The following is a 144,179-nucleotide window of genomic DNA, read 5'->3' as shown; positions in this document are numbered from 1 at the left end:
TTCTGGTTCTAGATCCTTGAGGAATCACCACACTGTCTTCCACAATGGTTGAACTAATTTACACTCCCACCAACAGTGTAAAAGTGTTCTTATTTCTCCACATCCTCTCCAGCGTCTGTTGTTTCCTGAGTTTTTAATGATGGCCATTCTAGCTGGGATAAGACGATATCTCATTGTGGTTTTGATTTGTGTTTCTCTAATGACCAGTGATGATGACCTGCTTTTCATACGTTTCTTGGACACATAAATGTCTGCTTTTGAGAACTATCTGTTCATATCGTTTGTCCACTTTTTGATAGGGTTGTTTGTTTTTTTCTTGTAAATTTAAGTTCTTTGTAGATTCTGGATATTAGCCCTTTGTCAGATGATAGATTGCACAAATTTTCTCCCATTCTATAGGTTGCCTGTTCACTCTGATGATAGTTTATTTTGCTGTGCAGAAGCTCGTTAGTTTAATTAGATCCCATTTGTCAATTTTAGATGTAAACAGTATGAAGACTTTTTAAAGTACACTATTTAAAAGCATTTTACATAAATATTATTGCAAATGTTAAATTGATCGTGTGATAATCTGCTGTGATGCTTACTATGTCTTTATTCTGTATTGTTTAACCCTTGTTTGCTATTATTTTATTAGTAGTGCATTATTATGTTTCATTTTATTAATGTTACTATCATATCTTCTTTAATAAACAACTGGTATCAAAGAACCATCACTGACTTTTTCTCCCAATTTACTATGAGCTGACTTTTCTATTTTAAAAAATGCTTAAGAAAGAGTACTCGACAATATTTCTGAAGTTTTTTTACATTCATCAAATGGATTTTACATTCATTTTACATTCATTAAGTTCCTTTCTATGTCAAATCCGTTATTCCTGATACAAATTATATTCATTTCGTGTGAATCACTGGAAATAGGAACTAGGTGGTTGTTTTTTTCTTTTACTGGCATTAAGGATGAAAGTTGTTATGGAGCCATTTACCTGTGACAAATGGTGCAGACTCATAAAGAAAAGATAAAAGTTAATTTATATTCTTCAGCTCAATATTATATAACTTCAAAGAGATTTTTTAAAATTTTCTTGAATGACACCCCAAACCTCAGTAACTTCTTACCACTTTTGTTGCAAAAGAATTGTGGTAAACTTGCTCTGTTGAGTTCATAGCACTATCTAGTCTCACATTGTTAATAATTTGCATTTCAGTGTATTCACCTGCCTGTTCTTTTATTTAGTAATCTTATCCCTATGTAAACGTACTTTGTGAACAAATCACTTAGAATGGAATTTACAACTGTTATATAGTTTTCAATGGTAAGCATTATACACAAATATATAAAGGAACTGAAATTAATTATAACCAAATTTTAGTTTATTCAATAAATGCTTATAGATTTTGCCAATTTCTGTGCATACATTTAATATTTTAACAAATATTATTCATTGAACTCTCTCCAGAATATTGTGGCATATATAACACCTTTGTATCCTTTTATTTTTGAGGAAGATGAAACAGGAGGGCAAGAAATTTGTCCAAGGTTCTCTTCAAATTAGTCAGATGTATCACTGGGATGCAAACCCAGATAGATTTGTCCCAGAGTCAGTACTCTTAATCGCAATGCAATTCTGGCTACCCACGGTGTATATATAGTTATATATGTAACCATATTAATGCATATCATATAATAATATCACTTAGACATTAGTAAATCTGACCACTAATATATAATTCTCTCCCTTCCTAAATATTTTTCTATTATATCCCCTTGAGCCATTATCATTCATCCAATGAGCCGTTCTCATTCAACCAGTATTCCAAGCCTGAAACCTACAAATCATTCTAAATGTTTTCTTTCTTTCTTCACATAACTACTAATTTCCTAATTTGATCATTCTGCTGTCTTAAATGTTCAAACATCCATATGTTTCTTGCCCATTCATTGCCTATGCCTTTGTTCTGAGCTTTATTACTTCTCTCCAGATTGATAAAAACAGCATCCAGAGGAGTCATGCTGGCTGGATGCATTTCTCTAGCACTCCCACAATGATGAGTCTAATTTACACACAATCATGAGTCAAAGTTTAGTATCTTCAAACCTTTCAATAAAGGCAATCCAAGGAAACTAAAAATAGGCACATATTTTACTTTATCCCTGCAATAAATGGGAATTTACCAACTATTCAATCAGTAATATTTTTCAGGAGTTTATATTTTTGGATTAAAAAATACAACTGTGAGATTAAGCGAGAAGTTAAGGAGAGATTAAAGCAATGGAAATAAGTAAAATAGCATCTTCTGAGTCAAATAATTTTTCAGCTGTTAAGCTAACCAAAATGTTTGCCATCTTTGAAGCTGAGTATTTATTACTTTGCCCCAGGAATCTTTAAGGTCACGTCAAATCTTTCTTTGTCAGGTTAGCAGTTAACAGGAAATGTATACAAGTGTAATGGGCTTCTTTTCCATTATTCCTCAAGATGACTTGGAATGTTTTGGAAAAGTGAGTCACTCTTATTAAGTCATAGATACATGTTATCCATCTCAGAAATGCCTTGCCTTGCCTTTCTGAGATAAATGACATCATATATATGACTTAATAAGATTAAGACTTAATAAGATTACGACCTAATAAGATTAATCACAAATTAAGATTTCATGGACACAGACTTTTAGGCACAAATTATTTAGGTATTTCTCTATTTAATTGAGAAACATTAACCAGATTTAGTGGGGAAATATTAACTGCCTCTTGTCTCTGACCAGAGGAGTCAAAGATAAGAGAGAAATCTAAGTATTTTGATTGGCAGTCCAGTGTTCTTTCTCCTGTAGTATAAATTCTACAGAGTCCCAGGGAATCATTAACACAAATGTGAGTTTCTGAGAGAGATAACAATCACACCATTGTTTCCTGGGCACTTAATGAGAAGATGTATAAACACAGAGTAGAGGAGATGCCTCACCTAATCCAATTCATCAAGTTTAGTGTGTGTGACAAGAGGTTTCTATTACTGAGAAAGAAAATTTCATCAACATGTATATTACTATTATAATAGGAATTGGATTCCACATTTTTTTAAGAATGGGTCAATCAATAATTGTCCATAATATGTCTTAAGAAAAAAAACAGGGATTTTGCAACTTATAATAAAGCATGACTTTTGAACCAATGATAGAAGATAATGTAGAGGGCAATGACCCTCAAAGGAGACATTTAACTAAAGAAGGACATCTAAGCTATGTTCTAAACTGTCTCATAGGAAAAAGAAAGGAAGGCAGGATTCCACCTACTAGTTGATGTCCAACGTGATATTTGATGGCACAAGAAGAAGTCCATCTTTATGTGGTAAGAATGTTACTGAATTACCAAAATTGTTGCAAATCTAAGTTTACAATTTGAAACTCTATAAGCTTCTGCTTCTATATTTATTCCTTAAAATTAATATTTATTTTTAACATTTTCCTCTGATTAAGATATTACTACGCAAAGTGAATCAACAGTATAATTCTTTAGCCTTAGCAAATGACTGCAGTGGTTGAGCACGGTGGCTCACGCCTGTAATCCCAGCACTTTGGGAGGCTGAGGCAGGTGGATCAAGAGGTCAGGAGTTCAAGATCAGCCTGGCCAAGATGGTGAAACGCCGTCTCTACTAAAAATACAAAAAAAAAATTAGCTGGGCATGGTGGTAGGTGCCTGTAATCCCAACTACTCGGGAGGCTGAGGCAGAGAATTAGTTAAACCCAGGAGGCGGAGGATGCAGTGAGCCGACATCTCGCTACTGCACTCCAGCCTGGGCCACAGAGCGAAACTCCATCTAAAAAAAAAAAAAAGAAAGTGACTGCGTTTAAATGTTCGAATGTCAATAATTTAATGATTAACAAGTATAAATTTTTAAATCTTTTTAAATTTAAACTTTTCTTTTAGATACAAGGGGTACATATTCAGGTTTGTTACACGGAAATATTGTACCTAGGTAGTGAGTGTAGTACCCTATGTAGTTTTTCAACCCATGCCTCCCTCCTTCCCTTTTCCATCTAGCAGTCTGCGGTATCCATTGTTTAGCTTCCACTTTTAAGTGAAAACATGCCATATTTTGTTTTCTGTTCCTGCATTAATTTGGTTAGGATTAAGGTCTCCAGCTCCATCCATGTTGCTGCAAAGGACAATGATTTTATTCTTTTTTAATTTCTATATAGTATTCTGTGTTATACATGTACTACATTTTCTTTATCTAATCCACCATTGATAGGGACCTAGGCTGATTCCACATCTTTGCTGTTGTGAATACCATGGTGATGAATATATAAGTGCATGCCTTTTTGGTATAATGATCTATTTTGGTAGATATATACTCAGTAATGGGATTGCTGGGTTGAATGGTAACTCTGTTTTAAGTTTTTTGATAAACTTCTAAACTTCTTTCCACAGCAGTTGAACTAATTTACATTCCCACCAACAACCTAAAAGCATTCCTGTTCTTTTGTTGTTGTTGTTGGCTTTTTAATAATAGCTGTTCTGACTGGTGTGAGATGCTATCTCTTAGTGGTTTTGATTTTCATTTTTCCAATGACTACAGATAATAAGCATTTTTTAATATGTTTGGGGGCCACTTGCGTGTCTTCTTTTGAGAACCATCTGTTCATGTTCTTTGCTCATTTTCTAATGGGGTTATTTGTTTTTGCTTGTTGATTTCATTAAGTTTCTCGTAGATTTAGGATATTAGACCTTTGTTGGCTGCTTGGTTTGCAAATACTTTCCTCCTTTCTGTGGACTGTTTGTTTACTCAGTTGATAGTTTATTTTGCTGTGAAGCTCCTTAGTTTGATTAGGTCTCACTTGTTCATTTTCATTTCCTTGCAATTGATTTTGGGTACTTAGCCAAAAATTCTTTGCAAAGACCAAATTTGATAAGGATATTTTCTAGGTTTTCTTCAAAGATTTTCATGGTTTGGGGTCTTACATTCAAATCTTTAATCCATCTGGAGTTAATTTTTGTATATGGTGAAAGGTAAGGGTCCAGTTTTATTCTTCTGCAGATGGCAAGCCAGTTATCCCAGTACCATTTATTGAATGGGAAATACCTTTCCTATTGTTTATTTTTGTTAGCCTTGTCGAATTGCAAATGGATGTATTTGTGCAATTTTATTCATGAATGTTCTATTCTGTTCCTTTGGTCTATGTGTCTGCTTTGTACCAGTACCATGCTGGTTTGGTTGCTGTAGCCTTATGGTATTGTTTGAAGTCAGGTAATGTGATGCCTTTGGCTTTTCTCTTTGTGCTTACAATTGCTTTGGGTATTAAGGCTCTTCTTTGGTTCTGTATGAATATTGGAATAGTGTTTTTCTTTAATTTTGTGAAAAATGACATTTGTAGTTTGATAGGAATAGCACTGAAAGTATAAATTGTTTTGGGCAGTATGTTAATTTTAATGATATTTATTTTTCCAATCCATGAACATGAAATGTTTTTCCATTTATTTGTATCATCTCTGATTTCTTTCAGCAGTGTTTTTTAGTTCTCCTTGTAGAGGTCTTTCACCTCCTTAGCTGGCTATATTCATAGGTATTTTGCTTTCTTTATGGCTATTGTAAATGGGATTGTGTTCTTGATTTAACTCCTATCTTGGATCTTTTTGGTGTATAGAACTGTTACAGGCTTTTGTTCATTGATTTTTACATCTTGAAACATGAGTAGAATTGTTTCTCATTTCTAGGAACCTCTTGGCAGAATCTTCAGGTTTCTCTAAGTAGAGAGAATCATATCATCAGTAAAGAGAGAAGTTTGACCTCTTCTTTCCCTATTTGGGTGCCTTTTATTTATTCCTCTTTCCTGATTGATCTGGCTGAGAATTTCAGTACTATGTTAAATAGGTGTGGTGAGAGTGGGCATCCTTGTCTTGTTCTGGTTCTCAAGGGGAATGCTTCCAGCTTTTGCCTATTCAGTATAATGTTGGCTGTGGGTTTGTTATAGATGGTCCTTATTATTTTGAGGTATGTTCCTTCAATGCCTAGTCTCTTGAGGGTTTTTATCATTAAGGTATGTTGGATTTTATCAAAAGCTTTCTTCGTGTCTACTGAGATGATTACGTGGTTTTTGTTTTTACTTCTGTTTATGTGGTAATCACATTTATCAAATTATGCATGTTGAACCAGACTTGTATCCCAAGAATAAGGCCTAGTCGATTGTGGTGCATTAACTTTTTGATGTGTTGCTTGATTTGGTTTGCTAGCGTTTCATTGATTCTTCCATCTACGTTTATCAGAGATATTGGCCTGAAATTTTCTTTTTTCATTGTGTCTCTGCCAAATTTTTGTATTAAGATGATGCTGACTTCACAGAATGAGTTACAGAGGAGCCTTCTTCCTCCATTTTTTGGAACCCTATAGTAGGATTGGTACTAATTTTTCCTTGTACGTCTGGTAGAATTTGGATGTGAATCCATCTGGTCTAGGGCTTTTGTCTGGTTGGTAGTTTTTTTTCATTTACTGATTCAATTTCAGAGCTTAATATTGGTTTATTCAAGGTTTCAATCTCTTTCTGATTCAATCTTTGAATATTATGTGTTTCCAGGAATTTATCCCTTTCATCTATATTTTCTAATTTGAGTGAACAGAGTTGTTTTTTGTATTCTCTGAGGACCTTTTGTATTTCTGTGGGATCAGTTATAATGTCATCTTTGTTATTTCTGGGTGTACTTCTTTGGAATTTTTTTCCTAACAATTTTATTTTAAATATTAACCCAAGGAGATATTTACCTTTTAATAGAAACTGAATTTAGATCACAAAAATGGAAAACGTACTTTTTTTAGTGTTTTTGTGTTTTTCTTTTCAGAGGAAGATTTTAAGTACATTGCTCACATAGAGTAGAGTGAGGCATCCAGGAATTTTATTTCAGATTTGAAAAAATGAAAGCATTAATGCACATATGTATAATTGAAACTGCCTTTGCAAAAATTATATCAGTGAAAAAATTATGGAAGTGAGGGAGATCTGATCTAGCCCAACTTCCTCTTGCTTTTAGCCTTCAAGCTGCCAAGTGAGCTTTGAGAGACATTTAGTTTATAGTTTAAAAGATAATAGGCCTTCCCTCAAATTCAATCCCCTTTGCAAAGCTGATGAGAGAAGGCCATGGGGAAGGAGAGGAGCCTGAATTTTGCAATGGTTTAGACATAAACAGTTGGTAGCCGTTATTCAGGAGGTCCTGCTGATAGCATCACTATTGCAGATTGGGCTTTTGAGATATATTCTTGCATTATTTTTGTATGCCCAACTCCAACGGCTCCATCTATACCCACTGACAGATGCCTCCTGTGGCTTCACCCAGAAGTGATGCAGTGCTCAGGAGGACCATTTCCTCCCACACCCTCATGCTGGCACTCCAACCAATCAGTAACAAGCTGATATACCTACATATATACACACACACACACACACACGTATATATATACACATATACATATATACATATATACATACATATATACACATATGCTATATATAGTTGATATATCTAGCTGATATATATGTGTGTATATATGTGTATATATGTATATATGTGTATCTATGTATATGTATGTGTGGATATATATATATATATCAAGCTGATATATATAATAAAATAAAAAAGACCAAAAAAAAATTTCTAAAAAAATAATTACTTCTCTTTTTAAAATGCCGTCCTTCATTTTTGCTAACCACTCTTTCTATCTAAAGCTTCTTGTATTTTAACATCTTTTCCACTGTGGCCATGTATGTGTTAATTAATGTTAATGTTAACAAACAAATGACTATTTATTGTAGCATATACGTTTGAAATTAACTAACTAGCCCTCACTATTTGCTCAAAAGTAGAGGATATTGAAAAATGTGTGGTAAAACTTTTACACTAGTAAGATTTTCATAGCTCCAGGTTTTTCATTATTTTGAATCTATGATTAATAGTAAAATGAACATCATTGTTATCACTGGTAGATGCTATGATTTTTTTTTTCTATTGAAGAACAATAGCAGGAACTTAGCAGTTTGTATTTTTTTTAATTTTGAAAAAAAATCAATAGTATTTACAAGACTAGACAAACTTGTGTTTTCCTTATTACTAATGCCAGCGTGTCTAGAATCCCAAAGCTATTTTAAACTATCACCCATCAGTTCGCAGCCTTAACAATACAACTATTAACAGTGACTTTTAGTTAAGACTTCATCCATTCATTTGAATTTAAGCAATTCATGTACTTATAGCTGCAAGACAGGGAGCTCTTTTTAAGAATTGTAAGAAAGGCCCATCTTTCAAGCCCCTGATTCCCTTTTAAAGCATTTCTAATGTTTCATAAGCATACATGCTGGGAAGCAGTAAGGATCTCCTCATTTCTAGTAGATTAACAACACCCATCAGATTCCTTTTATTTTTTTGAGACAGAGTCTCACTCTGTCACTCAGGCTGGAGTGCAGTGGTGCAATCTCAGCTTACTGCAATGTTTGCCTCCCAGGTTCAAGCAATCCTCCTGCTTAGCCTTCCAAGAAACTGAGACCATAGGCATGTGCCACAATACCTCACTAATTTTTGTATTTTAGTAGAGGCGGAGTTCCACCACTTTGTCTAGGCTGGTCTTGAACTCCTGACCTCAAGTGATCCTTCTGCCTGGGCTTCCCTAGGAAATCCTTGGGATTACAGACATGAGCCACTATGCCTGGCCTCATATTCTTTTTTAAAAGATAACTTTTTTCCTGTTAACCTTACATTATTTTAATGAAATATTTGGTTATAATGCACAGAAATAAATAAATGCCATGTAAATATTTCTTGTTCCTAAAGCAAATTATATCTTTATATATCTTAAAAGAACCTTTGTTTTCCTTGCAAGGTTTGCCATTTTTTAATTTTCTGTAAATTTTATATATATAAACAAGGTACCATTAAAGGCCCACTGATTAATGTAAGTAAACAAGGGTTGTTTTTAATCATTTTGCCAAATAATAGGGCTGCAACTAAGACCTTAACACTTTCGATGTTGTCTCTCTGATAATAGAAAATAACAAAACAGATGCTTCAACGCATCAGGTCAGCTGCTTATAAAAGTAAACTAAAATTGACTTTCCTGGAAAGGTCTTGGAATATTGAAATTATATTTCAAAAAAGGTTCAACTAATAACTTTGTGTAAAGTGTCTTTAAGTGTAGGGAAACAAAATCTATGTGATAAAATAAGGTAAAATTTATTTAGCCTGCAAAATAGATTATCGAATATAAACTTTAATTTAAAATTCAAATACAAGAAATTATTTTTGTCTTCACATAGCAGCAGGGAAAGGGAAAGCAATATTTAAATTTAGTGCAAGATATTCATGTTAGAAATGAAATAATATACACTAGTTTGGTACAAGATAGGGTTATGGGGTTTGCTTCATAAACTTCTTGCAAATAATTTCCCCTATAACTTAGAAATAGGCTAGTTACTCAAATATTACTTCATTTAAAGAATCTTTATTTCCTTTTCAAGATTTGAAATTTTAAAGTTTTCTGTAAATTTTCTATGCATAAACATGTTACCACTAAAGGCCGACTGATTGGTGTATGGACTGTAGAGGCATTATAAGCAATTATAGATAGCAATTTATTTGGGAGGAAATAACTTTTGGCATTCAGACAAGTATGAAAGACGTATACAGAGTAATTTATGTATTCATTTGTAAGTAAATAACTTTTGATCTCCATTCATATTTTAAAAATTAAAAAACTGCTTCTTGACAGTATTTTTCATTTGTTTTGGCCACTGATTCCTAACACCTAGAATATAGCTATACGTAGTATCTAGCTATACGTAGAGTAAACGAGTAAATGAATGGCCAAGTCAGTAAATGAATGAGATGAGAGATGTATAAATCTTTGAAAGAGCAAGATAGCAGTTTGGTTAAGAACAGGGACTCTGGATTTATTGCTTGGACTCACATACTGTTCTGCTGCTTACAGCTTTATGACTGTGGGCACATTTTTTACTCACAGTAGTTCAGTTTCTGACCTACAGAATGGGATAGTAATAATAGTAATCAAGTGAATTCATTTAAGATATTTCAAATAAAAGGTATGATAAAAGGAACACATTAAAAACACACACATACAGCATACTTTTGAAAAAATGCATTTTAAGATAATGCATTAAATATTGTGGCATTACTAGCATAACATAATTTTAACTTACTTTAAAATAATGATTAAAACTACATATTCTTTCCAAACACTTATTTTTATCATTTGACACATAATAGGTTTTATTCTCTATATATTTAGAAAGGAATGTATTGATAACTAACATTTAAATAGCACTTAGTGTCATGAACTGTTCTAAGCACTTTTAATGTTGTTTACATGCACCCAAGGAAATTTCATAACACTTCACAACTTCATATATTAAAAAATAATGACTTGAAAAAATCATTACAATGAGAAGTTAATCTATTCTGACTAGTAAGATGTCAGTAATGTGATTTTCATGTAGGGACTTAATAATTACTGAAGAACAAGGACCAGATCAAAGAAAATGGGCATCTTAAGATTTACATTAAGATCACTTTATATCACTGACTATGACTGATATGGTTTGGCTGTGTCCCCACCAAAATCTCACCTTGAATTGTGACTCCCATAATTCCCATGTGTCATGGGAGGGACCCAGTGGGAGGTAATTGAATCATGGGGGTGGGTATTTCTCATGCTGTTCTCATGATAGTGAATAAGTCTCACAAGATCTGATGGTTTTATAAAGGGGAGTTCCCCTGTATATGTTTTTTTGTATGTTGTTATGTAAGACGTGACTTTGCTCCTCATTTTCTTTCAGCCATGACTGTGAGGCCTCCCCAGTCATGTGGAACTGTAAGTCAATTAAACCTCTTTCCTTTAAAAATTACTCAGTCTCAGGCATGTCTTTATTAGCAGTGTGAGAATAGACATTCAAAAGAAAAGAAGTTAAGATAAGAATAATCTTGGCCGTGTGTGGTGGTGCACGCCTATAATCCCAGCACTTTGGGAGGCTGAGGCAGGAGAATTGCTTGAACCTGGGAGGTGGAGGTTGAGATCACTTGAGGTCAGGAGTTCGAGACCAGCCTGGCCAACATGGTGAAACCCCATCTCTACTAAAAATACAAAAATTAGCTGGGCATGGTGGCTCATCCTGTAATCCCAGCTACACAGGAGGCTGAGGCAGGAGAAGTGCTTGAACCTGGGAGGTGGAGTTTGCAGTGAGCCGAGATCGTGCCACTGTACTTTAGCCTGGGTGACAGAGTGACACTGTCTGTCAAAAACAAACAAAAAAAAGGATAATCTTATGATTGTGAAAGGCACACGTTTTCAAAGTTTTTGCATGAAAACATCTTAATAAATTCCTATGTCATCAATGAGAAAAATCTGAAATATAAATATCTCCTTGTAGAAATGCCATGCACAACAAAAATAAATTTTTTATTATATTAGTAATAAAAATGGGATGCAGGTCTCTTGGAAAATGCTGCATGGCTAACAAGTGTCATGGCTTCCATGAAGGGATGTACAGTGTTACATTATTTTGGCAATTACATTTTAGATTTTTAGAGAGATGAGACACTATGTCAGGAATGGTAAATTATTTTTAAAAATAAATTACTAATTCATGAGTCTTGTGCAGATTTTTATCATGTATAACAGTTTTGTCTGTGTGAAAAAAATACTAACTCCTGTTATCTAAAAACTGTTATTTATGACTGTGGCACGTCTCCCAGTATCAACAAATTCAGAGTATGTTTCTAGAGAAAAATCAAGAAACAAACTTGTTCACAATTACTGATCTTTTTCATAACAAACACCCTTACAAGTATCTTTTTCATAACAAACACCCTTACAAGTATAATTAGGATACATTGCATTCAAAGTGTAAGGTTTTTGAAAGAAGTGCACAAATATTGTTGCCTGCTTCAGACAATGAGCTGTTAACAGAGGTCAGGTTAACCAGAAAGAAGAGAAAGAAGGTCAGCATTTGTGTATGTCTAGTAATGTGTGGAAGACATTTCACTAGTGAAGGCTCCCTGTTCTGTAAAGGTTAAGAGGATTAAATCAAAGTCCTTCACAGACCACAATGAAAGGGAAGATAACACCAGGCATGTCTCTGGAAGGCAGTGTCAGGCAGAGATCGGAAGAGAGTCTGTCATGAGGGGCAGACTTGCAGGTGAATGAGTCACAAGGAGACCTCCTGTGTGATTTGCACATATAGCCACACAGCACATCTTCATTACAAGAGGACAGGCTCCATTGGACCGACACAGTCACACATAGAGTGCATCTGCAGAAGCAGTGCTTCAAGTAGACAGATTATTGCAGAGACCTCAAATCCCCAGAAATGTAAAAACTAACATTTAGCTCCTTGCCCTCTTTACTTTAAAAAAATAATAATAATAATATTTTATTACTTTTTTTCTTTATTTTCTCTGACATGGTCATTAAAAATCTTAAAATAGTAATTTTGAGAGACACAAGACTCTTTAAATAACATACTTCAAACCCTTCTTCCTATTGAGATATTGAGACAATGTTGAAGCCTTATACAATAAAGAAGTGGTCATTAAGCCAGGTGTGCCGGCTCATACCTGTAATCTCAGTACTTGGGGAGGCCGAGGCAGGAGAATTGCTTGAGCTCAGGATTTTGAGACCAGCCTGGGCAACATAGTGAAACTCTGTCTCTGCAAAAAATAAAAATAAAAATTTAGTGGGGTGTGGTTGCACATACCTATAGTCCCAGCTACTCAGGAGGCTGAAGTAGGGGGATCACTTGAGTGTGGGAGGCTGAGGCTACAGTGAACCAGGATCTTGCCACTGCACTCCAGCCTGGGTGACAGAGCAAGACTGTCTCAAACAAAACAGTTGTCATTAACAGTGTTAACAACATTTTAAAATGTGAATCTTCTTCGAAGTTAAAATAATTATGTCAGTTAATAAAAATGCAAGCAAAATATATATCATTTGACCGCTATTTATTTTATTTATATCTGCCATTAAAATAATTTTTTTGATAAACTCAAATTACATGCCCATTTTAATAGACACATGAATAGGAACATTATGCTTATTACTTGGGTTGACATATTCACCTGGGATATTGGATTAATTTATTTGCTACTCACTAAGTAAAGAAGAAGAAAAAAATTATAATGTGAATTATTTCTATTAAAGTTTTAGATTTGGGGCAAAGAAGAGATCTAATTTTCATCAATCAAATATTGGTTAGGTGCAATCTATAAATGGTTATGAGAAATTACTTATTAAGCTTAAAAGCCAACTTAATATTACCGTTAGAATACACTGTTATTTTTTGCTTCAAAATATATTCTAATACATTGTACTTTCCAGAGTAAAATTCACTAGACAATCTTAAGCTGTTACGTTCAGTATTCTCTACTAGTAATAATTCAAAATTATTTGCATAGACTTACAAAGAAGATATATGAGAATGATTTAAATTTTTTAAGAATAAATGGTTCATAAGAAACATATACTTCATTGCTGTTACTGTGCTTTTGAGTACAATTTTTATTTATTTTTTTGTTATAGTTTTCTATCACTATGCTGAAATAGCTATCTTTTTATTACTTCAATTGTATTTTATTTTTATTATTATTTTATAAATTGACAAATTATAATAGTATATATTTATGGGGTACAAAGTGATGCTATGACATAAATACAATATGGAATAATGGAATCTAGCTAATTAGCATATCAACCATCTCAAATTTTTACCATTTTCTGTTGTGAGAATATTTGAAATTTTCTCTCAGCGATTTTGAAAGGCAGACTATATACTACTGTCAACTACATTCTCCACATTGTGCAATACTCGCCTCCCTAAATAAACTTTATTTATCCTGTCTAACTAAGGCTTTGTACTCCTTACCACGATCTTTTTATTCCATCAACTCTCCAGTCTCTGGTAACCACCACTCTTCTTGAGTTCAATTGTTTTAGATTCTATATATAAGTGGGAACAAGTAGTGTTTGTTTTTCTGTGCCTGGTTTGTGAAATATCTATCTTTCATGTTGTCCATCCTTTAAACAAGAGTTGTCAACATATTTATGATGATTATTTTAAATTCCCTGCCTCATAGTTTTAACAATTGTGGCATATCTGAGTCTGGTTCTACTGGTAGGTTTTAATCTGGAGACTATCTTTTGTTGGTGTGTTTCATAATTATTTGTTTAAAGCTGGATCTATGTCCAGCATGACAATAGATAGCCAAGTAATTATCTCTTACGCTTTGGGGCGAGTAGGCCTTTCCATCTACTAAACCTTAAATATGAAAATTTTTGTTAATTAAGTAACAAGTTGAACTGATTTTCAAGGTTGTTTTAGCTATATTTACCAGAGCTGGAGTTTGTATTTGCTATGGGCAATGAAGATTTCAAAGTTCTCTCTTCTTGTGATACCTTGTTTTCACCTTCAGACTTGGCTTTGTGTTTTCCCTAGTGCTGCTCCTAGAGAGGGTCTGTCTCCAGCTGCATTCCTATTAGTATTATTTTTTTCTAGAGACTTGTTACTTTGGTGGTGGTAGGTGGAGAAGGGGTAGGTAATGTGAAACTTTCACATTTGTTTTTACCCCACCTTCAGGTATAGAGCGTCTGTTTCATTAGATCTTGTTGCAATCCTTTGCCGCAGCAGGCTTCCATCAGGGTCTTTAGGCTACGGTTTTGATATCTCTACCATGGCATATTAATTTCTTAAAAGAAGAAATGGAGTGAGGGGCTATTGCCTCTGGGCAGAATTTTGGCGGAGGCCTCTTTTCCCACTCTCCAGCATCAACAGAATTTTATAAGTGCCATCTGCTGAAGCAGGTCAAGTCTACTGCTTTATGGTGAAGACAAGGTGGGTGAGTGGAGGGCATGTCTGTGTAGACTTTGATAGTGTTTACTAATCCTTTCTCCTAGCCAATACCATGGGGAATGCTTTCTCTGGAGTTTGTCCTCTATCCTCTTTGAGAGTCTTGTAGAGTCCCTGGAGGAAAGGCTGGCTAGAAAAGACTTGAGTCTGGGACATATAAGAAATTCACTCTCTAACTCACACTTGGTCTATAGCAGCTTATTGAAATTATCTGAAAGCCAGGGCTGGGCATGGTGGCTCACGCCTGTAATGCCAGCACTTTGGGAGGCCGAGGCAGGTGGATCATGAAGTCACGAGATTGAGACCATCCTGGCTAACATGGTGAAACCCCGTTTCTACTAAAAATACAAAAAAATTAGCCAGGTTTGGTGGCAGGTGCCTGTAGTCCAGCTACTTGGGAGACTGAGGCAGTAGAATTGCTGGAACCTGGGAGGTGGAGCTTGCAGTAAGCCGAGATCATGCCACTACACTCCAGCCTGGGTGACAGAGCAAGACTCCATATCAAACAAAAAAAAAAGAAAAAAGAAAAAAAATTTTCTGAAAGGCAACGATGTGATAATTGTGCACGGTAGCCTCGAACTCCTGTGCTCAAGAGATCCTCCTGCCTCAACCTCCAAAGTGGGAGGGACAACAGGTGTGTGTCACCATGCCCAGATTATTATTATTATTTTTTAAAGACAGGATCTCACTATATTGCTCTGGCTGGTCTCAAACTCTTGGCCTCAAACTCCTGGCCTCAAGCAAACCTCCTTCCTCAGTCTCCCAAAGCACTGGGGTTACAAGCGTGAGCCACTGTGTACAGTCCCAGGATAACTTTTAACAGGCGAATAGGTAAATTGTAGTACAGTCATACAATGAAATAGCATTGAACAATAAAAAGGGATTAGCTACTGATTCATGCAACAATATGAATGATTGTTGAAATACATTTTGCCAATTAAGTGAAGTCAGACCCAAATAGCTGTATGTTGTAGGACTTCATTCATATGACACTCTGTAAAAGGCAAAACTACAGGGACAGAAGGCATACCGGCAGTCCCCAGAATTGCTGTGAAGAGAGAGTGGTTGATTACAAAGAGGATACCTAGGGGAATTTTTAAGGTGATATAACTGTTAAGAATAGAACCTGGATGGTTGATTCATCATTATATGCATTTGTCAAAACCTATGTAACTCTGAACTTTATGGATGTAAAATAAAAAATAAAATCAACCAGGGTATCCGATGGAATGCACAATGCAATAAATGAAAATAAATGCATAGTAAATGTAAGGTATAACTTCATTGGAGAGGTTGGATAAAAAAGGATGTGTCCTATATAGCAATGTAGAAGTATCAGTAACCTCTAAGTTAATTATAATCTGGTATGAGCCCAGTAAAAATGCCTTTATCATTTTTTTTTCTGAGACAAGAAAGTTAATAACAAAACAATCAGCTAAAAATAGCCAGGACACCTCCAAAAAGGAAGAGTAATGAGAGAAAGGAGTTTTGCCCTACAAGAAATTAAAAATATTTTATAAAGCTTTATACTTGAGAGTGTGAACTAACACATACATAGATAGACATATTTATGAAACAGTGTTTTAAAAATGAAGATATTGATGTAACTTGTAAAAATTTAAGGAACAGTATGAACTTTGTAATTAATTATATTGTAATAACTGACCATCATTTGGAAAAATATACTTTTGAATATAAATTCACATGCTACACTCTAATAGGCTCCAGTAGATTTTAAATATAAAAATAATAAAATCATACTTAATCGTGCTTAAAAGAAATGAAAATATCAGTGAATTTTTTTATAACCCAGGAGCGTTATAATGTAAAATAAAATGTAAAATGTAAAATAAAATGTAAATATAAAAATGTAAAATAAATATGTAAAATAAAATGTAAATAAATGTAAAATAAAATGTAAAATAAATGTAAAATAAAATGTAAAATATAAATATAAAATATTTAAAATGTAAAATAAATGTAAAATGTAAATAAAAATTAAATGTAAAATAAAATTTAAAATAAATGTAAAATGTAAAATAAAAATTAAAAGGGAAAATTTAATCCCTAAAATTTGAAAACAAATGGAGATAAACAAGTAATCTGAGACACTGAATTTTGATTGCATACTTTTAGAAAAATATTTTCTTTGGGTGAAAAAGCTCAAAAGCTATGAAATAAAGGACTGATTAATTTAACCACCACAAAACTCACATTGCAAAAAAAAAACCATAATAAAAGTAAAATAAAAATGATTGACTGAAAGGAAGATACTTTCAACTTGTATCACAGACAAAGGCTAGTATTGCCAATGGGCAAACAGTTTCTAAAAGATGATAAAGACCAATGAATGGATAGAAAAGTTGGCAAAATATGTAAATTAACAATACACAGACAAGAAATGAAAATATCCTATAATGATATGCTGAACTTTATTGAAAATTTAAATGATGTCAAGATTCCATATCTCACCAGCTTAGAAACAGTACAGAAGAATAACAATATGTTTACTCTTTGGCTTTGGGTGATTGCACACTGTTCTAAATTGCTGACAGAAATTCATTTGGGAATAAATGCTACAGAAGGTAATCTGAATAGATATTCTACGTTTCAAATCAGTTCCACTTATGCACTAGAAAAATATAAAATGTGTATGCCTGTTTTTTCATGAAAGCTTATTTGTCATAGCAAAAGATTTCAAGGAAATGAAAAATCCACTTGTAGAGGACTGTGAAGAAACTACAACATAGCCACTTAATGACATATTATGCAATTAGAAAAAAAGGAGTGAAAAGATTTCTATGTACCTACACAGGTTTTAAAATATATCTTATCATATAATTTTGCCTTGAAAATTTATAGACACTTAAAATGTAAAATAAAAATTAAAAGGGAAAATTTAATCCCTAAAATTTGAAAACAAATGGAGATAAACAAGTAATCTTAGACACTGAATTTTGATTGCATATTTTTAGAAAAATGTAGCATGAAGATAAATAATTGCAATAAAACTTAATGAAGGTATAGTGACATTATTTTAAAGGTAAACGTATATTTCAGAATTATACAAATATTTAATCTTTCATCAAAATAAGCAGCATGACATAATTTATGTAATTGTATAATCAGACAGTTAAATTCTATCATTTTATATAAATTGAAAAGGACACCTTATATTATATTTATATATATATATTTTTTAAATACAGTTTTTTGGCTTTGTCCATTGAATTTAGATGAAATTGCAACTCAGTATCAATGGACAGCACAGACCTAATGCTTGAATTATCATGTCTAAATACTATTATAGGTCTGAGGAAGAAAAATACGCAAGAGAAGCTTGGGACTCTGCTGTGCTCAAAAGCAATGAAGGTATCAAAGATTCCTGGAATCGTGCTAAAGGAAGAAAGGGGTGTCTAGTGCTGAAGGTGAGCCAGTTAAGTACCAAATAATGGTGAATGTAATGAATACAAATAAATTGCATATATAAAAATCTATGCACCTACAATGATAACCATAGAAAAAGAGGAAGCCACAACAACAGCAACAGGTCATTTTAAGCTATTTCACTAGAGCATGAATTCTTTATTCTATAAATTGGCCAGTTAAGAGAAAAAGTATGACAGTCAGAGTGGTTCAGGCCTGTAATCTCAGAACTTTGGGAAGCCAGCCAAGGCAACAAGATTGCTTATGCCCAGGGGTTTGAGACCAGCCTTGCGCAACATATGAAGACTCTACCATCTCTACAATTTTTTTTTTTAATTAGCATAGCATGGTAGCAGGAGTTTGAGGCTGCAGTAAGCTATTATTACCCCACTACACTCCAGCCTGGGCAGTAGAGCAAGATCATGTCTCAAAAAAAAAAAAGAAAGAAGAAGAGGAAGAAGTACTCTTTGTCTAATTTTATTCTATCTTTCTTGTGTCAATTATATTTCAGCCGTAATGAGAAACATATCTTTTTTTACAGAAAATTCCCATTAAAAATCTAGAAGGAATTACGGAAATAAAAAAGAACTGATAATTGTGCAACTATGGAAAGAACTGACTGAAGCAAAAAGGATAAAATAATTAGATGAAAAGATGATGGATATTCCATGATAGTAGTATCTGATGTCAATACTTGAACAAAGTATGATTATATTTATTTATTCATTTATTTATTTATTTATTTATTATTTTTATTTTATTTATTTATTTATTTTTTATTTTTATTTTATTTATTTATTTATTTATTTTTTGAGACAGAGTCTCACTCTGTAGCCCAGGCTGGAGTGCAGTGGCGCGATCTCGGCTCACTGCAAGCTCCGCCTCCCGGGTTCACGCCATTCTCCCGCCTCAGCCTCCAGAGTAGCTGTGACTACAGGCGCCCGCCAACACTCCCGGCTAATTTTTTGTATTTTTAGTAGAGACGGAGTTTCACCGTGTTAGCCAGGATGGTCTCGATCTCCTGACCTCGTGATCCGCCCGTCTCGGCCTCCCAAAGTGCTGGGATTACAGGCGTGAGCCACCGCGCCCGGCCCCCAAATTATGATTATAAACAAACAAATACTTTGTTTATTAACAAAGTATGATTATAAAAACTTAAACATTAACTATCATGTGAACAGTTGCTGATTACTATATTAAGTTTTCATATTTGTGATTTTTTTTACCTTCTTAAACATCTAAACTCTAATCTTTTGAGTAAATAAATATACCCTATCTCTGAAATAATAGATTCCATCGACTCAAAATTCAAGGTAGAACTAAACACTGACTACTTAATTGAAATGAGTAGGAGAAAACACACACCATCTATGTCTTTACTCAGGGCCAGCCTTTGTGATCTTATCTACCTGTATTTTTTGATATATTATCCCTCTTTCATTTTTATCTTTCTGTCTTAGTACATTTCATTATAGCACTTTTAATAGAAATAATTGCATCCTCACAAACTTACCTATTTATTTCAATTTAATGATTAAAATATGTTCAACCTTAGATCATAAATAAAACGTAATATTTTCAGAAATTGCTCCTTTTATTTCCCCATTTATCAAATAAACCTCATAGAGATTTGAGAACATGGAGACCAAATGCCAGCACTGTCAACTATTTTCTACCTGTAGTCTCTAAAATGTGGTCCAACTCACTCTGACTTTACAGACAGCCATAGAAAAGGCACTTTTCAAGATGCATTTAAATTTTTGCTAAATTCATACATTTTTCATTGATGAGAATTGTCACGCATTTATGTGCAAATAGTATCTTCCTTTGAGGTCTCACTTTTTGAAGGCAAAAGGAGCATATTTTGCCTCGGGCACTTCATTTTTATGAAAAGTCATATGGACCTAGACACTAATATATTATATTACTTTGAAATAATCCTTTTATATGGAGTAAGATTATAATTAACCACCTTGCAAGTTTCCTCTTGTTTACAATACTTTGCTGAAAAATATGTGAAAGCGTATTTTTAAAAATTCTAACCCAGAAAACTAATTTGCATTATGTATAGGAGAGTTTCTTTATAGAAGCAAAATAGTTAAAATTTTGAGAAACATCTGTTTACAAACAAGATATTTAATGCGGAGTGTTTATATCTTTATAAACTTACACTAAATGGGTAAGTTTATTTCACACATTAGCAAAGGAAATAGATATGAAACAATTACCATGATATATTTATATACATAAATTTACATATATGCATATAACTCATTACCATTTATGGTATGCAAATTGAAATAAAGTGCTCTTTAATTCTAATTGAATTTCCTCATATAAATTAATTTGTGTCTCCCACAACTTTATATTTATCTAAATACACACACACACACACACACACACACACACAGAGGAAATAAAATAAAAGTTAATGAAATAAACATGAAAAAGGTATTAATATTCTAGAGGCAAGGTATATAATGCATCGTATTTATGCAAAATAGTTTATGTTAATTCAATGTTATTACAAATATTTATGGAGATATCAAAGAAGAAAACATACTTAAGGAAAACTGAGGAGAATAAAGACAATGGAGAAGTCAGCTTCAAAAAGTGAATAATTTTTAATAAATAATATTTAGTATTCACGCTGATACAGACAAAAAAACCACAGACAGTGGCAAAAGGTGTATGTGTGTATGTGTATAAAAGATAGCTGCTAGAATTAGAGAATGTTCATTTTTTTTCCCATGATCTGCGTTTCTAATTTGAGTTCATTCTTAAAAGCCTTTAAAATACCAATCTAGGCTGGGCGAGGCGGCTCATGCCTGTAATCCCAGCACTTTGGGAGGCCAAGGCTGGCGGATCACGAGGTCCGGAGATCGAGACCCTCCTGGCTAACACGGTGAAACCCCATCTCTACTAAAAAAACAAAAAATTAGCCGGGCGTGGTTGCAGGCGCCTGTCGTCCCAGCTACTCGGGAGGCTAAGGCAGGAGAATGGCCTGAACCCGGGAGGCGGAGCTTGCAGTGAGCCGAGATTGCGCCACTGCACTCCAGCCTGGGCGACAGAGCTAGACTCTGTCTCAAAAAGAAAAGGAAAGAAAAGAAAAGAAAAGAAAATACCAATCTACCTTTATCCCCTAATAATGACCTAGGTACATTTCCACAATGGGATGCTGGAAATACATTACTGGTTCAGAACAAAAGCCACAAATAGTTGAGACGAGGAAAAAAATGAGAAAAATCTTTAGAGATTTAATTTAGAGAAATTAGTAGCAGTATACATTCAAATAGATAAATAACTACTGAAGCCAGCATAAACTTGGGGCCATCCATCCATTCTACTGTGTTGGATTTAGCAGTTGTTGGATAATGCATGTGCTTATTCATGTTGGCAATAGGAGACAAAAACAAAAACGAAAAATAAACAGGCATTTGCTGGGGGTCTTAAAATGTGCCTCAGAGCACTCTAAGCATATCTTCAGACACCTAGCAAAAATTAGCCAAAAAACAATTCTGGATGAATGTGCTCTAAATATAGGCCTCAAATAATTCCCAGAGATAAATTTCCAAAGATTATTAGCTCACATCAAAAACATAGGAGAACACATCTACCTTCAGCAAATATAACAGTTAAAAAAAGGCCTCCTACAAATTGTAGCAGTTTCAAATTTTTGATTTGGATTAAATACAATATCTGTATTTTATTTGTTTGAAATTAAAGGCATATAAAACTCATGATTAAAGAGCAAGAGATTCTCAAAATTGACCAACTAGTTTTGAAAAGTACAAAATAGAGCTTCTATAAATTAGATACATAAACATACATATTTTAAACCTTTAAAAATCTAATAAATATTAGATGATATTTTCAGCTAATTATATTCAGATGAGGAAACGATTGATTGACATAAATTTAAATCCACAGAAATTACCTAGAATGTATCTCAGAGAGCTAAAAAACAAAGACTATGAAAGAAAGATCAAGAGAAATTAAAGATAAAACAATGTAACATACTTTTAATCTGGGTTTCGGAAAGAGTGTAATGGAATATGCAAAAATGAAACAAAAGAAAAAGAAGATTAAAAATTATCAACAATGGTGAAAGTCACCAATTCCTAGATTAAAAATCTTACACAAATTGTTATCCTTTCTATACTTTCTGTTCAGTTTTGCTGTGAACCTGAAAGTACTCAAAAAAAAAAGTCTTAAAAAGTCTTACAAAATTAAAAAATCTTACAAAAATTTTTAGCCTTTCTATACTTTCTGTTCAGTTTTGCTATGAACCTGAAAGTGCTCAAAAATAAATAAATAAATAAATAAAGTCTATTTTAAAAAAATGGACCCAGTTGGAGGAAGGTGGCTGGAAAATGCGGTCTTCTTGTGTGTGGAGCTGGAGAGCATTCTGGTTGAACACATAGTGCTGTCTCTGCCACAGTACGCCCAGAGAAGTTGTACAACCAGACCAAACAGCAACTCCCCATGATGTTCTCTGGGACAAGAGAGCTTCTCAGCACAATTGAGAAGGGGACAGCTAACCAGAAGCCACTAGAAAGAAGTAAGGGATCCACCTCCATATTTTTTCAAGCTTTTTATTCTTATTTTCTTAATTGACACACAACAATTATATGTATTTATAGCATACAATATGTTGTTTTGAAGTATTTAAACACTGAAGAATGGCTAAATTGAGCTAATTAACATATCCATTATCGCATATACTTTTTTTGTGCGTGTAAACAGAACAATTAAAATCTATTCTCTTTCAGCCTGGCCAACATGGTGAAATCCTGTCTCTACTAAAAATACAAAAATTAGCCATGTGTGCTGGAGCACACCTGTGGTCCCAGTTACTTGGGAGGCTGAGGCAGGAGAATCACTTGAACTCAGGAAGCGGAGTTTGCAGTGAGCCCAAATCACACCACTGCACTCCAGCCTGGGCAACAGAGCAAGACTCCCTCTCAAATAAACAAACAAACAAAAAAAGAAAACTACTCTATTACTCTCTTAGCGTGCACACATCCACATTAAACTTTCCTCCCCACCTGTAATCATCAAAAACGAAAATATCGAGCTTTATATGTTAAAGTGAAACTTTAATCATTAATGTCTCCAATTTTCCTAATCTACAACCAAGAGGAAAAGCAAATGGCCAAAATCATAAAACAAGTGAGTGGTAGAGTCATATTTAGAATTCAGGTCTCCTATGATGATGTTTTTATAATGTACTCATCCTAAAAACAAATTGAACTTTTGAACTCCATCTTTTCTCTTTCTCTTTGTTTCTCTTTCTCTTGCTCTCCGCGTTGTTCTCTATTTCTCTCTCTCTCTCTGAAGTTATTTTTATCGTATACTCTCATTAATGTTATCCTCTGTATTTCCAAACGTTCCTTCAGTCAGTGACAAATCTGGTCACACGTACTTGCTTTGCAGTGTGCTTTCCCTTTATTCTGAGTTCCTTGAAGATTATCAGCATTTGTCTGTGTTGTTGTATACACATATATATGTACACGTGTGTGTATGTCTCTGTTTCATCATTCCATTTGGATAATAAAATTCTCTTCATTCACAAATTTTCCCTACACGTTTTTACATACCTAGTAACATGTGATTAAGATATTTATAGGCACAATCCACCTTCTTTCAATGTATGAGATGTTACTTCACTTATTCCATTGAAATATGTATATCAGATGCCTACTCTCTATTGGGAATTGTGCTATATGCCAAGGAAGCAGATGTGGCTGGAACCCAAGAGAGCACCTCTAAGCAGTTGCAAGGCTGGCCAATGTAAGATCCCAAAGGGCAATGTAAGGCACAGTCAGGCATTTGAATTTTATTGCAGCATTAAACAAGGTAATGGAATGACCTGATCTACATTTCAAAAGATCGTTCTGACTTTTGTGTAGAGCACATTTTAGTGTTATAAGTAGAAGCCAGAAACCTGTTCAGAGGCTTTTCTACTAGTTGTGGTCCTGGACTAAGGCAGGGACAGTGGAGTGAGATGATAGAGATAGAGAAAGATAGAGATAGAGATAGAAAGGGATGAAGAGAGAGAGAAAGAAGTGGTGTGTGGTTTGAGATCAATCGTGGCATGAGAGACGTGGATATGAATGAGGACTTTTGCATAGACTAATGTGGATGCTGACTGAAAATGAAGATTTCTAAGTGTCTGGGCTTGACAACCTGTATGATACTTCGCTGTGTGTTAAATAATACTTCCTATTTGAATAGCATTTTAGAGTTTATATAATACATGTTTTCCTTGTATATACAAGTTGTCTTTGATGTTTTTGTTAATTTTTCTACCCAGATAAGAAAACTGAAGTTCTAAAAAATATTGTATTGGTCAATTTCACAAGCATAGTAAACAGAAAAATCAAATTCTAAAGAAAGTTTAATATACTTTCCATAGCCCCGCCCCTAGTGACTTACCCCAATTATTGGCTTTCATCCACAATAACAAAATAGCCCTCAAACTGATCAAATGGGGAAGTTGAGTAGGGAGTAAAAAAAATATGGTTGCTTAAATAGTTTAATGAATAACAAGGGCAGAAAGACAGGAAACTAAGTTGGTTGAGTTGCAAAACTTTTTGAGTTATATATTGACCTTATTTTCTGTAAAATCACAGTGCCTAAGGCACAAATCGGTCTTATAAACAATTTCAGAATATATCAAGTCTACTAGAAAACATTTTAGTTGTCAAGACCCATTTCTGTGACCTCCTTGACTTTAATCTTCTGTAAGCAATTTAGGACTCCCTGCTGGCACAATAATATAGCTAAATAATATAGCTAAACATGCCTGTTACTGGAACATTTTACAAAAAGTGAATTTTTTTATATGCCAAAATTTATTCTTTTAACACAAAAATGAAATGCATTACTAAATACAAAAACATTCAAAATCATGCATTCAATAAAATGATTGAAATAACTCAGAATAATTAGAAGGAAAATGTTCTTGATTTCTAAAATCTTAACAGTGAGAAAGGTAAACTATATCTTGAATGTGCTAGAACTTATATTGGCTTCACACTATCAAGATAATGGGATTTAGAGAAAGTAAATATGCTAAATCTCTATTTGGAAGAACTAGATTTTCACAATTTTATCTTAATGCCACAGGCATAATTTTGTGCTCCTAAAATATTTACTGTCTTTGGAGGAAATAAACGATACATATAGAAACAGTAATGATGTCACTTCAGATACTTTGTTAGAAAAATTATTAAATAATATGAATGTAAACATTAAGATACTTAAATAAAATTATTGGAGTGTAAAAAATTATAATGAATGAGAATATTTTAAATATGTATATGCCTAAAGACATATGTCATACTTTTGATCATGCAGATTATATAGTAAACCCAAATGTCTCCGAATTGGAAAACAGAAAGAGGATAATAACAAAATATTCATTAAAATATTAGTGAACACTATTGTGAATTACCCATTCTTCTGTATTTCAGATTCTTCCTACTTTAAAAAAATTATTTATTCACAGCATTTGTTTTTTTCAGTCTCATTTGATCTATTCCATGCCTAATTCTATAATAATTTATATAATTACCTATGGTTAAAGACAATGAATAATTTCATCTTTGATGCACATGTAAACTACTTGGAGTTGCTTACAAATTGAGATTTCTGAAATCTATTAAGAGTGAAGAAAACAAGTGTCAAATTTAGTACTTCTTAAGTTATTTGAATGATTTTTCATCCTAAACTTATTTCTAGGAAATACCTTGTTACAAAGACAGCATGTGAAAATTCCCATTTCTCCAGATTGTCTCAAAAATTTGATGTTACTCAACTTTGAAACTTCGCCTATCTATTGAATACAAACCACTATCTCACTGTTGTTTTAATTAGTATTTTTAATATGTTATGAATACATATTTAAATATATCTTCTCTTCTCATTCTTGTTAGCCATCTGGGTTTCCTTTTCCAGTTGCAAATTACTTACGTCTTGATAATTTTTTTGTGTGTTTTTATTCTTTTTCTCCTTTACTTACAATATTTCTTTTGTTAGTGTACATGTTTATTCTTTTTCACATTTAAAAGATATGATTTTAGGGCTTTTTTTCAATTTTATATCTTTAAGACAAAGAACACTATAGAAATTCTGCTAAACATAGCTAGAACCTTTGTAGTTTCCCCAAGTGCCTCATAGGGCATATCACGCTTGTGTTTATCATCTGCCTCCTCTACTAAACTACATATCCTGTGTGGACAGCACTCACATTTGATTTACTTCTAGAATAATCAATGTATAGAAAGGATGCCAGCTCATATATATTATAGCACATTTAATATTTTGACATGAAAAACTTATTTTGGCATATTTATGAAATCATGCTATTGAGTAGGCTGTGACCTATGGGGTACAAAGTGGTTACTGCTCTCTTAAGTCACTGTTTCAAGTACCCTTTGTTGGATCTTCCATTCCCATCATTTAGCAGTATCTATGATATATCTTATAGTATTTTTTTTTCTTTCAGGTATTGAAATAGGCTACTTCACAGCTATTAAAGTGTTTCATGTACACACTCAAGATCACCAGGCCATTTCATACCCCTTTCAATGCCTCTCTGATCCCTAAAGCTTAGGCTTGCATGTCACCTCAGTTGGAATGAGGTGCATTTAAATTTTTTGCTCCCAAAGCTTTAGTTTTCCCACCCCATTTTATCTGCATTCAGGGAAGGGAATCATGGTGGATTAAAGGAAAATGGCAATTATTTAAAAAATAACATTGCTGAATCTGACTTCCTGCCGTCTATGTGTTGCAGATGCCTGGAGCTTTATTATGTAGGATTTTAAAGTGTTCTGCTGAATGTAGTTTATCTACTTTTGCCAATCTGATTGGTATTTATCTCCCTCGACAATGTCATCACAAAACAAATCAATATTTTGTTTCTGCTGAGATCAACTTACCTCATAAGATACCATCTCATGGAAAAAAACTTTTAAAAACCAAATCATAGAAATTCAACTTTCCAACCTTTTCCTTCTCTTCTTGCTCTGTTGTTACAGATATTTCTAGCCCATTGTTGTTCAAAGTGAAGGATAGATTATCCTGGAGAAACGTGAAGAATTTTTAAGGGCTCATGGATTCTCATCATTGTAATGTCTTCGTCCTTAACTTCAAAAGATACTTGTTCCAATGCCATTCATGAGAAAAACTCTTAACAAACCGAAAAATAGAGGAGAACTTCCTTAACATGATAAAGAACATCTACAAAAAACTTACAGGTGACATCATACTTAACTGTGGGAAACTTGAAGCTTTTCTGTTAAAATCAGGAACAAGAAAAGATATCAAATTTTACCACTCCTTTTTACATCTGACTAGAAATCCTAACTGATACAATAAGACAAAAGACTGAAGTAAAAGGTATATACATTGGGAAGGTAGAAATAGAACTGTCTCAGTCTGCAGAGGTCATGATTGTCTATGCAGAAAACCTCCAAACATTGACAAAAAACAAACCTCTTGGAACTAGTAAACACTTATATCAAGTTTCAGGATACAAGATTAATATGCAAAAGTCAACCAGTTTCCTATGTAGCAGCAACAAAAAGTAGTATCTGAAATTAGAAATACAACACCATTTAACCCTCAAATGAAACACTTAGGCATAAATCTGAATAAAATATGTACAATATCTATATAAGGAAAACTAAAAGTCTAATCAAAGTAATAAAAGATTAACTAAATAGAGAGATATTCCATGTTCATGGATAAAAGACTCAATATTACTAAGATAACAATTCTTCCCAAATTAAAATATAGATCCAATGCATTCTAATCAACAGCCCAGAAAGGTTTTTTGTGGATATTGCCAAACTGATTCTAATGTTTATATGAAGAGATGAAAGACACAGAATAGCCAATTCAATACTGCAGAAGAAAAAATTCAGACTACTGACTCTACCTGACTTCAAGACTTACTATAAAGCTACAGTAATCCAGACAATGATGTACTAAAGAAAAAATAGATAAATAAATCAATACACAAAAGAGTTAGCCCAGAAATAGACCCACATAACCACATTGCCATTGTATTGCCTTTACTGTTTAATCAAAGATCAGTTGACCAATCAATGGAGCAAAATAGTCTTTTCAACAATTGGTTCGGGAAACAGTAATCCACATGCCCCCACCTCCCAAAAGAAAATCTAAACACAAACTTTACACCCTTGACAGAAACTGCCTCAAAATGAGTTATAGACCTAATGTAAAGTGCAAAATTATAACGTTTCTGGAAGATAACACAGAAGAAAACCTTGGGTTTTGGATGGTCTTGGATATGGCAATGACTTTTTAGATAAAACACCAAAGGCATGATCAATGAAAGAATTGGTAAACTGAACTTTATAAAAATTAAAAACTTTTGCTCTGAGAGACACTATCAAAAGAATGAGAAGACAAGCAACAGACTAGAAGAAAACATTTGCGAAAATACAAGTAATAAAGGACTCTTGTAAAAAAATATACAAAAGAACTTTTACAATGTAACAATGATACAATGAGCAACCCAATTTACAATTGGGCAAAAGACCTAAAACCGCACCTATGAGAATGGCCAAAATACAAAACACTTACAACACCCAATGCTGACAAGGATATGGAACATTAGGAACTCTCATTTATTGCTGGTGAAATTACAATATGGTATCAAGTTTGGCAGTTTCTTATAAAACCAAGTATATTCTTACCATATGATCCAGCAATTGTATTCTTTGGTATTTTTCCAAATGAACTGAAAACCTCTGTCCACACACAAATCTGCACACAGGTGTTTTTGTATCTTCATTTATAATTGCCAAAATTTGGAAGCAACCAAGATGTCCTTAAGTAGGTGAATAGATGAATAAACTGTGGTATATCTAGACAATTGAATGTTATTCAAGACTAAAAAGAAATGAGGTATCAAGACATCAAAAAAATTGGGAAGACCTTAAATGCATATGATAAAATAAAAGAAGCCAGTCTGAAAAGGCTTCATACTGTAAGATTCTAACTAAACGAAATTATGGAAAAGACAAAACTATGGGGACAGTAAAAGGATCAGTAATTGCCAGAGGTTAAGGGGGAAGGAGGGATGAGTAAGTGGAGCACAGAGGATTTTTAGGGCTTTGAAAATACTCTGTATGATACTACAATGTAAGATACTTTTAGGGCTTTTAGGGCTTTGAAAATACTCTATATGATACTACATCATTATTCATTTTCCCAAATTCATAGAATATACAAAACCAAGAATGAACCTAATGCAAACCATGGGCCTTGAGTGATCTTGCTGTGTCCATGTAGTTTATTTATTTTAACAAATGTATCACTCTGGTGTGGAATTTTGTTAGTGAGGAAGGCTATGCACATGTGGAGTATGGAGTGTATAGGATATCTCACTTCCTTCTGCTCAATTAAAAGGAAGAGATAAGTGATGAGCCACAAATATTTATAAGTTTATTGAGTTATTATATTTGATATCTAGTGAGTATTATGATGAGCATGGTTTTGAAAGACCTATGCATTTCCTATGTGATGCTTTATAAGGTGGAAATTTACCAAATGATAAAGGTTTTATAGAAATTTTAATTTATGAAAGTTAAGCTCTGAATTTCTCTCGGTATATAAATCATACCATTTTTCTTGAGGGTAAAACTATTTTTAAAATAGAGAAAGCTGCCATGCATCTTAAGGTCTATGTACATCTGCATACAATTCAACTGTAACATAAATCATATGACCACAATTTTTATGATAAGAGTGAATATTAATTAAAAAGTATACATGAGTTCAAAAGTTTTCTACTGCCATCTGTAGATATGCAGAAGTAATTCATTAACTCTTAAAGAGAATTAACAATGAATTACCAAAGTTAGCTATGTTGTCAAATAAAATAAAACCTATAAAATTTAAGGCCATAATATTAATTAAAGAAATTGTTTTTACATAATATAGTTAATTCTATTTTATTTAGTTGATTTCAATAATGATTCACACTCCTTTCAAAATCAATCATTGTAGTATATTATCAGCTTGAATCTTGAATCTATAATATACATGTTTTTCCATAATTTCCTTTCCTTTCTTTTCTTTTCTTTTTTTTTTTTTTTTTTTTTTTGAGACGGAGTTTCACTCTTGTTGCCCAGGCTTGAGTGTGATGGCATCATCTAGGCTCACCGCAAACTCCGCCTCCTGGGTTCAAGCAATTCTCAGCCTCAGCCTCCCGAGTAGCTGGGATTACAGACATGCGCCACCACGCCTGGCTAATTTTGTATTTTTAGTACAGACGGGGTTTCTCCAAGTTGGTCAGGCTAGTCTCGAACTCCAGACCTCAGGTGATGCGTTTGCCTCGGCTTCCCAAAGTGCCGGGATTACAGGCGTGAGCCACCACGCCCGGCCCTCCATCATTTTCTTAACACGATTTTGTTGTACTTTTCCTAAAGTTTTGATTTATACTTTTTGGTTTAATCTGTTGTTAAATGATGAACTTTTCATTTGATTGGATGACATCAGTGTTAATAATCTGGAAATTAAATGTATAATGAACCTATATATATAAATCATAGCTAATGTGCATTGGAAATTCTACAGATTAAGCACTGCTAAGTCGTCTTAGAAGTCTTGAAGTCAATCTATTTTAAAAAGAAGATTTGTTGATTACACAGAGATGGGACACATTTTAATATTCTTATATCACTGTATTGCCTGAGATATCAAAATCCATTAAATGAAGATTATAAATTTTATTTTAAATTTGATTATAAATTGATTCTTTATGTATTGTCAACAGAAGCTCTGGAAAATAAATCAGAACTACTAAGCCATATTAAAATTAACTTTTTTTTTTTTTTTTTGAGACGGAGTCTCACTCTGTCGCCCAGGCTGGAGGGCAGTGGCGTGATCTTGGTTCACTGCAAGCTCCGCCTCCCGGGTTCACGCCATTCTCCTGCCTCAGCCTCTCGAATAGCCGGGGCCACAGGCGCCTGCCACCACACCCGGCTAATTTTTTATATTTTTAGTAGAGACGGGGTTTCACCGTGTTAGCCAGGATGGTCTTGATCTCCTGACCTCGTGATCTGTCCGCCTCGGCCTCCCAAAGTGCTGGGATTACAGGCGCGCGAGCCAACGCGCCCGGCCAACTTATTTATTTTTAATTGTTCATATCATGGCTCTCTGAAATGTTGTTGTTTATAAATCTAAATTACTTTTCTCTCAGATAAAGTTTCTCTTTAGTTTATGTTGTAATGATTTTTATCCTAAGGCCACTTATCTGCTCTGTCCTTTACATTTTTTCTTATGCTAACATTCCTGTCTTGTTGCCCAAATTTACCAAAGCCTACAGTACTTATTCTATTCTTTCTATAACCTTACTAATTAATAACATTTTTAAGTAAATCATTACAATTGAAAGTTTTCTTGTGCAAACACAGAGACACACACAGACACATTTTACGGAGGTGTATACTTGCAGAATCCTGGTTAGTTTGTGCAAACATATACACAGGAAAAATATGTGTGTTTTGCTCCTTTTATTTTATGTTAATTTATTTTTAAATTGAGAAGTAAAACTCATAAATATTTATGATGTACAATATGATGCTTAATAGATGTATACACTGTGAAATGGCTAAATCAAGCTATTTAATATAGGCATTAAGGTACATATCAATTTTTGATTTGGAGAACATAAAATCTACTCTCTTAGTAATTTTCAAGTATACAGTATACTGTTATTGACTGTTGTCACCATGATGTACAATAGACCTCTTGAACTTATTCTTTCTGTTTAACTGTAATTTTGTGTCTTTTGGTCAACATCTACCCAATCCTTCCAACCTCCAGCATCTGATAAATACCATTTTACTTTCTTTCTTGTGGTCAACTTTTTAAGGTTCCACATGTAAGTGAGATGATGCGGTATTTGTTTTTCTGCATCTAGTTTATTTTACTTAATATAATTTCCCCCAGGCTCATGGATACTGTCACATATGACACGATTTCCTTCTTTATTAAGACTTAATAGTATTATTTTATGTATATAAAAGGACATCTTCTTTATCTATTGAGATGTTGTTGGCTACTTAGGTTGAGTGCCTAGCTTGGCTACTACAAATAATGCTGCAATGAACATGGGAGTGCAGATACATCTTTGAAACACTAATTTAACATCCTTTGGATCTATAGCCAGCAATGTGATTGCTGGATCATGTAGTGGTTCTATTTTTAATATTTTAAGTAATATCCACCCCATTTTGAGGGAAGCTACACATTTTGTGCAATTCAGTACTTAAATTTTTAAGAGGAATCAACCAAGTGAAAACCTGACCCAAGTTGTCACTGTAACATAACTTCCTACAGTAACTATAACTCTAAATGGAATCCACATCCCTCTACATAGAATAATTTAACTGTTCTATGTACATATACTGTATATACACAGTTAACACTTTGTGAAAAATCTTCAGCTCTGTCCAATAATTTTTCTGGTATTTGTTGAAGGACATTCTCTAAAAGAAAATTGAGTTTGAGGAAAACCTTGGTCATCATGGAAAACTGGCAGAAATTCACATGTTCTTTGATGAGCTGGGGTCAGACACATTTACCTAAATTGATAAAGTCCAGAAATCAGTTGTTCTGTTGTATGCCCCTAATAAGACCTGGATTCAAAATGCTGAATAAATACATAATAAACATGGTGCATAATTCAGCATGTAATTGACTAAGCATTACATTTAAATTATGCAAACTTCTTAGTAAAAGAAGAAGGAAAATCAAATAGCTTCTCTCTCTCTCTCTCTCTATATATATATATATGCATAATATTTACATATATACCCACATATATAATGTTTGTGTGTATATATATTATATATATTACATTTGTGCATATAAAATTCAAGAAGCATTACAAGTATCAAATACTGAAAATGACAGAGTTTTAATTTTAGCTTTGTGAAGTATAATTCTTTTAATTTCTCATCATGTGTCTATTGCACATATGGAGGCAATGTGAATGACATATTTACAATAGTTTTAAATGCTATTAGAGCATAAAATACACTTAAGATTATTTAATCAGTCATTAGTTGGTTATGAAGCATCTGTTGTTTGGATGGCACTGTACTATATGTTGATTTTTAGACAATGTAGACACTTTTCCTGCCTTCGTGAGACTGACAGAATAGAGAATGTGGATATTTAAAAACTAAATATAAGAAGGAGGACTGACCAGGAAACAGAGGGGCTTATACATTTATTATTACTCTGTTTTAATCAAATATTGCAGTTCACTTTTGTGCATGTGTTTATGTTGTTCACTAAAAACACCAACACATTAGTGAGAAGAATGGGACCCCAGAGTTTTAAGCAGAAAGTAGAAATAATTTTGGTTATCAAATATGAGGAGTTGTGGTAGTCAGTGCAATGAAAGATAGAGAGGAAATCTCAAATGAAGTGATTTGAGAGAGAAAGAAAACAAGTTAAGTTTTACAAATCTTGATTATCAGGTAAAGTATGCACATTTTAGTGAAAATAATCACGGGGAGTCAGTGGGAGTGAGAGTAGGGGAGTATGGACAAAGCAGGAAGGGATGACACTACTGGTGAGCATTTAAAAAATGTCTACTAATAGATAACTGCTAATGTTCTGGGTAAATAAAAGAAAGGAGAGAAAAATACAATGTAGTAAAAAAAACTCACATAAACATTAAAAAATAAAAGGGTACTAGAATTCAACATAAAGTATTTCACTAAAAAAAAATAATAATTGGTTCCAACCTAAAAATTTCATAATTTTAATATTAACACCCTATGGCCTCAACTATTAGAGTTAGAAACCTGATTTGTTACAAATTATGTGTATAATTATTCTGTTTTATTATAAAAGAATACTAAAGTTTTAAGTATGTGTTCTAAAATATGGGAAGGTGAAATTATAGATATTTATTCCAATAAAATATTGAAATTTGAAAGTGATACATAGGAAAGTTATGATGCAAAGGTTGACAATGTGAAAGGAAAAGAGTAAAGCATAATTAGAGCTAAGTAAATGTATTTAAGTGGTTAGGAACCTTAGTAGAAATGCATAGCTATTACATGAAAAAATTACCAAGATTAAAAATGTGAATCTAAACCCTTACATTGTATGTACAAAATTGGGAAATTAGTGGAATTAAGGGAATAATTAAAAGGGAGCTCATCTCAGCTTACAATAGATGTATGTAGAATTATATTTATTTCTTGTTATTTATAATAAATAAACTAAAAATTTAAAATCTAACAATAAAAATTCAAATAATAGAGGATTAAATAGCAAATACATATACCAAACACCTGAAAAAGAAAACAAAAGCAAATCACAAACTGTAAGAAAAGTTAAAAAAAGATAAATAGTTACCTTAATGAGTGCATTGAATTATCGCATCTTGTCATTATAGAGTCTTAGATATATCATAGGAAAAGAATGTATCATAGGAAAGAAAAGAGAATACATGTTTATTTCATATATCCTTGAAACATAAAGTGATTTATGTTTATATAAAACACAAATGTATCTAAGTGTAATTCATACAGAAATATAATTGCAAAATCAATAGATAAAGTTTTAAAAATGTCTAGCCCCTCTAGAAATTAAATATTAGTCTAAGAAATCAGTATAACAAAGGAAAACTGAAAATTTTGACTACTGACATAATGGCAATGACTGAGTACATTATATAAAAATCAGTTTCCACAAAAGTTGTCTTTTTGGGTTTCTAGTTTCCAATATTAGTCACAAAAGAGTAAAAATAAATAAATGTTCAAATTAAAGAGTTATAAAGAAAATGTTAAATATAATCCAGGGAATCAAAGAGGAAAATTATATATAGCTATTAAAGCTGAAAATAACAGTCATTGAAATAGCAATAAAATATGATCAATAAGTCTAGAATTTATCCAGTAGTTGGGACACAATAGAATAAAGCAAGACCACCTGAGTCTTATGCTGTGGATTTCTGTTTTGTCTTTACCATTTAACAGAGATGTGATTTCTTTTTTCTTTTTCTTTTTTTTTTTGAGATGGTGTCTTGCTCTGCCACCCAGGCTGAAGTGCAGTGGCGCTATCTCAGCTCACTGCAAGCTCTACCTCCCGGGTTCACGCCATTCTCTTGCCTCAGCCTCCCGAGTAGCTGGGACTACAGGGGCCCGCCACCATGCCTATTTTTTTTTGTATTTTTAGTAGAGACTGGGCTTCACCCTGTTAGCCAGGATGGTCTCGATCTCCTGACCTCGTGATCCGCCCGCCTCGGCCTCCCAAAGTGCTGGGATTACAGGCGTGAGCCACCGCGCCCGGCCAAGAGATGTGATTTCTTTTTATGAAGGTTTAGTGCCCAGTTCCCTCCCCTGTGAAAGAGGGTTAATAATAATATCTACTTCTGTACAGTTGACACCTATTTAACTTTTAACAGAGTGAAAAGTGCAGGTTATTGTGGGAAAGTATCCTGTTTGTCCATTCATTTATGTGTTCATTTTTCTTTCACTTATTATTTTCTTTACTTATTTCTTTTAAATTTTATTTTTAATTACTTGACATATGATAATTGTACATACTATGGAGTACAGTGTGATGTTTTGGTACATGGATACAATGTATAAATAATCAGTTCACGGTATTTTGTATATCCATTCCCTCTAATATTTATCATTTTTGTGTGTGTGATGAGAGCTTTACTTCTTGCTTAAAAATGTTAAAAAATATTTTCTGAGACTCTACTACATATCAGGCATTGTTTCAGGTACATGAGGTACATCTGTAAACAGACAAAACTGCCCGCCCTCTTGCAGCTCATGTTCTGATGTGTACATAATAATAACATAAGCATTCTATGTGAATCAAAAGAAAAGCACAAAAGGCAGAAGCTAGAAAATGTCAATGGTGCTCATTTTTGTGCAATATCAATATGATTCTTTAATTTCTAAATTAGCAATTTTTTGTAATTGATCTAAGGGTTCAATTGATTGTGTTTGTAAATTATTTATTTTCTCATTTTCATGTTAGGAATCTTTTCAAAAAATGTTTTTTCTTTGTTTGAATTAGGTTTTTGCTTATTTCTTTGATTAATTATGTTTTCTATTCTTATTTATTTTGGGGGGCAATGAATCATGATTAGTGTCAATTTATAGAATAGCTATTGTTTTCAAAATTATTTTGCCAAACTCCTCTTGTTGAAAATTTGCTTTTGTTTCTTCTAAACAAATTCTACAACATATCATTTGTAATTTTCTTCAAATTCATTATATTTTGAGTTAAATTTATAGTGAAAGGAAAATTAATATCTGTTAAGTCTGTTTGAATTATTACCTTGAAATTCTCAGTAATTATGGGACTTAATTTTTATTAGCCCCATTTAAAGATAAGCAAATAAAGACTCATTGGGTATATGGTAGACTGAAGATTGGAATCTTGCTTTATCTGGCTCCCATAGCCCATTAATTTTCTTGCTACAAGTTAACTAACAATGAATAAATTAGTTTGAGAAATCAATGTCTTATCTTTGTGCATAAGTTCTAGAAAATGAGAAGGAAGATGAAGCAAAGATATCATAATACAAGTAACTGAGGTTTACATAAATTTAAAACTAACTTTGTAGCATAAATGGAATACCTAGATTCTTAACGTTGATCCTTGAAGAGACTTTTGTTCATGTGGTCTTTAAATGTTTCATAAATGATTCAGCTATGATCCATCATGCAACACTTAGTCCCAGACCAATTGAAAACAATGTTTTCTGCTAAAAATTACTTTTGAATAACACTTTACCTAATAATTCCTTTGTATAAAAACTAGCCTTTTTGACCCACCAGAAATGTAGTTTGGTCACGTTCACAAGGCTTTCCATTGCCCTTTGCCACAAACCTAGGGACCCAAGCGTCTAAATATTTTTTAAGCAGCAGCTTCATCAATCATTTTGACAGCCATTGTGATAGATCAGAGACCCATAAAGAGTTGCATTATGGATGGAAAAACAATGCAGTGGAAGAGTGTTATGGATGAAGTATTTTCATCATCCCCATATAGGCAACCTACTTGAATTTTCATGCTTTAGTAGAAAAGAAAGGATGAAATCAGCAAGTACTATGGCAAATAGCGATTGAGAATGTAAGAATTTAAAAAAAATTAAAACCCATAAATCTGTCTTTAGGAAACATGTCTTTCAATAAAATTTAATTGTTCATTATTACTTGAATGTTTACATAATTTCTTTCTCAAATTAAAAGAGCTGTTACTTAATGGTTTATTTTAAATATATTATTTAATAATTATCTTTCATAAAAGCAAGGCAGTGAAGAAATATATTTAATACTAGTAATTGAAGTGTGAATACCTTTAAGTGCCTGTATCCTTGATGGTTTCATAGAGAGTAAACTTAGTACTTGTTTGTGGAATAAAGAAAATTTCTTGACTTTCTTGTCTCACAGTTTCTGCTTGTGGGATTTATCTATTAATGGAGACATTTCAGTTACTCTCATTATGTCTTCCTAAACTTTGACTCTGCCAGAAAATATCGATTGGCAAATGAGCTGCCCAAGGAAAATGGTACCATCAATTGCTAAGTGATCTGCAAACAATTAGAAACCTTCTTACTCTGTACAAATGGAAGGTCAGAGCTGTCAGCCTGATTAGATAAGGGTTGTAGAATCCTCAGAAATATACCCTGCATCTTTTCCTTTTCAATTTCGCACCATAAACACAAATCATGCCTTGTATTTCTACAGTCATTTTTTTTTCTAATAAATCTTTCTTAAGGCTTCTTGCTACATCCATGAGAGCAAGAATAATATTGGCTCACAACAGTTTCTTAGCAAGTGCTCAATGAAAATTCAGGCACAGAGTAAATAAAAGCAAAACAAATAAACCAACAAAAAAACCGTGAGCATGAGAAAGGAGTTAACCACATATATAAGTTAAAATACATTGCAGTAAAAACACAAAATATTATTTAAAATTCTTGCTTGTGCATCATCTGCATCTCTAATTTCTGAACGAAAGTGAATTCACCTTCTAGAAACCTCTCAAAACATCAGTTCTCATCTTGGTAAAAAATTGAGGCTTCTAGCAGAGTGTGGTGGCTCACGCCTGTAATCCTAGCACTTTGGGAGGCCGAGGCGGGTGGATCACGAGGTCAGGAGATCGAGACCATTCCGGCTAACACTGTGAAACCCCGTCTCTACTAAAAATACAAAAAATTAGCTGGGTGTGGTGGCAGGCACCTGTAGTCCCAGCTACTCGGGAGGCTGAGGCAGGAGAATGGCATGAACCTGGGAGGCGGAGCTTGCAGCGAGCTGAGATTGCGCCACTGCACCCCAGCCAAGGCGACAGAGCAAGACTCCGTCTCAAAAAAAAAAAAATTGAGGCTTCTAAAATTAAAAATGTGTCTCTGTGTAAAGATTTAAATGATTGTGAACCGTTTTCATATCCTATCTCTATAATTAAGAGAAATAAATGTGACTTCTTTTTACTTAAGTGCTAGCTATAGTACTAATTTTTATCTGTGAAATGGATTAAAATGCTCAAAAATATAGACAGCAAGTGATCTATTTTATGTACATAAGTTAAAATTTTATTCAGAGTTCAGATTGTGAGGGCACCATCAATTATGAGGTCCTTCCCTTGAGCTAGAATAGCTCAATTTTTTTTAACAAATTATTACAAACTAGTTGAATGCTACTTTTGCATTATAATTTTATTTAACTTTTAAATGCATATTGTTATTATGAACAAAACAATCAAACCACAGAGGAATGGTGTTTTCTGTGTATTAACATATACAACAATGAATTATCTCAACAAAACCTAGTAAAATACATATATCTGGTTCATTCATTTATTCAATAATCCAAGAAATATTTATTATTCATCTACTTATGGCCAAGGGCTGTTCAAACTATAAAATCAATAGTGAGAAACAAAAACAAAATGAGCCCCTGACATCACAGATCCAATTCATTTGGAAAAATGTGCATACATAGCCATTCGTTGTTAGGGTAGATTTTTCTTCTGCCCATTCCAACTTGCTTTTCTGGAAAAATAGCGTGGCAGACAGTGTAACACACAAAAAAGAGCAAAGACTCATAATTTTGGAAATCTGGATTTAGGAAATTTATATTCTTATCCTTGACACTACTGAATTCCTTTAATATGGGAAAGTCACTAAAACTGTACCTTTGTTTCTTTACTATTTAATTGATTTTTAATTTATAATTGACATAATAATTGTACATATTTATGAAGTACAATGTGATGTTTCAATGCCTATATACATTTGTATAATGATCAAATCAGGATAATTACCATATCTATTATTTTAACAATTTATCATTACTTTTTGTGTTTTTAAAGTATCTCTTACTCCCTCTACCTGGTTATCCTTCTCCCTCACCCCTAGATCCTAAGGTTCTTAAAGTAGGTAGACCCGGACTGTGTCATGTTTTTTTTAGTTTCTAAACCCAAGCTTAGCTCAATATCTAGGGAGTAGCAATAGTTGCAATACACTTTATCAACTTAACTGAATTTGTAGAAAAAATAAAATCTAAATCATATATTCTCTTTGATTCTCACAAACAATAAATGAAGCTACAGTTATTATTTATTTTAGCCACCATTCAAGAAAGTAATTTTAATAGCTAATAATACATATGAAGTTCTATATACATAGTAGTTACTATGCTACACATTTCAAAACTATTCTTCTCACTTAATACCTTTACATTATGTTCTCAAAGAATGAACCACTCTTTGCAGATGAGAAAATCAAAGCAGATAGAAGAGAACTTGCCCAAGAATTTTCAGTAGGAAAATGAAGCCTATGCTTAAGAGCACAGGGCAAGCCTGAAGGTCACCCTGAGTCTTCTCATTAATGTAAAGTTCTCCTTTTTTATAGATGTTCACTATTATAATCATGTATTTTCTTTGCTCCTTCATTTTTTATTTAACTGATTATTGAAATACATAAGCATAGGCAGTATAATTATAAACATTCCAACACTCTTGTTTAATCTATACTTCCAACCCACTTGATTACTTTAAAGTAAGCCCCAAATATTATGTTATCTGTAAGCACATATCACTAAAATATAACTACCACATTTATGAAAAACAAAATATTTTCTTAATATAATCAAGATAGAGATCCTCAATTCTAAATTTTCATATATATATAATTTTTTTAGTATTGGTTTGTTCAAATCAGTAACTAAACAAGGTATCCTTTTTTCTTACTTTAATATCCTTCTTTTAGTAGACTTGCATGTCTACTCTCCTTAGTCCTTCTATTCTCCTATCTTTATTAAAACATTATTTATGGCTTTTAATGCTCCTTTTTCACTTTTCAATCCCTATTTTTGACACTCCATTTATTCTGACCAAATATTGATGAATTCTCTTTTGACGATCTGACTAAATTACTGCATACTTGGCATCCAATGAACTCAGGATTGGTTTCTATGATGTGACTGTAACAGGAAATGAGATTCTGAGAGAAAGGCAATATGCAATTTGGTAACTATTTTTATCCATCACTAAATGAAGTATAGAGTCTTGTGATTTTTATTAATAGTGGTGAAACATTTAATTCCCTCCATCAGTTCTAATATTGTATTCAATTAAATTTAGGATAATTTACTTACTATAAAAATGTTGTAAAAAATGTTTTAAATGTACTAAGGATAAAAAGAAAAATAAAGATCACCTTTAATCACTCAAGCTAGACAAGAGATAACAATTTTATTTTGATATATTCTATTTTCCTTCTTAATAATTATGCATATAGGAAGATATGCACATCCAGAGATGTGCAGCAACTGAGATCTGGTTACCTGCAGCAAAAGTCACCAGAGCCACAAACATTTAAATGACAATTTTGATGAACTGGTAGAGTCTAAATATGGACTCATGCAAAAGAGAAAATCCCGAGGGTCGCAGTGTTCAAAAAGCCACACAACTTTCTTGGGCTTCTTCTTCGGGAAGCCTGTAAGATTCTCACAGTGAGGACACAGTAGTTTCTCACATGGCCTTGGTGGGAGCACAATCACTACATATATTTGGTGTGTAGGCATTTTTTATTTCTGGGTAGATAAACAGTATTCTGGTTATACCATCTTGTCTGAAATTGAAAGTTTCATTGCATTTTAATGAACAATAATTTAAAAGTATATATTATCTCTTTTCACCATGGAGTAAATGTTGCAGAATATATCATTTGGAAAGCAATTTCTTTTATGTAGTTCAGTGTGATGGATGTTTGTTATGATTAACACCTATGACGAAAGGGAGAAGGCAGGATTCAACAAAGGGAGAATTTGGGCTGCAATGCAGTCTCAACAAAGACCTCAGGCAACCCCACAGAGGGTTATGATTCTGAAATGTTTCTACAAGGTTATCTGTAATTCGAGAGAGAGGCCAGGTTTTTGTACTCATGCATTGATCAATCATTAGTATCAAGCTGGCTCTCGGGGTGTGAGTTTAGAAAAAAAAGGTTCTATTTGTCCAAGGACCGGTCCAGGAGTGTTCGGTAGATGTCTGCTAACAATTGCATCACTCATAATAATAGAGGAATCTGGATGACGCAGCAGAGCAATCACTTCAGTGTAGTAGATTTTAATTCATTAAACAATGATTCTGGTGACTTTAAAAATATATAAATAAATTATTATAGTTGTATTGCAGATTAATAATACAAATAATATGAAAAACATACAGCTTAATAATTTTAAGCTTTAGAAATTAAAATTACCCAAGTTCTTATTTGAAATATATCTCTTGAATCCTAATTAAAATATTTTGTGGTAAGAATAATTAGCATTCTAAATAAAGTATCTTCAAACTAGGTTCAGCCTGAAGTATCTTTTTATAAATAAAAAATTAGCAATATTTCAAAACACGGTACTAATAATAGGTTGATTGTAGTAATGTGAAATTCATAGAAACAGGCTAATTTTCAACTAAAATTATTCAAAATTATTGTATAATTTGAAATTAAAAATGATTTGTTGATTGCTATGGTTTGAATATGGTTTATTTAATCTAAAACTCATATTGAAACTTGATCCCCAATGTGGCAATATTGGGTGTGGGCCTCAGTAGAAGGTGTTTGGGTCATGGGAGTGGATCCCTCATAAATAAGTTAAAACCCTCCCATGGGGTTGAAATATGTCCTCACTCTTGGAGAAATGGATTAGTTCCCATGACAGAGGGTTGTTAAAAAGAGTCTGGCTTCCCTGGTTTTCATCCCTTGTTTCCTCTCTCACCATATGATCTTCTCCTTTTGCTTTCTGCCATGAGAGGAAGCAGCGTAAGGTCCTCGCTAGAAGCAGCTGTCCAATCTTGGTCTTTCCAGCCAGCAGGATCATAAGCCAAATAAACGTTTATACATTATCTAGCCTCGGGTATAGTGTTATAGCAACACAAAATGGACTAAGACAACTGACATCGTATTTTCTGGATTTCTTTTTATCCGAATAAAGGGGATAATGATCCAATTTAAGCAGCATGAAAAATATCCGTTTCTATCATCTGTTGTACACTTGAAAGAAGTATCTGACAGAAGAAAGAGAAAACATTCCATTAACATTCAACATAAACTTACTTTTATCGTCACTGGAAACAGAAGCTGTATCATTTATTAGAGTGCACACTACAGCTTTTGGTACCATATGCTCTGTCAGATTTAGGTGATACTTAATTGCTCATTGTTAAACTAAGATGACAGTCATTAATAGCATCCTGACAATTAATACAGAGGATATGTAGAAGCAGAAAAGAGTCATTTGCCATTATTTTTATCCCCAAAACCTTGAAATTAATATTTTAATAATTTTTATTTTCATCTTCTTAATCATATCTCTTTATAGGGTATATTTATATATACATCTTCTATAAAGCAAGCAGGTATCAAAAAATTAAAATACTACTGCAAATACGAGCTTACTATGATTATGACCCAGCAAATTTCTTTGACATGATAAATAGTAAATATTGATTAAAACTTACAGTAATTACTTTCTGTAGACCAAATGCTAAACAATGCTTTCCTAATACTGAGATGTATTTATCTCATGTCATCTTAGAAACACAATCTCTTGACCAGACGGTATTTCTTATTATTTCTTTCCCCAATAAATTTCAGCCCACTAAATGTCATTCTCCCTTTCTCTGGGTAGAAAATATTTTGTAGACGGTGTAAGAAAAATTCCAAAATTGTTGACATCTTTCTTCCAGAAACATTACCAGTTGAGTTGATCTTTGCAGTAACTTTGAGGTGAAAGTGAGTACAGTTAAATTTAATGCTAACATAACCAAATTCATATTCCCCAAATTTAAATGTCAATGGATGCTTCCATTGCATCCATTCCATGGATGGCAACATTTAGTGTAGGGATTTAAGATACCATATACAATCTAATTTTATATTATATTGTTATTTTCTTAGAGAGAAAGTGCTCAAGTTATATGTGGCAATAATTCCTGAGGCTTCAAGAGCAAAAGCACTAGCTATAGTTTATAGAATAAGGTGATATATCTTAGTAGAGTCCTTTGCTGAAGGCTGGGGTGGGTGTAAAAATCTGAGAAACTTCTCACAAGTCAGAGGTTGTTCAGAAAGACTTAAAATGCTAGTCTATCTTCATTTGCATGGAGTCCAGAAAGTCTGTGGGAAAACAATTTAACGTTAGTTTGGGTCAGACACCGTGGCTCACGCTTGTAATCCCAACACTTTGGGAGGCCAAGGGGGATGGATCACTTGAAGCCAGGCAATTAAGACCAGCCTGGCCAAAACGGGGAAGCCCCATCTCTACTAAAAATACAAAAAATTAGCCGGGCGTGGTGGCATGCACCTGCAGTCCCAGCTTCCGGAGAGGCTGAGGCATGAGAATCCGAGAATCCCTTGAACCTGGGAGAAGGAGGTTGCAGTGAGCCAAGATTACGTGGGTGCTCTCCAGCGTGGGCCACAGAGACTCCGTCTCAATAAATGAGTAAATAAATAAATAAATAATAAAGTTAGTCTGAACCAGTTCAAACATATACCTGTTTGATAGCTGTGGGTGGGAGTGGGGTTTGAGAGGGTTGAAAGAAGGCTGTTCTGGAAGGAAGACTAATAAGGCCTTTGAGAAATTATGACGAGTGGATAAATAAATTATATAGAAAAGACCTACCTAAACAAAAAGCTGCAATGCCCAAACGGGCATTTGTTCCATGCACGGAGTGATACTGAGGTGCAGAGGGCTACATTTGAAGGAAAGAACCATGTAGGTGACACGATAAGGCAAGAGGAGCCTGTAACCTGAGACCTGTGCTTTAGATGTTCTCAATCTCTCTTATTTTCCCTTTTATATTACCTTGTCAAAATAATATTGATTAGTAATAAAAAAAAGAATGTATGATGTTGGGGAAACCAGCCCCACACCACCCAGCGGGTACCCCGACTCCGGCGGAGACAAAGGAGTTAGAAAGAGCCAGAATAAGCGTTTAAAAGGCGGGTCCAGGAGACCGGAGCGTCGGAGGCTGCTCAAGGCCTAGAGCTCTGGGCGCCGCCGAATTCATTGGTTTACAAGCTCTTTGTTCTTAGAGCAGATGGGAGGGGGAGGAAAGGATGAGGAAAAGGATTAATCACTGAAGAACTCGTGAGTCGTTCAATAAAATGTATAGCAGTGGTGGTTTCTGTGAATTTCCTTGAGCAAAGGCATGTGTCTACTTAAGATCTTTAACTTGTTGAGACTGAAACAGGTGGGAGTAGGTTTCAGGAGGAGCCAAGATGTTTGTTTATACTCCACTGCTTTAAGCGAGTGTTATCTCCCTGGGCAACCTGTGGAATGCCGTTGAGCGGTTATACTCTCCGGGCATAAAGACATGAAGGCAATAAGGAGACTTTTCTCCTCAGAGGCCGCCCATGGCTCCCCATGGATGTCTCACACAGGGGAGACCAACTCAACTGGCACCGCAGAAACTCTCTTTCCCACATATCTCAGTTGTAACTCTTTTCTCTCTCTCTCTCTCTCACACACACACACACAAACACACACACACAAACACACACACACAAACACACACACACACACAATCTAGGACTTTAGAACTTTCAGATATTCCTCAGGATCTAGCCTTCAAATCTGGCACAGCAAAACCAATAACCCTAAATACTTTATACATTAATGTATTCCAGAGGAAGGAGAGAGTTTATCTTCATTTTTTCTGCTTTGATATAAAAACAAAATGCAGTCTAGGCTACTTCCAGCTTCACAAATAGATACTGTGTTTGGGGACTGGTGTGTGGCAGGATTTGAGCAGGGAGGTGTCTTATTAAGAGGAAGGACAAATTATTAACATGGCAAATCCTTCTTCTTAGGCCACATTAAAGACAGAGATTCTTGCATGACAAAACATTTTTTCTGGATAGTGTCAATGGTCTCTTTTATTGTTTTTTTTTTGTGTGTGTGTGTGCCCCAATACATGATTCCAGTGATAATCACAAAGTAACAAAATATTTCCAACAGCTGCACATGGTTGTTGAGTATTACAGTGCATTGTTTACATTGTGAGCTATTTATTTCCTATGAAAGCATATTTTTCAACTTAGTATAGACCGCATTTTATGTATGATCATTTGTTTATTTGTGATTTTAAATATTTAAGTATGCATATGTGAACCTCTATCTTTATCCATGTGCTGCAAATATAAGAGGTAGGTCTGAACATGAGAAAACCATCTGATAATAAGAGTAAACTATTTGCCTATTAACTCAAAACATATATGAAGACTTAATTTCAGACAGCAATGGGCAACAGAAGTGTCATAATTACAAAGAACTCACATCATTCAGGCAACCAGGGTAATTGTGTATGAAACAAGCCTCTCCAGTAGAATCTCATAAAAAGGAAGTGACTTTATCAAGGGCTTAAAAACTGTTGAAGACTAGGAGACTTTGGTATAAGGCATGTAGGTATTTTTAGAATTTTCTTTTTGTTTGCTTGTTGGTTTTGTTTTTATTTTTTCTTTTTGAGATTGCATCTTGCTCTGTTACCCAGGTTGGAGTGAAGAGGTGTGATCAAGCTCACTTCAGAATTAATCTTCTGAACTCAAGCAATCCTCTTACCTAACAATCCCAAGTATCTGGGACCACAGGTAAGTGCCACCATGCCTGGATAAATTTTTATTTTAATTTTCTTTGTAGAGATAGTGTCTCACCATGTTTCCCAGGCTAGTCTCAAACTCCTGGGCTTATGCAGTCTTCCCATGTCAACTTCCTAAAGTGCTGGGAGGTGTGAGCCACCATTGCCAGATTTCTTGAAAGTGTGTAACCCAGGGATCCTGAGGATTGTCTAGAAATCCTGTTAATGCAACGGGCGAACATGTAAAACATTCATATAAATGTTTCATTTATGATTCATAATTCATGTGAAATAGCATGAGGAAATACAACAGAAAATAACTACAGGAAAGCTATCAGAATGCAACATTATAGAAAAACCCACCCAAGGGGACACAATTACTTAGTTTTTTTTTCACTTCAACCAGTTTTTTTCCATTAAAACGTGCTGTATTGCCCATTTCAATAAATGGATTATTAAACTTTTTATCTTTTATTCCTTCTAACAACTAAATTATGGCAAATCATATCGATAAAAAGGCCTTGAAATCCTTAGATGTTATAGAATTGCAAAGTATATTATTATTTACACTTAATTTGTAAACAGTATGCCATTTCCTGTCTAGTGATGCTAAAATTGTTTTTGTTTTTATTTTTACTTGTGAATAACTAAACATTATTTTAGAAGACTAAAAATGCATTGCCAATATTTGTTACTGTTTCTCTGATTCACTATTGCTCCAAACCAAAGTAACCTAGAAACTATTAGTTGAAAGAAAGTTGCAACTGAGATAGATTCTTATTTTATTACTAATCAATATTGTTTTGACAAAGTAATATACAAAGGGAAAATAAACTATAAAATATGTTTTGATATGCAATTTGATTCTGGGGAAAGTAAGAACTCATTTTACACTGAGCATAGTATGACTAAATTAAGCAGAATATAATAAAAGGAGCTTTTTCATTTTGAGGCATTTTTGCAGTAAATACTCACCATAACACTACTGTATAGTTACTGACCAGCTTCAAACAATTAGTAGTTTCCAAGAACCCTTCTTGGTATATGTTTGAAATTCAAAATTAATATCTAAAATCTTCATGTAACAAGCAATATTTGTTTTTGAAAAGTGGGGTTTGAATTTTATTCAGAGAAGAAAGAGAGTAAAAGGCTTACTTGGGTTCATGTCTTTTAGTAGGTATTTTAATGAAGACCTAAAAATTCACACATACTCTTCATCATTAAATTTTAATTTTCATTAGAAATAATATGTTGATAGTTGCTTAGAGCAAGAGTTGACCAATAGCAAAGTTTTGTTTTGTTTTGCTTTATTAACTCTAATCATTTACATTCTAGGTCTATCAAAAGGGACAACTGCTAATTGTTATGCATAAGTCTAAAGTTTGCATTTGGAACAGAAGAAATCCATAAGATGTGTGGTTTAAAAAAAATCCAAAATTACCTTTAACAACAGTGCCTGGTACAGGTCCAGCTGCATACTAGCTTAAATGACACTGGCATCTTTCTCCACATGATTTAATTTCCTTTTATATGCTAGCAGTGTCTAGTGTCATTTCTTATAAATGGACTTGTCGGAATTTAGCTCTGAACATGGTGAAAGGCATTCTGACATGTACCACGGGAAATGAAAAAAGTATGCCAACCCTTAGCAGTATATCAATACTAGAAGAGCTTATTCTCTGCTGGCAATTGGTCTAAAGTTAATTAGGTGTTTAAATCTTATCCATTTACTTGTGAGAATGACCTTTTCATTTCCTGTAGCAAAGAAGAAAGTATTTGTTGAAATTTATGAAATTAAGAAATAAAAATGCAAAATACAGCAGGAGCTATTATAAAATTATGCCCATCAATATTACCTAAATGTGACATAACAAGAATTAATACACAACCTAGTATATTTCGTCTTCAAGATGTCCACCCTTAACAAGTCACTTCCTTACATTCCACCAAAAGATAGACACAATGCCAGCAGGAAATAATTTTTTTGCTTTTTTATTCACTACTTAAGCCCAGTAGTGGGAATAGTAGTCAACTCTATATAATAAGGTTTAGGTAATTACTGAATGAATGAATGAACATGATCACAATCGGAATGATCAAAATTCAGTGTGAAAGTGGCCCTAATTGAGTAACAATGAAATGCTAAAAAAAACCTAAGCGTCTTTAATACAAATCATCATTAAAATAATCATAAACATATTTTAATCCTATCTTTTCTTCTCCATTCCCCCTACTTTTTTTAGAGGTTCATTATTTGTCACCCCAGAAATGTTACAATGCTCTTTCTGTACTCTCATGATTCATACTATAACTCCAATTACATATTACAACTCCATATTACAACTACAATTATATTTTTAAAATGCATATGTGATGATGCCTTTCCCCTGCCATGCAGCCCTATTAACAAAATAATTAAGAGGAGATTCTTTATCAAGATGTGAAATGCTCCAATGATCTGGCCCCTGTTTAACTTTCAAGTTCATATTAGCCATAGGGTTATTCAAAAAAATCTAGTGATCTCTCACATTTTCATCTTTTTGTATGTGTTATTTTTTCCCTGAATAATGTCTTCTCCCTTCTGTCGATATAGCTAATATATCCAGCATTTTAGTTCAGCTCATATAATTATCCCCTTGGGAAATAATTTCTGATACCATTTCCCTCCCAAGAAAATTCAACATTTTCTACTCTCTGGTGCAAAAGTAATTTATATTTAAAAACATTCAACAAATGGTGCATTACTTAGTGAAGGAAGCGATATTTCTCTGTCAGCATAACACAACATGAAATACTAGAAGCTTTAAAAGAGAGGTTATTCATCTATCTATCGCCAGGAACCTATGTACAAAGCATAATATAGTTGTTCAAAAAATATTTATTAAAAAATATAAAAAATTATACATTTATATAATATTTAAAATACCAATACTCTTGCACAAATCTTGCTAAATGTTCCAGATTTAAAAAGTAAATGACACATTACCTATTCTCAAAAACTTTAGAATCCAGTAGAAAGATATAATACTACATTATATTTGCAGAAATACAGAGTAGTATGTTCAGTGAAAAATAAGGTAAATGTTCTTTTAAATCTCTCTTGGGGAGAGAAGAGAAGCTTCACATTGATGATACCATTAGGATTTAAATTTAAAGAATATGTGAATGTAACCATTGGGCAAGAAAAAAGTTCCAAGCTGAAGAAGCAGCACCCAAAAAACTCCACCCAAGGAGGAGCTTCTAATTAATCAAATTCTAGTTAAATTAGAGGTGATCTTCCATGCCTCTTCTAAACTGGGATTAGCAAACTAAATGCTCTCTGGAGGAAGATCAATAGGAGTCTCAAAATATTACTAACATTTTCCATAGACAGCATCTAGAATGCGATAAATAATTACATTACCTGGTGATATGTTTAGGCTTTGTGTCCCCACCGAAATCTCACTTTGAACCCCATAATCTCCATAATCCCCCATGCCCAGGGAGACCAGGAGGTAATTGAATCATGGGGGCCATTTTCCCCATGCTGTTCTCATGATAGTGAGTGAGTTCTCATAAGATCTGATGGTTTTATAAAGGACTTCTCCCTCTTTGCTCTGCACTTCTCCTTCCTGCCGCCTTGTGAAAAAGGTGCCTTGCTTCCCCTTTGCCTTCTGGCATGATTGCAAGTTTCCTGAAGCCTCCCCAACCATGCCAAACTGTGAGTCAATTAAACCCCTTTCCTTTAAAAATGACCATGTCTTGGACAGTTCTTTATAGTATATGAAAATGGGCTAATACACATGGAGTTCCAAACAAGAAAAAAAATTTAGAAATATATACTGAAAATCAATGTATTACAGTTATTAAATACAAACGATGAGAACTATGAATTACAGGCCCTCAAATTATAATATTTTAAGCTGGAACTACAAATCATAAAATATCAAATTACAATTATAGATACAAGGTTAAAAATAATTAAAATTAGCACCTCTGAATAATTTTACAGCCTAATTAAGCAGAAGAAAAGATTAATGAATTAGATGATAAGTCAATAGAAAAATAACCGACGAGATATTACATAGAAATGAAAAGGAAAATTGGCAATTGTAGAAAAACTGCTACAACCATAATATATGAGAAATTTTTAAAAGAGGCAGTAGAAAGTTGCACACTGTAGTCACAGGAACAACAATAAAATCAACAGATAATTCATCAACATAAATAATCATAACCAGAAAACAATGGAAATATATTTCAGAAGTGCTGAAAGTAAAGGGCAGAGATGGTAGAATACCCTACGAAAACACTATTCAAAATTGATGCAAACTATAAAATCTCTGGAAGAAAATAGGAGAAAAATCTTCATATATAAAAATACTTGTAGCTAGGACACAAAAAATAGAAAAAAAAATACATATAATAAAAACTCTATTTTTCCAAAGACCCAACAACAATAAATAAGCAAAAAATATATGTCAATAAATATATAAAGACCAGGTGCAGACTCGGAGAATATACAATGCGTTTGTGTTACAAAAGACTTGCATTCAAAATAACTAAGGACAATTATACCTCAATAAGGAGAAAATGAATTAAATAGAAATTACCATAAAAAATTTAAAACAACTTTGCTAAAAGGCAATTCATGAATGTGCAGTAATCACCTAAAAAGACATTAAACAATACTAATCATCAGGAAAATGTTAATTATAACCACAAAGGAAGACCACTAGACACTAAGAAAGGAAAAAATTGAAAATCTGGTCATACTAATTTCTATACGTTATGGACATGTTTGCCTCATACATAAAATGTGTCTAAATGTTGATTATCATACTTCTGTAACTGTAATACAATCTGAACTGACTCATTTTTATTTACTATAAATTTTAAGATGTAGTTCATATACTGAAAGGCATTGTTGTTATTTAAATAATCATAACTTAGGCATAATTTTTCACTAAATTTTATAAAATGAAAAGGATTTAATATGTTTTATACTCTGTTTCACCTTTTAAAATTATTGGTTTCATGTCCAGTAAAAATACAACACTGAAAAATTCCTTTATTTTCTACCTAAGGTACAGCCTGACATATTCTTCACATGTTTTCCATAACAATTTTCCTATGTGCTGCAATTCTTATTTCTATGTAAGTGGACAGAAAAGATACCTGAGATGCATGCTTTATTATGTTGTCTTTACCCTTCAATTCATTTGAGAATGTGCATAATCATCATTTAGGATAAAATAGGTTTAAAGATTTAAACACTATTACCTACAATGTAAACTGGTAAATGTATTAGTCCATTCTCATGCTGCTAATAAAGACTAGATAATTGATAAAGAAAAAGTTTAATTGACTTACAGTTCCACGTAGCTGGGGAGGCCTCACAATCATGACTGAAGGCAAAAGGAAAGGCACATCTTACATAGTGGTAGACAATAGATTGAGAGCCAACCAAAAGAGGAAACTCCTTATCACAAGTTCACATCAGATCTCACGAAACCAATTCACTACCACAAGAACAGTATGGGAGAAACTGCAACCATGATTCAAACATCTCCCACCATGTCTCTCCCACAATACATGGGAAATATGGGAGCTACAATTCAAGATGAGATTTCGGAGGGGACACAGCCAAACCATATCAGTAAACAAAACGTGAAAATATTCAACCTTTACGACTCTCTTGAGTTTTAGATTCCATTCATTTGCTGTGAAATAATTTGCTTTCTTATGGGTACTGGTTATCTTGTAGGTACTAGGTTATGATTATTAATTTGAAATGTATGGTTAGGAATGTTAAAATGTAAGTGCACTGTATATTTGTTATCTATCAGACAGCCATATATTGTGAACATAAATTAACTTTCAATTCAGATATGATATCTTAATTTAGTACCCAAAATTAACAAATCAGAAAAATTAATGTCATATTGCAGATTAATCTTGATTCAAATTATTGTTGTTTGGATATCTAAGATAAATCTAGGTTTATTTTGTGTTCCCTTTGTATTCATTCTCTCAATGACAAAGCATTCAAAAATACATTTTAAAGCAAATATATTAAAAAGTATTTTTCTATGACATTTTAGGCAATTTTTATGGTTGATGAGAAATCCGAATTTTTTATTATTTTCCAAGGTATATACAGTTACATTACCAATCTTGTAATATTTTAATAACCTGGATTTTTTTATTGCTAGCTTGGGCATTTTGGAATTATTATTTCCTGAGATAAAATGAGAAAGCACGCTTTCTGTCTTTTATCCATTTTCAAGCTTAGCTTTTGCTGAAATAGTCCATTTTCTCTACATCAACAACATTAAGTGTAGAGATAGTTTCTTTAAATCAAAGAAACAAGAGAATCTCAGAAAGAATTATCATGTAGGTTTCCTTTACATTTTATCTGGCAAAGCCTAGGCACAATGCACATAGAGCAAGACCTCTCTTTTACTTACAGAATTGGGCTGTGAATAAAGAGTAGCAGTGCCAAGTTGTCATACAGTTTTACGAAAAAAAGCATATCATAAAAACACTGGGAAAATATGCTAAAGTCTCCTTATTTTTGCTCTGTCAATAAAAAAAGAAGCAGTCAGAGAAAAACGGGGTAAGTAGGGCCCCCTATCCATGGTTTCACTTTCCATGGTTGCAGTTACCTGTGGTCAATAGGTGAGTACAGAAAGATAAGGTACTTTGAGAGAGAGAGAATGAGAGAGATAGAGAGAGAGAGAGAGAGAGAGAGAGACAACACTGACAAAGCTTTTATTATTTTCTTATAATTGTTCTATTTTATAATTAGTTATAGTTGTTAATCTCTTACTGTGCCTATTTTAAAATTAAACTTTATGTAAGTATGTATGTATAGGAAAAAACACAGTGTATATAAGCTTTAGTACTGTTTTTGGTTTCAGTCATCCCCTGGGAATCTTGGAGCATATCCCCCACAGATATGGGAGGACTACTGGCTAAGACTTAAAAAATCATGATAATAGTAACCGAAGAAAGCTTAAATAATAGAGTTAGAAAACATATGGTGAATAAAGAGTCTCAGTAAAGAAATGAATATTTAGCAAATAGGTTCAATCATATAAAAAGAAAATTAGGGGTGATTGTTAGATTTGGCCACTGATAATCTCTGTGTGGGAAAGTAAGGAAAAAATGGAGATTTACTAAAGTGAAAGTGAAGATTGGAAAAATTGAACATGTACATTTTACTCTTCTTTCTTTCAGGATCTAAAATGACAGTAGTGGTGGATGTGTCGGGGGTGTGTGTGTGTGTTTGTGTGTGTGTGTGTGTATGCATGAAGAAAAGGAATAGTAGAAAGGAGGTGGCAGAAGAGCAGGGGAAATGTAAGATGTCAACATATTTTTGTCATGTGAGGAGCAGATAGATAAACAGCAAATAACTTGTAAGCACAAAAAAAGCTAAAGGTTAAGTGCCTGTAGAGGATGGAACAAGCTGTCTTGGCTTCAGAAGGAACCCATGGAGAAATTTCTGATTTGGAGGGACTGCAGGCAGAGTGATGGGTGAATGTAGGTAACAGTCAAGGAAAAATTAAAAGGTCAAGATTTGTCCTCACCCCACCACACAAAGAAACAGGTTAATATGTCTTTAAGAACCAACAAGAGATGAATCATTTATCCTCTGGAAAAAACTATTGAGTGCAAATCAATAGTCAGGAATGCCAAGGATAGCTGAGGGTGAGGGAGAAAAACTGTCTGACAGTAAAGGAATTAAGTGAAATACTAAAAATTAAATGCTATGATTGCTATCCTGGTTCTGCACCCAGCTACAGTTCACCCCAGTACAAAATTGATGTAAACTTGCAGGTCCACCTAAACATGGATTTTCTTCTTCCTCTGCCACTTCAAGACAGCAAGACCAACTCCTGCTCTTCCCCTTCTCCTCAGCCTTCTGAATGTAAATACAACAAAGATAAAGACCTTTATGATGATTGATATGGTTTGGCTGTGTCCCTGTCCCAATCTCATCTTGAATTGTAGCTGTGGTAATCCCCACATGTCATGGGAGGGAACCAGTGGTAGGTAATTGAATCATGGGGGCGAGTTTTTTCCATGCTGTTCTTGTGATAGTGAATAAGTCGCACAAGTTCTGATGGTTTTATAAGGGCAATTCCCCTGCACATGCTCTTTTGCCTGCTGCCATGTAAGACTGACTTTGCTCCTCCTTCACCTTCCACCATGATTGTGAGGCCTCTCCAACCACATGGAACAGTGAGTTCATTAAACTTATTTTTCTTTATAAATTACCCAGTCTTAGCCATTTCTTCATGGAATGGACTAATACAATAACCCACTACCAATTATGTATAGCAAATATATTTCCTTATGGTTTTCTTAATAACATTTTATTTCTCTAGCTTACTTTATTGTAAGAATACAATATATAATACATATAACATACAAAATATGTGTTTATTGACTATTTTATTGACAAGGCTTCTAGTCAACAGTAAGCTATTGGCAGTTACATTTTGTGAAAGTCAAACTTTATACATGGATTTTTGACTGTATGGAGGACTCAGCACCCCAACCCTCCAGTTGTTCAGGTGCAACTCTATTATTGGAGGGCATTCAGATTATAGCTTCAAGAAAAGTATTTGGAAGTTTATCTTGGCAGAAACTCACCTGAAGAATAAAAATCCACACAGTGTACAGACATGGACAGTCTGGGGTCCAATTAAAACCACTAAAGTGAAGCCATTATTAAATACTCCCTGTATTAGCTCATTTTCACACTGCTATAAAGAGCTATCTGAGACTGGGTAACTTATCAAGAAAAGACGTTTAATTGATTCATGGTTCTGCATGGCTGGAGAGGCCTCAGGAAACTTACAATCATGGTGGAAGGGGAAGCAAGGCACATCTTACATGGTGGCAGAAGAGGAGAGAGTGAGGGGGGGAATGTGCCACACTCTAACACCATCATATCTTGTTAGAATTCACTCACTATCATAAGAACAGAAAGGGAGAAAATGCCCACATGATCCAATCACCTCCCACCAGGCCCCTCCTTCAACATATGGGGATTACAATTTGAGATGGGATTTGAATGGGGACAAAGAGCCAAACTACATCATTTTGTCTCTGACCCCTCCTAAATCTTATTTCCTTTTCAAATTTCAAAATCAATCATGCCTTCCCCATAGTCCCCCAAATGTTACAGGTAGTTAGACAGGCATAAGCAGGGCAGGAGAGGGCTTCCCTCCACCTACCACAAATGTCAAGTGATTGTTCAGCTGTTATCACATTGCCTCTCTAAAAGTGATAAATTGGCAGACAGCACCAGGGAGAGGCCATTTCCTGATAGTCCACATCTGTTGCACTAAAGTGTTCATTGAATGCCTGTACCAGGGAGAAGCAACTTCCTGGGCATGAGTATTAAGAGACAAAATGGAGCAGGATGACTTTCCAAGGGCACACCACCAGAAAAGGGAAGAAAGCCTTAGATGGGCATCATACAACTTCCTAAACGAACAGCACGTGCTCACTTCCCAAGGGTAAGGAGGACATTGCACATGCAGGCAGCCCACCCTAAAGGAAGAATCCTGGAAAAGAGGCCAGCCTATAAAGCCCAGTATGTTGGTACCACAGAGAGTGGGGTGCTGACATAAAGATACCTGAAAATGTGGAGGCAACTGGGAATCGAGTTAGAGGCAGTGGTTGGAACAGTTTGGAGGGCTCAGAAAAGACAGGAAGATGTGGGAAACTTTGGAACTTCCTAGAGACTTGTTAAATGGTTTTGACCAAAATGCTAATAGTGCTATTGGCAATGAAGTCCAGACTGAGGTCGTACAGATAGAGGTGAAGAACTTCTTGGGAATTGGAGCAAAGGTGACTCTTGCTATGCTTTAGCAGAGAGACTGGTGGCATTTTCCCCTGCCTTAGAGATCTGGGAAACTTTGAAATTCAGAGTGATGATTTAGGGTATCTGGTGGAAGAAATTTGTGAGTGGCAAAGTGTTTAAGAGGAAAAGTTTGCAAAATCTGCAGCCAGAAGATGCAATAGAAAAGAAAAACCCATTTTCTGGGGAAAACTTTGCATAAGTAATGAGGAGCAGAATGTTAATCACTAAGAAAATGGGGGAAATGTCTCCAGGGTATGTCAGAGACCTTCATGGCAGCCCATCACATCACAGACCTGTTGGTCTAGGAGGCAAAAATGGTTTCCTTGGTTGGGCCCAGGCTCCCCCTGCTCTGTGCAGCCTCAGGATATGATGCCCTGTGTCCCGGATGTTTCAACTCCAGCTGTGGCTTAAAGGGGCCAAGGTACATCTTGGGCCATTGCTTCAGAGGGTGCAAGCCCCAAGCTTTGGTGTATCCCATGTGATGTTGAGCCTGTGGGTGCACAGAAGTCAAGAATTGAGGTTTGGGAACCTCTGCCTAGATTTCAGAGAAAGTATAGAAATGCCTGGATATCCAGGCACAAGTTTGCTATAGGAGCGAAGCCCTAATGGAGAACCTCTGCTAGGGCAGTGCAGAAGGGAAATGTGGAGTTGGAGCCCCTACACAGAGTCCCCACTGGAGCACTGCCTAGTTGAAGTGTGAGAAGAGAGCCACCATCCTCCAGACCCCAGAATGATAGATCCACCTATAGTTTGCACTCTGCACCTGGAAAAACTGCAGGCACTGAACACCAGCCTGTGAAAGCAGCTGTGAGGGGGGCTGTACCCTGCAAAGTCACAGAGGTGGAGCTGCCCAAGACCATGGGAGCCCACCTCTTGCATCAGAATGACCTGGATGTGAAACATGGAGTCAAAGGAGATTATTTTGGAACTTGAAGCTTTAATGACTGCTCTATTGAATTTTGGACTTGCGTGGGGCATGTAGCCCCTTCATTTTGGTCAATTTCTCCCATTTGGAATAGGTATATTTACACTATGCCTGTACCCCCATTGTATTTTGAAGTAACTAACTTGTTTTTAATTTTACAGGCTCATGAGTGGAAGAGATTTACTTTGTCTTAGGTAAGACTTTAGAGTTGGACTTTTGGGTTAATTCTGGAATGAGTTAAGGCTTCGGGGGACTGTTGAAAAAGCATGATTGTGTTTTGAAATGTGAAGATGTGAGATTTGGAAGGGACCAGTAGTAAAATGATATCGTTTGGCTCTGTGTTGCCACCCGAATCTCACCTTGAATTGTAATAATCCCCACGTGTCAAGGGGATTATTCTCATGAGATCCAATGGTTTTATAAGGGACTTCTCCCCTCACTAAGCACTCATTCTCTCTCCTGCTGCTCTGTGAAGAGGTGCCTTCCACCATGATTCTAAGTTTCCTGAGGCCTCATCAGGCATGCAAACTGTAAGTCATTTGAATCTCTTTTCTTTATAAATCACCCAATTTTTAATATGGCTTCATAGTTGCAAGAGAATGGACTAATACAATAGTTAAATCCATCCTATTAAAGAGAAAGAAAAATTGAAACATAAATCCAAAAAAAATACAAAATGTGAATGACAGCATAGCTCTGCAACTGTTATTACAATATGTGATAGGTAAACATATATTTCAACCATGTGTCATTCATCTGACATACCATATTCAACACTTCTGAAATCATACCGTTGCTATTCTTTCCATTTCCAATATATGTGCTCAACTGCCATTCGCCTCTAACTTTCCTTATCAGCTTTCGTTTTATCAATGTAATAAAGAATAAACCTACACAACCCATTAAAGAACAAGGAATGGAAAGAATTACTAATAAGTTACTTGATGACTGCAATAAGCTGCTTCAGCTCTAACTTATTTAGTATGTAGATTGGATTTACCTACTATTGGTGAATTAGCAGCATTTACGAATCCATGGGTAGACACAAGATGCTAAATTAAAACTACTAAGCTGCAAAAATTAAAGCCAGCAAAGCTGAAACTATTTTGTTCAGTAAATGAATTATTCTTCAACTGGAAGGAAAACAAACTATATTAGTCAAATTAATGTAGTACAATGTTAATTATGGCCCTAAGAGTCCTTTTAAATATTTATGAACAATTCCTTTCAAATGCCTTGTCAGCTGTATTCAATTAAAGAGTGTGCCATCAGTTTTGCCTTTCAAAACTGACTTTGATTTTTTTCTTATACTTTGACTCATGCCACTAAAAAATTGTACCTAGGAGCCATAGGCCTATGAAGCTTGGTTTATTTGGGAGCTCAGATGTTGGCTGTTTCTGAGGCCCCAGACAGTGACTCTTGGTTTGAGATTAAGCATTTCATAAAGAAAACTAGGAATATATGTATAAATAATGTGGTTTAAAAATATTTGTGTGTGGGTATTAAGAGTTGCTCTTTTATGTACTCAGCTGAAGTTTATTTATTAAGCTGATGTCTTTGGTCTATCTCATAATAGAATGTCAGTAAATTCATGAAGAAGTTAGAGCCAAGACATCCTTGTGCTTCCTAAGAAAGGGAGGTTCAGCGAATACCACCAGCAGTTACAACAGATTTTTCACCTTAAAAATCAAAATTATTCCTTTTCTCTCATACTCTTGGAAGAAAATGAGGAGATGCTGGTTGTCATATATTTGAGAGTTATTTCCTTCATTTATCAAGATGTATTATATTCACTTATTTTTGCCTGCTTGAAATGACCTACAGTATAAGCAATCCCATACGATCAGTATCCTAAAGGTCAGATTTTGTCATTAGTTGTATCTGCAGAGTGCATGTCTGTGCATGCAGTTTTATTTAATATCTTTATCTTTAAAGATTCACTACCTACATTCACAAGAAAAAAGTTCCATTCATTTTGCAAATCAGTAAACAATCTTTGGTTGGGCAACTACTCATTCTGTATTTTGTTCAATAGTCATTAATCAGTGTCTTGAATTCACAAATAGCAGGTAAATGCTCTTATCATAGAAAGAAAAAAATGTTGGAAATATCTAGTTGTCATAAGGTCATAAAATATATATAAGCAGGCATTTAAAAACAAAATTTTTAAAGTTATATATTATTTTAAAATAGTATAATTGAATGAGAAAGCATACTGAATATCTATCAAATCCAAGTCTCCAAAATTGAATTTCAGCTGTGTTAAATGTATAGTTAGTTGTAATCATAAAAGGCCAAGGTACTTTGAATACTCTTTTTGATCTCAAATTCTTTCTCTAGACCATAAAGTTGTGCAATCAAACTGTGTTCATTAAGTGAAATATATGCTATCTACTTTACTGAGAGGGTGATGGTCAGTCATTGTTTAGATGTTTCCATTGTTGTAGAGAATTGCTATCAGTTTCCAACTTCTAGGTCTTCCAGTGAACCAGTAATAAGATCTTAATATGGATATAATCTTGCTCATGTCTTGCTTGCCAGGATCTGAAACAACACATGGCATATAACTGTAGTTACTGAAAGCTTTCTGAGTCAAACTGAATTAAGATACGTAGTGAAACATTAGAAAAAGTTTAATTATCTGCTTTTAATGGAAGAACATACATTAATGAACATAACTAACTTAGGCAGCAACTGTACTTTAGAAATCACACTTCTTAGGAATTTGAAAAATAATGTAAATAATGAAGAGAAGAAGAAATGTGTCCCTTTTGTTGAAATCATTGATTTTGTTGAAATTGAAATTGTTCTATCCTGTGAAGATAGAAGATAATGTCACATTTTTATGAGTGTTACCTGCAGGAACCCCACCAGGTTATCAAGTGAATATCCTAAACAGATACCTTCATGATCCTTGCAGGTGTGAGTGGAAGATTAACAAATGTAGAAATGAATGGAGACTATAACACTAAAGCATGAGGATATTTACATAAGCACTGAACACTAGTTGATAAAGTAGTTTCCCATAGTTGTACAAGTTAACAAATCTGGAACAACTAAAAATGTATACTGGAGTTGAACAATGAAATAAATGAATGGTGGATAATGGGAGTGTCTCTCATTTGAGAGGTTGGTTGTATAAACATAAGGGTAGGATTTTACAATAATTGACATGGTAACAGATTGAAGTGGAAGAACTATATGAATTTACATTTGGCATAACAGAGGTGCAAATACAAAAATATTTGTGGAAATGTGCATATACATGGTTTATTATATACACATATTTCCTTGCTTTGTCAGATGAGAGGGCTCAATGACTTATAGGACTAAAAAACCTGTTGCACTTATGGTTACAGTGTATGGCAAAGAGAGGATACAGATTAAAACTAGTAAAGGAAAAATGTACAAGAGTTAAATTCCATGAGTAATCCAATATTCCCTTGTCAGTTGAGTTCAATCATGTCAGCTATTAGACTAATTCTCATTTTATCTGTGGCTTCATTGGAATTACACATGGCAAATGGCCAAGAGCAAGTTGCAACTTGAACATCAGTGGATCCATTTTTGTGTTCCTGGTAAAATCTTTCCCCTCAAACCAGTAATGTTGTGAGTTGGGGAAAAAAAATTCTTAAATGGCTTACTATGCATAATAGTGAGAAGATTTACTCTATTTTCACATCTTTGTTTTTAGACCATGTATTCTGGTTATGGACAAATAAGACTATACATTTATCTTCTGTAATACAAACATGGTGTGGTCTTCCAGTTGAAGCTATCTTCAATAAGCCAATCTGTCATTCTCTTATTCCAGCCACTGGGGGATGAGTATTCTGTACAACCAGCTAATTCTTGGATGTTGAACTAAATAGACAGATAGGTAATTAGATAGATAGATAGATAGATAGACAAAACAAAATATAATTTTGTAGGAACTATAGGACTCTTAAGAGACGTTGAACTCAGAGGAACCATAAATAGAGATATTAACAAAAGAGTCCTAAAGGACTGCTTACAGGATTATGAAACCTCATTAATTCATTCCTTCTAAAAATATTTAATGGTTATTTAGAATTTGTAAAGTATATTGCTAGGCCCTAAAGTAGATTAAAGATGACTGAAAATACAATAGTTTCTAGAAGTGTTAAAATATTAGAGACTTAGATTTGTGTTTATCAGTATAATTTTATATTTCTAGAATAAACATATATAAATAAACATATAGTGTTAAGTTCCCTATAGTTGATGGTGGCTAATAGGTCAAGTGTTTTCTTACATAAACATGTTAGTCAGTCCCCACTTCTATGAAGGAGGCAGTTTAAAAAGTAGTATTCTTAGTCAATGTCCTCTAAATATTAGAATCTGAGGCAAGTTTCAGAGATCTGGTATTTTATTTGGAAGGTGCAAGTCCAAGGTGCAAATGATGTGAGGTAAATAAAGATGCAAAGCAATGTGATGTGATAGCTTATTTTGTGGCTACCATTCCACAGTAAGCTGAGAAGAGATCAAGAGGGTCTTTAGTCTCTGCACTAAGTGATTCAGGGACTTACTCTGCATTAGAGACTTCTCTACAAAGGTTCACCTCATCGGGAACACAATTCCTCACATTTAAAAGTTGTGTAATTTAGTTTATCGACAATGTTCAGGAAGCCTAATATCAATAACCGCAGTGTGATGTTTCATCTAAATCCAAACACAGTAGTGCAACCTGAATGGATGAGATATTGAAAATATTTTTAAATAAATAACAATTCCAAGCATTGTTGTGGAGCAGCTGAAATTCTTGTGAATATCTGATGGGAGTATACATGGACATAACCATTTTCAAGGAAAGTTTGGTGACATCTACTAAACTAAATTTTCTTAGAGTTTCTGACCCTGTATCTTAGTTACTGGGCTGTAATCCAAAATAAATGAGTAATTCTGACCCCTAAAAAATACCCTGATGTTCAAAGATTATTTATTAATAATATTTTAAGAAATTTTTTAAAAAAGTTATTAAAGGGAATGATTAAACCCATAGTGGGAATGTAATTCTGCTTTATAACAATTAAAAAATAACAAAATATTGATACATCAAAATTTTTCTATATTTCGCAATGATAAGCAAAAAAACTCATACCCAAAAAAGAATACATACTGAATAATTGCATTACTATTGAGTAATAACACTTTAATATGTTTAACATCTGTATAAGAATACTTGATTTAAACATTGGAGTTATGAATTACTAGTATAAAAAATTATGAATAACTAGTATAAGTTTCATTCAAAGTAAAAGGTAAATTTCCTCAACAAACCTTAATAAAAGAAATAATAGAGCAACACACATTCATATGAACAGTTGACCCTTGAACAATGCTGGAATTAGAGACACCAATCCCCACTCAATTGGAAATCTGCGTATAATATAAGTCTCCAAAAACTTAACTACTAATAGTTTACTGTTGACTGGAAGTCTTATTTATAATATAAACAGTCAATTGACATATATTTTGTACGTTATATACAGTATATACTGTACTCTTATAATAAAGTAAGCTAGAATAAAAAATGTTATTAAGAAAATCATAAGGAAGAGAGAATATATTTACTATTAATTAAGAGGAAGTGTGCCATTATAAAAGTCTTCATCTTTGTCATGTTTATGTTCAGTCAGAAGAGGAGGAAGAGGGAAAGAAGGGATTAGTCTTGTCACAGAGGTGGAGTAGGTGCAGGAAGTGGAAGAGAAGGCAGGCATGCTAGGTGAAATTGTTATTGGAAAAAAATCCACATGTAAATGGACCTGTGCAGCTCCAAACCCACAATGTTCAAAGGTCAACTATATTTCTCTTTATGTTTTTTAATTAGCATAAGTTATCTTCCTAGCTTTTAAACATATAAATTTGATGACTGCATTTTCCATTCACATACGTTTCAGTTAATGGGAATTAATGAGGACTTTTCCGTTGCTGTCTTACTAGCGAACACATCTAGAAAACTTTTTTTTCTACAATGAAATAAAGCAGACACTATTTGAAGAGAATATATTGAGTCAGGCTCTGTAGCATATTTATGAATATCTACTTTGAGAAAATCTACATAGTATGATTTTCTCTAGATATAATGTTTATATGTTTTCTATATTTTTAAAAAGTATTATTTCTCAAAATGTTTAAAGATCCTAAATGAATCATCTGTAAAATCCATTTAATAGTGTGACATATTATTCACATTTGAATAATTTTACAAATTATTTTCATGATATCTGGGACATTATGTATAGGTTGTCATTTTATAAGGAAACTGTTTATAGCTCCATCTTTCCAACAGGTAACTGTAAGAGGAGTCCTGACTAAACTATTCAATCAGTCCTGTCTTTAATGTAAAGGATGTACTTTATCTGCCTTGGGGATAAGAGATTTATTTCCAGATGTTGCAAGTGGGCTGAAGTTATCATAATAAGAAAGATATTCATGTTCTACTTTTAGGCTCAGTTTCTCTTAAATGAGCTACAGAAATGTATTTCACAAAAGGATTTTATTCTTTATAAAGTATCGTTGCACTACTTTTTACTTTGCCAAGAAACAAAGAAAAATTACAGATGTAATCGTTAGACTCTGCTAATAAATTAGAGACTCTAAGCACAAATTTTAAAGATTTGGTTACCTTAACAGAAAATGATATGTCAAGTCCATAAATCTGTTCTTGATATCAAATGTCTGCAAGGTTTTTGCAGGAATATTTACAAATATTATATATAAATCAACAATACAGATGTGCAAACAGAGATAAGTATTTTTTAAATTTACTTTTCTATGGACAAATACACATTGAAAAATACCTTGCTCGCAGAGTGAATAGAACAAGACCACAGCCTTGCAATTTTTAATACACCTTTCTCATTTTTCAAAATAAAAATCATATTTCTAACAAGCAGCATGACCTGTTAAATATCAAAGCAACATCACTGTTGCGGTACACTGAATTAATTAATTCTGATTAGCTAGAAAGAAGATATTTATTAGGCAAGTCACAAAGGTTTGCTATGTTAGTCTCCACATTCTAAAGAAATCAAAATAAATATATTTATGAGTAATTATAACTCAAAGTCAACTGAAAAATTTATTTTTCAATGAGACATAACATAGTAGGTTCATAATATCTCATCATATTTACATTCTTTGGTTTTTGTGCAGGAAATCTTGAAGGATCATTTCATAATTCTGATAAGCACAGAACCCCAAAATTAAAGTGAACCCAGCTGAATTCACATATCTGATGAGATTAGACAGTTTATCAAAATAGCATAAATAAGACACAAATTTGTACTTGCATTTCAAATGAGTAAAAGATCTCAAACTGGAGTTGAATATTTCAGATTCAGTTTTGAATAATGTATTAATATTCTTCAATATAAACTTATTATTTGATTAGAGCTTCTCTTAAAATTAATATTTTCATTTATTAATTCAAGTAGGTAGATTGATGAAGGAAATAACGAGACAATTGATTTGATAGCTTCATTTAGAATATTTTCTGAGAATATGAACCTAGCTATGTAACAACTCCTAGGACTCAACGAAAATGCATCTGTTACATCACTTGGTTTTGTGAAATGTTTAATCGTATCCCAAACAGTAGTCCATAGACAACAATTTTACATTTTTGTTAAACATAATGCTGTTATCACAGTATTTGCCACATAAATATTTTAATAAAAACGGGGAACTAAAGGAAGAGACAAAAAAAGAAGGAAAAGAATGAAGAATGGAAGAAAAGAGAAAGGAAAAGAGAGAATTCAAAAGGGCAAGAAATAAAGAATGAAAGAAAAAGAAAATGAAATAATCAAAAAAGAAGAAAGGAAAGAAGTATGCTTATGGAAGGAAGAAGGAAGAAACCTTGGAACGAAGAAGGGAAGAGAGGCAGAAGACAAAGAAACAAACTGGAATAACGAAAAAAAGAAAGAAATAAACAACTTTTAGATATTTAGATGTTGAATATATGCTATTAGCTGACATTTTCACTCCTGCAATGGAGTAATCTAAAACTTCCTGGGGTCAAATAAAAATACACAGATTAATGCCACTCAATTATTGTGTCTTCTAACCTCACTTAAATCTTCTGTATCCTTTAACCTTCCAACTGTCCTTAATTGATTTCAATGACTATTTCTAAATTTTACTTTTCTTAAGCCAAGTACCTAACTCATACTCTCAATAGCTGAGCTGGACTTGTACTTGACTGCACTAAGAATGTTTAGAACATTGCATGAGAGTTCCTTTAACTTCAGACATTTTTTTTCTATAAATAAATCTACTTCCAGTTTAGTACTTAAATTTAAGCCCAGAAATTGATATGTTTTTCCTAGTAATCAAGTTCACTTGCATTTTATTTTTTTTAATTCTATCACATCTGTATTTCTTCTAGGCAATATGGAGTTGCATTTTGCTTTTTTGAGAGATCTAATCTGAAAGTCTCTGCCTTTTATTGATGTGTTCAGATACCATTTACATTGTACATGATTACTGATTTGGTTCTATTTAGGCATCAAGCTCTTTGGTTTTTATTTGTCCCATCTCATGTTTATTCTACCTTCCTTTCCATTGAATTTTTTCATAATTTCACTTTATCTCCTTTGTTGACTTCAAGCTATTTTTTGTTTTTGTTGTAAGGATTACTTCAGAGTTTATATAGTATATATATTTACCTTATTACTGTCTAATTTTAATGATATTATATTATTTTGTGTATATTATGAAAACCTTTCAATGTTACAGTTTTATTTCTCTCCTGTCTGCTTCTATGCTATGTTTCTCATGAATTTTACTTGTTATACATCCCATAATATGTTGCTATTTTTCTTTAAAGTCAATTATATTTAAAGAAATTTAATGATAAGTAAAGCAGCTTGTATATTTGCCCATGTCATTGCCATTTTATTTTATTTCTGCATTTTATTTCTGTTTGTCAATCCATGATTGTACCTAGTATCATAAGCTTCACTGTAAAAGTCCTTCTTTACTATTTTCTATAGTGCAGATCTGCTGGTGAAAAAGTGTTTCAGCTTTTGCATATCTGAAAAAGTATTTATTTTTTCTTCATTATTAAAATACAGTTTGCTGAGTAAGGGATTATGTTTTTATTTTCCTATTGTAAGGGTATGTTTTCACTATCTGCTAGCTCCAATTGTTTCTGACAAAAACTGTGCTGTCATTTTTACCCTTGTTCTACAGTACATTGTGTCTTATTTTCTGTCTCCTCTTAAGATTTTCTGTTCATCACTGATTGTGAGAAATTTCATTATGTTATGAAGTGCATTGTTGAAGTTTTCCTCATCTATATAGCGCTTGAGGATCTTGGATCTATGGGTTTATATTATTTGACAAATTTTTAAAAACACTGTCATTATTTTTTTCAAATATTTTCCCTTGACCCCAGCTTTTCCATGTATATTAGAATGTTTAAAGTTTATTGGCAGCCCAATCACATGCTTTTTATTATGTTAATTTTTTCATTTGGTTTTGTTTTAGTTTCTATTTTTTTGTCCTAAAAGTTACTAACCTTTTTTTCTACAATTTTTGTTTATCATTGAGTACATTTATCTTATCTAGAATATATTTTTAAAATCTCACACATTGTAAATTTCATTTGTAAAAGTTTGAAGTTGGTCTCCTATGTATCTGCAATATTTCTGCTTATCTTCTTGAGCGTATAGTATGCACCCATAATCACATATTAAACTTCTGTCTATTTATTCAAATTTACTTATCCATTATGGGTTTGTTTATACTGACTGATTATATTGCTTTTACTTCTCACTATACATATTATTTTCCAGTGTTATGCATGTCTAGTAATCTTTGACTGGAATTTCAGACTTTGTAAGTATAACCTACGGGGTACTGAATATTTTGTTTTCCTATAAATACCCTTTGTCTGACATGCAGTTATGTTACCTGGTAATTATTTGAGTTTTTTGTGTCTGTTTTTTAATATACATATTTGTTGGGACCAATGTTTTTAAAGATTTTCGGTTCTTCCTGACCAATATTCAAGATAATTGCTATAATTATTTGACTAGGTTTGGTGCCATTCTTGAGAATTTGTGTCTGTGTTAATGTACATGTAATTCATAATAAATACTAGTAACTTATTTTAGTTTATTTTATCTCAAGTGACTTTCTATTTGACTCCATAAAACTTCCCAAATTAACTTACTTTAAAAGAACCACATATAATTCTGGAATGGTGATCTGATAAATCCTGAAGTCTCACTCACAAGGAAAATAAAAATAATTGGTGAAAATTATAAACAAAAATAGAAGAACTACAAAAACAAAGTCTCTGGAGGCATCACAATACCCAACTTTAAATTGTACTGCAAGGCTATAGTAAGCAAAACAGAATGGAACTGGTACAAAAATAGACACATAGATCAATGGAAGATAATAGAAAACCCAGACATAAAACCACATGTTTACAATCAACTGACGTTTGACAAAATTGACAGGAACATACACTGGGAAAAGGACACCCTTTTCAATAAATGGTCCTGGCATTGTCATATGCAGAATGAAGCTGGACCTCTATCTCTCATTATATACTAAAATCAACTCAGGATTGATTAAAGATTTAAATATAAGACCTTAAACTATAAAAATACTAGAAGAAACTTGCCTAGGGAAACTCTTTTGAACATTGGTCAAGGCAAAATATTTATGATTAAGATTTCAAAAACACAGGCAACAAAAACTGAAATAGAAAACTGAGACATAATTAAACTAATAAGCTTCTGTACAGAAAAAGAAATAATTAAGAGAGTGAACAGAAGACATACAGAATGAAAGACAATATTTGCAAACTATGTATCCAGCAAGGGTCTAGTATCTAAAATATACAAGAACTCAAACAACTCAACAAAAACAAAATAATCTCATTAAAATGTGGGCAAAGGTATGAATAGACATTTTTCAAAATAAGACATACAAATGGCCAAGAGATATATTAAAAATGTTCAATATTACTAATCACCAGAGAAATGCAAATTAAAATTATGAGATATCCTGTTACCCAAGTCAGGATGGCAATTATTAAAAAGTTTTAAAACAGCAGATGTTGGTAAGGACACACAGATAAGAGAACTCATATACTGTTGGTGGGCATGTACACTAGCACATCCTCTATGGAAAACAGTATGGAGATTTCCTCAAGGAACTAAATCTAGAACTACCATTTGATCCAGCTGTCCCACTACTGATTATCTATCCAAAGGAAAAGAAATCATTATATTAAAAAATACCTGCACTGATGTTTATCGCCACACTATTCACAACAGCAAACCCATGGAATTGACCTGTGTTCATCAATAGATGATTGGATTAAAATGTGATATACAAACACAATGGAATATTATTCAGCCATAATAAGAATAAAATAATATCTTCCTAAGCAGCATGAATCAATTTATGGCCCGGATCATTGTCTCAAACATTTGAGCAACAAACCTCACCTAGTGAGGCCTAAGAGCTGAGTATAATACCAACAAAGGAATTAGAGAACATTATCTTAAGTGAAAAATGTCAGACTCAGAAAGATAAACTTTGCATGTTCTTACTTATAAGTGGGAGTCAAATAATGTGTACACATGGATATAGAATATGGAATAATAGGCAATGGAAACCTGGTAGGTTGTGGTTACTAGGAGTGGATGATGAGAAATTACTTAATGGATAAAATGCATGTTATTTTGTTGATGGAAACCCTGAAAGCCCAGATTTCACCACTACGAGATCTATGCATGTAAACAAATTGCACTTTTACGCTATAAATTCATACATATAAAAAATAAATAACAACAATAAAATTTAAAAGTCTATGAAAATTATCCTTAGAGTATACAGGAAATGAAGACACATTTATTCAATAAAATATACTACATTTCTAAAAGAACAAGAAGTGTCTGTGGCACTTGTGCCATCACCTGCATCCTGAACTCCTCAGTACAGTGTGTCACAAGCTCCATTTCAGGTGATAATGGTCAAGGGAATGGGGTACCCTTTCCCCCAGGTACCAGTTATGGACTATGTTATTTCACCTAAAGGGTCAGGCCATCATCATTTCATGTCCCTCCAGCCTGGTGTTGCAGAGGTTAAATTCTAGGTGAGGGACACCACGAGGTCATGGGCTCTCTTCCTCCACTCAGTTCTCATCCATGGGATGAAGGCTCTACCCTAGGAATGACACGCTGGGAAAGCTGGAGCCTCATTGTGATCTTAGAACAGAGATTTCAAGCTAAAAGACAAGTAAAGAAGGGCAGAGCATACTGCCCCTATCCACCTCCCTACTCACAGAGTTTTTCCCTTTGAGAAAAGGAGGCAACACTCTGACTCCAACTCCATAGAGGTAGCTCGGATAATCTGCCGGTATAAAATCCATGCCATAAGAACCAAGAGATTCAAGATCTTCCCATTGGACCTGACTATGTAACGGAATCTAAGAAAGTTCAAGCCTACCTGAACTCTCAAAATAACGGAGATTTTGGTGGCAAACAGAAGGAGGCTGGTCAGTCCATGAAAACTAGAAGCTAAACATTAGTCCAAGTAGTTTACCAGAAAAAAACAGGAGAAGCTACACTTAAAAAGTACTTTTCTGGTATGAAAACACACATTAACAACTAGCTTCAAAAAATACCCCTGAAGAAAGGCTGAATGTAATTGACTCATTGTGAATCAATTTATGTCCCAGGTCATTGTCTCAGACATTTGTGCAAGAAACCTCAGCTAGGGAAGCCTAAAAACTAAGTATAATGCCAACAGAGGCAAAAAATGAACAGAAAGATCAAAGAAAACTTAGCTAAAACCACCGTTCTCTCAAAGGACTGTGTACAAACCCAGTTAGTGCACCCTGAGGAATGGTATCATAGGCTTCACATATATAAGAATTGCATCTTAGAAAAATACTCCGACTAAGTCACTAAACAAATAAATGAGTAAACAACCCAAAAGCAAGTCCTCAGTTTGGGCCAGCGACCAGAGATGCTGCAATACATTAGAGTTTCCAATTAAAAAAATGTTATATGACATTTAATAAAGCAAGAAAATGAGACTATATGCAGGCAAAAAGACAGGCAATGGAAATCACCTGTGAGAGGGTCTAGACATCAGATTTAACAGGAAAAATGAACTAAAGGAAATTATGCTTTAAAAAGTAAAATAAGATACCATGGTGATGTCTCATGAAATAAAGAATACCAATAGAGAGAAATACATTATATAAAAGAATCAAATGAAATTTCAGTAGTTGAAATGTAAAATAGTTGAAGTCAAAATTGAACAGGAGGATGAAATAATCAGTACACTTGACGACAGATCAATAGAAATTATGCAATTAGAAGAACTGAAATAGAAGTTAAAGAAATAAACATACTCTCAACGAAATACGGGATACTCTTACATGTATTAACATGCACATAATGAGACTACTAGAAGAGGGGAAAGAGACCTTTAAATTTATATGTAAATAATTCTTAGAATGTATTCTAAGAATTAATTGCTTAAAATATCACTAATTTGATAAAAACATCAACCTCACATGAAGAGATTCAATAAACTACAAGCAAGAAAAAATGCAAAGAAATCCACACCCAGACACATTAAGACAAAAATGTTGAAAGAAAAAGAGAAAGAGGAAATTCTGAAAGCTGTAAGAGACAAACAACTCATGTACAGGGTAATTCCAATAATATTTTCAGCTGGCTTACCAGAAACAATGCAAACCAGAAGGTAAGGGTACTACATATTCAAATCACTGAAAGAACCCTTAAATCAAAAAGAGCAATAATAAATTCATTATCTTTCTTATGAAGAAAACAAAATAAGCATATACATTTAGATTTCAAGTCATATGAATAATTCAGTGTTCACAGAAAAAAATATTTTCTATATTTTTAGCTTCTTCCTAATGAGCATGTAAACCACACTGTCACCTAAAATAGAAAGGTAGAGGACCTGAACAATGAAACCTGTTCTATGAACACTTTTAATTGGTAATGCCTGTCTATGGAGAAGTTAAATGGTTTGTAATAAGACATAATGTCGTTTTGAGAAAAGACATCACAGACAGGTTCCTGACAAAAAGACTGAGATTTAATCACCCAAAGCTGCTTTTGCAGCTACTGCCAAAGCATGTTAGCACTGCCATCAGCGAGCGTGATGCCTGTCAAGACTGCAGTAAAGCAAACGAAATTGCTGCCAATGCACTGCCTGCGGACAACAGATGATCTTCATACACCATTTATTTTATTTCTGCACATTTTCGTCTTATGTTGTGCTATCTATAGAACATATTGAGCCTGTACATCACTACAAAAGGACTTCTAGTGAAAGAAAAAGATTGCTATTAAGTTAGGAAAACAAAAAAGAAAATGCTTTCTCAGAGTTAATTAAATCTTTTTGTCAGAATCTTGCTGCTGAACAAAGCAGATATTTATTTTAATCATAATATCAAAAGATACTAAGCTTTAGACAAACAAAAAATGTTTTTAATTGAAAACAGGAAGGTGATAATAATATGTTTCTAGGGTCTACATTCAATCCTATATGGTTTCTCAACTTCTAATGCATAATCTTCATATTTAATAAACATTTGTTATTTTTATTTTGTTAGATAAATTTATGGATGATGGTGTGTTCCAATGCTTCTTCATGCTCTGACAATGTGATGCTAGAGACAGAGCTGACTAAAAAAGACGAAAGAGGGTATTTTTTCTCAGTATTAGAAAAATGGCTGTTTATATTTAGGGTTTTCTAAGGAATTTACCTCAATATTTCATTGTGCCAACAGGAATGAAACTATGTGAAATTTTTTGGCTATTCAAGCAATCACCGTGGAAGTTACCTTTTTATCCATTATTTTAAAAATATCAATTATAATAATAGTCACCTAGTGTTAGCAGTTACAATCTGTTTATTATAATAGGCACTTTGATGTGCTATCTTTCTTAATTCTACAGTGATCATAAGAAGTATATATTATTATTTTATTTTCTACATTAAGGAACTCTGACTCAGAAAAGTAAGTAATTTATTCAAGGACACATTCAATTTATTCAAAGCCACACACACAGCCAGTAAGAAACTGAGCCAAGATTTATACACAGATCTCTTCATTTTTAAGCTCTTAAGTTTTCCTTTATACACTTCATTTTCTCCTAATTCCTATGGCAGAGCCTGCCTCTTTTTGGCTGTTATAATTTTTCAGCAGTTTAAAATAAAATGAATAACTTCATAGGATCTGTACATTATATACATCAAGTTTTAACTCACATTTTTTTGTGTGTGTGCCAAGAAGCCACTGAAGTAGGTTGAGGGGAAAATAAACATTGAAAAACCTACGTAGTTAATGAAGAAAGCACCAAGAGGTCATTCTTAATGTTTGCTTAGCCTCTTGTACTCTGACTTAGTATTGTGAGTACTAAACCTTAGCCATAGTATTAAACCTCCTACTATTTTTTTTCATAGTTCCAGAACAAACTATCATTTGCGTTCCTATTTAATAGTTCCTAAGAATCTGGGAGTTGCCAGATCATCTTTGAGACAATTCTGATTGGCCCCACTAAGAGCAAGCTGCTGTGTAAAAATAGCAACTGTGGGAAGATACTCCGAGACAAAGTCAGAGCTGCCAATCAACTCCAGCCCTGGGCATCCACTCCACTTCCACAAGGTGAGCTGTCACAGATTATTTACAAAAATGAGTCTGGAAAAGTCTCTTTCTTTGCCCTATTTCTTTCCATTTATTCCTTCTTTATCTTTACCTTTACCTTATTTAATTTCATAATGATTTTTCATTCTATTTAAGTTTTCTTTCTCTTCTTTCCTCTGTTGGTTTTCTAATGTCCTTTATTCCTTTTCCTATTCAAAATAGTCCAGATCTAAAGACAAGTAGTCCAGGGAATGGTCAGATACAAAAGAATTTTCCATAAATTCTATTGTGAGATACTAATTTTAAAATATTAATCTAGCTTGACCAGGAAAAAAAATAATCCAAAGAGAAACATTTCTACATGCATAGAATGTAGAATATTAGTGTTATACTTTTATTTAAAGCATATGTGCTATGACTGAATCATTATATTTATCGATAATGGTTTTCAAGGAAATCATACACCAAAATCGCATAGAATCTTTGCTTAAAGTTTTACTTGAAGTGCAAATGAGTGTTTGATGAGACAATAATTGTAATATTTTCCAGCAGATGGAAAAAATCATCATATAACTTGTAAACCCAACTGATTTAGTAAGTTTTACATGAACCCAGATTAAAATAAGATAAAGCAGGAGAAAAGAATACACTGTTGATTTTCATTCTTTCTCTATCAACCACATGATGAACAGAAACTGTAAAAGTTTATCATCTGCAAAGTTGTTCCCTTTCACTGAAGTATGAGCCCAGCTCTACAGGATATTGTGTTCTGAGCCACTGGTTCCAAAATACTGGAAATTAAAGGAGATGTAGTAAAAGGCACAAGCCTTTGCATATGGGCACAACCTGTGAGTTTTGACAGATTTGCCTTTGCCAAGAGCCACCCTCAAGTGGCTGGCAATGCTTAGGTAAGCACAGTCTAAGAACATCTGTAACTTCCATCTTAATGCTGCCTGTGACAGAGTCAAACAAAGTTGCATTTATAAGAACCATGTCTAAAAACAAGAGAGCTGGCTTTTAAAATTCAAAGCATGGACAAGTCCAAAGTTGAATTAAAATAACACTAGCTCGAATTGTTTCATTTTCTTTTCCATTCATAATGACAGAATCACGTGGATTCATAGGCATGTGGAATGCATACGTCAGAACAATTTTGTCAACATTTAGAATTCATTCTGTCATTTAATAACAATTTTTAAATTGTGTCATGAAATAAAGCATAATGTTTTATGTTGTAGGGCGCTATGCTGGTGAAGTTCTCTGTGGAATGGAAGACTGAACTAGCTAGTGAGTTTAAAGATTAATCATTGTTATTTCCATAAAACATAATCTGAGTATGGCTAAGGTAAAACTATAGTGACAGCAGTATTAGTAGTATCAGTAATGGTATTAATAACAGTAACAACTCTGATTGCTATCATTCAATAAGCAACCATCATAATCCAAGCATTGGGATACTATACGTGTGTGTGTGTGCATGTGTGTGTGTGCGTGCACAAGACGTGTATGCGTCTCCAGCTCTTAAAGCTTTGGGTACAATCAATGTCACTTCACAGTAGTACCCCAAATCCCATATTGCCAAGATTATCATCCAGACCAGTTTCTCATGGTTTTATCCTCTAATATGGTACAGGATATCTCCTGACATTTCATCAGGCATGCACGTAAGTCCTTTTTATCCTGTTACCTCCCCAAGGAAACAGGAACTCACAAAATCCCAGAATATTTATCATCCAGGTATTGGAGGACACAGAACCAACTGATGGATACTACACCTTCACCTCCCACAAAAAAGAGACAGGAATTAGCAAGTTTGCGAAAATTTTGGCAGGAACTCGCAGGTGTCTCAAGGAGGGGATTGTGCCAAGGTAGGCCTTAAAGTACGGCAGCCCTGTGGGTAAATAACACCCGGTTTCATTGACATGGTTTGGATTTCTGTCCCCACCCAAATCTCATGTTGAATTGTAATCCTCAGGGCTGGAGGTGGGGCCTGATGGGAGGTGATTGGACCAAACGGGAAGAGTTCTCCTGAATGGTTTATCTCATCATCCCTTCTGTGCTGTTCTTATGATAGTGAGTGAGTGAGTTATCGTGTGATCTGGTGGTTTAAAAGTATGTAGCAGTTCTCCTCCTCCTGCTCTACCCATGTGAATATGCTGCTCCCACTTTGCCTTCTGCCATAATTGTAAGTTTCCTGAGGCTTCCCCAGATATAGAAGCCACTATGCTTCCTGTAGAGCCTGCAGAATTATGAGTCAATTAAATCTATTTTCTTTATGAGTTACCCAGTCTCAAGTATTTCTGTATAGCAGTGTGAGAATGAACTAATACACTTGTCCAGCTACATGCTGTGACAATCCCTCAGAGATGAGCTTCAATGGGATAATTCTTTTCTTTATTGATCCTGGTGCCTGATTAATACAAAGGTCAGAATCTCAGGGTTGACTCTGTTGACTCCACATCCTCTGGTCTCCAAATATGGTTGTCATCACTAAATCCTGGGCACATATCCTAGCTGTAATGGGAGGGAGATGGAGGGGATATTAATTAAGTGTCTTGTATATAGTAAGAGAAAACAAAAGAGATCTTCAGATGAGGTTAATGCTAAGTCTCATAAATCAACTGTGTCTCCGGTATGTCAAGTGTACACAATACAATTTCTTTATTTTGGAAACTAAAAAATTTGCTATTTTAAAAATTTTATTCAGTCAATTTAAAATAGTATACATAATAACAATCAAATTCTGATACCTAAGAAATAGGTATCAAATAGGCATAACAAAACTAAAACAAAATATATACTGATTTCTAATATGAATCATACATTATTAATAACCCAGTACTTTCAGATGTTCTTGGAAATTTTGTAGCACGTATCTTTCAAATAATTTTCAGTCAGTCATTGTGGTATCAGGCCTGGACAGGCTAAAGAGAGGCAGAGTCTACAGTCACTTGGTACTTACATTTTGAAAAGTGTCACAAAAAGCATATCAACTTTAGCCCCATCTAGAAATATCTTGCTCATTAAGCCACACTCTATTGTTGCCAGAGCCAGAAATTCAACTCAGATGGAGTAGGAAGTTTGTCACAGTAATTGGGAAATCCAGGGTTGCATTGGGGATAACAATGTAACAATATCCAGCTTCAGAAAAAGGTCACTGGATTTCTCTTTCTCTCTCTCATTCTCACAAATGTGCACATACCCACATACCTTAATGGCTTAGAAATGTTTCTGCTGTACTCTTCTTTTTTCTATTATCCTGCAGACAGGCTTCCTTGACACAGCCAGGAAAGGTGGTTCAGGCAGTTTCAGAATCACATCCTTCCAAGGTTATAAATCACTTTGAAGAGAAATAATCTTTTAAATGTGTGTTCAAATTTCTTACAAGATGCTGAATTTAAACAGGCTTCCTCCCACATGGTCAGCCACTGAAGAAATTATAGAGAACAAATTTTAAAAAGCTGTAAGGCTACCCTAAGTTAAAATGGCTCTTTGAATTGTTGCATGTTTGACTATGTGGGTTACTACAGTCTGGAGCAGAGTGTTTCTTAAAACAATAATAATAAGGCAGTTGGAAAGCTGCTCTTAGTTCTCTTGGTTTTTGCCTTAGGATAGGCAGTACCTCACCGCACTAGAGGGGCTTGGTGCCAACACTCAGGCTGCTGTATAGAGCATTTAGGAAAGAATATAATGAGAAAAGCAGAGAAACCTTGGTTCAAAGAAGTTTAAGGTAGACCTTTTTCAGACAGACCTTCTCCTATCCTTACTCTCCACCCATAAAAGAGGATGGATGATTTTAATAAAAGGTGGCCTTCTTTTTAGTGTTGTTTCTCCCTAACTATTCTAGATATTTTGGGGGGTTTTTGTAAAATTTGTAATTAACATCAATTTCTACAAAAAAACCTAACTAGGATTTTGATTGGAATTACATTAATTTTATAGATCAATTTAAAAAGAATAACGATGGACAATAGTGGGTTCTCAGACTCTTCAATAAGGTATATCTCTTTCTTTAGGTTTTTAGTTTTTCTCAGAAATGTTTTATAGTTTTTAGTGTATAGTTCTTGGGCAATTTGTCAGATTTTGTATTTATCTTAGTCTGTTTGTGTTGCTATAAAAGAACAGCTCATGCTGGATAATTCATAAAAGAAATTTATTTGGCTTATGATCCTGATGACTGGAAAGTTTGAGATTGGGCCTCTGCATCTGGCAAGGACCTCAGGCTACTTCTACTTATAATGAAATGTGAATGGGACTCAGCATGTGCAGAGATCTCATGGTGACAATGAAAGCAAGAGAGAGAGAGTGAGGGGGGGAGGTACCAGGCTACTTTTAATAACTAGCTCTCATAGGAACCAACAGAATGGGAACTCACTTACATCTGAGGGGAAACATTAATCTGTTCATAAGGATCCATCCCCATGACCCAAACACCTCCCATGAAGACCCGCCTCCAACATTGGGGATTAAATTTTGACATGAGGTTTGGAGGGGACAAATGTCTAAACCAGAGTAGTATTTCCCATTTTATAGTTGTTTTAGATGGGACTATGTTTTAGGTTTTAAATTTTTGATCATTTGTATCTACTATACATAAATTCAAAGGAATTTCACGTATTGATCTTGTATCCCGCGAACTGTTAACACTCACTTGCTAGTTGTACTAGGTTTCTGTAGATTCCAACAAGTTTTCTACATAATCATGGTCTACAAATAAAGACATATGTGATTTTATTTTTCTTTTCAATTTGAAGGCCTTTTAATTCTTCTTTTTGCCTTTTGCACTGGTTAGAAACAGAAGAATGATGTTAAACAGAAATGTGTAAAGGAGATATCTTTGACTTGTTTCTAATTTTAGGGGAAATCATTCATTTTTTCACCATTTTGAGTGATGATATTTATTGGTGGTGTAGATTTACATTTATCAGGTTTAGGAATTTCCTTGCTATTACTAGATTTCAGAGAATTTTTCTTTTGAAATGAATGCAGGATTTTGTTAAATAATTTATAATTATACCATTGTGCGTGGTATAATATGTTTTTACATATTGGTAGATTTCTTCCTTCCTTTTATTCTGTGTCTCTTTCTGGTACAATTATCAGTTTGACATTGTATTTTTTGGATCAATATTCTAATTAATATTCTTACTATTTTCTGGTAGTTTAAATATATTTTTGTTTTTTATTCTTTGGGAGACTGTTCCTTCACTGTAGCTTCCAAACATAAAATTGGGTAATTTTGTTAATCTATCTATTTTCTTTTTAACTTCTAAGAAATCTTTTATTATTACCTTTGAGAGATCAGTATATTATCTTTTAAAGTTTTGTTCTGTTTTCTGCATTGTCTCTACTTCTCTGTGTGTCTATTTCATTTGTTTGGTTGATTTTATCACAATATTTCATAGCGGAGAGTTTCTCAAGTGTTTGAGAATTATTTTCTGCCTATTTGAATTTAATAATGAGGTAATGATAAGTTGGATGTTTTGTGTGCATTGGTGAATCTTGGACTGGTTTACTTGACCAGGAATGCAGGCACTATGCTGAGATACCATTAAATATCTGTAACTATATATAATTCCTCCTGTTCAGTTATTTCAGAAAAAAAATCTCTAATTTTATGGTAAAAAGTAAATTCCTGTCAACAGCAATCTTTGGGCCAAATGGTACAGGCAGGAGGACACACTGGCAAAGAGACTCATTATTCAATATGTAAACTCATATAGTCATCCTGTTGTGACAGGTCCCCATAGTTTATATTTTTCTGTGCTTTATTTTCCCTGAACTGCAGCATCTCTCACTCAATATCTCAGAAAATAAACTTTTATACTCCTGCCAAAATTACGGAAGAACATATGCCTAGAACGATAGAATATGGGGAGAGACCACAGTGCCTAACTGATTTGTCATTCTTGAGCTTTGGAATCATTCCTTTTGCAGCCCTCACCTTTTACCTTCGGGAAATTTTATTAAAATTATTACAACTACCTTTTGTAACTAAAGCAATGATGTCAAAATTATGGATGGCAATTATGTTTTTTACTTATGTTATTCTGTGACTGATGGTAGAAGGTGTATTTGTGATTAATCGTCATCTATTGGGATTTTTTTCCTTTTCCATATAGTCACCAACTCTTTACTTCCAAAGTCATTTCACAATTTTCCCTGGATACTTCTTTCTTGCCAGTGTAGATAACATATATGTTTTCAGGTTTAGTAAACTCAGGAATTTAACCCTCATATCCATCCCTCTGAACTGATAGTTTATTTTATTTCTTACTAGTTCCAGAGAATTGATCAAAGACAGGACAACTTTTCATTATATAAATCCAGAGAAATGATCAAAGGCAGAACAACTTTTCATTGCATAAATCTAGTAAAATAATAAAGTTATATCAGGCTTTATATATCACAAAATATTTTAATGACATTTTCATATAATTACCATAATAAACCCTGTAATATTGTAAGTAAAATTTTAGATATTTTTGTCATTTTTCTAGATGGCAACATAAAGAACCTTTAATGATCCCAAAAGCATTAAATGGCAACACTAGAATTCAAAAAGTATTTCTTATTTCATGCTGCCTTATCTACTAGAAAAACTCTAAAAGGTAAGTACATATTCTTATAAGCAATTAGGTCTAGTGGTTTATGAAAATGCCCTCTTTTAGTACAAGTATGCTCTAAAATGTGCTGTGTCTAGTATCCCACAATAGGTTGTAAGCAGGATACATATTTTATGCTGTCATCTCTAAAATATGACTTATCTCACAATTTTTAAAACCTTTTATTTCTCTGACTGGTCTCCAAACACCAGACCTCTGAGTTTCATTTTTCTCCTTTGGAACTTATCTTAACATGGAATGGACACTAATTCCTTTGTGACACAGGACACCTCACTAGACCCAGGAATTGTTTGAATACTTCTCCTGGCACTGGTGATCTTCTTCTATTCCTGCATTTATAAATAATCTGTAAGATAATATTAATTGCTTCCCAGATTTATTCCAATAGGTTTTAGGTTCACATAGAGAATATCCTGGCACTGTTCACATTTAAATGGCAGAAGTGCCATCTTCATTTCAAGTAGGTGTGACATCTGCTCTCACAAATACAGCTCTCATTACTTACAGTTATGAGTCATTTGAGAATAATTTTCTCCTCAGAAACTTAAGTTGTTTATAATAAAGCAATGTGTATTGACCCATATTTTACTGAAGCAAGCAATAATTTTAAAATGCACAATTCCACCTCATGACCTGTGTAAATAGTTCACATTAACTGAAAGCCTTGAACAATTATGTCTCTTTTCAGTCATATTTTCCATAATTAAATGTGTCTAGTTGATAAAATTCTAAAGTATAATTTAAATTTTATTCTCTGAAATCAACTTTTGAAAAATATGCATAAAAATTTTTAGAAGTTGAAAGTAAAAAAGTCACTTAGATGTAAAATGCATTTATTGGTATACATACCTAAAAATCCAGAAATATGACTGATTCCAGACAAAGCTTGATACAGTGGCACCAATAAAGTCACTAAAACTTAACATTTTTACAGTTCTCCACTATCTCTTCTAAAACGAAAGTGTGACCCTTAAGTTCAAAACGAATAAAAAGTCCCTGGTCTCTATGCTCGTGACCTAGTAAAAGTTTTCTTTCATCTCCTGAGATGTGACCGAGTTACATGCTCTAGTGACAAATCCTTGAATTTATCCTTACCACCAGTAGCTTAAGCCATCCCTAAAGTCAAATCCTACTTGCTTGAAGAGCACTTTCAAACTGCAAATTTTATCTTATTAGTCAGTTGTAGAATCAATATGTACATTTCTAATTTTCAAAAGAATATACTAGAATAGAATTAAAAAATCACAGTACATCACACTTGATAGCAGTGGCTATTTTATAATGCAATGTTTTAATGTATGTGTATGTGAATGTATATATGTAAATGTCAAGAAAGTTTGAAAGTATGCCTGAGTAAAAGAAAGATCAGTGTGCTTTGCAATAGCCCAAACAACCACATATCCACTATATATTTCTTTATCACCACCTGTTCTAAAATCTTCACTAAAGGAAATGAAGTGACAGTTTGACAAATATTTACTCTTTTGAAATTAAGAATTTTACCATTATTTTAAAACAAATTATTCTGAAAGAAATTCAACACTTTCCTCTGTGTTAAATAAGATGCTATGTATAATACTTCTAGCATACTATTTGGGTAAGCAATAAACCTAAAGAATGAAGCAGAACCACCAGAATCCTCAAGGGCATGGCAGTTCTTAGGACAAGACAAAAATCTAGTTATCTGCCTTGGGCTATAGCCAGCCTGACAGAAAGAACATCTGCGTAATGAACTAAGTGCATGATTTATCTCAGAACTTCAGGCACTGCTCAACCTAAATGCAGAGGTTTAAAGGGGCTACCTATATGGATTGGGCATCTAGGAGCAGGAATTAAGGGACATTGTTATATCACATAAATCAATAGAACATGCAGAACTTGACTTGTATTTCAATTTGTGAGAGAAGTGGAGTCTTGTGTTTTAAAAATGCCTGTAAGTTTTAATAAAATATATATTTTTTTTCTGTTTTGAATTCCACTCAGTTACAATATGATCTAAAATTTATTCACCAAGAAACTTAACCAAGCAGAGTAGAACATTCCCATAAAAACATCAACTGAGCCCCAGAGCATTTGTGTGTTTATCACATGTGTGTAATACAGTTCATATTGATTCAGAGCTTGTCATCACATATGTTTAATAAAACAAGCAAAATTATAGAATTTGAAAATAATGTGGGTAAATAACACTTCCCAGGAAGCAATTCTGGTGCACTTGGGATGCCAAGAGACGTAGAAACTTGCCATATTTATTGCCATGGGTTGGTTGAAATCATAAGGACTATTTCCAGGTTTAACATTCTCTTATAAAACATTCTATTATAAGTAGTTGTTTTAAAAATGTATTTTTGAATATCAAAAGTTGATGAAAATATAAACACCAAGAAAATCAAATACTAATATAGAGAAAAGGGGTGACTTAGAGTGGGAGTACTTTAGATGCATTTTAGAGTAAAGGCTTATTTTGAATTTAGTCTTGGAGAATGAGATTTGTGTGTGAGGGTATAATATCTTATTATTTCTAACTGGATGCGAAGAAAATGTAAAAATTGTTCTATTCAGATTATATTGGTCCAAAACTGTGTAGTCCCTTGAACATAGCCAACTACTATTTTCATGCCATGTTGGACAGGAGAAGAGAAGAAAGACTCTGGATAGTCAAGAGAACTCAGATTAAGTGTTTATTTTACTGTGTATTCTTCTTATGATAATTATTTGGTACATGTGGAAATGTACTATCAATGAATACTCCATTGAGTTAACTGGCGTGCTTAGAAATGCTAACAAGAGGGTTATGAAAAAAAAGATGACTTTAAGGAGGTCGGAATACAAGCAATATTTTAGAGTTAAGTTGGAGGTTATGACCAATGACATGGATATAAATAAAATTGTATATCATTTATTACTTTTATAACTGTAAACTATCAGAGATCAAATTCTGGAATTCTGTTATTTAAAATAGACATTTGATAAGTAAACTAAGCAGCACATAACAACCTCGGTGTAAATAACTGTCCACAAATGTCAATGCCATTTAGGATATAGAAAGGTGGATAAGTTTTCACTCCTCTATGATTTCTGCTTTTAAGAGAATAATTTACTTTAATGCTGGCAGAATGCTTCATACTCAAATGATTATTTTGTCCTTATGAGAAAGTTTAGCAGATTCCATTTAAGAGAACATTAGAGTTTTCAGATTCCAGAATTATGACAATATTCAGAGACTAAAATAGTCTCTAAGTTCTGTAGCTTCAAATGTCCTGAAATATTAATAGACATTTTTATTATGTCCATGAAACAATTAAAATAGATTGCTTTGAAAAATTGGGCCTAATAAATAATTTTTTTTTCAAATGCGTGTGTGTGTGTGTGTGTAAGAGAGAAACAGAGGGTGTGCTAGAGAATGATCCATGAGTCCTCAGTGCTTTTTCCAGTTCGATGACTTATTACCTGCAATTTAAGACTCCTTGTTTTATTTTATAGGAATTATGTATTTTCTAAAATAAAAGGATTAGAACTAGAACCAGAATTCACAAACTAGCTGACAGCAAATATGATCTGCGGATAACTTTTGCTCGACTTACAGGGTTATTTGTTTTACACAAATTTGAAATGTTTTAAAAAAACCAGGAGACTTCACATAACAGGGTCGATATCTTGCCTTTTGAATACGTTGACTCTGCTTTTGTACAGTAGTCAGCAAGAGTAGAGTCACTGCTCCTCTCTTTGGTCTTCTTATGTTGGGTGACACATTGTAAATGGAACCTAAAGAGATGTATCTATCCATTTTACTGCCCTGGCTTACGTAAACATTTGCATATACCATCCCTTGACCAAGGTGATACTAAATCCCCTAAATTTTCTAAACATTCTGACTGTATACTGTAAAAAGAATGGGACATGTTTAAATATCTAAGTTTATATATGTGTTGATTTATATGATTCTACTAATACTTCATTTTATTCGTTTCATTGTATATTGATGTACAATCTGTATACGTTGGATTTTATCAACTAGTAAGATCATATTTTATTTAATAGCTTATTTAAATACTTCTTTAAAATATTTTTTCCTCATTTTACTCTTTTGTATCTTGTTCATTTTATATTTACTATTAGAGAAAATAGTAATAAATATCCACTGTTTGTATAGCAGCTTAATCATAGGATTATTTTTGTGATATAAATTTACTGTAAAGGTATATGTTGGTCATTTCATTTAGCTATCTGATAAAACATTTCTATTAAGTATATATCTATGTACGTATACACTTATGGTTTCAAATGAGTTATTTTTTTACAATGGAAACACAACACATAATCACAAAGGTAGCTAACACCTAGAGTGTTAAGCAGAGGAAAGCTATATTCTTGAATAAAGAAAACAAAGAAAATAACATGTTATTTCATCAACTTAAATCATAGAAAACAAGTTGCTTTTATAGTTTTGCCCATGATGCTTCAAAAATCAAACTCATTGCTTAGGTCAACGGAAAACTAGAAATGTTAACATTGCCAACTTTACAAAAAAAATTAAGCATTCATGTTAAGAAAGCTCTTTGAAACAAAATATTGTGTAAAATATAATCCTCATTTACAATGATATTGTATATATATATATACACACATATATATGTAAACAATTATAAATGGGTATATGTGTGTGTATGTATATACACACACACACATATATACATGCACACATATATACATATATATAATAACAATTTAGAATGGTTTATATATAATGTATATATATATTCCAAATGGTTTATATATATATGTGTGTATACACACACACACACACACACACACTCAAGAGCTCACTCATGGAAATATACAAGAAAATTAATGTTGTTTTCCTGCCTGCTAACACAACATGCATTCTGCCATTCTGCAACCTATGGATCCAGGAGGATAAGACTAATTAACAAGACTTGACTTTCAAGTCTTATTTAGTAAATATATTTTGTAAGGCTATATCTACCTCGTTTATAATGATACAGTATGTATATGTGTGTGCCTGTGTGTGTGTGTGTGTGTGTGTGTGTGTGTATATATATATATATACACATATCAACCATTCTAATCTATATAGGCATATCTCATTTATTTTGTTTCACTTTATTGCACTTTACAAATGTTGTGTGGTTTTAACCAATTGAAGGTTTGCAGCAACCCTGTGTTGGGCAAGACTATTGGTGCCATTTTTCCAACATGTTTACTTCATGTCTCTGTGTCACATTTTAGTAATTCTTGCAATGTTGTACATTTTTAATTATAATTATATATGTTATGGTATCTGTAATCAGAAAATTTGATGTTACTATTGTAATTGTTTTGAAGTGTTACAACTGCTCCCATATAAGACAGGGAAATTAGTCAAGAAATGTTGTGTGTGATCTGACTTCTCCACCGATGGACCTCATCTCTCTCTCTCTCTCTCTCTCTGTCTCTCTCTCTCCCTCTCCCTCTCTCTCTCTCTGTCTCTCTCTCTCCCTCTCTCTCTCTCTCTGTCTCTCTCTCTCCCTCTCCCTCTCTCTCTCTGTCTCTCTCTCTCCCTCTCTCTCTTTCTCTCTGAGCCTTCCTATTCCCTGAGACACAACAATATTGAAATGTGTCCACTTAATAACCCCACAATTTTTTCTAAGTGTTCAATTGAAAGAAAGAGTCATATGTCTCTCACTAAATCAAAAGCTAGACATGAGTATGCTTAGTGAGGAAGGCATGTCAAAAGCTGAGACAGATTGACAGATAAGCATCTTGCACCAAGCAGTTCAGCCAAGTTATGAATGTAAAACAAAAGTCCTTGAAGGAAATTAAAAGTGCTGCTCTACTGAACACACAAAGGACAAAAAAGCCAATCAGCCTTACTGCTGATAGGGAGAAGTTGAGTGGTCTAGATAGAAGATCAAACCAGCCACAACATTCCCTTAAGCCAAAGCCTAATTCAGAGCAAGGCTCTAACTCCCATCAGTTCTATGAAGATTTAGGTGAAGAAGCCAAAGAAGAAAAATTTGCAACTAACAGAGTTTAGCTCATGAAGTTTAAGGGAAGAAGCCCCTCCATAACACAGGTAAAGCAGCAAGGACTGTTGTAGAAGCTGCAGCAAGTTACCTGGAAGATCTAGCTAAGATAATTAATGATGGTGGCTGCAATAAACAACAGATTTTCAATGTTGGTGAAACAGTCTTTTATTGGAAGAAGATGTTATCCAAAACTCATAGCAAAAAATAAAAAGTCAATGTGTGCAAAGCTTCCAAGAACAGGCCATCTTTCTTGTTAGGAGTCAATGCTAATGCCTTTAAGTTAAAGCCAGTGCTTATTTACCATTCCAAAAATCTTAGCACCCTTAAGTGTTTGGCTAAATCTACTCTGCCTGTGCTCTATAAATGAAACTATAAGCCTGAATGACAACACATCTGTTTTGAATGGTTTACTGAATATTTTTAAGCCCACTGTTGAGATATACTGTTTAGGAAAAAGAAGAATTCATTTCAAAATATTACTGCTCAGTATCCCAGAGTCTTATCACCCAAGAGCTCTTATGGAGATATACAAGAAGATTAATGTTGTCTTCATGCCTGTTAATGCAACATCCATTCTGGATCCTTTGGATCAAGAAGTAATTTGGACTTTCAAGTCTGAATATTTGCTGAATACATTTTGTAAGGCTATAACTGCCAGAGATGGTGATTCCTCTGATGGACTGGGTAAAGTAAATTGAAAACCTGAAAAGGATTCACCATTCTAGATACCATTAACAACATTTGTGATTCATGAAAGGAAGTCAGTTTGGAGGAAGTTGATTCTAATGCTCATGGATGACTCTGAAAGGTCCAAGAGTTTAGTGGAGGAAGTCACTGTAGATGTGGTAAAAATAGCAAGAGAACTAGAATTAGAAGCAAAGTCTGAAGATGTGACCTAATTGCTTCAAAGCCATGATGAAGCTTTAATGTATGAGGAGTTGCTTCTTATGGAGGAGCAAAGGAAGTTGTTTCTTGAGATGAAATCTACTCCTGTTGAAGATACCATGAACATTATTGAAATGACAACAAAGAATTTCCATGAACGTGACTTATAAAGCATGGGCAGTGTTTGAGCCAATGGACTCCAATTTTGAAAGAAAGTTTTTGTGTGTGTAAAATGTGAGTGAGCAGCATCACATGCTACAGAGAAAATTTCTGGGAAAGGAAAAGTCTATTGATGCAGCTAACTTCATTTTGCATTGATGCAAAAATCCTCAACAAAATACTGGCAAACCAAATCCAGCAGCATATCAAAAAGCTAATCCACCACAATCAGGTAGGCTTTATCCCTGGGATGCAAGGTTGGCTCAACATATGCAAATTAATAAATGTGATTCATCACATAAACAACTAAAAACAAAAACTACATGATTGTCTCAACAGATACAGGCTCTCCATATTGAAAATAAAGATAATATTTGACTAGCCAGATTTTGGTTTATTGAATTACATCTTTTTTCCACCTAAAAGATTGGCGCTCTTATAAAAGTTAAGCTGAGTCCATTGATATATAGGTGCAATTCTATAGTTTCTTTTATTTTTATTGAAAAACTTCACCTTTACTTTATAGAATTATGTTAAGTAGGTATATAATACTGTAAAGTAAAATCTGTGGTTACCAAATATACTGATAATTATATTGTTGCATATTTATAATGCAGTTTTTAGTTTTAAGTTTATTATCAAAAGATTTTTCTTTTCATGCCAGTATGACCAAAAGTGTATTTTTCTGACAATGGACTACAAACCTTTTAAGCTTGGGGGAAAAATATGACTTACAATATGGAAATATTTCTTCCTATTTGACCTTTTAGCACATTAACAGAATTGCAAGTAAAAATCAAAAGGCTTAATGCAAGACACATGAAATTATGCATTTGTCAAACCACACAGAACAATACAATACAGAGTAAACGCTAAAGTTCATTATAGACTTCAGTTAATAAAAACTTCTGTATTTGCTCATCAATTGCAGCAAAATAAACCATACTCACACAAGATGTTAATAATAGGGAAAACTGTGAGCCAGAAACTGAGCCGGTATAAGAGAACTTTCAGTTCTATCTACATAATTTTATGTAAACACAAAACTACTCTAAACAATAAAGTCTATTAATATTTAAACAAATATCAAGGTGACTTTTGCTGCTAATTCAGTCTTGTAGATAAAAGTGAAGAAATGTAAGGCAGGAAAAAAAAGGAGGCCTAAAAAGCTGTAAGGTTGTAAATCATAATACTTTATTGGGTGACATATTGAGGTGAGTTTGTTCATTAAATCAAAATATAGCATGCATCTATGAAGCTAAATGACAAATAATTATTTTATTCATTAATATATCTCTATTCACCATAATTATTGCTCTTTTAATGCATTTTCTTTTCAAAAATGCTTTAATACTTAAAAATTTATTATAAATCAATCATATGCACAGACAAAAAAATGACACAAAATAAGAATTAGAAAATGTCAGCATTTTGCAAAAATCTTGAAAGTGTTTTTGGCTAAAACTGGAAAAATTTTAGCAGAAATTTTATTAATAATATAACAAAAAGCCTAAAGCATGTAGCTCCTGGGCTCTGTTCCCAGTCAAATTCTACCCGAAATTTCTTTCAGGGATTCTGAGATGATTAATCAAAATACACAGATCAGAGAGTGAATAAAAAGTAACAATATGTTAAAACACATTTTCAGTGGATTAAGCACTAAAAATCAATGAAGACTGACTCTGAGGGGGAAATATAGATTTTTGAATTGCACTAAAATTCTTTTTCACCTAGTAAGAAACAGAATATATTCAAGGATGCTTAAGTTACTGTATGTCTGCTTCAACTGTATCATACATGTTTACAATGAAGTACCTTGGACAGTGTTATGGTAATGAAAGTAAATATTGCTGTAGGTATATAAATAAAATAAATATTCCATTGTTAAAGATGTAGACTTCACCTATACTAACATACTATGGGGAACAAGTTCCAGGTGGCTAGGTAAATTACAAAAAACAAAGTTATAACAAGAAAATGCACTAAAAATTCCAATGTTAGAATGTCAGTTGGCTAAGTAACATAATAAAATAAAATTATTTCAGTCTTTTGCTAAGTTTACTCCATTAATCTTCTACTCAGAAAATGTAACAGAACTGATAAATTCAATCAGAAACATTTACAATCTCTTCATACCATACACTATCAACAGATTGTCCATTAATTGCCTCTAGTCACTAACAATCTATTTTAAACATAATTTCAATGTCTATTACTGAATCACTGAATTCTCTTTTATGTTATTCTACTGTATTTCTCTTTTTGGGTCAATATATTTCTTGAAGATGTATGTCAAAGCTACTTTGAGAAAATTCTAAAAAAATCTATTGTAGAAAACACATGTTGATCAGTATCATGTGTCCAATAAAGAGGTCACATAGATAGACACCCTTAAAAAGGACAATTAGAAAAATTACCACAACTCTACTTTTTTTTATCTTGCATGGGTTCTGAAAAATATGCAGCATTTTTGTATACATACTTTCAGCACTTATTCTGTTAAAAAGTTATCCTCCAATCTGTGTATCTTCTCTTTTCTCACTGTGATAACTGAGTATTTTAAAGTATTTGTTTTATGCTCTAGTTCAGCAGTGATATGCACACTCTCAAAAATTCTATGTATACACTCTATTCAGGTTGAAAACATTTGTTATTTTAACTAAGCATTTTAGAAAACAATTGAGATCAGTTTTCTCTGAATTAGAAGCTATGAACTGAAGCTGGGATCTTATATAAACTGAGATTTTTGTTCCAGCTCGTACAAGTGAAAAAATGTCGTAACGGTGACAATTACAATTTTGGAAAAAAAAAATGTTGGTTTAAAGCCAGTGCTTTTAAGAGATGGCCTCTTTACCCCCAAATGAAATTATGCTCAAAATGAGTTTGATGTTCCTTCCTTCTTCTACATAACTGTCTTTTCCTGGGGAGTGGGAGGCTGGGGGAGGGATAGCATTAGGAGAAATACCTAATGTAAATATGAGTTGATAGGTGCAGTAAACCAACATGGCACATGTATAACTATGTAACAAACCTGCACGTTGTGCACATGTACCTTAGAACTTAAAGTATAATGAAAAAAATTTTAAAAACTCTGAAAAAAAAGTCTTTTCTTATATGTCCCTATTTTGTCATTAACTTCTTCCCTTTAATCCTACTTTTGATACAGTTTTTAAACTTATCTCACCAGTGTAAAGATTTGAACATCTGGGGCATGGTGTGTGCAGAGGGCAATCCAGCGTCCTCAGGTGTCCCAGATGTTAAACCACCTCAGATTGCCCCACAAATAATTATTGACTTTATTCTACATCCAATTTTCTTTCTCCAAATTAAAAAAATACAGCTTTCAATTGTGTTTACTTCATGTGTGCAGAGAAATTAATCATCTTTACTCCACGTTTAAAGCACACACACATTCATTCTAAGTTAATGATTAGTGTTCTTTCTTGTTTCTGAAATCTTACTAAAATACAACCCATCTCTGGGATCATAATAGGATTTGATTGCAATGCTTTTATTATGATGTTGTGAGCTTTATCTCTGATTACTCTTTCTTCTAAGGGTATAACATAACTGTAAATGTTATATATTATATTGAGACAGTTTTACTCTACACATTTGAAGCTAGAAAAAAAGGAAATCCCAGGATTTTAAATTCCTCCTAAATTTTAGATAAAAATAATAGTGCAATTAAATATCCAAATTGGATTAGGGGAAAATTTCTTCAAATAAAATAGACTGTTAAAAGACATACAGTTTATTTTTTCTTCTTCGTTTTTTCTTTTGATGGAGTCTATGGTTATCTTTACATAAAAAACTATTGTCCCTAACATTAAGATATATAAGAACCATTGGATTCAGTGGAACTGAAAAAATATTTAGGTCCTTAAAGCCTTTTTCCTTGATACTTTATAATAGTGCTTCCAGACGGGGCACTTTTTCCACTCAAGAAACATTTATCAATGTCTGGAGATTTTTTGGTTGTCACAACTGGAGGGTGGCACATTACAGGCACATAGCTGGTAGAAGCCAGAAATGCTACCAAACATCCAACAAACCCCTTAAACTAAATAATATGACCCCAAATATCCATAATGCAAGGTTCAGAAGCTGTTTTTAAGACAAAAATTAAAGCTTAAATGGAAATAATAGAAGTTCTTAAAACGTCTTGGATACTTGACAAAATAAAGGTCCTAGTATCACTATCGAATATTCTGAATTATAGGTTGGTTTGGGAATCCAGTATATACATTTTATGAATTCCAAATGATTCTTATCTCAGAGGCATATTTGAGGAACAGGGACTTAGAGAGAAACCCAATATCCCTTATTCTAAGTCTTAAGCCTTTTTCACTTCATTGTAAGATGAAATAAATACAATGATACTCTGGTATTGGTTAAATTAATTGTAAATTGATTCAGAAGAATCAGTGAGTTCTTGATTGTAGATTATTGATATCAGCTACTAGAAATATCAGCCTTTGTTTAGCATACTTGACTCCATCTTTTTCACTACCCAGCATTCATTCTGGTTATTCCTATATTATTGTGATACTGGTTTCAGAGAAAGATGGCTCAGGTCTGATCAATGAATTCTGGTCAAAGATGTAGCTGGAGACCCAAAACATGATGCTTGGTCTGGAGCAGAGAATTACAAGGAACATCTCTTGCATGACATGTGGCAGCATTTGCTTTGCCATCGTGAAAGGAGCTTGAGTAGAAGATAGAATACTGCTCCTTCCTAATTTTAAAATATGGACTTGTTCTTAAAATGGCAAATTGTTGAGATGTCTTATCTCATATAGAATCTTCGAGAATAAAATGTTTCAAAATGGGTTCCAGAGTTTCTTTATTGAGATAGTAAATGATTCACCAATGAAAGGGAAAAAAAACGTAATTGAGGCTTTTTATGTACACCAGCTTTTTATTTTACCACATGTAAGCAAAACATCCTATCATCTCTCTTTCAAGCAAAAATAATGTATTCTAAAATTTTGTCAAATACAAATTACATATTTATTATTTATTTGTTTCTTTTCAGAAAGAAAAAAAAGTGAGAGCTTACAAAAATTTTTGTCGTGCTACTGGAAGACAGTTATCTGTTTTTAGAAATTTAAATGATCACAGAGATTTTATTATTAGAATATCTGAGATAGTTATTATAATACTGTTTCACCTCAAAGAAAGTAGCTTCTCAGCAGTAGAATTATCAAAAAAGGAATAAGAGTTTTACATAAAAAGACTTGAGTTGAGGGTTTTCTCCACCACTGAGTTACAGATTGAACAAGTCAGTATATCTCCTAAGCCCCTAGGGGTGTCACCCATAAAAGGAGGTGTATAATAGTGCAAACAAAAATCTTAGAGGTTAATGAGATGATAATAGTTAAATATTTTGCAAATTTAATAATCTTATTAATTTTTCTATTTTAGTTTTCACATTAGAAAATTTGAATTAGTTCCAAATCAAATTTATTAATGTAAAGTCAGCAAATAAAAACATTTTGCAACTATTTAATTAAGTACTCTGTATGTGCATTTTGGATCCTTGTTCCTATGGTCTTATAATATCAAATAGCAGGTATACATGATATGGAAATTTCCAAAAAGGAGCACTTCAGTTTCATTCTTTTTACTTTTTGTGAAGTACTTCTTAAACATAAGAGCTTCTGATTACATGTCAATATTTTCACCTTGAATTCAAGAGTGATGTTTAATAGAAATACAAGCTCCATAAAAATGTCTTTTTTTATTTCACAATGTAGTGCTCATGTTTTCATTATTATTTTCTTATTTCCTGAAGAAAAACGCTACAATCATATGGACAGGATTGCTTCAATTAAGAATAATGTATATTAAAGAAAAAAACAATCAGCCATACCACATTATTATAAATTTTTATCAGATACATTTTTAAATAATTCTGAAACAGGTTTGCATTTCTTTCTTTTATACATTCTTTTTGAGTCCTATCTCCATGGATAAAATAGAATTATAAATTTTACATTGAAAATTATGTTTTTAATCAGTGAAAAATACTGACTATAATAAGTTTTAAGCTGTTCAGTAGCCTGTGTTCATCCACTAACTGTCTAACAAAACATATAATAAATCTATACACATGCAGGCCAGTAAATAACCTATGAAACAGAAAAGTACATTTGCTAGTTGATATTCTCTTATTTTAGGGACATCAAAAATTTAAGGAAATAGCTGATATGTTATGCCCTCTGAGAAGTGTAGACCACTAATTCTCAAAACTGCCTTCTCATTAAAATCACCAGGAAAGTTAAAAAAAATGCTGATGTCTAAGTTTCATCCCAGAAATTCTAATTTAATTGGTGTGGAAAACGACCTTGGCAGCAGGCTATTTAAAATATCCCTTGGTAATTCCACTGAGTCACAACATTTGAGAACCACTGATATAGACAGAATAGTGAGTAGAAGGAGTGGAACAGCAATCACAGAGGGCTAGTTTTATCCAGGGGACAGTCTCCAGAGAAGCTGAGAGTTGAATGAACTGTGAAGCAATTAGATTTCACGAGTTTCAATTAGATACCTATGAAAATATGATTTAGCAAATATTCAAGTTTTAAAATGCTTAAGCTAAAAAAGAGATGCACTTGAGTTGCCATAATTTTTATTAGCACTTTAGAATATTAATGAAAATCATAGCATATATTTATGCAAACAAATCAAGACCAAGGATAATCTGAGATTCACGCAAAGACAAAGCATCTGAATCATTTGTGTACTTAAAAAATAAACTGCGTAAAGATGGTGTACAAGTGGCCAACAAATATATGAACATATACTCAACATCAGGCATCATCAGAAAAATGCAAATTAAAACCATAAAAATGTATCTGATCACATCCATTAAGATGGTAACTATCAAGAAAACAAAAACAATATAACAAGTGTTGGCGAGAATGTGGAAAAACTGGAGGTCCTGTGCACTGTTGGTGTGATTGTAAAATGATGCAACTACTATGTAAAACACAATGGAGGTTCCTCAAAAAATTTAAAATATAACTTCTACATGATTCAGCAATCCCACTACAGGGTATGGCAAAAGAATTGAAAGCAGGTTCTGAGAGAAAGGTTTTCATACTTGTGTTCAAAGCAGTGCTATTCATATTACCAAGAGGTGAAAGCATCCCAAATATCCATTGGTAGATAATGGAGAAACAAAATGTAGTGTGTATATAAATAAATATATATATATATGCACATTGGAAATATATGCATACATATATGTGCAATGGAACATCATTCAGCCTTTAAAAAGAAGGAAATCTTGTCGAATACTACAACATGGTTGAATCTTTATGTGATGGTTGTTTTTAATGTGTCAACTTAAAAGGTCCATGAGGTGCCCAGATTAAGCATTGTTTCTGGTTGTGTCTGAGAGGGTTTTTCTAGATAAGAATAGCATTTGAATAGGTGGACTCAGTGAAGTAGATTATCCTCCCCAATGTGAATTGGGCATCTTCCAATCCACTGAGGGTCTGAACAGAATAAAAAGTAGAAAAATAAAGAAATGGCCTGTTTTCTTCCCCTGACAGTTGGACTGGGATTTACATTATTGGCTGCCTTCATTTTTGGATCTTTGATGCAGACTAAATTATACCACTGGCTTTCCTGGATCTCCAGTTTGCAGACAGCAGATTATGGGACTTTTCAGCCTCCATAATCATGTAAGCCAATCCAATTCCTCCTAAAATCTGTGTTTGTGTGTGTGTGTGTGTGTGTGTGTGTGTGTGTGTGTGTGATGACCAATACATACTTTATTGGTTTATACTCTCTATATACACTTCATAATTGAACTTGATTGGTTCTATTTCTCTGAAGAACCCTAACTAATACATTTGAAAACATTATGCTAAGTGAAATAAGCCAATCACACAAAAAAACAAATACTGTATGATTACACTTATATGAGGTATCTAAGGGAATAAAATTCAAAGACAAAGAAAGTAGAATTGTGCTTACTAGGGACTGGGGTGAGAGAGAAAAGAGGAGTTGATTAATGGGTCTAGAATTTCAGATTTGCAAAGTGAAAAGGATCTGGACATCAACTTCACAGCAATGTGACTATTTCTAACTGTCCAGTTAAAAATGGTTAAGATGGTAAAACTTTATGTTACATGTTGTTTTTCTACCACAAGTAAAAATGTTGAAGAACATTTAAAAAACTTTAACATGAATATCTAGAGCCTGTGGTTTACATAAACTCCACATGGTATCTAATTACATTGATGTTTGCCATGATCAAACATCAGGGCTGCTTGAACTGCAGCCCAAAGGTACTGCAGTATCTTTTCTTGCTCTAGTTCTCAAGCAGTTGGTAGTCTTCAGTGTTACCAAGTTTATACATCAAAGCAGTATTACCAAGCATGGAATATACCACTTCCAGAATCTATAAAGTGATATCACATATTACACTTCCTTATTAACATTGGGAGGTGCAATGTGTAATCATACATCCTTTGGAAGGGATGTCCTAGCATGTTACAGACCACCAGACCCATCAATGTTTTTGTGATATGTATCTCTGTAGGATTTATCTATCACCTTTCGGCATCCATGTGTTTAACCAGGGCCTCCATGACACTAGTTACTTCTTGTACATTCAGATTGACCAACAAGGCCTTATTATAAGGATTATTGTGATATTCAGCTGGGTGTTAAGTGAGTTTAGATTATTTCAGAATGTATTATAACAGGCAAGGAGAGAGCTAACAGAGGCTCAATAGTTAACACAGATACAAATTGTAAATGTGTATTTTTGTTCATTTCACATGAATGGAAACTGTTTTGATAGGGATGGTTGTTTTTGTCTTTAGTGGGTTTCACCTATCTCTACTTATTATACTTACCTGTGCAACAATAGCTATCACTAGGAGGTGCAATGACTCCAATGATCACCTGTGGTCAGGGCAGGAGTCTGTATTACCTGAAGCACAGGGGCTGAAAGTAGAGGATGATTAGTTCTTCTGTGCTCTGTCTTAATAGAACCAAAACGAAAGGAAAAGGAAGACTGAACTCCCCTCCCACACTGCCAATTATATACTAGGATTGGAGAAAAATACAACAAAACTATTCCTCCAATAGCTGGTCTTGTACTTGCCTTCTAGAGCCTGAGGAAATGCCCAGCTCGCCCTTTCCATCCACATTCTTCTGCTCATTCAACAGAGCCATCTGGTGTGTGCCTACCATGCGCTGAAGACTTAGAAGCAACACCTCAGTCATTTTCCTCGGGGAGCTCTCAGTCTGTTACCTGTGGTGACAGGGACAGGCAACCCATAAGACAGGTGGGGAAGGGAGCACCAAAAGTCAATGAAGAGATGTGATCTGGAGTGATTTACTACCAGGCCAAGTGACAGTCACCATATTTTGCTGTTTTTTAATTACCATTTTGAATTAATAATGTGTCTCTTCCCACGCATCCCCCTCAGAGTGGGGAGTAAACACCTTTGTATGTGACTGTGCAGAGCTTTGAAGCTCCCAGAACAGCAGCCCTCCTGCCTTGCCTTCTCCCCAGGTAATGTGACCCAGGCCGGTCCTTGGTTGCAGCCACCAACCCCACCCGGAGCGGCTGTCTGAATTGCCTGGCCTGCCTGGGTCTCCACCAAGGCCAGGATCAGGCAGAAGGCGATGGAGGCACCTCCTGCCTTTGCTTCGTTAGTCCCAGGACGAGCGGGCCCGCGCGTGCCCGGAGAGGGGCGGCGGCGCGGACGGCCTGGCGGGTCCCGGGGCCTCGGTTCGCATCGGAGTCCCCTCTGCAGCCGCTGCCCGAGCGGTCTGAGTCGCCACCAGCTGTGCCCGCGGGGATGTGGGGAGCGAGATGGGAGGGGTCGCCCTCTAGTCGTCCCCGCCGGACACCGGGCACTGCGTAGCCTCAGAGAGCCGCCCGGACGCGGGGCCGCCCTGGGGAGCGGGTGAGGCCGAGGACCCGGGGGAACGAGGAGCCTGCGGACGGCTGCAGCCCCAGGTAATATCCATGGAGGACTGGGCTGGTCTCCTCGCCCAGAATCCCGAGCCGTGAGCCTTGGAATGCGGACTCCAGGGGCGGCACCTCGACCAGACAAGTTTCTGGCAGCTTGAAAAGAGGGAGTCCTGAAACCGACACTCATTTTAATCAGCCTGTCTTTTCCTATTTGAAATTATTTTATTTAGGCAACGAAAAGATAGTCTCTGGGTGACTGTAGTTTTCTAAGTACAATCCTGAAAGTTTTCACTTGCTATGTTCGTTTACATTGTGCATATTTGTTGAACTGTTGACTTTTGGTTAATCAGACAACAGACATTTAACCTATTCTTAATGGAACATTGCAAGTTCGCTGTTAATGTTTTGGAGTGCTGCTTTTCTACTCTGTTAGCCTCTGTCTTTCCACAATAACACCAGAACGGGTCCCTAGGTAGTAGTTTTTGCATGTGACAGTTCTACTTCTGGGATCTTCACCTGGTTAACCACCTTTTGATTGCTAAGATTAATAAGGTATCAAATAACAAGAGGTGCTGCTGCGCTAGGGCTGGTACTGCTACCACTTGTGAAACCCTGTTCTAAGTTGATGGGAGTGGATACTGCGATCCTTGTTTGACATGTAATATTCCTTAAAACCATCTCAAGCTCTTTTGCCTTTATTCCGGGTGTGACTAATCATTTGCACTATACACTAATAATGCCTCATTTGTAAATGTATGAACTTTTAAAAGACAAAACTCAACTCTGACTTTTCTTGTTTTAATTATTCTAAGAAATTTAGCATTGAGATAATGTTTAATTGTATTCTAATTAGGTACAATAAAGCCTTTAGTTAAATCATGTTTTTAAAAACGCACAACTTCTTTTTACTCTCATGTATTTTTAAAGCCTTGCTTTTGTAACAAGATCCTTCCCTAAAATTGGCTAAGATTGCAGCCAATTTGTTATGCTAATTTTTCCTTGACTGGCTGAAAAGCATAACATAAAATGTTTTTATGTCTTCCTAATTTATAAATACAAATCAGCAGAGTGCATTGAAATGGAAACGTATTCTATTTAATGTAGGAAACTAACATAATGTTTCAGAGTGCCTCTTTCCTCCTCTACTTCTTGAATTATCCCAGTTTTTGAAATGGGAGTTTTCTTGGTTGTACTCCCTGCAAACTCTCTTCCTACTTGCCTACTAGAGCAGAGTTAATTAGAATGTAACAAATTCACACATTTCTTCTCAGAAAAATATATACTGTGTTGGCTTCTGATACTGTTAAATTACTTTTAGCAATTTTAGATAATGTATTTGACAAGTCAAAATCCAAATATTTTTCAATCATTATAGCTAATTGTATGAAAGAGTGACTAAATAGTTATTAGTTATTTTAAAGAACTTAATATACTTTAGTTACAAATTAACATATTCTAGATGGCATTCTTTTTCTTCCCAATGGAATGCTAACTTCAGGATGATTTTATTTATAAAATAAATACATTTTATGTCTGGGCAATTTCTGATATTGGAGGAACCAAATAGATAGGTTACATTGACAAATGGATGCTTCCTCTTGCTGATTTTGCAAAATTGTGCGTACTTTCCAAAATTTTGCGAAACTTTACAGGATGTAGTGTTTGTATAAATTTGGTTTTATTATGATATATATATATAATATGGCTAGTGATTCCAGAAAATAATTGGTGACTCTAGCTTTTGTTAAACACCTTGACAAAATATGGTGGCAATGTTTCCTTGGTCAAGTTTTGAGGAGGAATGTTTACAAATATATAGATATGAATATTAAAATATAGTTACATATAATATAATTATAAGTAATTAATGTATATATATAATTTGTATATATATTTACAAATAATAGTAACAAGATCCTACCCTAAAATTATATATAGTGAGTATATATATACAGTGAGTATATATATAATGAGTGTGTATATATATGTGTGTGTGTGTATATATGTGAGTATATATATAAATTTATTTATTTATATATACTCATATATATTTATTTTTATATATATGCACACATATATACTTATGTATATATACTTATGTGTATATATAAACACACACACATATAAGTATATATGAAAATATATATATATATATATACACACTCACTAAATTCCAGGAAGTTCTGGAATAGGACAATTAGGTTCTTGTGTAAAATTCAGTCACAAGTACATTGTGAATATGTCAGATACATGGTTCCCATCAAAGTGATCACTGACATTTTGGCAGTGTTGATATAAGTATCTTCATAGCTTAACATTGATGTGATTGATGAAGGTGTCCATTCATTGAAACTGGGTTGACATAAAGACTACCCTGGTGGTTACAACTCCTATTTGTGAACTTCAATAGTCCTTTGTTTATTTATTCAACAGGTATTCACCACGCTGCTGTCATGTCAAGCTCTTTATGTCACACCCTGTTAAACTGTCATGTCAGTCACTGTTTGAGAGAATGTAGAATTGAAAATGTGGGAAGCTTCTATAAGATCTAGAAAATAGCCTCAAACAGGCAAATCTAAGAGTTACTTGCCTTAAAGAGAAAGCAAGAAGAGAAATAGGGGTAGAATATTTACTCAAAAGGATAATATACGAGCACTTCCCAAACCTAGAGAAAGGTATCAGTATCCAAGTACAAGGTTATAGAATACCAAAAAGATTTAACCCAAAGAAGATTACCTCAAGGAATTTAATAATCAAACTCCCAAAGGCCAAGGATAAAGAAATGATAGTAAAAGCTACTGGAGAAAAGAAAGTAACACACAATGGAACTCCAGTACATCTAATTGTTGACTTTTCAGTGAAAACCTTATGAACCAGGAGAGAGTAGCGTGACATATTTAAAGTGCTGAAAAAGGAAAAAAACAATTACACTAGAACAGAACATCCATCAAAATTATTCTTCAGGTATGAAGATGAAATAAAGACTTTTCCCAGACAAACAAAAGTTGAGGGATTTTGTCAACTCTAGACCATTCCTACAAGAAATTCTAAAGGGAGTTTTTTCAATATGAAAGAAAATGACATTAATGAGCAAGAAGAAATCATCTGAAGGTACAAAATTCATTGGTAGTACTAAGCGCATAAATGAACAGATTATTACAACATTGTCATTGTGGGGTATAAACTACACTTAAGCAGAAAAACTAAATGCTGAAACAATAAAAAATAATAACTACAACAACTATTCAAGATTGGTACAATAAGACATAAACACAAACAAAAAAAGTTAAAAAATGATGGATTAAAGTATAGAGTTTTTATTAGTTTTCCTGGTTTTTGTTTGTTTGTTTGTTTTATATGCAGTGTTAAAGCATTATGAGCTTAAAATAATGAATTCTAAGACAGTATTTGGTAATCTTAAATTTAAAAAAAACATTCAATAGATACACAAAAAGAGACAAATTAAGTTATTCTACCAGAGAATATCACCTTCATTAAAAAGAATACAAGAAGGAAAGAAAGAAGGAAGACAAGACCACTAAACAGCCAGAAAACAAATACCAAAATGGCAGGAGTAAGTTCTTACTTATAAATAATAACATTGAATGTAAATGGACTAAACTCACCGATAGAAAGACATAGAGTGACTGACTGAATGAATTATTTTTAAAAAGGTGCAATAATCTGTTGCCTACAATAAATACTACATTTATGAAGACACAAATTGACTGAAAATAAAGAGATGGAAAAAGATACCCCATGCCACTTGAAACCACAAAAAAAAAAAAAATGCAGGAATAGCTATACTTATCACAGGTGAACTAAATTTCAAAATAAAAACTGTAAGAAGAGACAAAGAAGGCCATTATATAAAAATAAAAGGTTCGATTCCTCAAAAAGATATCTAATTGTAAATATATATATACACATAATACTGGAGGACCCAGATATAAAGCAAATATTATTCAAGCTAATGAGAGAGAGAGATCTGAATACAATAATACCTGGAGACTTCAACACCCAACTTTCAGCATTAGACAGATCATCCAAACAGAAAATCAACAATCAAACATTAGACTTAATCTGCATTATGGAACAAACAACACTAAAAATATTTACAGAAAATTTCATGCAATGTCTGCAGAATACATATTTTTCTCTTCAGCACATGGATCATTGTCAAGGATAGACTATATATGAGGTCACAAAACAAGTCTTAAAACATTCAAAAAATTGAAATGATATCAAGCATCTTCTCTGATCACAATGAAATAAAACTAGAAATCAATAACAAGAGGAATTTTGGAAACTACACATATGCATGCTGTATTAGTCCATTCCCACACTGCAATGAAGACATACCTAAGCCTGGGTAATTTATAAAGAAAAGAGGTTTAATCAGCTCACGTTCTGTGGGCTGTACAGGTTTCTGCTTCTGGGGAGGCCTCAGGAAACCTACAATTATGGTGGAAGGTGAAGAAGAAACAGACATGGTCTTCACATGGCCAGAGCAGGAGGAAAAGAACGGAGAGGTGCTACACACTTTCAAACCACCTGATCTCATGAGAACTCTATCACGCGAAAAGCGAGGGGGAGGTTTGCCCCCATGATTCAATCACCTCCCACCAGGCCCCTCCTCAAACACTGGGAATTACAATTCAACGTGAGATTTGGGTGGGGACATGGAGACAAACCATATTATTCTGCCACATACCTTCCCAAGTCTCATGTCCCTCTCACATTTCAAAACACAATCATACCTTCCCAACAATTCTCCAGAGCATTAACTTGATGGTTATGCAGAATGGATATAATATAACTCCCAAGCCTCAACTCTTGCCCTCTGCATACCTGCAGGCTTAACACCATGTGGCAGCATTGGTGGCTTCTGACTTGCACTGCCTGTAGTAGTGGCCTGAGATGTATCTGGGGTCTTTGTATCCATGGCTGGAGCTGGAGCTGGAGCAGCTGGGACACAGGGCACCATTTTCTGAAGCTGCAAAGGATATCTGGGCCCTGCACCTGGCCCACAAAGCCAGTCTTCCCTCTTAGGCTCTGAGGCCTATAATAGGAGAAGCTGCCAGGAAGATCTCTGAAATGCCTTGGAGGCATTTCTCCCATTGTCTTGGATGTTATAATTTGGATCTTCTTTATGCAAGTTTCTCCAGCTGAATTTTATTTCTCCCCAGAAAATGGGTTTTTCTTTTATACCACATGGTTGGACTCCAAATTTTCCAAACTTTTATGTTCTGCTTCTTTTTTAAATATAAGCTCCAGTTTCAGATAATCTCTATGTGCACCCATATGAGCATACACTGTTAGAAGCAGCCAGGCCACAACTTGAATCCTCTGCTTCTTAGAAGTTTCTTCTGCCTGATACCCTAAATCATCTCTCTCAAATTCAAAGTTCTACAGAGCTCTTGAGCAGGGGCACAATGCCACCAGTCTCTCTGCTAAAGCACAGCAAGTGTGACCTTTACTCCAGGTCCCAATAAGTTTCTCATATCCATATGAAACTTCCTCAGCCTGGACTTTACTGTCTATATCACTAGTAGCATTTTGGTTACAACAATTTAACAAGTCTGTAGGAAGTTCCAAATTTTCCCTCATCTTCCTGTCTTCTTCTGAGCTCTCCATACTGTTCCAACCTCTGCCTATTACCCAGCTCCAAAATCAGTTCCACATTTTTAGGTATCTTTATAGCAATGCCTCACTTCTCCGGTACCAATTTTCTGTATTAGTTCATTCTCACACTGCTATACAGACATACCTGTGACTGGGTAGTTTATGAAGGAAATAAGTTTAATTGGCTCATGGTTCTGTGGGCTCTACAGGCTTCTGCTTCTGGGGAGGCCTCAGAAAACTTACAGTCATGGGGTAGGGTGAAGAGGAAGCAAGCATGATTTTCATATGGCCAGAGCAGGAGTAAGAGAGAGAAAGGCAAGATGTTACACACTTTCAAACAACCAGATCTTGTGAGAACTCTATCACAAGGACAGCAAGGGAGAAGTTTGCCCACATGATTCAATCACCCCCCACCAGGCCCCTCCTTCAACCCTGGGAATTACAATTCAACATGAGATTTGGGTGGGGACACAGAGCCAAACCATATCACATGAAAATTAAACAATATACCCCTGAATAACCTGTGAATTAGTAATTAACTTAAGAAGGAAATTGAAAATTTTCTCAAAACAAATGATAACGGAAATGCAACATATTTAAACATCTGGGATAAAGCAAAACAGTACTAAGAGGGAATTTTATAGCCATGAGTGTCTACATCAAAAAAGAATAAAAATTCAAATAAGCAACATAATAATGCTACTAAGAGGGAAGTTTATAGCTATGAGTGTCTACATCAAAAAAGAATAAAAATTCAAATAAGCAACATAATAATGCATCTTAAATAACAGGAAAAGCAAGAGCAAACCAAAACCAAATTTAGCAGAAAAAAAAGAAATAATAAAGATCAGAGCAGAAATAAATGAAATTGAAATGAAGAAAACAATGCAAAATACCAATGTAACCAAAAGTTGAATTTTTGAAAAGTTAAAATTGACAAACACAGACTAATTAACAAAAAAAGAGAGAATATCCAGTAAATAAAATCAGAGATTAAAAATAGGAGGCATTACAACTGATACTGCAGAAATTCAAATGATCACTAGTGGCTTATTATAAGAAACTATTTGTCTATCAGTTGAAATATCTGGAGGAAATGAGTGAATTTGTAGACACATAAAACCTACCAAAATTGAAATGGGAAGAAATACAAAATCTGAAGAAACCAATAGCAAGTAATGAGATTGAAGCCATAATAAAGTTTTCCAATAAATAAAAGCCTGGGACTTGATGGCATCACTGCTGAATTCTACCAAATATTTAAAGAATAACTAATACCAATCTTAATCAAACGATTTCAAAAAGTAGAGGAGGAGGGAATAATTCCAAACTCATTCTGTGAAGCCAGTATTGTCCCGATACCAAAAGCAGACAAAGACACATTAAAAAACACTACAGTCCAGTATCTCTGATGAATATGGATGCAAAAATCCTCAAGAAAATACTAGCAAACCAAATTAAAGAACACAGTAGAAAATATTCATCCTGACTAAGTGGCATTTATCCCAGGCATGCAAGTGTGGTTCCACGTACACAAATCAATCAATATGATACATCGTGTCAACAGAATGAAGGACAAAAACCATATAATCATTTCAACTGGTGCTGGAAAAGCCTATGATAAAATTCAACATCCCTTCATGACAAAAATCCTCAAAAAACTGAGTACAGAAGGAACATACCTTAATATAATAAAAGGCATATATGATAGACCCACAGCTAGTATCATAGTGAATGAGGATGAACTGAAATTCTTTTATCTAATATCCAGAAGAAGAAAAGGATGCCTGCTTTCACCACTGTTATTCAACATATTGCTGTAAGTCCTAGCCACAACAATAAAAAAAGAAAGATATAAAGGGCATCCAAATTGTAAAGGAAGAAATCAAATTATCCTTGTTTGCAGAGGATATGGGCTTACATTTGGAAAAACTTAAAGATTCCACCAAAAAAGCGTTATTACTGATAAACAAATTAAGTAAAGTTGCAGGATACAAAATCAACATATAAATAGTAGTAGCATTTCTATATGCTATCAGTGAACACCCTGAAAAAGAAATTTTAAAAGTAATCCCCCTTAAACAGCAAGAAATAAAGTTAAAAACCTACCAATGCCACTCTCCACATAAATAGAATAAAATAAAATGAAATGTATATGGAACCACAAAAACCCAGAATAAAAAAAGCCATCTTGAGCAAAAAGCAGAAAACTGGAGGAATCACATTACCTGACTTCAAATTATCCTACAGAGATATAGTAACCAATACAGCATAGTAGTGACATAAAAATAGACACGTGGAGCAATGGAACAGAATAGCAAACCCAGAAACAAATCCACACATCTATAGCAAATCAATTTTTGACAAGTTGCCAAGAATATACATTGGGGAAAAGACGGTTTCTTCAATAACTGGTCCTGGGAAAATGATGTACATATGCAGAATTATGTTACTAAACACTTATCTCTCACCATATACAAAAATCAAATCAAAGTGGATTTCAGACAAAGAAGGATTTTGTGTCCAAAGGTTGGGTTTATAGTTTGATGACCTTAACATTTACAGCAGTGGCAGATATAAAACTGTGTGACCTGTAAACCTAGGGAAAAATGTATATAGAAAATTTTGAAAACATTTTCGTTTTTATTTTATCAACAAATTTCAAACCAGCTTATTTTCAAAGATTTACTTAAATCACATAATTAAAAGGCATTTGGTTAATTCCTATATAGTTTATATAACTGTTGTTTTATGTAAGCCCATCTAAATATAATTTCTGTAGGGATTTCTGGCCAACTATACCAGGTTATACCATGTAAACAAAACATACATATATAAAGACCTAAACACATATACAAACACAGAAATAAAGATCTTACAGCTTTCATTTCAAAATTTAAGTCACAAGACAATAAAACAAAGTAATACAAGCTCACTGGTTTATAAAAGACAGTTGGATCCAAATTATATTTCTGACAAAATAAGACCTGTTCAGATGGCTAAATTTTATTTGCTCCTATAGGTAATCTAATGAAAGCTGCAGATCACAATTTTTGGGTAAAGCAGTTTGGTTTTTAAAAATTTTCTTTTATACCTTCTCTGTCCTTTTTTTCATTTTTCAATGAATTTGAGGTTAAATTTTCAAGTGTTTACATTTTCGCTAGGACTGGCTGAAATGTATAGGAAAAATATCCCCAAGTGCCTTTGAAGTTTTTCACTAACAAATCTTTCTTTTGTTTACTCATCTGCTTTGTTAGACTAGTCAATGTCAGTAGGGAAAGCATTTTAGTAGTGCTTTTATTTTTAAAAGGAAGAGTGTATCCAAAGACTTTTATTTATTTATTTATTTTTTGGTGTTTTCTGAACCCTGTATTGCTGACAAAGCAATTCTTATGCCAGACAGGAATACCTTATAGTCTTTATCTCAGACCAGGAGTTTGATCTGTTTGGTCTGAAAGCCTACTTGTTTATTTATTTTTTTTCTTTCTTTCTTTTTTTAAATATCAATTCTTTAGTTAACTATTCTATCAGCCTAAGTGATTGTCACTCAGACAAACCTAAATTTACTTTTCCAAAGGTGTCCAGGTTGTTGGTTGTCATGGAGTTGTTATAATTTGTAAAATCATTAATTTGAAAGCGCCTTAAGACATTTTTTTTTCTTAATTTGGTTGAAATGCCCTAAGACTTCTAAGTGACTTTTGGAATTAGCAATAGTACATTATCTTAATAAAAGCAAAAAAAAAAGCCTAAATATTCAGAGTAGGCAGGAAAAATAATACAGAGATATACAGAGAATTTAAAAGACCCTTCATGTTAACTCTATAGTTGGTTGCAGTTTCTAATTCAGATATAATAAAAACAAGCTTGGAAAGTTCTAATAATCCTCATCATGGTCACGGATTTTAAAACCTGCACAAGAAAAAAAGCTATGTACCTGACTGGGGTCCCAGAAAGCTTGGCATGCCTTAATGTTTAAGAGTCCCATTTTTTTTTCTTATTAATCTCTCAAGAGCACAGAAAATCTTATGTTAATAAAGCCTGTCAGGAAGTTTGAAACTGGGTTTTAGTTGAAGCAATTGCCCTAGTGGCTTTTAATTTTCCATCTCACATTCATCATTTGGAATGTTTATTTTTGCTCTCAGAAGATGTTCAGAAACAAGCAGAGAAAACAAGAAGAGCTAAATTATTTACAAATGCACATAACCAAACCAAAATGAAACAAAAATCAGAGTACTCACAAATACGTTAACGCAGATATGTAGATTAAACAAAATGTTAAACCAAGCATGCAGACACAAAAGTAAATTGTCCAGAAAAGTCATGCTTCAGAGACAGAATGTAAATTCTCTAAAAACCAGAGTACTCAAACTAGAAAGATACTTGTCTTTATGCTAAGAGTTTGGTCCTCCCCAAAAACATTTATAGTCCCAGAAGAGATGCCACATCTTTCATTTTGGGTGGCCTTATAACAAAATCAGATCCCAAATAAAATCCAAAATAACTTGAGAAAACTAAGGGAGGAGATACAAGAATCTAAGGAGATTCACCAGGACAGTAAAGGTGATCCACAGTAATAGAAGGCATATAAAGCTTGGTAGGTACCACACACAATTCCAGGGGTCACCAATCTAACTGAGGTGAGCTCATTTCACTTCCATTTCTGGCAACAATATAATAAATAGATAGGAAGCTTTCTACAAACAACGTGAATAGGCATTGCAATTGGGACATGAGTACTGTAGTAACTATGTGCATATTTAAGGAGGCAAAGGAAGACAAAGGTTTTTAAAGAAAAATGAGGAGTATTACATAATTGTTTGAGATAATTATTTTGGCTACAAAGACCAGTACTGGGATGGCACCAGTTAGAGAATGGACAGGCAATCGCTGGGCAGAGGTCCTCATGGAAATGTGAGTGTGTTTAAGATTGTGATGGCCTTTGTCCAAATTTGTGGAATTTGGCACAGTTTTATGTGACAGTTCTTGCTCTCAAGCATTTGTGCATGAGAACCCTTCCTTTATGGCCTTCCCTAGCTGTATTTGTCAGGGTTTTTGACTCAAGTGACTCCAATTCTATTCTGACAATTTTCACAGAGTGTATAGTGATCTGGATCCTTAGAAAAGCAGAAATCGAAATGGGATCAAATTGTTTAGGAAACTTACTAGTGGAAAGACCAGTGAGCAACAATTGAGAAAGAGGAATAAGAAAGGATGAGAGAGCCATCAAATTGCGATGCATGTCTAACCCAGACCTGCAGTATAATCATAAGAAAAGGTCTTCAAGATTTTGAGAATCCTCACGGAGACTGTTTTAGTCCATTTTCACTCTTCTATAAAGAAATAGCAAAGACTGGGCAATTTATAAAGGAAAGAGGTTTAATTGACCCACAGTTCTGCCTGGCTGATGAGGCCTCTGGAAACACAATCATGGGGAAAGGCAAAGGGGAAGCAAGGCACGTCTTACATGGCAGCAGGCAAGAGAAGAGGGGGAAACGGTCACTTGTAAAACCATCAGATCTCATGAGAACTCACTATCATGAGAACAGCGTGGGGGAAACCTCCCTCATGATCCAATTACCTTTCACCAGGTCCCTCCCATGACACGTGGGGATTACAATTCAGATTATAACTCAAGGTGAGATTTGGGTGGGGACCAGCCAAATCATATCAGAGAATTTAAGTCAGACTCTTTTCAGAAATCTGAATCTCTCCGAAACACCAAGCATTACTTTCCCTGCCATGTTTAGTCATTAGCTGGCAGCAGCCTATGACTGCTACAAATATGGTGATGCATTTCAGAGCTCAGCAGCTGGGACTGTCAGTCAATTATATTCCCTACAATTAGATATTTGAGAGATATATTCTCATGGCCATCAAAGAAGATGGTTAAGAAATATGTGATAACATAGGGATTTGTTAATATGAAAAATGCAAGATTCTAATATAGTTCACCTTAAGAAGCTCCAACTTTCTTACCTGTTAGAAACTTCTGTTAATTTTCAAAAGTCAGGAAACTTGAAAGAGATTCTATATTATAGCATAAAGGGATATTCCATAAAATTTTAACTGTTTCTGGTAATTAAAAAAAACACATTTAAAATACTATTTTACACAATGCTGTACTTTCCTTAAAAAAAACCCATATCTAAAAACATATTATTTGCTCTTATTACACATCAGGTTTTATGATGGACTTCTATGAATTATTTTTTATGGAAACTTAATTTTTGGTTGGAAATAAAGCATCATCATAGATGCTATCTTCTCCCTCTGGGGTAAGAACACAACAATGTCCACAGGTTTATTGCTGTGGACATCAGTGATTTTTGAAGGGAAGGAAAAAGCAATGATGATCACCAATGATAATAATGTACTAATTTATACATTATTAAAAACAAAGCAGTATTGCAGCATGGAGCATGTTATGATTCTAAAATTCTTCTCTATGTGGATCTATAATTACAACATGAATGCTGTTTATTAAAGATCTATTTGAGGAAATTATCTTTAAAACATATCATTTACCTAGTAAGGTTAAATATGAAATATAGGTGAATGATTTAATGACAATTGTATTTTAATTATAATAGTTATTTTAACCTGTTAGATTTTTGGAAAACCAAATATACCATTTATTTTATGTGATGTTATTTTAGAACTCTAAAATGAGCTTAAGTAGAGAGATATATACACACACATACACCTAAACCCCACATTTATACACATACATATGTGAAGATTGAAAATGACTTTCCAAATTCGTGAAACACTGTATGGCAACATATATGAAGACCATAGTGCTGTATGTAAATTACATTATATTTCTCATCATGTAAAATTGTTGAATGTAAAGAATACAATTATTTGAAGATGTTTAATACTTTGAATGTATTATCTTGCAAAACAACTGGTGTTCTATTATTAGTAAAATATAAATTAAATGTTACCTACAATTATCTTAATTTTCAATTCAAATTACTGGCAACATTTTCTTTTTAACATCCATACTGCTTACTCACAAATGAAAGCAACAATTTTTTATTCCTAATCCTTGTTCTGGACAGATTGTCAATTTGGCAGAGTATATAGGACCAAATCAGAGAGCAAAATTACATCTTGCTAATGATGCACTTTCTTTTTATTTAATTATTACATATCTTCCAAATATTTGTGATCTTAATGTTAAATAAGTTTGTTAAATAAACTAAGAATACATTCCAGGTTACCAGATTCATGTGTAAATACTGAAAAAAGCACTCCATATACTCTCAATATTTTAGTTTCTCTCCTTTAACATAATAGAAAATAATTAATAAAGAAGTTATATTTGTTTTCTTTGAAATCCAGTATTATATATGCAGTTGAACTAAAGGTTCAAAAGCCTGAAAAATACAGAACAGATATAATTTTCTGTCCAATATTTTCATTTCAAAATTTTGTTGGCAACTTTTAAAATTTTTATACATATGCTAGTATTTACTAGTTTTAGAGAAGATAACTTGTGCATTAGTGAGTTTTTATGCAAACTCAACTATGAATGCAGTCTTATTCAAAGGAGACAATGCTTTTGGGGCTCTGGAAGTGAAGCAATTTCCTAACAGTGTGTAATGTAACAAAATTACAAAACTTATTTAGGAGGAATTTAACATGTGTAAAATACTTTAACACCTGCTCATCATTCTCTAAAAATGTATTTTCTAAGTAGCATAAAGACTGAAAAATTATGTTCTGAATTGTTTGATGTTTAAATCTAATTTGAAATTGCACATTTGATTGTATCTCAGAAAACTAGTTATGTGAAAAAAGGAGCTTCTGGTTGAAATTTCCATAGTCCTGAGCCCCACATATTGATGTGTTCAGCACTTGTTATAGCCATTCCATGTGTGAGGCACAGAGGCAATTAACAATTTGCAATAATTAGTAAGAGGTGATTCCAATCTTAAACTGCTTATGTCTTTAAAGGGAAATATATTTACAGATGAATGGATGGGAATGGATAAATAAATACATAAGTTGGATGCTAAATGTGTCTCTTTAGTTTTATTTAAGCACAAATGATGTCTGAAGAAGGTAGTGCTGTGTGGAGTTCTTGTTCTGTTCTGGAAACTGTGCATCAGTGATAGAATTTGAAAGCAAGAGTAGAGTTAATAGGATGAGTGTTAAGTTTAGCCAAAAGTTGCCTCCTTAATATTTTAAGTTTAGCCTAAAAGTTTCTCCATACACAGTGAACTGTAACCTTACTGCTGGATGTGTAAACAGAATGTAACCTGCTCTTGTAACAAGCAGCCAAGTATCATCCAATCACAGAACAGGAGTTTCAGGCAATCACAGGTGACCAACTATTCAAATCCATGTTCAAAGAGGACAAATGCTGATCTATAAGCAACCCAGCTGTTTCTGTACATCACTTGTTTCCTCTTTCCTTTTTTTTTTTTTTTTTTTTTTTTTAAGAAAGGGTCTTGTCTTGCTCTGTCACCTATGGCAGAGTGCAGTGTTGAGATCATAGCTGATTGCAGCCTCCAGCTCTTGGGCTCAGGTGATCCTCCCATCTCAGCCTCCAAAGTAGCTGGACTAAAGGCATGTGCTACCTCATCCAGCTAATTTTATAAAAATATATATTCTTAGAGACAGGGTTTTGATATATCACCCATGCTGGTCTTGAACTCCAGGCTTCAAGTGATCCTTTCATCTCAGCCTCCCAAACTGCTGGGATTATAGCCATGAGGCACTGCACACAGTCATTTTGGTTTTGTTTACATCATCTTCCTTTTTCTGTCCATAAATGTTAGCTGACTATGTGGCAGCCTCAGGGAGTTGCTCTGAACCTATTCTGATTCATGCAGCTGACTGATTCTTGAATTGTCCTTTGCTCAATTAAACACTGTTAAATTTAATTTTTCTAAAGTTTTTCTTTTAACATTAGGAACTTGTTACAGAGATTCAAACAAAGATAATAACTTTTTGAAACTAAAATAGGAATATTAAGTATGAAGGAGGGATAAAAATTGGTGGTAACATTGGAAGAACATGTTGGCAATTCTGTGTATAATATTTGCAATAAAGCATCTAACTCTATTTTCGATGTTTGACTGCCGACAGCTTTTAAGCTTCACCCCTATCTCTTCTCCTTGTGGCTTATATATGGGAAAACTGATAAGAAAGCCCAAGTACTCCCCTTTCGTACCTAAACGAGAGTCAAAACATGCACGCTCCTGCCTGCACAGGTAAATCCTCACCCCAGACTACCCCTAACCACAATAACAGCCTCACATCAGTCTGGTTTTCTTGCCCTCTTAAACTGTTTTGGAAGGTTTGGCCCAGTCTCTCCTAGACGTCTTATGAAAGTAATAAAGATTTTATAATTTCTTAGTGTATATATGTCATATTATCCATCTCTTCATACAAACCATATTTTGGAGGTGGATTCCTCCTGTCTTTCTGAACTAACCTGGCCACAGCAATGTTGAGTAAAGTAATGTAATCAATAACTACTTCCAGATTTTTAGCATAAGTGGAAAGGTGTTGACAATACCCCTGCCCCCAGAAAAAAAAACAAACAAACATATTTTTTCTACTTTTTACTTACAGGAAATTGTTTTGAAAGTCAGATAATTAGCCTCTCTGTTCTTTCCTCTTCCTTTACATTGAACTTCTTAATCTTTATCCACCAACTACCTTTATTTTTTTAATCTGAAATATGTAGAATCAGCTTTTCAAAAATAAACTTGTGTGTAGAAGTTACTAGTTGATTGAAACATTGAACTTTGATCTAATCAATCACAATCCTTTCTATTTCTCACCTGCAGTTGTATGATCTCTGTGACACTAGAACAATCCATATAAAAGCTATTACTTTATTATGTCAACAAAATGTGCTGGAGTTCAACTGGCAACGCAAACTACTTGTTACTCAGAGTAAATGAGCAGAATGGCTTTGACAATAAGCTTTTTAAAAGTAGAATTAGTGGACTAGTTGCTGTCATAAGGAAGATGGCTCATCTGTTCTGCCTGAATTGGATTTAAAATGTCCTGGAAAAAATCTTGCCGAAATGTTGTATAATTTTTTTAATTAAAATAATCTGACAATATTTTGAAGAGAAGTCATCATAATAAACAAGTATATTGTACTGGCTTTGAGAAAATATTTTACGATATAATTTAAAGAATTTTGGTCTATTTAATATTCTGCTCTGGGTACATAATAAGGATTACGTGGGAGAAGAAAACACGTTTATCAGATCTGGTATATTTTTTAGTCTTCATAGTTTTTTAGAGCAGTTTTAAGTTCACAGCAATATTAAGAGGAATCTATAGAGGTTGCCATATTGCTCCTGCCTCCATTTGTGCCTAGACTCCCGCACTATCATCATCTCCCATCTCAGTGGTACATTTGTTACAGTTCATGAACCTACACTAAAAAATCATAATCATCATCTCCCATCTCAGTGGTACATTTGTTACAGTTCATGAACCTACACTAAAAAATCATAATCATCCAAAGTCCAGAGTTTAAATTAGAAGTCCTTCTTGTTGTTGTACATTTTACGGGTTCAGACAAGTGTAAATAATATGTATCCACCATTACAGTATCATACAGAGTAGTTTTACTTCCCCAAATCCCCCTGTGCGTATTATACCTATTTATCTCTCAGTCTCTCAGTCTCCCCTCACCTCTGCCTCCATAGCCTGGAAATCACTGATCTTTTTTACTGTCCCCATGGTGCTTCTGTTTCCAAAATGTAATGCAGTTGGAATCGTATAGTACTTAGCTTTTTCAGATTGGTTTCTTTCACTTACTAATATGCATTTAAGGTTCTTCAATGTCTTTTCATAGCTTGAGAGTGTATTAATTTTACATGCTGCATAATATTCCGTTGTCTGAAAGTATCTCAGTTTCTTTATCCACTCATCTACTAAAAATATCTTGGTTGCTTCAAGGTTTTGTTAATGATGAATAAAATTGTAATAAACATCCACATGCATGTCGTTGTTTGGACATAAGTATTTAACTCCTTTGAGTTTATACTAAGGAGAATTCTGAAATCTGAATCTTATGAATAAAATCTTAATTTTATAAGAAATTATCAATCTGTCTTCCCAAGTGGCTGTACTATTTTGCATTCCCATCAGCAATGAATGTTATTTTTCAGAATTTCCTCTTAGTGCTTATATTACTCATCTGTTCTAGCATGTTGTCTACATTTCTTCTAAACGGGACCAGTATCTACAGGACACCAGTGACATGAGGCCATTCACCAACCTTCAGGGTCGTTCCTCTCCTGTAGCTCCACATCCTTGCCAACATTTGGTTATGTCACTGTACTGAAGTTGGGGTGTTCTAATAAGTGTGTAGTGAGACCTCATTGTTGTTTCAGCTTACATTGCCCTGATGATAGGCCCATTTTTTAATTGAGTCGTTTCTTTGTTTTCTTATTGTTGAGATAAGAAGCATTAATTTTATTGATGATTTTATTTTTCTTTTCAAAGAACCAACTTTTTGTTGTATTAATTTTCTCTATTGATTCTTTATTTTCAATTTCATTGATTTCTTCTCTAATATTAATATTTAAAGTTTTATATTTCCTTGATTTGCCTTATTTGGATTGAATTTGTCCTTCATTTTCTAGTTTCTTAAGGTAAAAACTTAGATTATTGATTTTAGATCTTTTTTCTATTCTAATTATGCATTCAATACTATAAATCTCCCTCTAAGCCCTGCATCCCACAAATATTGATAAGCTGTGTTTTCATCAGTTCAAAACTATTTTAAAATTTCTCCCGAGATGCCCTCTTTGACCTACGTGTTATGTAGAAGTATGCTGTCTACTCTCCACATAGTTTGGTATTTCCTAAGTATCTTTCAGCCAATCCCCCAGTAATGTAGGAGCTAATCAAAGGCATTCTTTATCTCTGTCACTATCCATTTTATCTCTAGCATTACTTTTGGTTATTTTTTCAGAATTTCCCTTTATCTTCTTACATTACTCATCTGTTCTTAAATGTTGTCTTCATTTCCTCTAAGTAGGACCAGTCTCTATTGGACACCAGTGACATGAGGCCATTCACCAACCTTGAGGATAGTTCCAGCCCTCAGCAGACACCCAGGAGGCTGTGTTCTCAATGCTCTGTACTAACAACTTGACACAATGCCAATACAACCTTGTGATTAAGAGAAACCAGGGAGGGTTATTTAGTCCATATCAATGCTTTCAAGCCATTCACAGATACAAAATTTATTTTCAATTATGGAGTACCTCTGAAGTGTGAAAGCATTACTAACTATAAATTAACTCCTCAGATTACTCAACTGTGTTATATAAAGAGGTTCGTAATTGACTATTTAATGCTGACAAGATATTTAATGCTGACAAGATATTTAATGCTGACAAGACGAAAACACTGATATTAAAAGTATCTAGTACTGGCCAAACATGGTGGCTCATGATTGTAATCCCAGCATTTTGGGCGGCCAAAGCAGGCAGATCACTTGAGGCCAGGAGTTTGAGATCAGCCTTGCCAATGCAGTGAAATCCCATCTCTACTAAAAATACAGAAAATTTTCTGGGTGTGGTGGCACACACCTGTAATCTCAGCTACTTGGGAAGCTGAGGCAGGAGAATTGCTTGAACCTGAGAGGCAGAGGTTGCAGTGAGCTGAGATCCTGCCACTGCACTCCAGCCTAGGCGACAGAGGGAGACTCTGTCTAAAAAAAGAAAAGAGTATCTAGTATGAAACAATGTGTTTTGGAGTTAAAAAAATTTACAAAATATCAGAGTGCCATTTTATTTTTTTAATTAAAGATACAATCTAACATTTTGCCAATGGTTGCTTCTGAAGAAATATACAAGGAATGTTTTATTTAATCACTTTCACATTGAGAATGTTTTTAAAATTTTTTCCAACCACAAATAAGAGAATTACCTCTTCTACTTTTTGGTAATTTTAATTTCCCAAACTCAGACTTAATGATTGGTAAATTTAGAAATGACATGTCATGTTTGATAAGCTCATCTTTATGGCTCTGATAGTTAAGAGGTGCTGCATTAAAGGCAACATTGACTTAAACGAGACAGACTCAATATGGTTGAAAAATATAAATATATTGGTTCTTTTATGTTTATTAGGGGAAAATATATTTAAATTATTTTATTTTGGAAAAATGTTTTACTTATAGATGCACATGCATAAGTGAAGAAAATAACATTACTATGGATAGTGTTGTGGCTGCTTCTGAATGAATACAAGTGGATACCACACATGGGATGATTTTTGAATCATATATTAAGCTTCTTACAATGTGTTGGCAGTTGTCTATATACATGACACTAAAAATACTTCCTCAGTAAAGTTAAGCTATTTTAAATTATTATTATACCATAAATGGGGTAAAAGAAATGAAAAGAACATTTGAAAAGATTTAAAAATGAGTAAAAGTGTGTGTGGTGTCTGTGTATGTGTGTGTGATGTGTCTGTCTATAGGGAGAGAAAGAGAAGCAGAAGTTTATTATTTTGTGTCATTCATTTATTAAAATCTATTTGAATGTGTATTGTGTACCAAGCACACTTCCAGGAGATGATTGTGGGGTTATGGACAACACAGACAAGTCCCCGTCTTTATAAACTTTATATTGTTATAGGGAAAGACAATTAATTTAAAAGAAAAAAATAAGATAATTTAAGATGGGATAGGAACACAAATACATCAGTGAGTTACAGAGGGGTACTGTGCATTGGGGGCAGGGCATGGGGGCATGCTGCTTTGAAGAAAGTAGTTAAGGAAAGGCTCCTTGATGTAGAAATTGAGTTGACACTTGCAAGATGGGAAGAATTTATTATGCAAAATTCTGGGATAAGAGAGTTCTGTACAAAGGGAAACGACTTTAAGACGGAACAAGCTTGCTGTGGTCAAGAGAGAGAAGAAAGGTCAGTGTGGGTACAGAAGAGTAAATGTGAGGAATCTTTAGGTGAGATCAGTCCAGAAAGGTAGGTAGGAACCAGATCATCTCAGGAACATGGACAGAAGTTTGGCTCTTATTCAAATTTCAGTTGAGGGCCATTAAGGGGTCCTTGACATGAAAGGAATAGGCCTGATTGTACTGGCTGTCATCCAGAGACTGGACTACAGGAAATAATGGAAGGAAGCTCAGTTAGGCAGCTACTGCAGTACACTAGCTATGAAATGATAATGCAGGCAAGTAAGTATAGTTAGAAGGGCGAGGTTTGAGACACATTTTGGGAATGTAGCTGAGAGGACTTGCTGAAGAATTTTATGTTGGGAGATAGAAAAAAATGATTTGGTCTGAGTGCAGGGTGGGTGGTGGTAGAGTTGCTGCACTTAGGAAGATGAGACTACAGGAGGCATTGAATTGTGGGGTCATTTTTGAAGACACTGAGAAATAAAAATTAAGTTATAAGTTTCCAACTAACTGAAAGGACTTCCTCTTGGCCAAGGGGACCCCAGAAAAACCTGGGAAGCTGAGTTCCTAGCCATGACAGGAGAGGAGGTCAGACAAACCTCATTATATCCCCTCCATCACTAACCACCATTAGGCTTTCTTCCTTATGAGGCAAACAGAAGCAGCCCTTTCACAGGGCTTCACACTAATGATATCTATTACCGGCTTATATTCCCAGGTACAGAACAAAGGCATGACAAGATAAATCTTTCCCTCATAACTCTTTGAAACATCTGCTTCCTCTATTCCCTTTTTTATTCTTCCCATTTTATCTTATTTAAAATGTAGATTTACTAAGCACTAACTAAAGTCTCACAAATATGTTACCATTTCTCGTACTGCTGCCCAAACCCTACCACGCCTGCCCCACCTCTTTTAAGAAAAATGTATAAGTACCAAAACCTCCTAAGAAACTTTTGGAAAAAGAGTCATAGAGGTGAAATTTTTTTTTCTTTTTTTTCCAGGCATGACCTGAGTCTGACTCAATAAACTTTGATTGTTTGGGACACCTGCCTCAGTCACTCATTTTGGTTGTCAGCATGGACTCTAGATCAGACCAAGTTGACCTCCCTTCTTCACCATTAACTGCTTTGAGGTAGCTATTTAGCCTCTCTCGTCCTCAGTTTGCTTATGTGTAAATGAGAACCATAATAGCACCCATCTCATAGTTTTGCTCTGAGACTAAAAGGAGTTAATGCAAGAAAAGTACTTATTACTAGTGTTTGGCTCATGGTAGGTATTAGTTATGATTAAGGGAGAAAAATAATTTTGGACATGTTAAGTATGATAAAAGGGAGAAGAATCAAGTTGAGCATTTTAAGTTTGTGATGCCTTTGAGACATCCTGGTAGAGATGGGAAGACAATTGGATCTACATGTATAGAGTTGAAGGAGAAGTTAGAGACTCATTAGTGTATTAATGTTACTTAAATCCATGGAACTGGATATGATAACCTGAGATTTACTGAAAGAGATTAAAGCTGAGAATAAAACAGAAACAAGGTCAGAATCATTTCAAGGTCATGACCTAAATGTTAGCAAATAAATCAGAAATGAACATTAGCAAATAAAACAGAAATGACAGAGACTGAATGAAGTCCTCGTCTTACTATTTTTAGTGAAAGCCATGTATTCAGAACTAAGCGTTGAAACAGGGTCATTTGAAGTTCCAGATTACACATTGTGCTTAATGTAGCATCTTACATATATGCTTTTATTTGATTAAAAATATATTGCTTTTGGGGGGAGGGGAGAGAATTCATTACTGTTTCAAGCAGAGCACAATACATGTGTGAAGTCCTTAATATTAACACACTTTTCAATTAATAGTTTAGAGAAACCATAGTGAACAAAATATATTTTCCATGGTACCAAATGAAGGCCTAATGACTGAGGAACTCAATGATTTTGCTCCAAGATAGACATCTAAATAGACAAACTGAATCACTGTACTTCCCATCACTTCCTCCACCAGGGTGACTTTCTTTTGAAAACTGCTGAGTCAAGGTATAGGACTAAACCTTGCTTTATGTGCATAGAATCCTGTCTTTTTTCTTACTGCACGCCAGGCAAATGAATGAAGAGATAATGGAACTTTGGACTTGGGCAGACCTGTGCTTATATTTTAGGTACACACTACAGTGAAACATTTGTTAGTTTCTTGAACTTTCTGAACCTTAGTCCTGTCAACAACAACAACAAAAAATAGAGACGATAATAACATACCTCATAGTATGTGGACAATCCTAAAATGCTATGCCCAAATGTTTATTTTATTATGTGTTTTACAAAATATTCTACATTTCATGCAATGTTTTTAACATTGACAAATTGCCATTTTACTATGTATGCAGACTACGGAGAGTCTGTCAATTCACCATGTTCTTAGAGAATTCAATCTATTTTGAGAAGGGCATATGTAATTCAGGTTTATAACGATGTCTGCATGTTATCTATAGATATAAAAAAATCTGAATTAGAGAAATGTTCTATTTATTTTCTTTATTCTCTCTACATGAAAGTGTGTGTGTGATCACCAGGTTTTTGACATAAGAAAGGAGGGATTGGTTGCAGCTGTAGTAATTTGTTACTTACATTGGCATTCAGAGGCAAAGGCTGTGGTGGTCTCATGGTTTTCTGCCCCCAGAGGATGGACTGTGCTAATTAAGTACATTTAAAATAGAAAAACATGAAGCCACTTTGCCTCTGTCCTTGTTAAACCTGTTTCTTTATTCACCAATGCTTTTTACACTTTATTAACCGTGAATTATACCTCTGAGTAAATTAAACTTTCTTCCTCCCTGCAATTCTGCACTCACCCAATTTACCAGGTATAAAAGTTGCATACATTTACAAACAAGTCAATTGGCTTTCTGAGCATGCAATTAAGTTATGGAGCAATTTTCTGCAAAACTGAACCCCAGAAGAATACAACAGCTTCTGTGAATCTAGTGCTGAGGTTCATTTTTCAAACCAGCAACACAATATCTGAATCATGTTCAGCACAATGTACCTGTCTTCAAATGCTGTTTAGAGTTAGGTACGTGTATTAGTTTTTGGTTTTAGAACAATATGTTTTTTTCCTCTCTTCCTATTTGAATCTCTCTCTTTTCTTCCCTCTTTCCTTCTCTCTTATCTCTTTCTCTCCCTGTCTCCTTTTACACATACACACACACATACTTCATTATCACAAAGTAAGTGTACATCAAAAAGTGCCAGTTGCGAGAATGATTACCTAATTGTCCAATCTACATCCTCACACTGTATTTTAGTTGGAACAGTAAACACTGCATTTCTTTCTTTCTTTCTTTTTTTTTTTTACTGTCTGTGGCTGATTTTACATTTTTTTTCTGGCACTGAAGTTTGTTTTCTAAGAAATTTGTCTAACAGTTTAACATTGTTTTCCATACATATGATTGTAAAAATTGTCAGACGTATTTCTAGTTTCACACAATACTCCAAATCCCTTCATATGGAAGGAAGACTTGGTTATTTAGAAATTGAAAAATGTATTTCCTTTTAAGTTTCTGTTTTTCTGTCTGACAAATAATTTGTGAGCTGATTACCTGAGATTACATATGTGGTGTTCTTATCACACAGAGCTTGGCACATAGTGTCCGATCTTACTTCATCATTACAGACGTGATGACTGGAAGGGCTAGGAGTCAAACTCAGGTCTGACTCCAGATGATGATGACGATGATGATGTTGATGATGATGATTAAACAACTCAGTGCTCCTATTTTGGAGACAGTTCTGTATATTTAGAAACCAGCTAAGAATTTCACAAATTCATGGAACATGGCTAGCAAGCAGTTTTAGAATCTGATATTTTTTGGAAGCTTCTTTATACCAATCAAAATACATAAAGATGTTACTAATTTTGTTCCTTTTTTGTTCTAAGCTGTCTACTAAATGAACATTTTTTCATATAAAAATTTTCCCAAAACCCAAAATAATCTTTGTAATTATAAATTATACTTGTTGAAATTTTGCCATGTAGAGTATTACATAAAATGTCGTTATAGTAAGAACATATGTATGAAGCAGGGATCTAACCTAGAAAAAGCAGTCTTAAGTGTTGAGTGAAAAAAACATGAGTTGGATAAAGTTGTTCAAAGGCTTTGCATGTATACCTCATATCTTGGCCCCCAACCAAATGCCCAGTCATGTCCAATAGCATGTGTGAAAAATCTGCAATTTCTGTTTGACAGAAGTTTTGGAGGAGAGGTCTCTATCTGACTTTCATGGACAAAATAAGATAAGAACAAATACAATTTTCATCAGATTTTGATAGGTGAGCCAAAGCCAACTTAGCACTACCAGGATCCAGTGTGATGAGGCCTTCAGAATTTATAAGCTCTCAGGCTGGAAAAGGAATAGATTAATAGGATTTATTCTCATTAGCTTTCTTATGATTTTCTTATAAACTCACAGCAAACAATGATGAGGATTGGCAGCATGATAAACACATTTACTTCACTCTCATATTTGGACAGACTCTTGAGCACAAGACTAAAGCATCCCCAGAGAAATTGCCAGTTGAAACTTGGACATTGTTTCCAAGTCAAAGGTCTTGAATTAGAGTGGGGAGAATATCCTGATTGGAACTCACTGGGGTTACCCAGTTTGTGGACAGAAATCTCCACAAAATGAACACCAGAATAATGTGTTGGTAAAGCAACTCTACATTTATGAAATCTCTAGGATACCACTTTGACAGAGCTTTCATAATGAATACATCAGAATGGGGAGGTCCCAGGATCATGTTTATAGGTTTTTAAGATCTGGGCCCAAGTTGTCATAGGCATATGTTTTCATCTTCCTTTTGCAAATACAACATTCTATTTTTGAATGGCTAAAAAATTGTTCTTTATTTTCTGATTTTTTTCACCAAATATTTGAAGTACTTATATTTCATGTCTCAAACCTCATATAAATTATTTTATATTTACATATTTATATTTTTACTTAATATAGTAATTGACCTATTTGCCTGTGTGTTTTATTTGTTTTTATAACTTTAAAAATTAACATCTGCATCTAAATAAAAAAGAAAAACATAAAACCAACAAAAAAACCTGAATGGCATGAATAAATGTAGACTTTGCATTGTTTTGTAATACTGACTCTTATCACATAAGAATCAATATCATTTCCAGAAAGCAAATAATGTATATAATTTGAATAGCTATTTCAAGAATTATTATCTCTTGTAACAGCTAGGGCTTTCCAGAGAAACAGAACTGATAAAATGTGTGTGTATATATACAGAGACAGAGCAAGGAAGATATTTATTATGAGGAATTGGCTCACACAATTATGGAGCTTGGGAAGTTTCAGTACCTTTAGGTTGGGTTGGCAAGCTCAACTGCAGACCCAGGAAAGCCAAGTTACAGTTCCAGTCTGAGTCCAAAGGCCTGAGAACCAAGAGAGTCAATGTATAGTTTCAGTTTGAAGGCTGGCAGTCTTGAGATTCAAGAAGAGCTGATGCCACAGTTGGAGTTGGAAGGCAGGAAGAAGCTGATGCCCCAGCCCAAAATCTGTCAAACAGTAGTTCTCTCTTACTATGGAGAAGGTCTGCCTTTTTGTTCTATTCAAGCCTTCACCTAATTAGATGAGTCCTGCTTACATTAAGGAGGGCCATCTGTTTTACTCAGTCTACTGATTCAACTGTCAATCTCATGCCAAAACACAGAAACACTTAGAACAATATTTGATCAAATATCTGGGCACCCTTTGACCTACTGAAGTTGACACATAAAATTAACTGTTGAATCTTGTATATATTATGATAACTTAGTTTAGAAAATGATGATAATTTATAATTATTTAGTTGAAATTATAAAGATCAAATTAAATTTCAAAACATTACATCCAGGAAACCTAATTTTGCTGGTATTGATAACAAAGGACTAGCGGATTTTATATATATATATATATATATATATATCTGTAGTCTTAATGGGGTCAACTGCTCCAAATTGAGTAGTTCTGGTCTTCATTTTATGTAATGCAGTTATTATTTGGTAGAAATATCATCCCTTTAACAATTGTATACCTTCAAATATGTAGTCCAACCTCAGTAGTTATATACCATTCACCCTTGTGAAATGTTTTGAAACAAAGATTTACTCTTGATTAGTCAAGCTGTTAAATTTTTTTACTTTCTTTAGGTTCATAATTTTAACAAGTGGTAATTTATTTCTCTTTTTATTTTTTATTTATTTATTTTTTACTTTTTTTTAAAATTTATTATTATTATACTTTAGGTTTTAGGGTACATGTGCGCAATGTGCAGGTTAGTTACATATGTATACATGTGCCATGCTGGTGCATGGCACCCACTAACTCGTCATCTAGCATTAGGTATATCTCCCAATGCTATCCCTCCCCTCCCCCTACCCCACAACAGTCCCCATAGTGTGATGATCCCCTTCCTGTGTCCATGTGTTCTCATTGTTCAGTTCCCACCTATGAGTGAGAATATGCGGTGTTTGGTTTTTTGTTCTTGCGATAGTTTACTGAGAATGATGATTTCCAATTTCATCCATGTCCCTACAAAGGACATGAACTCATCATTTTTTATGGCTGCATACTATTCCATGGTGTATATGTGCCACATTTTCTTAATCCAGTCTACCATTGTTGGACATTTGGGTTGGTTCCAAGTCTTTGCTATTGTGAATAATGCCTCAATAAACATACGTGTGCATGTGTCTTTATAGCAGCATGATTTATAGTCCTTTGGGTATATACCCAGCAATGGGATGGCTGGGTCAAACGGAATTTCTAGTTCTAGATCCCTGAGGAATTGCCACACTGACTTCCACAAGGGTTGAACTAGTTTACAGTCCCACCAACAGTGTAAAACTGTTCCTATTTCTCCACATCCCCTCCAGCACCTGTTGTTTCCTGACTTTTTAATGATTGCCATTCTAACTGGTGTGAGATGGTATCTCATTGTGGTTTTGATTTGCATTTCTCTGATGGCCAGTGATGATGAGCATTCTTTCATGTGTTTTTTGGCTGCATAAATGTCTTCTTTTGAGAAGTGTCTGTTCATGTCCTTCACCCACTTTTTGATGGGGTTGTTTTTTTCTTGTAAATTTGTTGGAGCTCATTGTAGATTCTGGATATTAGCCCTTTGTCAGATGAGTAGGTTGTGAAAATTTTCTCCCATTTTGTAGGTTGCCTGTTCACTCTGATGGTAGTTTCTTTTGCTGTGCAGAAGCTCTTTAGTTTAATTAGATCCCATTTGTCAATTTTGGCTTTTGTTGCCATTGCTTTTGGTGTTTTAGACATGAAGTACTTGCCCATGCCTATATCCTGAATGGTAATGCCTAGGTTTTCTTCTAGGGTTTTTATGGTTTTAGGGCTAACGTTTAAGTCTTTAATCCATCTTGAATTAATTTTTGTATAAGGTGTAAGGAAGGGATCCAGTTTCAGCTGTCTACATATGGCTAGCCAGTTTTCCCAGCACCATTTATTAAATAGGGAATCCTTTCCCCATTGCTTGTTTTTCTCAGGTTTGTCAAAGATCAGATAGTTGTAGATATGTGGCGTTATTTCTGAGGGCTCTGTTCTGCTCCATTGATCTATATCTCTGTTTTGGTACCAGTACCATGCTGTTTTGGTTACTGTAGCCTTGTAGTATAGTTTGAAGTCAGGTAGTGTGATGCCTCCAGCTTTGTTCTTTTGGCTTAGGATTGACTTGGTGATGTGGGCTCTTTTTTGGTTCCATATGAACTTTAAAGTAGTTTTTTCCAATTCTGTGAAGAAAGTCATTGGTAGCTTGATGGGGATGGCATTGAATCTGTAAATTACCTTGGGCAGTATGGCCATTTTCACGATATTGATTCTTCCTACCCATGAGCATGGAATGTTCTTCCATTTGTTTGTATCCTCTTTTATTTCATTGAGCAGTGGTTTGTAGTTCTCCTTGAAGAGGTCCTTCACATCCCTTGTAAGTTGGATTCCTAGGTATTTTATTCTCTTTGAAGCAATTGTGAATGGGAGTTCACTCATGATTTGGCTCTCTGTTTGTCTGTTGTTGGTGTATAAGAATGCTTGTGATTTTTGTACATTGATTTTGTATCCTGAGACTTTGCTGAAGTTGCTTATCAGCTTAAGGAGATTTTGGGCTGAGATGATGGGGTTTTCTAGATATACAATCATGTCATCTGCAATCAGGGACAATTTGACTTCCTCTTTTCCTAATTGAATACCCTTTATTTCCTTCTCCTGCCTAATTGCCCTGGCCAGAACTTCCAACACTATGTTGAATAGGAGTGGTGAGAGAGGGCATCCCTGTCTTGTGCCAGTTTTCAAAGGGAATGCTTCCAGTTTTTGCCCATTCAGTATGATATTGGCTGTAGGTTTGTCGTAGATAGCTTTTATTATTTTGAGATACGTCCCATCAATACCTAATTTACTGAGAGTTTTTAGCATGAAGGGTTGTTGAATTTTGTCAAAGGCCTTTTCTGCATCTATTGAGATAATCATGTGGTTTTTGTCGTTGGTTCTGTTTATATGCTGGATTACATTTATTGATTTGCATATATTGAACCAGCCTTGCATCCCAGGGATGAAGCCCACTTGATCATGGTGGATAAGCTTTTTGATGTGCTGCTGGATTCAGTTTGCCAGTATTTTATTGAGGATTTTTGCATCAGTGTTCATCAAGGATATTGGTCTAAAATTCTCTTTTTTGGTTGTGTCTCTGCCTGGCTTTGGTATCAGGATGATGCTGGCCTCATAAAATGAGTTAGGGAGGATTCCCTCTTTTTCTATTGATTGGAATAGTTTCAGAAAGAATGGTACCAGTTCCTCCTTGTACGTCTGGTAGAATTCAGCTGTGAATCCATCTGGTCCTGGACTTTTTTTGGTTGGTATGCTATTGATTATTGCCACAATTTCAGCTCCTGTTATTGGTCTATTCAGAGATTCAACTTCTTCCTGGTTTAGTCTTGGCAGAGTGTATGTGTCGAGGAATTTATCCATTTCTTCTAGATTTTCTAGTTTTTTGCATAGAGGTGTTTTTAGTATTCTCTGATGGTAGTTTGTATTTCTGTGGGATCGGTGGTGATATCCCCTTTATCATTTTTTATTGCATCTATTTGATTCTTCTCTCTTTTTTCCTTTATTAATCTTGCTAGTGGTCTATCAATTTTGTTGATCCTTTCAAAAAACCAGCTCCTGGATTCATTAATTTTTTGAAGGGTTTTTTGTGTCTCTATTTCCTTCAGTTCTGCTCTGATTTTAGTTATTTCTTGCCTTCTGCTAGCTTTTGAATGTGTTTGCTCTTGCTTTTCTAGTTCTTTTAATTGTGATGTTAGGGTGTCAATTTTGGATCTTTCTTGCTTTCTCTTGTGGGCATTTAGTGCTATAAATTTCCCTCTACACACTGCTTTGAGTGCATCCCAGAGATTCTGGTATGTTGTGTCTTTGTTGTCATTGGTTTCAAAGAACATCTTTATTCTGCCTTCATTTTGTTATGTACCCAGTAGTCATTCAGGAGCAGGTTGTTCAGTTTCCATGTAGTTGAGCGGTTTTGAGTGAGATTCTTAATCCTGAGTTCTAGCTTGATTGCACTGTGATCTGAGAGATAGTTTGTTATAATTTCTGTTCTTTTACATTTACTGAGGAGAGCTTTACTTCCAACTATGCGGTCAATTTTTGAATATGTGTGGTGTGGTGCTGAAAAAAATGTATATTGTGTTGATTTGGGGTGGAGAGTTCTGTAGATGTCTATTAGGTCCACTTGGTGCAGAGCTGAGTTCAATTCCTGGGTATCCTTTTTGACTTTCTGTCTCGTTGATCTGTCTAATGTTGACAGTGGGGTGTTAAAGTCTCCCATTATTAATATGTGGGAGTCTAAATCTCTTTGTAGGTCACTCAGGACTTGCTTTATGAATCTGGGTGCTCCTGTATTGGGTGCATATATATTTAGGATAGTTAGCTCTTCTTGTTGAATTGATCCCTTTACCATTATGTAATGGCCTTCTTTGTCTCTTTTGATCTTTGTTGGTTTAAAGTCTGTTTTATCAGAGACTAGGATTGCAACCCCTGCCTTTTTTTGCTTTCCATTTGCTTGGTAGATCTTCCTCCATCCTTTTATTTTGAGCCTATGTGTGTCTCTGCATGTGAGATGGGTTTCCTGAATACAGCACACTGATGGGTCTTGAGTCTTTATCCAATTTGCCAGTCTGTGTCTTTTAATTGGAGCATTTAGTCCATTTACATTTAAAGTTAATATTGTTATGTGTGAATTTGATCCTGTCATTATGATGTTAGCTGGTTATTTTGCTCGTTAGTTGATGCAGTCTCTTCCTAGTCTCGATGGTCTTTACATTTTGGCATGATTTTGCAGCGGCTGGTACCGGTTGTGCCTTTCCATGTTTAGTGCTTCCTTCAGGAGCTCTTTTAGGGCAGGCCTGGTGGTGACAAAATCTCTCAGCATTTGCTTGTCTGTAAAGTATTTTATTTCTCCTTCACTTATGAAGCTTAGTTTGGCTGGATATGAAATTCTGGGTTGAAAATTCTTTTCTTTAAGAATGTTGAATATTGGCCTCCACTCTCTTCTGGCTTGTAGAGTTTCTGCTGAGAGATCCGCTGTTAGTCTGATGGGCTTCCCTTTGAGGGTAACCCAACCTTTCTCTCTGGCTGCCCTTAACATTTTTTCCTTCATTTCAACTTTGGTGAATCTGACAATTATGTGTTTTGGAGTTGCTCTTCTCGAGGAGTATCTTTGTGGCGTTATCTGTATTTCCTGAATCTGAATGTTGGCCTGCCTTGCTAGATTGGGGAAGTTCTCCTGAATAATATCTTGCAGAGTGTTTTCCAACTTGGCTCCATTCTCCCTGTCACTTTCAGGTACACCAATCAGACGTAGATTTGGTCTTTTCTCATAGTCCCATATTTCTTGGAGGCTTTGTTCATTTCTTTTTATTCTTTTTTCTCTAAACTTCCCTTCTTGCTTCATTTCATTCATTTCATCTTCCATCGCTGAAACCCTTTCTTCCATTTGATCACATCGGCTCCTGAGGCTTCTGCATTCTTCATGTAGTTCTCGAGCCTTGGTTTTCAGCTCCATCAGCTCCTTTAAGCACTTCTCTGTATTGGTTATTCTAGTTATACATTCTTCTAAATTTTTTTCAAAGTTTTCAACTTCTTTGCCTTTGGTTTGAATATCCTCCCGTAGCTCGGAGTAATTTGATCGTCTGAAGCCTTCTTCTCTCAGCTCATCAAAGTCATTCTCCGTCCAGCTTTGATCCATTGCTGGTGAGGAACTGCATTCCTATGGAGGAGTAGAGGTGCTCTGCTTTTTAGAGTTTCCAGTTTTTCTGCTCTGTTTTTTCCCCATCTTTGTGGTTTTATCTACTTTTGGTCTTTGATGATGGTGATGTACAGATGGGTTTTTGGTGTGGATGTCCTTTCTGTTTGTTAGTTTTCTTTCTAACAGACAGGACCCTCAGCTGCAGGTCTGTTGGAGTACCCGGCCGGCTGTGTGAGGTGTCAGTCTGCCCCTGCTGGGGGGTGCCTCCCAGTTAGGCTGCTCGGGGGTCAGGGGTCAGGGACCCACTTGAGGAGGCAGTCTGCCCCTTCTCAGATCTCCAGCTGCATGCTGGGAGAACCACTGCTCTCTTCAAAGCTGTCAGACAGGGACATTTAAGTCTGCAGAGGTTACTGCTATCTTTTTGTTTGTCTGCGCCCTGCCCCCAGAGATGGAGCCTACAGAGGCAGGCAGGCCTCCTTGAGCTGTGGTGGGCTCCACCCAGTTCGAGCTTCCAGGCTGCTTTGTTTATATAAGCAAGCCTGGGCAATGGCGGGCACCCCTCCCCCAGCCTCCTTGCTGCCTTGCAGTTTGATCTCAGACTGCTGTGCTAGCAATCAGCGAGACTCCGTGGGCGTAGGACCCTCTGAGCCAGGTGCAGGATACAATCTCCTGCACTGTTTTTTAAGCCTGTCAGAAAAGCGCAGTATTCGGGTGGGAGTGACCCAATTTTCCAGGTGCCATCTGTCACCCCTTTCTTTGACTAGGAAAGGGAACTCCCTGACCCCTTGCGCTTCCTGAGTGAGGCAATGCCTCCCCCTTCTTCGGCTTAGGTATGGTGCGCGCACCCACTGACCTGCGCCCACTGACTGGCACTCCCTAGTGAGATGAACCCGGTACCTCAGATGGAAATGCAGAAATCACCCGTCTTCTGCGTTGCTCACGCTGGGAGCTGTAGACCGGAGCTGTTCCTATTCGGCCATCTTGGCTCCTCTCGGGTAATTTATTTCTTAAGTTCTTTTCTATTGCTCTCTTAATACATGAAAACATTTGTGGCTTTGCTTCTAATTTTACCAGAAGAATGGTTCGTAACCAAAAATAATCTCATATTACATGATGCTATGTATACCTTTTCAGAAATACCAAGAGCCTTTGTTTCTTTTTAATTTTCATGGTCTTAGAAGTACTGCTTTGAATATTTTAAAGGTTATAGTTGTAAGTACTGATAGTTTTGGAAAAATAACATTCACATTTATTCAGGTATTTCTTTGATTTAAATTTGGTGGGAAATATAAGACATATTTCATCAAATTTATAACAACTGTATTTTAAAATGTGTTAAAATACATGTTAAATACATGTTAAAATAATGTGTTACTCTATTTTAAAGTAATTTGGATAATTTATTTTATTTTAAGCAATTCAATTGCACTATGCAAATGAACTCCAAATTTATGGGAGATGATCAAGAGGATTAGTTGAGAAGGGAGCAAGCATATGCCAGATGTTTTGTTGACTAAGATGCCAAGATCTCAGCACTCGATAATGAATTTATAAGGTCACAGAAGATTGTACAGGATTAGTAAATATCAGAAAAAGTAATGATATTAAGACTACAAGAATAAACTTTATATCAACATTACCATTGTTTTCAAAATAGTGTTTTTTATAAATTATGGTGTGATATTTGCTTCTCACATAAATTCAAATCCTTTAAGTCAAAATAAAGATATTAGACGACTGACCTTGAATTTATACAACAATAAATACAGAATCTTACCACCTTGTTTCTGGCCTAAAAGAGCTTTTATTAATGATCATAGTATATAGGGCCCTTCTTTTTTAAATAACTTCTTCAGTAGAATGTAGCTTAATGTTTTTGGCACAGAAATCATCCCTGCCTAGACCTGTTACATCAAAATCTAAATTTTCCCAACATGCCTAATTGTTGTGTGCAGGTAAATTCTTAAAAGTGTTAGCCTACTGCAGATGAAGCCAACAGAGCAATGGCAGAGTAGCAGGAAGTGATTTTCTCAGTTAGACACGAGCTTTGCTTCAGTTAGACATGAGCTTTGCTGCCATTGTGAAAGAGCAGTAGAAAGAGAAGCCTACAAAGGGGCAGCAGGAGAGAGACCTGTGTAATCTCATCAAGCGCACCACATCTCACCTGTCCTGGAGAAGCATCTTGATTTTTCCACCTGGTTAGATGTGGCTGTTAGTTAACAAAACCAAAGGTCTTAACTGAAGAGAATCTCATAATTTTGGCTGAAGGGCACCAATGTTAAAAATCAGTGTAGGCTGTATGGCCAATATCAGATACGATAATGACACTTCAGCAAATGAGTGTTGCCAGAACCCCTCCAAGGTTAGAAACTTGATTTCCCACAATCAAATGCTGTGACACTACAACCCTCACCCCCACCCATCATCTGTGGAACTAAAAGGCAACCAAAACAAACAAACAAACAAAATAAAACAAAACAAAGAAAAAGAAAATAACCAAAGTAACAAAAATGGCAAATGTGCATGGGAAAAATATTGATTTGACTGAATGCTCACCTGAAGAAATTAAACTACATAAGTAGAGTTATGTTTCATGCACACCTAATGTTTATCCACTGGGAAGTTTTGTACACAATACACAGCAAACACAGGACTGGAGAATAGTTACCTAATTGTAATTATTTGCCAAAGTTTCATTTCATACATGCAATGGACTACTATTCAGCCTAAAAAAGAAGGAATTTCTATTGTTTTTTACAACTTAGGTTATGAACTTAGGGGACATAATGCTGAATGAAATAAGCTAGACACAAAAAACATGCATGATTTTATTATATGTGAAATCTAATGTTGAACTCACAGAATTAGCCAATAGAATATTGGCTACCATAGGCTTGGGGGTGGAGGGAGATGGGGAGATGTTGGTCAAAGGGTACAAGATTTCAGTTAGAAAGAAAGAATATGTTTTTGAGATCTATTACACAGTATACTGACTACAGTTAATTATAATGTAATATATATTTCAAACTTGCTAAGGCAGTAATTTCAAATGTTCATACCATTAAAAAATGATAAGTATGTGAGGTGGTGGGCATGTTAATTAGCTTGATTTAATCATTCTGTAAAGTATTACATATTAAAAATAAACAGTGTACCCCACAAGAGTATATGATTATTTTTTATTAATTAAAAATAAAAAATACATTAAAAAGTTTCATTTTATGCTAATGGAATGCACACCGTTTTTAGTGTCTCCAAACTTCCCTTGAATTCAACAACTTGGAAAACACATTCTAGTAGTTTGGTCTGCTGCCGTAACAAAATGCAACCGACTAGATTGCTTATAAAACAGAAATTAATTTTCTCACAGCTCTGGAAGTTAGAAGTCCAAGATCAAAGTGCTGTCAGGGTTGGTATCTGGTGAGGCCTCTCTTGCTCGTTTGACCACTTTCTTGCTGTGTTCTTACATGGCCTTTCCTCTCTTAGCCTGCAGAGAATAGAGAGAAAGAGACAGAGAGAGAGAGAGAGGGAGAGAGATACCTTTTGTGTAACTTTCTCTTTTTATAAGGACATCAGCCCTATGGCATTAAGGTCCCACTCTAATGACCCCATTTAACTTTAATTACCACCCTAAAGGCTCTATTTCAAAATAGGGCCTTTAACTCTATTTAGTGCTGGGATTATAGGCATATTTCTATTCAGCATATGAACTTGAGTGAGAGGGAGACAATTCAGTCGACAACACACAATTTATAGCAGACTGGTATATGTTCAGTTGCTAGCATCTTAGCCAAAATATAGCATATGGTATATTTATTCTTTATACACAGACAAAGATGTGCAATGCTAGAGAATTAGGTTGCTTTACATTGTCTTTTTTTGGTATATATTTAAGGAGTGCAAATACAGTTTTGTTGCATGGATAGATCATGTAGTGGTGAAGTCTGGGCTTTTAGTGTAACCATCACTCAGACAATGTACATTGTATCCATTACTGATGTCATGAAAGGAGCTTATAATTCCAAGTTCAGATCAACTGCAACCATGCTGCTTTTCAAAGGGTAGGGAAGGCCTGCTGCCATCCTTGCTGAAACTGGTATCAGGGATACATTTGAGATTAAAGTAAAAAAAAGGAAAAAAAATCATGTTTTCATTTGTTTCTGGCCTTTTGTGAGTTAGACAGGTTGTTCGTGTTAAGCAGATGTGAACTCTTACTAAAGAGTCAGCCAGATCCTCTTCTATGTGAATGGGAAGTATTCATTGTGACTCTGTGCCTTCTCCATATTAGAGATTCCTTACTTTTATTTATGTTTAATAAATGAGGATTGAATGAAATTGATAATAAATAGTCCAAACATTTAATATATGTTTTCTACAATTTTATCATGATTTCTTATATAAAATATTGGACTGAATTGTATAAAAATAAATGTTTTTATGCATTGAAACTTTACATGTATATTTTCAGTTGCTTCTGAAATCCAAGGAATTTTTTCAGTTTCAACAAAGATTTACTGCATATCTATAATGTGCTAGAGCTTTCTCCTAGGTTTTTGTTGTTGTTGTTGTTGTTGTTTTAGATGGAGTATTGCTCTGTTACCCATGCTGCAGTGCAGTGGTGCAATCTTGGCTCACTGCAACCTCTGCCTCCCAGGTTCAAGCAATTCTTGTGCCTCAGCCTCTCCAGCAGGTGGGATTACAGTCATATGCTACCACGCCTGGCTAATTTTTTATATTTTTGTGGAGATAGGGTTTCACCATGTTGGCCAGGCTGGTGTCGAACGCCTGGCCTCAAATGGTCCACCCATCTCAGCCTCCCAAAGTGCTAGCATTACAAGAATGAGCCACTGTGCCCAGCCTCTCCTAGATATTTGACTTTACATTTACTTAGGATTCTTTTGTAAAGAATGGAAGAGAAAACAACCATAATTAGCTTTCAGATAAGGATACTTGAACAATAAAAGGTGGCCCAACTCTAGGAAAAAAGGAAAAAAAGTCACAGAATTGTTGCCTGACTGCTCTTTTCTGCACTTTTGTTTCATGCTTCTCCCTGTAAAAAACTTCTTCCATTTCTTTGGTCCAAGAAACGACCCACAAACAACCCAAGATTTACAAACCGTAGCTTAAAAATCTAGATGTATTCACTAATTCAATTTAGTCCCAGCCTTTCCAGTAAATCTTGTCTTCACTGGAATCAGGGAACAGCTCCTGGACCAGTTAGCTCTAACCAAGAGTTGGGTCTGGTAAAGAGGCTGTGATTGCCTCACTGGAGACAGTCACGCTAAGGAGGATGATAACATTTGGCTGAGAGAGCAAAGGATTTTATAATAGGAAGGAGTGTGAAGACAGGTTTTAGAAAAGAGGAAATGAGGCTGGCCAGGAAAATCCTCCTGCCTTAAGCTTCAACAAGCTGCTCATGTGTTTGAAGTCTTTAATAAAGCTTCTCTGCCATTGAATCTATTACTGGTTACTCAGTATTCATTTCCAGGATTCTGAGATCAAAAATAGAAGAGATGTGATATATAATTTAAAATTGTCATTATTTCCCACCCTAGGTTCTATCCTATTCTGCCATTGACTAGGCTTTTCCATTACTGATTGTGTTAATGTTGTGAACTTTACCATTGTCTTGTAGTTTTGTTTTATGTGTGTGTTTTCTTTTAAAAAGAAACCCTTAATGAATATTCTGCCTTGTTAGAAGTATGTAATTTTTCTAGAGAGAACAAGCCACCTAGATTGCTTCCAAGCCACAGTCTGAAAATTACACACGCGCTAAACTCCAGCAACCAACATGTGTTGAAGAAAAGAAAAAAGGCACATTAACAATTGAAAAGGTCTGGTACTCTGTCATCCTGGATTCATAGATTAAGAACCACAAGTGTCTAACCTTACAGGTAAACTCCTTGAGTGCAAAACATATTTAACATTGTATCCTCTGGTCCTGGCACTGTGCCTGGCATATATAGCATAAATAGAAGTTTAATAACCCTTTGTTGAATGCATATATTATTTTTCTAAAACAATTCTATCAAATTATAACTTCAAAATTAGGTTTTAGAAAAATTGTTGAAAATGATCCTAAGCCTTTGAGGAAACAGTGGTAAATTTCTCAACAGAAATATACTTAAATTCCTCTGTCAATTTTCAAACTCTCTCTTGACTTGTGAATCATACAAATGAGTTACTGTAATTTATATGTTTTGAATTAAAGCATTTCTAAATTCAAAAATTTGCTTCACACATTCAAAGAGTAATTACTAAAATAGTGTAAAGAAAAATATTTCTTGCTGATGAATTTTTTAGTTCAATGCTCCTCATATATTCATCTGTTCTTTCTCAAAACTATAGGTACATTTTCAAAAGATTGTTAAAAATATTTTCATTAAATAAAAATAAAGACGGGTTTTCACACAAAGCCGACTAAATCTTTAAAAATCTAACATACATTAAGTGGTTAGGATATTGAAAGATTACACTGTATCTTTTTTCCTCCAAACTTTTAACTTCTTTCCAGCTGGAGAGTTAAACTTCTTCATTCTTTATTTACTCATTTAACAATTTCTGCTTGAAATAATTGCCTTGAGAATTCCAGAGATTTTGTAGACGTTTGTTAGGAACATTTACTATAAACTTTTTGCATCTGGACCCTCTAGTGTTAGTTACAACATGGATCATATGCTAATGGGCAGAGGATGCTAAAGTCTTCAAGATTAATTGCCAAAGCAGCACCTGCCAGGATAGTGGAAAAAATGTAAATTATTCATCAAAAAATGATTTAAATGTTTTTTGCTGCCTATGTCTTACAAAAGGAATTCATTTTTAACATAAACAAGAAATAAAACCTTAGGAATATTGTGAAAATACAGAGATGTCTACAAATTAATGAGCCATTTTAGTTTTGAATCTGTTAAATTTTATTTTCAAAAAACAAAGAGTCATTGCCCAAGGTGCAAATTTGCTAATACCTATTTAAATTCAAAATATACTATTAGCCAAAGGGTCAAAAGAAATTAGCTTCCCTAGAAAGTTTATTATAATAAATCTAACTTTTAACTTTGATTTTGTTTCTTTTAATTGATGATAAGTTTAGTTAACAAACTAAAATTTTGGCCGGGCACAGTGGCTCATGCCTGTAATCTCAGCACTTTGGGTGACTGAGGCAGGTGGATCACCTGAGGGCAGGAGTTTGAGCCAGGCTGGCTGACATGTTGACACCCGTCTCTACTAAAAATACAAAAATTAGCCAGGTGTGGTGGCAGGTACCTGTAATCCTAGCTACTAGGGAGGCTGAAGCAGGAGAATCACTTAAACCCGGAGGTGGAGGTTGCAGTGAGTCGAGATCGCACCACTGCTCTCCAGCCTGGGCAACAAAGTGAGACCCTGTCTCAAAATAAAAAAATAAAATAAGATAAAACAACATAAAATTTTAAGAAATATTTGATTATTTAAATCTAAATTAAATTTAAACATTGCATATAAGCAAATGCAGAAGCACTCAGCCTCAAACTCTGAACTCTTAGTTCCTGAATTGTAACTCTGCATTTATCTTTTTTTCTAAGCCACCTCTGCCCATTGCTACTATTGTCATGCCCAAGACTTTGTCAGTAGCCATAACCACATCACCCTTACAATATTAGTTTCAATCTTAATGTTATCCTAATGTCAGTCTATTATTCTAGCCCAATTAGTCTAGACTTCTAATCCTAGATTTATAAACCCATTAGATTTTTCAATTCAATTTTCACTCCCCTCCTTATGGTTAGATTGAATCAACTGTAACCAACCTGATTACAACTTACTTGTTGCTCCCTCCACCATGTACTTTACAGGGAAAAACAAAAAACAAAAAGCCTCTAAATCCAGTCAATATTGGTCTACATCTTCTTTTTGGATTCAGTCAAGCAATGAAGGTGGCTGGAGGAAAATATAGCACCTTGCTACTTGTACATTACTTTCCATTTGGGGTGTTAAATCTCAAGTGGGCCCTTATCATTGCCTCATGCATTTCCCTAGTCTACTCACTTTCCTCCTGCCATAGACTATAACACAATTTCATTATTCTTCTCAAATCTACAATATCTCCAAAACCCTCTCCGCAGTACTCATTCTAAGCAGATAATTTTGCTTCTTTTTCCACACACACACAAAAACAATCAGAAGAAAACTCTTCAATTATCTCATTACAAAAACCATGAACCTATTCACAGCTATATGTATATTCTTTGCTTCCTTTTCTGTTAACAGTTGATTACACGCCTTTGCTTTAGCAATTTGGTTTTCAATACCAAAGTCACCAATGATCTCCATATTAAATAAACTGCTTAACCATTTTAGCAGCTTAAACTGAACAGATCACTTTTTAAAATGTTTTCTTCTCTGAGTAAAATGCTATCATGCTCTTGTACCTTTATTCATGAGTTACCATTTGCTCCCTTCCTGTCAGCTTTTTAAAACTCAACCATTTCTTCACACATCTAATTTTTAGACTCAGTTCTCCTTCCTCATAAGTTCTAAATTTTACGCAAGTCATGCATTGGCTTTTAACACCAGAGTATTTTCATGTCTTATAAATTTATATTTTATACCAATATGTTAGATTCATGTATAATTGCCTAAATTACATTTCCACTTGGATGCATACTAAAATGTTTCCTACTTGTTTAAGGAAATCACAGTTTATTCAAATTCGAAGGTAAAAAATCTGAATTAATTTCAAAATTTTTGCTCATGTAAAGGAGCACCCAACATGGAAATGCAGCCTCTTGCTAGACAAAAAGCAAAGTTTACAGTACATTTTGGGAAAAAGGTTGAGTTAGGTTAAATTTAAACAAGGTTGAGATTTTATTGGACTACAATCCAGGGAAGCTAAAGGCTGATTGGTAAATTTCCCAAAAGGTTTCTTAGAAATGACTCAGATTCCGCTGAGACACGGAGGCACCTGTGTGTTTATGGGCACGACTCTACCAGAGAGAATAATGAAATGTGTAGCTTACCAACATCTTTCAGCTATGCTTTTGAGGGAGAAGGGAATTTTAAGTTCTCCAATTTTACATTTTCAGAGCAAACTTTTGACACAGACATAACTCACAGCTTCTTCAATAGTCATTCCCTTCTCAGTGGGTAACATCACCACTCATCCTGTTATTCAGTCTACCAACTTTAGTATCTTTTTTATTAAGCTTTTTCTTTAATTCTTTGTGTATAAGTGTGTGTATGTCTGCATATATATTATAGTTCATCATCATTATTTTTAGTATTTTTGTTTATAAATCATGAACACTGAGTTAGTGAATATTGAATTATTGTTCCTAGGGAAATGCTGAGTTAGTTTCCTGTGAGCTTCTGCTCACAACATATTTACCAACCCATCACAAAATCATTTTATGTGTGTTTATGTTTAAACATATCTTATTAATATTATATTACAAATTATGAATTTATATCGTTGATCTTTAACATTGGAGTTATGACCAAAACACTATAGCTTATTCCTGAACACAATTTGTCTATTAAACATGTTTTCTCCATAAGGTATATCACAGTCTTCTTGCACATAGGTTACAGTAAAGAGCATTTTAGAATCAAAAAGTAGCACAAAATATGGCATTATGTAGACTGCAGAAGGAAACCTGTTTACCACATGAGAGCTGAAACAAGAAGGCAGAGAGTCACTTTGTAGGACATCAGCTGGAAGGCATGTGTCAGAAGACTCATTTTTTTTTTCCATTCTGCATATGGGCATATTCATCTATGACCACCAATGCCGGAGTTTTGTTTTTGATATTTACAAACAGATGTCATTGTGTAAGAGAATTTTCAAATACAGAATCCATGAATAATGACAACAATATGCAAGAAATTATAAGACAACATACATGTGTGGTTTTCAAGTACTTTCCTCATTCTTTTAGTACTTTCTGAAAGCAGATGTTAAGAGTTGAATTATGTTTCCCCAAAATTAATATGTTGATATCCTAGCCTGCAGTATCTCAGAATGTAACCTGACTTGAAAACAGAGTCATTGCAGATGCCATTACTTGATAAGGTCATACTGGAGTAGGATGAGCCACCACTTTAAAAAAGGGGCAATTTTAAAAAGGAGAAAATTGGACACACATATACATACAGGTAGACTGCCATGTGAAGATGAAGGAAGAGATTAGGGTGAGGAGGCAGAAGCCAAAACCACCAAAGACTGTCAACAAAAGCCAGAAGCTATGAGAGAGGCATAGAACAGATTTCTCCCTCACATCCTCAGAAAGAAGCAGTCCTGTGCACACCTTCACCTTGAACTTGCAGCCTCCAGAACCGTGAAATAAAAGCACTTGTGTTGTTTAAGACACAAAGTTTGTGATACTTTCTTATAGCATCCTTTGCAAACTCGCAATGCGGCATTTGCAGAAAATATGATTGCCAAGCATATTAGCTTTCTGTGGAAAAATTTGTAATTTTCAGTGTAACCTAAACAAAAAGGAAAGGTTACAGTAAATTTGGCATGGTTAAAGTAAATGGCATCTATCTGCCCAAAAGGACTCTTGCCTCAATAAAGATATCTGAAAATGTGCATTAAAAGATTTTTAAGATTTAGATTTCTTTCTTTGTTTGTAGACCCTACACTTATTTTTATGAGTTGTGTTACTCTTTTCTTCAGTATTAACTGCCGTAGTGATAGAGTCATGCTTATTTCACTTCTAATTTTGAAGAGAGTTTATACTAATTTTGTTTTAACAATAATAATATTCATTAAAAGCCCACCGATTTTGTAAGGTAAATGTCATGAGAAATTCACTGTCAGTTTGCAAATAAACAGACGTAATTGAAAATGGGCCCTGAGCTACAAACACAGACAGTTCCTAACATAAATAAATAAATGATTAAAATTTCTTAGACAAAAGGCCCAAGGGAAAAACCAAAAGCCTTGGAAAAAACAGATTCAGTTTTCAATAGTAGATGTCAGAATTCAGACCTAATAAAGAAACATCCTTTGCACCCCAAACTGGGGAAACTGGCTATATGGTCAAGACTTGATTTCAAAATTGCTGTCAACTGAGAGCTTCCTTTTCTTTCTTTTTCAAATAGGAGAATCTACTGCAGTTTTCCTGTCCCTGGTTTGCTATTGCACATAGGGTGAGTGGGAGGTGGACAAGTAACTCACTTAATTCACAAGTTTTCTTATCAAAATGGAGAGTTCCTGAGGAGCTTTGTCAACATCTAGACCCTGTTACCTTGATTAGATGATACTTTGTGGTACTTGGAAGAAAGTGGATAGACTTTGCCTGTAGGATATATGTGAATTATGGTGGACAGAGAAGTGAGATAGATTTTCTCCCCATTGGCCACTGGTAATTTATCTTATTACCATCCATGCATACCACTCATGCCATCAAGAGGTGGAATCTATTTCCACTTCCCTTGAACGTGAGTTATTATTATTATTTTTTACTTACTTTGAACATGTGAATCAGAAGAAAAGTTGAGCTGTTAGCCAACAAAGAATTATGAAAAATAACCAAGCCTTGTTGCTTTAAGCCACCAAATTTTGGGGTAATAATATATTATACAATAATAAAAAACTGAAATACTTGCATATTTTTAAAACTTAATTTGATCAGTTTTTTTTGTTGTTTTCATTTTTGTTGTTTCTAAACCATTCTAGTGGTTGTGCAGTGATATCTCATTGAGGGTTTGGTTTACTTTTTGCTAATAACGCTGTTGCATTTTTTTAAAAAAATACACTTATTTGCCATTTGGTCCTTCTATTTTGTCACGTCTTTGTCAATTTTTTATTTTGCCTTGTTAGAATTTTCTTGCTTTTTAGTTACCAATGATCAGATTAATAAAATGTCTATTTTAATTATTTGAAATTTCTCATGAACAAATGTGGAATTTCATTACTCACCTTTTCTGTCTGTATTGTTGTTTTTTCCATTTCTTTTCTAAATAGGTGAGACACATTGATTAATTTCTAATAATAAATCAGTTTTGCATTCATGAAACAGATCTCACTAGGTCATGATGTGTTATATATTTTATATGTTGATGGATTTGTTAATATTTATCCAGGTATTTTGCATTTATGTCTATGACAGATAATGACAGCATTTTTTCTTTCTTGCTATGTTAATTCATGATTCAAGACTCTCTTAATGGTGATTGCTGTCCTTGTGGTAATATTATCCTGTCAGATATCTTAACATACCAGACTAAAAACTCTCAAATTGAAATCGCCAAAGTTTAAATGTGATTTCACCTAATTTTTTAACTGAACTCCAGATTCTGTATTTAACTGTCTATGTAACATATGAGATACTTAATAAATATTTAAAACTTAATTTGTCTAAATGGAATTCAATTCCCACCCCTCTCACTTCTGCCTCCTCAAAACTACTACTGTCATAGTATTTCACATTTAAATTAACTACAGTTCTATCATTTCAGTTGCTCACACCTGGCTGGGTTAGGATTTATCAGGTTTCTCCACTATAATGGTACGATTTTTTCCCATATTTCCATACTGTATTCTTTGGAAGGAAGTTACTATGGACAAAACACACTTGAGGAGTGAGGAGATATGCTTTTCTTCATTTAAGGAGAAGTATCTACATAAGTTATTTGAAATTTCTTCTACATGGAAGATTTATGTCATCTCTTCCATTTACTTATTCAAATACTTATTTATAATAGTACAGACTTGTGGATATTTATTTTATACTTTGGGTTATACACAAATTATTTTATACTTTGTTAAATTTGTTGCTCAACTTGATGCAGTTTTAGCCATTGAAAACGCTTTCACTCTGCACCTATGTTGTTTTGACATATCCCCATCAATGCGTAGTATTTTGTAGGGTTATTTTGTGTGTGTGTGTGTGTGTGTGTGTATGTGTGTGTGTGCTTGATCACTTCATTTCTCTGTGACCCTACAAGGTGGTCCAAGCTCACCTTCTATATTCTGTGCCTCAGTTACAGAGTCAACTGTATCTCAAAGTAATACTAATTTCTTTTACTGGAAAGTGGCATGAGAACAAAAAGGTCTATGTGGTAAAACTCCTTGTTGCTACTGAGGTGTTACTGCTTTTAGGAACTGTTAGCTGCCAGAACAAAGAAATGATATGTGTATATACTAACCAAATATACACACATATTATAAATATTTATATATGTAACCATCTGTGTTTATATTAAGTCAAATATGAGTTCATACTGATGTCTCCATCTCTAATCCATTACCACATGAATAATTATAGCATCCACTCTTGCATATCTGTAAATTCCCATGCCAATAATGAGAAGCTTGCCTCTTACCTTCTGCAATCCATTTACTTAGAGCAAATTCCAGCACTTAAGTGTAGCCATAGCAAAACTGCTAACCTGCGTCCTGGGAGAAACATCTTCATCAACAAGGGTACTTACTTCTTTCTTTTGACCTTATTCTTACAGAGGCCACTTATTTCCAAAGTGAAAGTAAGAATTTTTCATCCCCACCTGCTTCAATGAGATTTTTTAATTAGAATTTTTAATTTCTGTAGGTACATAGTAGATATACATATTTATGGAGTACACGAGACGTTTTGATAAAAGCCTGCAATGTAAAATAAGCACATCAAGAAGAATGGGGCATCCATCCTTTCAAACATTTAATCAATTGAGTTGCAAACAATCCAGTTACACGCTGTTATTTATAAATGTTTAAGTTATGCTGGACTACAGTCACCCTGTTGTGCTATCAAATAGTAGGTCTTCTTCATTCTTTCCCTCTATATTTTTTGTACCCATTAACCACTCCCTCCTACTTGCCAGTCCCTCACTACCCTTCCTAGCTTCTGGTAACCATCCTTCTACTCTTTATGTCTAGTGAGCTTTTTTCATCCATTTGTAATGCAATTGGAGTCTCTTGTCTAAATCTGTATTTCTTCCTGGGATCCTTGTATCTCCTTAATGATTTTCCTTTATTAGAATATGTTAGGGCTCACTCTTCGTGCTGAAAAGTTCTACAGGTTTTGACCAATTCATAATGTTGTATATCCCCTATTGACTTTTGCCAACCTCAGCAATGAAAAGAATACATTCACAACATAAACTCACCTATGCTATTGAAGTATGAAGATATTTGGCATATCATTTTAAAACCTAAATAAAGTTTTTTCTCCATAATATCAGCAACATGTTATAGACAAAATTGTTTCTACACTCAGGTTAACCGCTGATTATGTTCCGTAAGAAATATTTGTTAATGGCATATTTTTATAGTTACTATATTCAGTTTTTATGAAGTTAGCTCTACAAGTTGCCTTAAAAACCTTCAAGTCAAATATATACATGCTAAAATAAACTACACACATACACATATACATGCAAATTACGATTTGGAACCATAGAATGAATTTAGACTCTCCAGATATTTTTCACTAACTACTTAATTCATACTTCTAACTGGATGTCTTAAAGTTACCTCATTACTCACATTATCAAAAATGAGCTCTTCTCTACAACATTGCCATGTCCACTGTTCATTATCACCAGTATTAAATCACCAGGCATTCAGCTGTGATAAATAGGACTTAAATGGAATTGGGTAAGACAGAAATCCAAGATTTCTCCTAGATGAATAAATGAAACCGAGGTCTTTTTGTCTGAAGTTTGATAGAATATCTGCCTGTGTGTTTTCTTGTGTCATCGTTTTTTCCTATTTTTGAAGTTGGGTCACAAAAAAATTACAAGAAATAAGTGGCTTTGAAATAATTTATTCAAAGATTTTTAGAAGGAACCTCCAAGTGTCAAATGGAGAATTAATTGAAGAAATGAATTTAAAGCATATTTACGAGAATAAGATGTAAAAGCATAATATATCCTTGTTATTATAGTCATGGCCCTTGGGACTTTATTAGACTATTTATCTTAGTTAAAATAAATTAAAAATTAGCTCTAATCGTTAAGGGATAAGGTCTTAAATGTTATCACCACAGGAAGTTGTAATTATGTGACGTGATGGATATGTTAATTAGCTTGATTTAATCATCTCCCAATATATACATATATCCAAATATCACATCATACACTATAAATATATACAATTCTTGTTTGTGAAATATACCTTAATAAAGCTAGCAAAAATACATACATAAATAAAAGTTAGCTCTACTCTGAAGATGACAATTCAGATCAAAAGTACTATTACATTTTAATGTGTTACACCATATTGCATGATTTTTTTGAATATAACTTGACTGGAAAGTCAAGGCTTTTTATTATTTTCTTTTTGAGTATTTCTTTATAAGATTTTTTAAAAATCACAGGCCTTAAGTATCTAAATTTTCAAAGTTGGAAAATTGTATTTTTTTCAGTTTATTCATTTTGTTCTATGTAGCCTTACTTAAATGGGCTGGGTGTTTGTGGCCCCATCAAATTCGTATCTTTAATCGCTAACTCCCAGTGTGCTGGCATTTACAGATGAGGTCCTTTGGAGGTAATTAGTGTTAGGTGAGGTCATGAGGGTCATAGTGTGATTGATATCCCTATAATAAGAGACACTAGAGCTCCTGCTCTCTCTCTCTTCTCTTTCTCTCACTCTCCACATTCTCTCTGTCTCTGTTTCTCTGTCCCTGTCTCTCTGTCTGTCTCTCCCTCTCCTATTTGAGGACGAGCTAGAAGGCAGCCATCTTTCTGCAAGCCAAGAAGAGAGCCTACAACAGAAATTGAATCTGTTGGCACCTTGATCTTGGACTCACTCTCAGCATCCAAAACTATGAACTGAGTAAATCAATTTCTGTTGCTTAAGCCACCCAAGTGGATTGGATTATGTTAGGACAGCCCAGGCTACCTAAGATATTTGCATAAACTATTTTTCAAACATGAAAAAACAATGAAAAAACATGAAAAAACAATGAAAGATAAAATAGGAAAGAAATGTCATTTTATTTACCTTCTTAATCTTTAATAATTTTAATTCAACACCTTCCACTTGAATATTAACTTTTTCCTCTTAAAAACATTCAGATCAGTATCTAGGATTTGTTATGTCTATAGTAATAATTTGTGCAAAAAATTAACTAAAACAATAGCATTATGATTGACAATATTAGATAATTTTGATAAATATATAGGAACTAAAAATTGTAGAACTTTATGATGGATTAGATGAGTCAAAGATAAATGTGATTTCCTGGCTGGTACTGTGAAAAGGCTGTTGCCACAAGCAGAGATAGAGAAAAAAAAAGAGAGAGAACGGAAAATGTAGGAAATAAAAGGACATTTCAATGGTGACACAATCATGACTTTGATCTGTGTACTGGCCCAAAGATTCAAATATAGTCAGGTTAAAAAAAAATGCTATAAGGCACTATGAGACATTTATAATGAATTAACAATAAGTAGAATTAAGATAAACATTAAATAATATATTTTCTATTGACATAATGTCAATAACCAAAACCAACACCCACATATTATTTAAAATTATGTTTATTTGGAATTCCATTTGGAATTACGTTTATCATTCCAGAATTTATGTGGAGTATGTTAATTAGCTTGATTTAATCATTTCACTATATATATATATATCAAAATATCACATCATACACAATAAAGTATGTAATCGTTTTTTTTTTTTTTTTTTTTTTTTTGAGATGGAGTATTGCTCTGTTGCCCAGGCTGGAGTGCAGTGGCCACGATCTCAGCTCACTACAAGCTCCGCCTCCTAGGTTCACACCATTCTCCTGAGTCAGCCTCCCAA

At 34.2% G+C, this 144,179-nt stretch overlaps 1 long non-coding RNA gene across 1 annotated transcript; it reads left to right on the top strand.

Annotated features, from left to right (window-relative positions):
- Positions 1-46,245: 46,245 nt before the first annotated feature.
- On the top strand, positions 46,246-96,034 carry LOC129058859 (uncharacterized). The gene is made up of 7 exons (XR_008524272.1): positions 46,246-46,492; positions 57,425-57,457; positions 72,803-72,966; positions 74,184-74,232; positions 79,446-79,556; positions 94,207-94,338; positions 95,779-96,034. It is a non-coding gene; the product is annotated as an uncharacterized LOC129058859 (long non-coding RNA).
- Positions 96,035-144,179: the final 48,145 nt, after the last annotated feature.

The sequence above is a fragment of the Pongo abelii genome, chromosome 3 (assembly GCF_028885655.2).
Source record: "Pongo abelii isolate AG06213 chromosome 3, NHGRI_mPonAbe1-v2.0_pri, whole genome shotgun sequence".
Classification (NCBI taxonomy): Eukaryota; Metazoa; Chordata; class Mammalia; order Primates; family Hominidae; genus Pongo; species Pongo abelii.
This window is presented reverse-complemented; position numbering and strand designations above follow the sequence as displayed.